We start from the raw sequence: 144,179 nt of genomic DNA, 5'->3' as shown, positions 1-144,179 counted from the left end.
TCTCTTAGAGCCACCCTTCAACACATGTCGTGGGGATTTGAAATATACCAAAATAGAATGGCAGTCTCCCCAGAAAATCTACGCGTGCGGTGGTCGGCCGTGCTGCTCAGCTCAGAACTCCAAGACCAACTCTGGGCCGTCCAGCGAGCCAAGGAAGCCGCACGGGAGCAGCAGCTCCCAGTGGCCATCTAGGCGGCCCCAGGCCCGGGCCTCCCAATCGCCGGATTCCAAATAATGTTATCACATCAACGCTGCGGGCCCGGTACTTTCCAGTAACTAACGGCATGCGCGTTATCAGCATGATAGCATTTCCGACAGGAAAGTAGCGGGCACGGTATTTTCAAGAAAGGGAACGCATCAAGGCAGATGACCATTATTGTTGTGTGGCAGAAGGGGCACTCCAAAGGCTGTAACTTTGCCTAAGAGTGTATAAGAACAGTTGACACCCTTTGGGGTGTATATTTGCCACACAACAATATTCGTCATCTGTCTTGCCCGCATTTCCTTCCTTTAACGCTGCGAGCCCGGTACTTCCAAGTCACGAACGGGATGCGCATTATCAGCATGACAGAGTATTCTCGACAGGAAAGTAACGAGCGCAACGTTTTCTTGAGAGGAAATGCGGGCAAGACAGATGACGATTATTGTTGTGTGGCAAATATACACCCCAAAGGGTGTAAACTGTTCTTAGAGAGTAAGAGTGCATGTGGCGCTTTTCGATGAACGCCTTTCACGCCAATGCTTTAGCGAGCTGCGTGATGAATTCACTCTGTGCCGCACTTCAATGAACTTCTCGTGAACTTCGGTCACTGATTGAGTGCCGCTGGGTGTGCGGCGAGCGAGGGAACCATTCCCAGCGTTGGCAGGCACCGGCGCGCCGCGCTTCCAGTCTCGGAGGCCACGTCCAGATTTCCGGTCAGTGCCACTAGATAGTGCGGCGTGTCCAGAAAAGAAGCGCGAGAGAGGAGCCCTGTCGCTGTGTGACGCGTTTGTCGGCATTCGCATGCACCGGCGCGCCACGCATTTCGGAAGCCACCCCTAGACTTCGCGGCGGCGGCTCTATATGGTGCCGCTAGTAATACGCTCAGCATCGCGATTGGTTACCGTATGCTCCTACGATAAGTTGTAACGTAAGAACTTTTTTGTGAATGCGGACCCGGTTTTCTTACCGAGCTACGTTGCTCGATTCCGTTCTGTGCACGCTTCAACGAACGCGTAGTTACCGCCGCCGGTTTCGTCTTTGACGATTTTAGTCGCGACGCCGTGGTCATAAATAAGTTAGGAGTGCCTCCTTTTCAATTAGAATTCCGTGTGAAATTGAATAGTGCTAGAGTAATATGAGAAGGAATGAAAAGGAATACTGACACATATTTTTGATCTTATAGAAACTCTACCACACGCTTCTCTCATGCAGGAGAATTACACTTAGCAAATACGATGGTTGCAAAGCACTTATGTTCTAATTTGATACTAAAGTTGGTCTCGAAGTATCAGACCTGACGTCAGTGTGACGTCATAAGACAGAAAAAAATCTTGACGTATAGCTGTAACGACCTTCCTATCAGAGAGCTGCACGCGCCTTTTTTTTTTTTTTCCCTTCCGCATGGCAGCTGCAGTGGTCGCAGGAATAGATTGAGCTAATGCGTCATGTGGTCATGACGCAAACTTGCTCGTAAAAACAAATTATCATATAAAGTATTCCAGGCACGCTGGCGTATGCCAGGCATTGTACTAGGTATTAAAGGACTTCAACTCTTACGAAAAAAAAAAGAGACCCCATACACATGTTGGAATACATTTACAGCAAACCTTAATTCGTCAATTAAATGCTTTAGAGCTAATGGTTTACTCTTATCCCACACAACGTGCAATATCACGGAGTGTTTATACGCCACAAAGGTCACCACTTTATTGTGTGGTGTACGAAGAGGCTACATTTAACGCCTCACACTTTGTCATGCAAACTCTAAATCAGACGGATACGCAATGTGTGACTTATAAACAGCCATGTCACGTGGACGAAGGCGACGTACGATTCCTGTCGAGGGAATGATGGTGACGACATGTGTATGGACAGAAAAGTACAACATGTGTCAAGCAACATTTAGGCATTCTTGTACCTCTTGTGTTACAGTGGGACATACCAATTCTGGAGAATTGGCCAAGAACGGGTACGCGCCCAATTGCACATACCAAATACCTAAATAAAAGAATCTGTGAAATCGCCATTCTATTTACAGCTCGGTGTGATTTACATCTACCTAAAAGCCGACATTATATGTCCTGGTTTTATGTCGGAAGTTACTTTTTTGTTACGCAGAACAGAGGTTCGCACACTTAGCATACAAGGGTATACATACATCCACTAATACATACTAATTATGGAAAACAATCTGTATATTTCGCAGAATTATCTACTTAAAACAGCCTCCCACTAGATGACAAGCGCTTTTCGCCCTTAGGTTTCTTCAAGAAAACATTATTCACTTTTCTACTAGATCGCCAAGATAATCCACTTATCTAAGCTATTCACTTCACTCCTGCTCATTTTTTCTTTTCTTCTTTCTTTTTTTTCAAGCTTGTTTTTTTTTTTTCATTTGTAGCCTTCATAAATATTTTTGGGTTTGTTCTGTTGCGAATGCCTGAACTACTGTTTTAATTCTACGACTAGTTATTGATTTTGTATTAAGTAGCAGTTGGTACTACATTTACATTGCATTATCTTTCACTTAGCGACTACTATATTGCTGTTTTATGCTGTATATTTGCACAAATGTATATATTTTCTGAAAGGAGGTCCCCTTTCAGCCACATGCTCTGTGTCCTGGTTATATAAGCCACTCCGCTGGTACTCTCATACGACCTTTCATCTGCACGCAAAAATATCTGCCGAGATAGCGACCGACCGAACAGCCAGGCAGCCTCGCCAAGCCCGGAAAAGTAGGCATCGCTTGAAATGTAGGTCAGAATTTGCACCGCTAGCCAAGTATGCTGTCGCATGCTTAGATCGTTAAGTCTCTACATCTGCGCGCGACAAAAGGACAACCCTTGCACACTCGTTTATCAGAGTGCTGTTTTCTATCTCTGTGGACTGTGACGGCGATCGCTTAAGCTCAACACGCCTTAAGTTTTCTTTTAAATACCTCCAAAGCAGGGTGAGGTCTGCCTATAGTCTTATAATGAAACGCGCGCACGATCGTGGGACTTAACCTTTGTCTTCTAGCTCAGCAGCCCAAGGCTCTCACCATTAGGCCACGCACTTGCGGGCACGCTTCTTTCATGCCAGAGTTCCTCTTGGAAACGTCTGGCGCGTGCGTCACGTGTCAGTTTCTCGCTTTCTTGCCTCGTGACAGCTTGCGCTTTGAGACGCTTCCTTAGACTGAACTGCTTCCGAGATCGGCCCACATTTTTGTTTTCCGTCTGGCGGGTACCCACAACCCGTGTGAAGTCCACATATAAAGCTATCATGTTATTAAATATCCGAAATCTTAAATGTTACTGCAGTACCGCTTTAAAATAAAAAATAATAATGAAGTCAGTCTGGGAGCGGCGCTTTCGTGCGCAGTGCACGAGCGGATGTCACGTATATGCTGATTTTCTCGCGCGTCATCTGGAACCAGCAGTGAGAAAACACACAGTCCGCGGCTCACATTTGCGCACAGCCAGAACCTCGTAGCTCTTTTTCTGAGCAGCTATCTTATTCACAGCGTGTGCCTTGTCTCCCACAGTTACGCAAGTGCACAACGTCGCTGCACATCGCGCTTTCTGGATTTCTGAAGATAGCGCGGCCAGCAGGCAGGGGGGGGGGGGGGGGGGAGGTGGACTAAATTTTGCATATCGCGAGCTCGACCTAGAAGCAGGGGACCTTCTCCGACGAGCGCAGGTGGAAAGTGGAATTCAGCGGCGAGGCATTGTGGGATAGTTGAATGCAGGGTTGCCAACTCTCGAGTGGGCGAAGCGGGGCGGGGGTTGGGGGGGGGGGGGGGGGTGGAGGGGAAGGGACGTGGCTAAAGGAAGTGGCCGGGAGTCGCTAATCTGTACCCGCAACAAAATTAAACAGTTCTCTTTTGCCCTACCGTGCAAGGCAGCTTTGCAAATGAAACGCGATTGCGTTTCGGTACGCCGAGCACTATCGCCCTTTTTTACATAAAGGCCATAATTTTTTTTAGTGTTTGTGATGTTGTCAATCATAATCGATTCCTATGTGCAACTGAGTTCTCGAAAGAGAAGTCGCAGTCACAGGACGCTCGTGAACGGTCATAAAGATACAGGTTAAAGCAACCTATAGCATGAAGAAACTGAGAAAATGTTAAATTTATCCATTCCGGAAAGAGAAAGAAAAATAAAGGAAAGGCAGGGAGGTTGACAGAAAAAAAATACGGCTTACTACCCTGCGTGGGAGAAAAGGAAAAGGGAGCCTGAACGATAGGAAGAGAGAAAGGCGAGTATAGGGAAATGGGAAATCGGCGCACAAAACTGAAGCGGCACATGTCGATCTCACAGTATATCTCGCAGGCCCGTAGACTGCAGGAAGCGAACTTGCACTTTGGCTGCCACTAGCGTGCATGTCCGTTGTGACCACTGGCCTAGTAGTACCTGCTTTGACAGTGGCCGGCTGTCCAGTGTCTCTAACGCGGCACATAGCAACCGGCCTCTCCGTGCTATAACGGGGGCAGATGGTTTTTTTTTTTAATAACGTAAGAATAAGGCGCGTATGCTGTTTTTCTGACGACTATGTCACTGTGCCTCTGTCCCGTTATTGCAGCTTGACACGTCGGAGCCATGTGCTACGTGCTGACGAGACGGGGTAACTTCCCGAGTGCGGTTCTTCCCTTTCTCCTGGCCGGCATCGCAGGTGAGACGCGTACCTACCTATCTGCACGCCCACACCACCCTATGAACTGCCTACCTAACGTCACCTTGCTGTCACAGGGAGCAATTTTCGCTAGAGCGAGTGACCTGTCAGATGTCATACATGTCATATCTCATACATGTCATATATCTGCCACACGATCTGTGACAACATTCTGACAGCGCAAAAGACGAATACGAAAAAGGAACAAAGATGAGAGGGCCGGCGGTGAACTTCCCGCGAGCATTCGTTTGGAATGACCGACTGTAGGAAGTCCACGTGATATGATGCGCGCCACATTGTTGTCTCATCGGTAGCTTCCACAGCGCTGCTGTAAGGTAAGCTGGTCGAGATGACAATCAGTCTTTCACATTTCCAGCTGTACAACATTATGGCGTCATCGGTGACGGAAATGCATACCCCACTAGTTTGCTTGTCAAGAATCACATCAAAATATTGCAAAATTCAAGCGCAGCTGAATTTGCACTTCTTTCTTTAGTGACGCCAAATGGTGGATAGCTGACGCACTTCACGAAGAGCGCAAGCTATCCGCTGGCATCCGCTGACGCACTTGGGAAGATTACGAAGAATCTCTATTTCGCAGATTTCCTTCTTTTTTTTTTATTCCACGGTCTTCGTTATTTGCGTTGTTAAAATGCCGCAAGCACGACGAAGGAACCCCTCCAGCCCAGAGTACTCTTGCATCCTGTGAGGGTGCGAACTGTGCTTACCAACGCGAGTTGTCGCGCCTGTCGGAGCCCGCGGGGCCGTCCATATGCGCCCACTTAACGCCAAAAAGCATGCAAAGAGGAAACAGCTGGGCTGCTTCCGGTCGCAAGGGTGTACGAGCCGGCGTTTCGGTACTGCCCGCTTCCTTTTACGGCTGACGCTCTCGGCTCCGGCGGTGCAAATGGGAGGAGTAAACACGTTCCAGATGCGAGTTTAACCGGTTCAGCCTATAGGGAGTTTCGGCAGCAGGGTGCAGTTAGCCTGACCACCGAACGCCACAGGAAGCTCGTTCTAGGCGTTTCTCTTCCGTACCGAAACGTTTCCTTGGACATGTTTCGTGCATAACGAAAGGCAAAAAAAAAGAAAGCTGTAGCGCGAAATAACAGAACTGCTGCTCGTATGCTTCGCATTTTTTGCATTACGTCAAAACTTTGGCGTCTATAGCGTTCATCCTTTATCACAACCTTCACCAGCATATCGCTAGAACTGCTGTTCGGTAAGTGCGTGCGCGCGCGTGCGTATGTGTACGATAACAAGGAAGGACACGACGCGAACTTTTACATGGCTCAATACCGTAATGCAGCTTCGTGAAAACACATGACACGCCTTGATGCGATTTAATACCACTGTGAAGCAGGACTCCAGGAGTTATATGTGATGAAAGAACAGAAATAACAGTCAAGCTGCAAAATACTGCGCTTGATTTACTCCGCGAATTCGGATCGTTTTCACAGAACCTTTTGCCACAGCTTCGAAATGTAGGAAATAAAACTACATTCTCGTCAACGAAAACGGCTAGTGCCGGTTAAGTAGATAAGTGCTACTTCTTCAAACCGCCAAGTTGGGAATGTTGGAGTGCTCCCAGGGACTTTTTTTTTTAAATAATCGTTGTGCCGACTGGTCCTGGTCTTAGCCTGGATCAGTCCTGCCTTAGCATTTATTGCACACACCCATATGTCGCCTTGTGCTTGCGCTGTAGGACTTTACGCTTGACTTGACTTCACACCACTCTTGATAATGACGTGCTCAAGACTGTATACCGCGAGGCCATAATGTTCGAGCATCGCTTCATTTGCAGCGGTGGCGAAGGCAGTGCGCTTTATCGAAGTTATCTCGGTTAGTTCCGCGGCTGAGTAAAAAATATATAACGAACATGCGAGGTGGAGCGAAGACGCGCAGTTGTAATTTTCAATGCAGTAGAAAATGCGCTGCCATTATTAAGTGGATCTATAAAGAGCATGGGGCTCCGCTCTCCATGTGCCTCGGCAGACATAAGGAAGACATATTAGTAGTAAGGAAAACGCGAAACGGGTTCTGTTTTCCTTTTGCGTCTGAAGGCAGATTTTCGTGTTGTTGTCACCGACGTATAGATCCATAGCTCACTACGGTATCCTAAAAGTACTATCCAACCACTTGATCTAATTCAACGTTTATCTTCGGTGCCCTTATTATTCGCCTGTCACACGCTCACTTACAGAAGGAACTGAAACAAAGCAATGTTGAATTTCAATAGCCCTATAAGCTCACCTGCGCAAGCTCCCAGGAGGGAGCCGATGAGGCTCGCAGATTTCAATTGTCTTCGGTGTGAACGCTCTCGCAAAGCGTGCGAGTAACTGCAGTGTAACACATGTGAGTTTTGCCGCCTTTAATCATGCTGATCACTGGGCATGTCATCAGTGTCAAGAAGCAAAATAACTAACTGTGCACAAAAAAATGTTATTGCATTCAAATCGTTTGGACGATGCCGAAATCGTAGTCATCGTTCCATTCTCTTTATTCTTTTTATTTTTTCCTGTAACTTGTCTACTCTTCTCAGCGCTTGCTCCCGCCAGCGGAAGCCGGATTCGAGTCTCTACTCACGACCTGGAATGGAAACTTGGAGATTCATCAAGCTTTCAAGTCTTTCTCGAGTGAGTCCATCAACGGATTAGTGCGGCTAGCACCCGTACAATGCTATGGTGTTGGGCTGCTGAGCGCGAGGTCGCGGGATCGAATCCCGGCCACGGCGGCCGCATTTCGATGGGGGCGAAATGCGAAAACACCCGTGTACTTAGATTTAGGTGCACGTTAAAGAACCCCAGGTGGTCGAAATTTTCGGAGTCCTCCACTACGGCGTGCCTCATAATCAGAAAGTGGTTTTGGCACGTAAAACCCCACAATTTAAGCACCCGTACAATGTTCGAAAATTTCACAAGTTCGCAAAAAGCCGGACAGAACATGTCCTGTTCAACAGTGTTACTTCCCGAGTACCGTTCTGATTCAGGAATGAAACATGTATAGCGCACAACTATGGTTCAAAGTTGACGTTAAAGTTTGAAGCTCAGTTTTGTAGCTCATGTCCAAACGAAACGTACGCTACAAGTTTCCGCACTGGTTCACCCTATATATCCGGTTTACTAAAGCAAATCAACGCAAGGTATGCTGCCCAGTTCTATAGGCTCTGTCATCTAAACTTATCCCAGGCCATCGGTAGTAAGAGCCAGTTAATTGACTTCGCATAGTGGCAGAATGTAAAAGCGCGACGTTATTGTGGCGTCTTGTGCTACCGCCAGGCGTCGTCGTCTGCTAGCGAGTCAGCGTTAACTCTTTCGGCTTGCTTGCGTCAGTCAGCCGATGAAATAGCACGCCTTAACTCGTGGAGACTGCAAAACAGTTCGAAATATTAGCGCTGTTAGCTGTTCGACCACCACCACTATTGTAATATGTATGCGAATATGCGGTGCTTGATCTTTATGTCGCGCGAGCAGTTTAGATTCTGATCGACGCCGGTCTGCATTTTACTTGCGCAATCGAGCTCAACCGACTAGTGCGAGACTGAAGCCAATGCGTATGTAGGAATGTTCTTGTGGCGACGCTGAATCTGCTTTGCGGGAGCTCAACCTGCGCTGGCCCCAGCAACTTTAAGAGAAAGCGCCGGTGTGACGGGGTTAGCATAGGTATGGGAGCCCACAGCATTTCCTACAGCAATTACTGGAGGGAACCCCGCCGCTGTCGATTATTCGGCCACCATAGGAATAATTGGTAGTACAGATATTTGGCTAATCTCCGTGCTTGTGGCTTCAGACGTTCTTGTGACGTTATTTGTTATACACTCTTTCTTTCAGATATTTCCAAACGTAGTTTTCTAAACATAGCAAGGCAATGGATATCTATATCTTCGCGTATGCATAATCATTGTGAATTGTTGCATCTATAACGCAACACACACACATATATATATATATATATATATATATATATATATATATATATATATATATATATATATATATATATATATATATATATATATATATATATATATTATAAATTTTTGTTCATTATCAATTTTGAAAAGTTGCAAAGCCGTTTGAAGCCAGAAGTATGAAGTTTAGGCAAATACAAGTTCTACCCATCGTTTTCCTGCTGGTCGAACCACCGCGCTTGCAGCTCCCGTAGGCACTAGCGCCACATTTACCAGTGATAGTTTTTGTAGAGGACTCTACGGTGAAGGCCAAAAGGATGTCACCAGCTACATCGCTACTTGCCATGTCTGCGCAGCCCACCGCTGAACGAGACTCTGTTTGTGAGCCTGGTTGCGTCCAAGGGCGAGGACCTGCTGGCCGACTCTCCGGGGCGTCACGTGATCACACCGGGATCAGAGGGTGGCCTCTGGCTCAACCTGACCGCGCGGAAGGCCGGCTACGCCATAATCCACCTCAACGCGTCGCTGCCTGACGTCGAGTGAGTGTGCGCGCTCGCACGTGAACTTGCAGGTCACGTGTGCAGGCCCACAAGAACACGCGCGGAGACCTTTTTGATCACATATGGAATCCTCTTTGCAGTGCCTTCGAGAAAGAGTAGTTAAGAAGGCCGCTTTGGCATGACCAAAACAGTCGGTGAGGGCCAAAGAATTGGCTTGCAGTAAGTATAAATAAATAAATAAGTTGCTGACCAGTTGGCCCTTTACGTAACCCAACCTGCGTCAACAAGTTATCTAATTGGAAACGGAAATGCGAGACAGGAGAACACGGTAAGAACTGACGTGGAAGTGCGTTAAAGGCAGCGAGCTCCTACGACGGCGAAAGTGCAACTGGCGGGCAGCACCGTATGAACGCAACAACGTAAAGCACTCGCACTAGAAGCAATGCCACTCTCAAAAAATAATTTTACTATTCTGGTGAGAAACAGCTACGTTAAATAATTTGCGCAACAACAAAAAAAAAATACAGTTTAACCGAGAGCGTAAAATAATATACGATATACTCTACGCCTTCTAGCGGCGCAGGCTCTATTATGTCACGACACCTGCTTAGAACAAAATATTCAGCGCCTAGACTAACCGACCGCGTTCGGGTAAGCGGGCCCAAGAGGATATGAACGTTTCCTATGCTGGCAATAAACTAGCACTGAAGCTAACGTAACCAACTCTCTTCTGATGCCCATTTATAGTCACGAAGAAAATACAACGTAAAGGCTAAATACCCCATTGTGGGTACGCTAGAACAGCTGCCAAAGTGAGTATAGTGTGTCGGGATGCGGCCTGCTCGTTAATCATTCAATTAGAGCGGTAGAAGCTTTCTACCTCGCCGAGCATTGTGAAGCACTGTACGCCTACCTGCTCGCGCTGATTAGGAAGGCACTTTTTTGCTACTGTGGTTTACCGAGCAGGACTTGAATGTCTGCACTAATGTTCTGATGTCTCCGGAGTGTCTCTGTCGTTTCGTTAGACCGTGTAAGATTGATTGCATAGGAGCGAACCGTTTAATATAAGCGTCGCCCCGTACGTTCGAGTTGAACACAATCTGCGCAGCGTCAGACCTCCGCACTGCACTTAAAGATGAGTTATTAATCAGCGTCGTAGCCTCCACTTACAGGCGCCATGTTCTGAGGCGCAGTCTTCTACGCTTGCAGTCAGAAATTGCATGCACGAACCAATTCTAAGCGAGTATATCCGCGGAAGCCCCGAACATCACCCACACGATCATCTCGCCGTAATTAATGGTGGGCTGCACCGTTCTCGAAATTTCCTACGCATTTTGAAACCGCTTGATTACGGCTAGAAAGCCGGATGACAAATGCAAACTTCATGTCTGTTGGAGCAGCACTGTAACCAGGATAACCAAAACCAGCTCAAGAAACGACGATTACGGAGTTCTGTGCAGCTCACGTAGGAAATTTCCTAATCAAATGTCTGGTGTTTTCATAAAACGAGTAATTGCAAACAAAGACGTTGAAAGATAACGACTTCTGAATTCCAAGCGTCACACGGGTTCTGTAAGTGAAACATAAAAGTAGGCTTCGTTCGTGTATTTGTTGATGTGGTAATATCCGTTTCTTTCTTGGGCCACATCTAAGTATATTTGAAATAGTACAAACCATCCGCACTTCACACTATAATCGCATGTGGTCTGAAGGATTTCCACTTGTGAGTAAACTAACTGTACAGATCGGACAACGGTTCCACCAGTACTGAAATGCGTACGTATAACCTTCCATAGTTATTGCTTTTCGAGGAATAACTGGCGTTCGGCACACATTAAACGGATGCCCCTGCAGAAACGTGCCGTGAATGGTCATAACCTCGAGTACATTGATGTTGCTAACCATCATCAACACTCGCGTACGTACTATACCAACTATTACGAAAAGAACGTACAGGTCATGCGCCGAGCATTGTTTCGAGTTTCTGCGATGTCTTGCACGCTCTACCTGCCTGGTGCTTCTGGGCATGTGCAGTTCCAGCGACGCCTTCGTGCGCATCAGCGTCCTCCGTCTGGGCTGGCTCAACGTGCTGAGCGCAGTGTTCGGCTGGTTCTACTTCATCGCCTGGTCGATCTCCTTCTATCCGCAGATATACCTCAATTGGAAGCGCAGAAGGTGGGTCTGAATCATTTACTTGTATTCCTGCTACGTTACTTCGTGGTAAATGCAAGTGTTCTGCACATCACGATGTCGTCTGTTCCGTCGGGAGCAAAAAGTGTGAGCCTCACTATCGAGGCACAAAATGGGAGCTCGTTGAGGACTACTTTGCCGTGAGCAACGTACCGCGTTTCTCCCGCATTCAACAGTGTCATTTTTTTTTCTACTTCCCGATGAACTAGGATGGCTCTTCTTTGAGTGATGAACAACGGCGGAACAACCTCGGGAGGACTCAGCCGGGAGCCAACGTTTCGAAAACGATACTTATCCTTTCTCTTCTCGAAAGCGTTGGCCCCGCGCTAAGGCTTCGCTTGTTCGCTGTGTTCCCCTGACAAAGACACATTCTCTTGGCGAAACTATTTCCTCCGTCTTGAGGCTTCCTTTGTTCGTCCGCTGCCGATCAATTGTCTGTGTTCCTGTGAACCTTTTGTCTTGTCTGGTAGTCGATTCTGCTTGTGTCCCGGGAAAGTGAACGTGCCCGAGTCTCAGTGTATACTCTCAGAATTGAAGTAAATACGATGCAATCAGTGGCTCCTACAAAAAGAATTGCAAGCACCAGCGTTGTTCCTGAAGTTTAATGCCAGGTAAACGATTGAAAGTTTCAGTACGCGCATCTGCAGAGAACGTTGCCTTACACTTATCATATGTTCCACGTTAACTGAACTGTGTGGGCGAGGGGCTTGATGGTGGCCTCCGCCAACATCTACTGTCTTTCTCTTTTTTTTTTCCGCGTTCCCCCGAACGTGCGTGACCAATGGGTCATGCTCGCCAAGAGGAGCAGCTCTGTCTGCCAAGACGCAACAACAAAAATCGCCCGAGCAGCACGTTTCCTTGCGCTTGATACAACACGCTTGCTACAACACGTACCAGACCGCTGTTTCTGTATAGAATCTCTACGTACTTGTTCGCGTGTGATCCCACCGTTCCGGATGATGGCGCTCGATGACCCACGGCTTGCGAAAGAAAACGACGCGATGAATGACGGCTACCCCTTGCTTGAATACTTAAGTAGTGGCAGGCTCTCTGCGCAGTCCACGAATTCTTGCAATTCATCGTAGCTGAAAGAATGAGTCTTCGGTCACCGATGGGAACCGTTGTTAAACGCAGGCTTTCATTTCATATCGTGCGTTATTTCTACGAGATGGGTCAAAACTGAGATTGCGTTTGTTTCTTTTTCTTTTTGCTTTATGTTTTGCCCATTCCCTTTTTTTTTCTACCTTCTATGTGTGTGTGGGGGGGAGGGGGGGGGAGCGAAAGATGAGCAAGCTCACAGTGCTGCTTGTGAAGACGAGAGATAGGAGTAGGGACCGCGGAGCTGGGGACGCGGTATAGTCGCAAGTTTTCGCCGTCGCTTCTCGGGCATTTTTCTGGGCAAGAAAATGTACGCGCATTCCTAGCCAGTGCCGAGGCAAATTTCGAACTTTCCCATTGGCAACTCAACTTTGTCGTTTAAATTTTGTCAAACCTGCTACGTACTCGATCGTTCTTGGCCATTTGGCCAAAGTTCATCCCAGTAACTTCTGGTCGAAGCAAAATTCACATGTCACTTTTCCCAGTGTGTTCAGGTAACGCCCTGCACCAATAGATATCGAAAACCGCGGTTCGCCGGCGTTTATTTCCTCACTTCCTCGAACGACACTTAGGTGTATCGTTAAACTTCGGATGCTATAGTAGTTCAGTGTCTTTATATGTCAACAGCGCTCTAAGAACTTAAATAAAACAACGATGTTCGAAGACGGGCTTTACTTACTAGTGCGAGTCGATCAAGTTCGAAAACACACTGCTGGCCTCTTGTGAGTGAATACATATATCTCAGGTTTCCGGCAACGGCTGTCCAAACAAGGACTCAGTAAGACTATATAGCGCTTGTTGCAGCATAAAAAACGCAGTTAGTTCTTGCGAAGGCGAGACTTAGCAACCATTTTACAGAAGCCATACTTATTGCGAAAAACATGCTCCTTTAAGAATTTTCACGAATAAACAGCTTTCCACCGTAGTCACACGCAGGCGTCTAGGAGGCAGATAGTCCTTCACAGAATTGTGGTGCACTCTGGCTGTTGTCTTTTTTTCTTTACTAAATGAATTAATGTTTATGCGCACATTCCTTCGCACCAGCCAAATTCCGAGCGTTTGAATAAGAATTTCAAAGCGTACACTGCTCGACAGGCACTTATAACGCCTGTAGTTCACGTCTATTATCCTCACGTATGCATATGTGAAGAGGAAGGCCCCTTAATTCATCTTGATATACATTCTGTCACCGAGCGTTGCCATTTCAGCGCATTACCAAAACATTACGATAGCGTTTAAATGCTTTTGATTCGTGCAAGAAGATTGCACATGTGTTCGCTTCGTTGAGCATAATTACCTTTGGGATGGGAAAATAATGGTTTCTCATATAAGCCGACCTGGCGCTCTCGTTTCAGTGTGGTTGGCTTGAGCTTCGACTTCATCGGCCTCAACCTAACGGGTTTCTTGGCGTACTCCTTCTTCAACCTTGGCGTCTACTGCAGTCCCGTCGTTCAGGTAGGCGCAGCGTGAAATATATTTCCAAGCACTGCTCATCCTTTCTTCATGAAATACACTGTCCTGAGACGACATGAACTTGAATGTTTGCTTGCAGTCATGATGCGAAGTCAAGGATACCTCAATGTTTGCGACTCAACCAACTGTAGTTTATTTACGTCGCTTGTCAGAGACGCACACCGAGTGCCTTCCTTAATTACTGCGTTAGTTTCGAGGCCGGAGGTGCGCGCTAACTTAATTACGTCATTGTTCGATTCATCTAAAGTTATGATTGCAGTAGTCCCTGAATTGTGAATTATAAAACAGCCGAACGGAAGGCAACCTTTGTTGGGATGGCTGGCATCAAGTAGTGATCACGAGGGACCTAATGCAACTTCGCCTAGCATAACCTCCCCAATCGAATATTGCCAAACCTTACCTAATTAAAGTTCTCACGTAAAAGTCGTGGCACACTCGATAAGTCTGCTTTTTCCTTCATATACAAAGTATTAAATATTAAACCTAACTTATGCAACTGGTCGTATCAGAATAAACTTAATCGTTCCTCAGACCCTCCTCAGGCAATCTGTAAACGTTGATAGTAAAATCACGTAGATCAGCTCACTCCCGATAAAAACCTTCACGACAAAAGGCAGCTCCGAGAAACGCACATATTCGTTTTTCTTTGTGTTATGTATCTCGCATCGAGGTTCGCACGTGGAAACGTCACGCCTTTTGCTATGAAATTTTGTTCCGCAACGCCCTTTGTCATTGCTTGCTTTGCCGTTCACTCTTTTTTTTTTTTTCCTATCTCAACAAGAACGTGCTATAGACGTCCGTAGCGCTTCTATAGCTGCAAGGTACTTCGCGAACTCCCGTTACAGGAAGAAAATTTTCACTGCAGTATAGATAACGATTGTACTTGTGATATGAAATTGCATCCTAAAGAATTCCGCAGCATTCTTAAGACCGTCAACCGTGCTTGCTGCAGAGCGAGTACTACTCGCGCCACCCTACGGGAGTGCTGCCAGTCGAGGTGAACGACATCGTGTTCGGCCTGCACGCCTCGCTGGCTACACTGATCACGGTGGTCCAGTGCTTATTCTACGAGGTGAGTCGCCCCGTTGCCGACGCCGATGTTATATGCACGTTCCCGGCTGAACTACGCCCGCGATCGTGCTTTTCTAAAGTGAAGACTTCTCTCGCCTTCGTCTTTCTTGTGCGACCTGCAATAACTGCATCACGTGGGCAGAGTAAACAACAAGAAAACTAACTACGTCGCTCGAAAAAAAAAAAAAGGAACGTTTATTCGTAGTCGTTCTGATGGTTAACTGCAACGATAAAGAGTCACTATAATTGGGACAGTGCTACTCAACGTTTCTTTCTTCGTCCAGCGGCTGGTTGCGTCCTGTAGCTGATGAGTTCGCCCATGCTTCCCGCCCCTGCCTTAACCGTTTCTGTAGCCCGTAGTAGCCTGCGCCAAACGCGTGCAAGTGCCAGGGTCACACTGTGTCGGCGGCTCTTGAATTGTGCTGCCGTTGACAGGGTCACGGGTGCAATTCCCGGCCGCGGTTAATTGTCTCATTGCGCCGGCGACAGAATGCAAAGAACGCTCGTCCATCGTGCTCTTCGGGTGCACGTAAATTAATACCCAACGTGGTAAAAATGTGGTTGAAAAAAGGAAGGAAAAAGAAAATCGCTCCACTGTGATGTCCCTCACAGTCCATTTCGCAGCTTGCGCGCCTTAAACCCCAAAATTTAATTTCACGTGCAAGGCTGGCGGCCCAAAGAAACCAAATTACAGCGGCAGCGCCTCATCGTATATGTATGGTCCTAGCAAAGCTTTATTTCGTTCTTGTTTTTTTTTTTCTCAGTATCACATCTTGCAGAATTTTTCAACGCTGAATGTAGAGACAGTACGCCTCTATAGAGTCAACTTTCCAAATTTTGCCTCATTAATTCGCGTTTGTGAGCTTGTTCGATGACTGCCGGTGGTCGTGAAGACGGCAGTAATTGGTATAACGGCAGACGGGTGGTCGCCGTGGGTTGAGTGTCGATGTGGCTTGCGCAGAGGAAGGACCAGCGGATGTCCCTGGCGGCTCGGGCGCTTCTGGGCATCGTCTGGGTCGGCGCAGCGCTCTACGGCGTGATAACGCTTGCGGCGGGCCGCCACTGGTCCAGCCCGTGGCTCTTCTACCTCTACTACTTTTCCTACTGCAAGCTCGTCATCACGCTGGTGAAGTACATCCCGCAGGTGAAGTACCCGACCAGCAGTAAGCTAGCGATTACCACACCGTGCAATCCGGCATTACTAGCTGAGCCATTAAGCACCACCTAGCTCAGACCCGAACCGTATTTTAACCTTATTGAACCATACTAATTAAAACTTTAACGCGTATACTAAACAATATGAAAGCGGAAAAAATTCTCGTCCGCCCGAGTTGTAGCACGTAGCTACAAAGAAAACCCATACGGGTTTGTCAGAAAACTCGCTAGGTTTCCTCCATCCTGCTGCGGGCTTTAGGCATAACGTCCCAGTGCCTCGAGTTTTCCATTAATTCACCCTCGCTCGGCGATCTGCTGGCCTGCTCGGATGATAGAGCGACCGCCGCGGAAAGGTTTTGGTCTCTGGTTCAAATCCCGGACCAGGACGAATTTTTCTTCAGCTGTGAGGCTCTCTTTCCGAGAAGCCCGTATGGGTTTCCTTTGTAGCTTCGTGCTACAATTCGGGTGGGTGACAATCTTTCCCTATCATCTTTACTTTCGTCTACCTTGCGGGCTTCTGCATAACTTATTTGCCATACCAAATAGTATAATGGGCTGGATTATTTTGTTACAACAAAGATCAATAACGCTGAAACAGGACGGGAGCTCGTTGTTCTGTCTTGCACTGTCGCCCCGTTTCAACGATTTGACAGCTTACAAAGCGGGTAACTGGAAAAAAACTATGTGTATATGTTGCAAGCATTAGACTGGCATCCTGATACGCACGAAACCTTATTTTAAATTTTAAAGCAACTCCGGAATCTCCCATATCGCACTATATGCTCTGTAAGCACATTACTGGTGTCGCTAACATCAATTCCCTCTCCAATTGCAGGCCATTCTCAACTTCAGGAGAAAATCTACGATTGGCTGGAGCATCGGGAACATACTCCTCGACTTCACCGGTGGAACCCTGAGCATGCTGCAGATGTTTATCATCGCCTATAATTACGGTAATAACACAATATATTGGTGGCGGCAATCTTAGTACTCTAGTGTGTACGAACACATCTAACGAACGAACAGCTTCGTGCATTTGGCCTTTCAGATATAAAACGCCAAATACACGAAGCTGTTCGTTCGTTAGATGTGTTTGTCTTTAGCCGCCGTCTATCTTAATATATTTGCGTTAACGGTCTGCCAGTGTCTGTTTTCCTAGTGGCGGCTCGAGCGTAACAACTGCTTTTTTCTTTTTTTTTTTCACGTAAGACTTGGTCTTCTCGCTTGTCGTGTGCCCCGGTTTCTCGCGATGATTGAAGGCCAATTTGTATCATATCACCAAAAATGACGGCGACTGCTTGCTTGCTTAAATGATCGTTTGTTAGTCGGACGCCTGAATTTAGAGAGCCCGTAATCGCAGAAGCAGGTCGCACGCAAGAGCCACTCAGAAAAGCAGGCGCTGGCCAGCGGCGACACCACACGTACTGTCACTTTCTAAACGGGTCGCTTAGTGAGCGACACTTCTTACACGAACGAAGCGCCGTTAACATTCGTCTTCCAAGATGAGATACCCAACTTGTCATGCGCTGCCATTTCTCGAAACCGGATCCGTTCACGTTATTTGTGCGTGCGTTGTTTCCTCGAACAACGAGGGGCAATAAAGTGTAACAGCAGTAGGTGGCTGCCAAATTGCGGCTGCCAGAAACGACAGGAGCATACGGTAGATCACGAGGTGCATGCAGGTGCCATCTGTCGTTCCTTGAGGCGGCCACTTGGACAGATTCCGAGCGTTTCTCGTGCCAGCTGTCTTTCTTTCGATAGTCGAATTGGCCCCGACGATTTGAAGAACAATGCCGCGCGAGATGAGCAATGCAGCGCAACAAAAGCGTGAGACCTTGCTTGTCTGTTTGTGTGACATGGTGAGCCAAGTCTTCCTAAGTGCACATTGTGTGTGGGACGCGCGACGTATACCACTTCCTGTATACCACTTCCACGTATACTGCGGCAGTCCTCACCGGATGTGGTTGCAACGGCGATACACTGCAAGCTCGCCTTCCGTCCTGTAAGAGCATGGTATTCAGGATTCTGCTTGACAAAATCTGCTATATATACTCGCGATGGACCGCTGAGAATTAGAGCCGCAGATATCCTGTTCCCGGTTCCTCGCTTAGCAAAATTGCATACATGCACAGAAAACGACGTGCTGCGCCCAGCGACATGATGTCTGTTTGTTTTCTTTCACTTCATTTCAAACCGCCGAAAAAAAAAAAAGAAACGAAAATCCGGCTTCAGTGAGATCGCCTACGAGCTTCTCGCTTCTTATAACTCTTATAACGTGATTTTTCGCTTAGGTCATTCGTAACGCTGCGCGTTAGCTTCGCATACGTGAGGTCACTGTGTTTTCGATCGAAGAGCATCTATTTGGAAAGCAGTCAGGCTTTAAGCGCTCGCGGTTGTTGCGTGCAGGCGTTTGTTGGTTGCGAACAGGTGCCCGAAGAGCCTTGCCCACAGTGAAATAGCCAATTAATGTTCGCGGGCAAGATAAACAGTTCGAGTCGTAGTAGTTCGCCGAAACAGAAGCCCGAAGATTTTCCGCACTTTGGAGCTAATCGCAATTTTGCAAATCAAGTTTCCCCGTAAGCTACACGAGAAATTATACTTATCTATGCTTGATGCCTGGGACGCATTTCGAGTGTTTTAAACGTTCCGTACTTATGACAAACTTAAAAACAGTATTTATTTTTTCGTAGTTGCCTGGTAGGACACGCGACCCGGAGTTTCTTGGGTCCGCAGGCTGACTGCTGCTACGATGCGCGCGAAACATTCTCCTTTGTCGCTGTGCGCTGTTAGAGAATATATGGGCTGCGGATCGCCATACCTTCACATGTCTTTATTACGGTCTTTTCGCCGCAGTTTTCGCCTATGAACGTTTGCGACGGTTATTACACGTGAGACTGCAAGGCGACCTCCGCTGCAGTAGCGTTCTCACCTCACGCATTCACGATGCGAAGTGGAAAATGGCCAACGTCTGGCTCCGACACCTGCCTCCCCTCAACAATGTTGGCCCTTCATGGTCATATAGCGTTTAGTGTTACAATGACGAATGTAAGAGACGTACGTCGGCGTCCTGTCCCTTACCTTCGTCAGTGCAACACTAAGCGCAATATAATCATGAACGTCCACCAACTAGCCCCGTTCACTGCTTTACTAAATGTTGGCCCGACTTTCTCGCTCCGCGCCCGTGCGCGCGAGGCGGGATCCGCATCGCTCAACAGAGCACTCGAGCGCGATGCTAAACGCCCCGTTTGGCGCCCCTCAAGAGCGCGGAGGATTTGCACAAAACGGGCACTTGCACAGGCCCGTCCAAGTGGCGACTTTGGCACACTCTCATGCAGCGGTACTTTCACGTTGGCAAAGAGAGAGTCCAGTTCTACTGAACACTGTTCGTGAAATGCAACAGAAGTGCTCGCTCTAGAGCCGACCTTTAGGTCACGATGTTGCCCCCGAGACCAGCAGACCCTTAGGCACATTTTCTCAGCAGTCCATTGCGTTCGCAAAGCTTGTTATGCGCGTGACACCGAACCTGTCCAATTTCCGTGGGAGGCTTCGACGTGCTGCATGTAACCACATGGCGCGTATTCTTCGCGTCCCGTCGACGGGCGTCGGTGCGTTCCGTAGATTTTTTTACATTACACTGCGATAGCGTGATAACCCCAGCCGAAAACTTGTCAGTTCCGTTATCTATTAAGGCGTATATAGCAAATGGTACTTATTACGGCCATGACAGCGGCGTTAAAAATGCTGGGACTTGTCAGAACAACGACCTCATGAGGCACGCCGTAGCGGGGAACACGGGAAAGGAGAAATCGCACTGAATTTGTCAGGTTTGTTTCATGTCAAAGAAAAGGTTAAAATCTAGTGACGGTTGGAAGCGCGTTCTTGATAAAGGCTGTCAATTTCTTTATAAAAAATGTTAAACATAGCAAATTTTCAGAAAACGACACTGAACACTGTACGGTGCGTTCCGTACATTTTTTTATATTACACTGCGATAGCGTGATAACCCCAGCCGAAAACTTGTCAGTTCCGTTATCTATTAAGGCGTATATAGGCGCATCATAGTTTTCTCTAGAGTAAATTTTTGTTTGTAGGGAACTCTATGGAATACCTGTTTGGGGAACACCTTAAGCTTCGTCCGCTTTCTGTGTCATCCGCATCAGCGCCGCTCTTGATTTTTCACCTCGCAGATGACTGGTCGTCGCTGTTCGGGAACTTCACCAAGTTTGGCCTTGGCCTGATCAGCATCATGTTCGACGTGCTGTTCATGCTGCAGCACTACGTCTTCTATCCCAATGGCAACAGTGCGCTCAAGAAAGTGCCCCACGACGAACTTTAGGCACAGCCCGCGACTGCCAGCCTTCCGCCCTTCATTACATATGCATACGTACATTGCGTCGCTTTACATGTGCCCTCCCTTCCGTAGAAAAAGAAAAATAAGGACTGTTGTACGTTTGTTTCAACTGTTTTGTGCTATATATGAGACCGATTGCTAAAACATGTTTTTTTCGTTCTATCTCTATCGTGTGATATCCTATCAGGTGTGAAGGTTAAACGAAGTTGTGATAGTTGAGTTTTAAATTTTGGGAATCGTAAACATCATGCGGAGCCCGACTCATGTGGTGCTCGTTTTCGAAGAGCCCCTCTCAATTCTTTTCTTTTTTCGTATTTCAATAGAAACCTGCAGGTAACTGAACCTGTGCAAGAAACAACGAATATTCGCAACAAAAGTGTGATAACATGGAACATTTCGCAGCTCTCTGCTCGATTCTGAAGAGCAGATGTACTTTCCCGCGCTGTCTCCAGCAAGAACATTTTATGGTTGTTTTAATTTTTCCTCATTGACGACTCTTCTCCCGCACAACGGCAGAGATCTCGAGCTCAATCATGTATTTGTGCCGTGGATTGCGAGAGTGCGGACACGCAGTGTCTCGTGAATGTCCCTTTACTACGCGTGTAAGTCGTGTATACGTCATCTATACTGTACGCGCCGTTGGTGAATATAACACGGTTTCGAGAACAGTGTGCGCGTGTCGCGCTATCTTGCTGAATATATTAAGGGCGCGTAGGACTCGTCATTCAGGAGCATATACCGGTGCCCCTATAAATGTATACGCTCGGTCATACATAACGCCTACGACTATCACCGTATACACGCCGGCTCTGCGTTGCTGCTTGAACGCAGTAACACATCTACCCTGTTCACGCGGATACATTACCATTACCGTGATGGGCCATTTAAAGAAGTATCGCGAGCCGGCTTTGCAATAGTTTCCGAACCATTGCGGCTAACTCAGTGTTAAAGTGGTAGTCATTGGGCAGCTAGCGCGTTGTTCCTTCTTTTGTGGGATAAATGATTAAAGGGAGGACTTCGCGAGAGCCAGAACGGCGCACTGTAGCCAAGCAATAATCAGCGTTTCAACACTGCTTAGGCTGCCGTGCACTATAGGCAATGCGCATTACCAGATAGCCGGCTAGGCACTTTTGCAAATGGTCTATTCCACCTGTCTTTTCTGATTGTTATAATCAATATTGCGGAACGCCGTATCATATCCGCAATCACAATACGGAAAACATTAGATGCCATTGGACTGCGTAAGGACTGTTCCGAATTATATATTTTTTTTTTCCTTATACGCACCATTTTCCGGGCATGCCCTTAATGCGAATGTCGCAAGCAATTCCCGCAAGAATGCCTCCTCGCAACGTAATTTCCAGGCAATAGCTTCATTCAGTGCAGGGTAGCTTTCAGAAGGTAACAAGCGTGCACTGCATGGACTTGCGCCTGCTGAGCAGGAGTGCGGAATGCAGCTGCAGTAAAATGGATTTTGATTCGTGTTCCTGTGATGTTCAGCTGCGCACAAGTGACGAGAGCATTAAAGAACGTAACGCACATTCGTTACTCGTACGCGCTGAATTTCACGAGAACGTGAGTCTGTGCAAAAAACCCACGACTTTATATTCCAACAAACTTTTGTTTGGCGTATGCGTCGAAACGTTCCGCGTGCTATGAAAGACGCGCGTTGGCGTTTCATGTTGACAGCATCTCTAACCTCGCTTAACGGGCCCCTCGGACACCCGGAATACGCTTCTGGGATGCCCTTCTAAAATAAACACTATATATATATATATATATATATATATATATAATCAATGAAGGGAAACTCGGACATCCACCCGTTCGTAGCAAATGCTACAAAGGAAACCCATACGGGTTCCCCGAAAGAAAAGCCTCGCAGTTGAAGAAAAATTCGTCCTCGTCCGGGACTCGAACCCAGGACCCCCGCCTTTCCGGGGCAGCCGCTCTACAATTTGATTTAACCAGGCGGCTAGCAGATGGCAGGTCGAAGTCGAATTTGTCAACAACTCGGAGCAAAGGCAGCAACTTGACGTAATAGTTCCGCGGAAACCCGCAAGGTGGACAGAAGTAAATAATGAAGGGAAAATCGGACATCCATCCGTTTGTAGCAAGTGCTACAAAGGATATATATATCTATATATACACACACTCTCGTTATTTTAACATTTATTGGGTCATTTAAAAGTGGTAAACGGTAAACTAAATTCTCATGCGAACTTTCCTAGGAGGAGAACCGGAGCCTCCTCCAAATGATTGGTAGGACCCCATTGTACGTATTCTGGTAGGTCGCTACAGCAGCCTTGAGAATCGGGACCTGTGTGTATAATCCGCGCTCATTTTCATGTCTGGACGAAGGTTCCTCTAACCTTCAGTGTCGAACGACGCTTCGAACAAAATTTGATCGGCGATGAAGGCCTTAACAGGCTTTATTTTGAGCAAACAAACTGCTTCTGTGATTTGTCCTTGCAGACTGTTGTTCATGTCACTGCAGAAGACCTCGCCACTGTTACCTAGATGTCGAAGCCCGAAACCGAGTGATGTCAAAGTCATCGTTGCGTGGTGGACGTCGCCGTAAACGCCCATCGATGTTCTGATGTCTAGATCCAAGAATATAACAAGACCCTAAGTTCAAATGGACCCTGAGTAACCTTGAAACGGTGAAAGAAAAACCGAATTAACGTGGACCTGTCGGGTATTCACAGCTCTTCGAGCTGTCTGCGGCAACGCATACTGTACATATACTCGCAACCACGTTTTGATTCTTAACTATGTTTGCTAAAGCTTGTTTTCAGATAACTGCGATGATTCTGCAACCTTAAGGACTGCTCTCTTACATTTTGCGCAAAGCACGATCTTTTGATCCGTGCGTCCTAAGAGAAACATGGCAGCCACACGTGTGTGTGTGTGTGTGTGTGTGTGTGTGTGTGTGTGTGTGTGTGTGTGTGTGTGTGTGTGTGTGTGTGTGTGTGTGTGTGTGTTTGAGAGAGAGAGAGAGAGAGAGAGAGAGAGAGAGAGAGAGTGAGTGAGTGAGTGAGTGAGTGAAAATTCTTTACGCAAGTGCCTTGTCTTGCGCCATTTGTTCACGTCCGCGGTGTTCAACATGAAAGTGATACGACCTCTGAAATATCTCGCGAAATTATTTTGCTCATTTCGAATTTATTCATGCTGCAAAGTTCGCTTCCTGCATGAGCTGAATACATTGAAAATGTCAGTGCACAGTGTAAATTAATATTATGGCATTTCTCTACTATACGCCAACCTGCAAAGGAACAGGTATCGTTGTGTACCATACTTCAACATCGAATTCACATTTGGTTGGGTCAGTGTGTTCTGTTCTTGCCGCATTCTCGCCAGAAAAAGAAAGTTCTTGCAGTCATAACGCATTTCTATGCATGTCAAGTCAGAATCGGCACGCTTTCTTAAAACATGCACACGTACAACAGACTACATAGTAGAACGTTATATTGTTTCGCAACCGAGCGAACGTACCTGAATCAGTGCAATCACAACAAAATGCAGCGAACACGTTAGAAGAAGAAATACGTTAGCTCACTGAAAAGCAATGCCAAATCAGTTTATAGCGATGGTCTTTCCAAACTCTATTTCTTTTTCAGACAAAATTTGATTGTAAGTGTAGAAAGGAAATGCGAAAAATCCAGTCTTGAATTTCGCGCCCGAATCGCAGTGCGGATGACGTCGAAATGACGGCAATGATATTATTGTAATCGCGTGTTTCGGTCACTTTATTTTGTTGGAGGGGGCGAGGGGGGAGGAAGAATGCCCAAATGTTACCAGGTTGACTCAGCGAGAACTCTTGAATGCTGTTTATTTCTTCCTTCTCTGTTCATAATCATTCCACTAGCGAAGACCACACGCTGTTAAAATAAATGACGACCCGATCAGCTGGTACTGAAATTTAAAGGTGACTTTACACTTCAGTGAAGTCATAAACTTCGACAGCGTTTGTTGGGATCTGGTTGATTATTTACCGTCAAGAAAATATGAAATAGCATTCGAAAGTGACCAAAGAATCAACCGAATAAGTTGCGATAACTTTCCCGAGCTATTAACATTGCAAGATTGCAAGGAAATGCTTTTGAAATTTGGGACGGCACATTGGCGTGCTGGCGCTGCCGTTTCGGCGTGAAAGCCAAAAAAAGTTAGATTGTGACTTCATTTTCTCTACTAGCAACGTACATTTTGCAGTAGAAAAGGCAATAAAGAAAATTTTAAAATAGAATCTTGCTGTTTTAAAGTGTTACACGCAGGGTCCCTAAAGGGACATGGGGGCTGTGAGAAGAGTTGTAGCGTGTGTGTTTAGGGGGCGGGGCGGGGGCAGCAGCGGCAGGGTATTGAACTCGTTACTTCGTGTCAAGCATCATAGTAGAACTGTCACTAACACCTTCATTTTTGTTTATAGATGGAGCTTTAGTGCAAACTCTACTGAAAAAAAGAAAGTTTTTTATTCAGTGTACCTTGTAATGGTTGGGGTCGGGCACGAAATAGATGGTAGCTGACCCATGCCGTCGTCCAACTTATCCACGCTGAGGACGTTGTTGAAGGAGGAGACTTGTTCCCATCGAGAACGAGGAATGTGGGATTTATTTACAGTATCTACATGAGAACGTTACAGTTCATCAGTCTAACATGACTGAAAGACAAATGCACACAATGCAGCCCCGCCGCGGCTGCTTATAAACACACTGTCCTCCCTAGATTCCTAGGTGACAGAAAACGGCCATTCGACCAAACGGAGCGTCTAAAGTCATCGTAGCCGACCCACCTTTGAGGGAGAGGGTTTACGCACTAACTTCCGCACAGGTTTCACTGAGCACACCAAAGTGAGAGGGTTCTCGCAGACACGGTGCTGCCCCGAACAGGCGCCTCTTTATCCCAGAGTCGACTCCGCAGGCAGTGGCCGCCGCGTCTGTTCATTGACTGACAACTTCTAAGCTGCGTGAGACGGCACCACAAAACTTCTTCCCGGAGCTCCCCTGCTCCAAACAGACCGTGACGGTGTCGGCGTACACACTAACAATACTTGCTCCGCCGACTGGGTCTAGACATCTCGGCGCCATTCCGTTGTGGACGCGGCGCATTGCCCTCCTTACAAAACGAGTCGCCGCCGCAGACATGCCGGCGCCTTTCCGACGGTCGCTTCCCCGAAGATCGTCAGCTCCCGCCGTTCAAACGTAACAACCTAGCATCACTGCAATAACTTCTTGGTAGCCGGATGCCCATCATACTTCTTGTAGAGCTTTTCTTCATTGTGGCTATATTTGTATGCCGACACGGGGAAATTGCACAGGTTATTCATTCATGGAGTTTGTGGGGGTTCCACTCTGCGTGCGGCTAGGGCTGAAGGCGAGCTCCGGATCTAGCCCCACGCAGTCGCTTTGTGTTGCTCCCCAACCCGTAGCGCGGGAATCGCGGCTACGTCGGGTTCGAACGAATAAGGCAACCAGCGGCGTCAACTGTAAGAACGTTTATTGCTACCGGCAATAAAGAACACTGGCAGAGGGGCGTCCTCTCTGTAATAATAATAAATAGGCTGGCCTCGTTGCCCGGGATAGTCAGGCAACGTGGTCACTCACGTGTTGCGGCAGGTACTCCAGTCCGGCAGGTTAGGGGTCCCGGCCTCAGAGAGAGAGGGTCTCCCCCGGTCGCGCTGTTTTGTACCTTTTTACCTGGGCGAGAGGAATGTCCTCCTCGCCCGTCCTCCCCGCGAGTCGGGGAGGAAGGGCGCGCGCGTCGCGAGAGCGAGGGAGAATCGGCAGAGGGCAGAGTGCGCCTCTCCCCTATCTATGCCGGCTCTCGACGCGACGGCGCGGGGGAAGATTGGCGCGTGTGCTCCCCACATCCTCCTCCCCTTAAGAAGCCCCCCGTACATTGATGCTGGCACCTAGGTACTCCCGAAGGGTTCGGGCGCCCGTTTGCTAAAGTTCCCGCCAAGGTTGGCGATCAAGGCAGCGTTGCACACGCCGGCTTTGAGCGTGGGGCTTGCGAGGCGGATCGTAGTCCCGGCTGGAAGGCGACTCTCCGTGCCGCACCCCAGGTGTCGGCTGCTCAAGCCGGGCGGTCGCTTGCTGGGCGCCGGGTAGTGGTTCGTGCGGCTGCAAGGCCAGCGTAGCGCTGCCGGTGCGTCAGTTGTACCCGCGTGTACTGCAGGCAGTTCGCACGGCCGTGTCTTGTTTCCTGCTTCAGAAAATTGGATTATTCCACTGCACGGAACGAAATTGTGATAAGCAGCATGACTGGCCGGGTCCGGGAACACCGTCAACGCCCGTTACGAAGGGAATGGTCGTCCGCATCATCAACGACTCACAGCACACCGCACGGGCCCTCGCAAGTCTTTGGTCAATGCACACACCGCATGCAAACACGTAGAATCGTTCACGCCACATTCCCGTCGTAGTCTGTGTGGTTGCTTGAAGACTGGAACGACGGCTCGTCGTCAATACTCTGCACTCTGCTGTCGCTAGACGTTCGCTTTCCGGCAGGAACAAGGTGCCAGCACGGCCCGGACTTACGAATGGTCCTCGCAGTCATCGGGCTACGCAAATATAGCAGTCGGATCACTTCCGCCTGCTACGCAAGTTGTAGCGCGGCTGTGGGCTCGCCGTCCGGTTCTGGCTGCTCTCACTCGCCGACCGCGGTTGAGGGAGGGTCTGATCTTCATCCCACTGCTCATCACGCGGCACGTAGCGTTTCAGGTCGCATACGTGTACCGGCCCTCCGATCGGCTTCCCTTTCATGCTCTCGAGCCGGTAAACAAGCGAGGAAACCTTCTCTCGCACTTGATACGGCCCGGTCCACTTCGGCGCCAGCGAGGCAGCGAACTGTTTGCTAGAATCGCTGAGAACGTGCTGGCGTCGAAGCACCAGATCGCCCACTTCGTAGCGGACGTTCCGATGCGAGCGGTCGTACTGCGCCTTCTGTTGCGCCCTAGCAGTGCGAAGATTACGGCGTGCTTTGTGTAAAGCTTCCGTCATCTTGTCACGTAGGTGCGTCGCGTATTCAGCTCGTGCTGCCGGCGCGACCGACATTCCGCTGCGATCCGCGAGAACTCTATCCATCGGATTCGGCAGCTCTCTCCCCAGGTTGAGAGAAGAAGGCGCATACCCAGTCGAGCGGTTCACTGTCGATCGCAATGCAAACCCGATCTCTGGAAGGTAGCTATCCCAGTCCTTATGTCTTTCAGAGAACGCGACAAGCATGTGCTTAATGTTGCGATTGACCCGTTCAGTGGGGTTCGACTGAGCATGGTAAGTTGTCGTTTTCTTGTGCTTAATGCCAAGTGCAGCGCACGAGTCGACGAAAACCTTCGCAGTGAAGTAGGACGCATTGTCCGTTATCAACTGCTCCGGATAGCCAAATCTAGTGAAAACCTCGATCAACTTATCCATGATCACTCGTGCCGTCAGTTTTCGCAAGGGGAAAAGTTCGACCCATTTACTGAAGTGATCTGTGACTACAAGCAAGAATTTGTTCCTGCTCGGTGTGGTGGGATACGGTCCCATGACGTCACACGCCGCGATTTGCCAGGGAGTCTGGCTGTCGATAGGCTGCATGAGGCCGGGCGGTCGTCCACCTCGGGGCTTCACGCTTTGGCACACATGACATGAGCGGGCGTAGCGCATCACGTCCCGTTTCATGCCTGGCCAGGTAGCGAGGCGACACAACTTAATGTAAGTCTTGGGGCCGCTCGCGTGCCCAGCGATACACGAGTCGTGAAAGTAGCGTAGCAGTGCTCCTCGCAACACGCGCGGTATCACCACCTTAAACGCCTCACTTGTGTCGTCCTCGGTGGGAATATACCTCAGCAGGAGGCCGTCGGAATTCAGCAGATAAGAATCCAGCGCACTCACAGCATTACCAACTGATCCCGAGCGCTTAGCACGGACAGCAATACCAGCTGCCTCCATGTGTGCGGCGGCCGCGCCCCCCTGCTCCCGGAGCTCGTCGAGCACTTTTCGACAAAACGGGTCCTTCTGCTGAGCCGCGAACAGCTCCTCTCTGCTGAAGACGACTCCTGCGGAACCGACAACGTCTACGTGGTTCACGCTCTCGCCCAGGATCGACGGTTGTTCCGCGTCCCTTACTTGGGCCTCTCCATCGCCTCGGACTGGCGCTCGCGAAAGTGCGTCAGCTGCGGCATTGCTTTTTCCTTTGCGGTAGCGCACGGTGAAGTCGTAACGCTGCAGCAGCAGTGCCCAACGCGCCAGGCGGCCACTCGGCTCGCTCAGGCGCCTCAACCAAGTGAGAGCCATGTGGTCAGTCTCAATCTTGAATGCCACTCCATCGACGTAATAGTCGAACTTTCGCAGAGCGAAAACTATCGCGAGGCACTCCTTCTCTGTCACCGAGTAGTTCCTTTCGGCCGGCGTCAACGAACGACTCGCGAACGCAACCGGTCGGAGAGTGCCTCCGTGCTCCTGAAGCAAAATTGCACCTAAGCCTAGGTCGCTTGCGTCTGTTTGAATCACAAACTCCCTATTCAAATCGGGCAGCTGCAATTCGGCCGTGTCAGCGAGCACCTTCGTGAGGCCACGCAGTGCCGCCTCCTGCTCTTGTCCCCAAGTCCACCGTTCGTCTTTCCTCAAGAGCTTCGTCAAAGGCGCTTGCACTGCCGCGCAGTCTGGAATGAATTGGCGATAAAAGTTCACCAATCCCAGAAAGCGCCTTAGTTCGCCGATATCTTTCGGCGACGGGTACCGCAATATAGCCTCGAGCTTATCCTTACTCGGCAGGATGCGGCCGTTGTCCAGCGTGAATCCCAACAGCGCTATTCTGCTCGCAGCTATCTGAGCTTTGTTCGGGTTCAGCGTGATACCCGCGGATCTCAGCCTGTCTAGGACGTCTCTCAAGTGGCGCAAGTGCTCCTCGAATGTTTTCGAATAAACCACTATGTCGTCCAGATATGCGAGGGCATGTTGCCACTTCGCGTCTCCTAGCACTCGGTCCATCAGCCTTTGATAAGTAGCGGGAGCTCCGACCAAACCAAAAGACATTCTTTTAAATTGAAAGAGCCCCCGGTGACAAGTGAAAGCCGTTTTCTCTTTGTCACGCTCGTCCATTTCGACCTGAAAGTATCCGCGACTAGCGTCGAGCGTTGTAAAGTACTTCGCCCCGCCTAGGTTAGACACTAAAGAGGATATGGAGGGTAGAGGGTACGCATCCTTCTTCGTAACCTCATTCAGCCTGCGGTAGTCTACACAAAGGCGATAGGTATCGTCCTTCTTCGGGACTAGAACTACCGGGAAGCCCCATGGGCTGTTCGACCTTTCCACCACGCCTGTGTCGATGAGTTCGTCTAAGGCGCTATCAAGTGCTTTCCGCTTAGTCAAGCTAATCGGCCGAGGATTACATTTCCATGGCGCAGCGTCACCCGTGTATATCCTGTGCCTGACTAGCGTAGTGCGGCCCGGACGGTCAGTGAAAATCGCGTCGTATTCGTACAACAGCGACGACAGTCGTGCCCGTTCTCTCTCCGGCATAGTGACCTCTGACAAAAGCGGGTGCGTTACTCCTCGCAGAACAGTGGCGCACTGTTGTGCCACCGTGTCTCTCTCCTCGCCTGCGCCGATTACGGTTCGCTCGCTTGGCTGTGGCCGGGTGTGGCCCACTCGCGCTGCGCCCGGAGACTGTCGTGTCTCCGCTGCCACGGGCGCTTTTGCGAAAAGCTTTAAAGCACCCGTTCCGTTCTCTCGGTAACCTCCGTTGCCGATGTCTATTACAATGCCCGACTTGACGAGAAAGTCTCGACCCAAAATAACAGGCACTGATAAACCCGGGAGATGTACGAGGCGTTGTCGCCTGACGCGTTTCTCCCAACGGATCACTAACCTAGCTGCACCGCTAGATTGTGCTGTGCCGGAAGCAAGTCGGAAGGTGGTGTCATTATCTCTCAAGCGGATATTGTTCTCGCGGAGATGATGCAACACCTCGTCTCCAAATAACGAAGCGCTTGCTCCGGTATCCAATAATGCAGCGAATTTCTTTCGGGCTATCGTTAGCTCGATGAACGGCGCCTGCGAGTCCGCAACACCTCCTACGCGACAAGCCGAAGGCGCAAGTAACTCGGTACCGCCGGCTATATTCGACATCGCCGCACGGGACCCAAGGTGGATCACCGGCGGCCTCGCCCGTTTCCCGAGCCACGTGCTCGGCCTCGGCCCGGCGTGCGGCCGCAGTCACGGGCGATGTGCCCTGGTCGGCCGCATTGGTAGCAGCGGCCGCTGAAGCCTCGGTGGCCTGGGCGGCCGTCGCTCCACTCCGGCTCGCCGCAGCTTCCTTGAACTGCGGTCGGCGTGTGCCGCTCCTCCAGTCTCGCATCGGCCTCTCGTTCCTGTCGCGGCGCGCTGAGTGCGGCGTTAGTCGGTGCTGTTCTCAGCGCGTAGGCGTACGGGTCCAAAGCGCGGTCTGATAACTCCCAACTACGCTGGACCTGCTGCTCCGCGAACGATACCGACGCGTCGACTCTAGACGAGTGGGAAGGGATCGCGCCGCCGTTCCACGCGCAGCGAGGCTCGAGTGACAGCGCCGCGGGTGGAGGCGGACGGTATGCTCGCGCCGCGAGGATGTCCCCCTGGATGCGCTTCGCCTCGGCGGCGAGTTCGTCTAGGTCTGTAAACCTACATCCTCTGAAGTAGGCCGCGAAAGTGGGGTGTGCCTGCCGTGTGACACGCTCAACTTTCTCTGCATCGGTGGCGTGAGGGTTCGCGAGACGATAAAGTTCGTCCATCGCTCGAACATATTCCAGCAGGGACTCGTCCGGATGCTGGGTACGAAGCTCCAACTCTCTCCTCAAACGCCACTCGTAATTGGGCGGAAGAAATTCCTCGCGGAAGTTCGCGCGGAACTCTTCTACCGTGCGGCATCGGTGTCCGGTCAGTCGGAACCATCGAGCCGCCTGGTCAGTCAGTGAAACCGGGATCACGCGCGCGACTAGTTCGGCGTCTGAAAGCCCGGTTGCCTGCTGGTAATACAGCAGACGGTCGAGGTACTCACTTGCACTCGTGCGATCGTGGTACCCACTGTAGGTAGGCATGTCTACCTTAATTCGTGGTCGCTCGCTCTGCGACGAGGCCTGCATTGTGCCTTGCAGGGCGCCGGCTAAGCTCTGCATGATTTGCAACGCATTTTGCAGCATTGCCTCGCTAGACGGCAAACTCGCGCCCAAAGGGCCGGATGCCTCTGCCGTCCGGGTCGAGTTATCTAGTGGCATGTGTGCCTCTATGTCCGCGTCGCGATGCGGCGAGGGGCTCGACGGGGTGCGCCTCGTATTAGGGCTAACCTCTGCCCACGTGGCATTTGCGCCCGCCTGACTGTTCCGCGTGAAACACTCAAAACCAAAGCTGCTAGTTTGTTCAGCAGCTGCCGCCGCGTTAGCAATAGGCCGCTGACTTTGCGTCGCTACATTTGACAACATGAACAAATCTGAGAGGTCAGACAAGCCAGCCGCCATTGTTCGCTGAAACGTGGGTAGTCCTAGCGCCAACACACACCAGAAGACTCGCCGTGTTGCCGAATTCGATCCACGTTGGTAGCGCCAAATGTGGGGGTTCCACTCTGCGTGCGGCTAGGGCTGAAGGCGAGCTCCGGATCTAGCCCCACGCAGTCGCTTTGTGTTGCTCCCCAACCCGTAGCGCGGGAATCGCGGCTACGTCGGGTTCGAACGAATAAGGCAACCAGCGGCGTCAACTGTAAGAACGTTTATTGCTACCGGCAATAAAGAACACTGGCAGAGGGGCGTCCTCTCTGTAATAATAATAAATAGGCTGGCCTCGTTGCCCGGGATAGTCAGGCAACGTGGTCACTCACGTGTTGCGGCAGGTACTCCAGTCCGGCAGGTTAGGGGTCCCGGCCTCAGAGAGAGAGGGTCTCCCCCGGTCGCGCTGTTTTGTACCTTTTTACCTGGGCGAGAGGAATGTCCTCCTCGCCCGTCCTCCCCGCGAGTCGGGGAGGAAGGGCGCGCGCGTCGCGAGAGCGAGGGAGAATCGGCAGAGGGCAGAGTGCGCCTCTCCCCTATCTATGCCGGCTCTCGACGCGACGGCGCGGGGGAAGATTGGCGCGTGTGCTCCCCACAAGTTTTATGTCCCAAAACAGGCGCTAGCGCTAGAGATACGCCGTTGTCGAGGAATAAGTTTCATCAACCGGAATTCTTTACCATCCGCCTAAATGTATAGGTATGTAAGTATTCTTGCATTTCGCCCGCGTCTTTTGTGCCTTACTTTTGTGCCTGAATGCATAATTCACGACGTTTCGTTAAGAAAGTAACTGGAACGCCAATGCATTTCTCCTCAAAGTCAGGCAATTAATACCTTCACACTGGTGGCATCCTGAGAATTGATGTAATAGCTCTGCGGAAACCCTCAAGGTGGAGAGGAGTAATTATTAAAGGGTAAATAAATAAAACTCTTGACTTTGCTTCGACTTGTTGATGATAAATTCGACTTCGCCCTGCCATCTGCTAGCGGCCTGGTTAGCTCAGATGGTAGAGCGGCTGCCCCGGAAAGGCAGTTGTCCCGGGTTCGAGTGCCGGACGAAGACGAATTTTTCTTCAATTGCAAGGCTTTTTCTTTCGAGGAACACGTATGAGCTTCCTTTGCAGCAAGTTGCTACGTTTGGGTGGATGTTTCATTTTTCCTTTATTAATCATCCTGATAATTCGTTCCAAGTGGATCCACTTTGTGAACTTCACGGATATAATTTGTAAATTGCAATATGGACCACAAGGTAATTAGTTAGAAAGGTACTTAGCGGATTCTTGTTAATTAGACAGTTATGCGAATTTTAATTTTTCGTGCAAGTAGTGCCCAACTCTTGGAGTAGACCAGCTCATCAACTAGAATTGGGCTATCTGCCACAGGCAAGCTTTAAGAATTTTTGAAGGTGTTCGCTGAAACGCCCTGCATATAGACCGGCCACACAGCTGCCGCTTCCCGGCAACTGCAGCTTATTTAGCCGCATTATTTACCGGGAAACTCTCACGTCGAACGCTGCGCCCGAAGCCGAGCTTTCTGGTTGCCTGCAGTGGCTGCTCAGTGGCTGTGATGTTGGGCTGCTAAGCACGAGGTCGCAAGGTCGAATCCGGGCCACGATGGCCACATTTTGATGGGGCCGAAATGCGAAAACACCCATGTACTTAGATTTAGGTGCACGTTAAGCAATTCCAGGTAGTCGAAATTATTCCAGAGTCCTTCACCAGGGCGTGCCTCATAATCAGATCGTGGTTTTGGCACGTAAAACCCCATCATTTAGTTTTTAGCTTTCTGGTTCTCTTTCTTTTCTTCGCCCGGACGGCCGCCGCGGACGCAGACGCGCGGACGTGAGCGCCAACTGGTGGTGCTTCAAAGGGGCTTCCTCCGCTTTCCTCCTCGCGCTCTCTTCGCTATCGCCTTCTTTCATCCCCCGGCGCTCCGCGTTTTCTCGGTTACGTCGACGCTCAACGCAAGAACGGGCGCCTAAGAGCTGCTCTCTAAAACTGAAACAGACATCCGATACAGGGGACCCAAGTGTGTGCACTAAATGTGCAACACTCCCGTTGAGCACAAGAGGCTAAGCGGCAATCTTGCGTATACTTCAGCGGTTATAGATGGAATGAGATGCGCACAGAAATAAACGCTGCTCTTGTAAAACGTTCTTCGTTTGTTTGTTTGCTTGGTTTGCTTGCTTTGCTTGGTTTGTTGGGTTTGTTTGTTTATTTGTTTGTTTGTTTGTTTGTTTGTTTGTTTGTTTGTTTGTTTGTTTGTTTGTTTGTTTGTTTGTTTGTTTGTTTGTTTGTTTGTTTGTTTCACGGTCACCGTGAACCACTCGTCGGCCCATCTGCTGCACCGCGGCAACTCCGTACTAGCTTAGAAGCAACGCAACTCCAGCTGAGCGGCGCAGGCAACGGGTGATACATCGCGCCCAGACAAAAAGAACAAAAAAGAGGGAAAGAAAATCGAGTAATAACCCCGCGGTACAAAGGAAATCTCATCATTCGTTGCCTCGGCAACGGCGACCAGGTTTGGAAAAAAGAAAGCGGGAGAAAAAGCGCGAAGCCGGGGCAGACGAGGTTTCGGGGAAAAAAGTGCCAAGCTGACCGTCCGAGCCAGGATGTCATCGCCACACCGTCGGGAATCGCGTTCGTAACCGTCGCGCAGCCACCGACCATCCGGGAAATTTCAAGGTGGCAGGCAATGAACCTCAGGCTACGCTTTCCCTCGCAGTGCCCCGCGACAGGAGCACGAAAAGGTCTGTGAGGTTATTGAAAGTCATAATATAAAATGAGAGACGGTAGCTCCGATATTGATTGCACGCATTTGTCCCTGCTCCTTGCGAAAAACGCACGTCACTTATGGTTGCGTTGTGTGGCGCGAACGCGACAGCACACAATGCAGCAGTGTGCAGCAGGATTTCGCGGGAAGTGAAATTGGATTTTCGATTTCACAATAGAGCGCGTGCACATCGTGCCTTTAGAAAGCCCATGCCCCGTACCCGAATCTCTGGCAGGGGATAAACGCGGGACATTGGCAAAGTATAGGTGGTGCCTGTACGCCTTGGCGAATGCGTGTTCGCCTCGGGACAAGATATTTTTCGGGCGAAGAGACGCATTGCGCCCTATTCGTGGGCTGTCCCGAGGCGGGGGCCGCCATGTTGCGAAACCGGCACCCCCCACTCGGGCTGCAGGGAGATCGTGTTCAAATCCAGCATAAATATTTCAGTAACTGAGCTTTGTTCTCTTTGTCCTTACAAAGATGCTATCGCAATTCTGTGAAAATAAGCTTATGCGGTAAGCTAGGCAATAAAACCTCCCCCTCCCCATGCATGGACCAACTTTTAGACTATTAGCCTATGATACTCAAGCCTGGCAAACATCTGGACAACATTAAAAGCCTATGGCCAATCGCGCTGACATCAACGTTTCTTTTTCAAGCTAATAGAGCGAATGCTGGTATCTCGCTTAAGCTGGTGGCTCGAAACCCTGGGTGGGTACCATCCGGCTCAGGTATGCTTTCGTCCAAACTTAGGAACTGAAAATGGTCTCGAGGCACTATCTACACGTATATTATGCATCGGCCGCCCCTCATCCATCCGCTCATTGCTGTTACTCGACATAAAAACGCGTACGATAATGTCAGTCATTCAGCTATCCTTGAGGCACTCCGTTGGATTCATTGCCCATAGAAGCTGCACAACTTTGTAGAGGCATTTCTTCATAACTTCACATGTAGCATCCGTGTATATCCGGCCAGACGTTTGGTCGTTACTCGTCATTTCGAGGATCGCGACGTGGCTCTGTGCTGGATCCGTTATTATTCAACCTTACACGGATTCCATTCACCTGGACCCTAGAGAGACCTTCAAGGATGATATCTGATATCTGATGATATTTCCGTATAGTACTCCCACCGAGATTTTGATATTCAGGAACGTGCTTTACAAGATTTTCTCGACGTGACTGTTAATATAGGTGCAAAGCTATCGGCCTGGTGCTCTCGCTGGAAAAGACAGCCCTGATCTCAGTTACTAATCTTCGGGACCGTCGCCAGCCGCAGAGCAGACCCCTTTCTCTTAACCTTTACTGTTGTCCTATTCCCTACACGGTGTCTTTCCGCGTTTTAGGCCTCGCTATTGCGGCCTCCTGCTCGGCTACATAATGGATGAGAGAAGCACGCCGTCGCTCAGCCCAGCTGCTCCATCTCGTTAGGCGCATCCCTTCAAAGGCTGGCGGAGCTAGAGCTGGGATAGCCGGATTACTCGTCCGCGGTATATTGCACGCAAAGACTTGTTTATCAATCCCAATTTCAACACACTGGAACCGGTTAGAAGTGGCAAACAGAGATGCAATACGAACCATCAGCTGTCTTCCGCGCCTCATTCCTATTTATATTCTGCAAAGGAAAGCAGACCTCAACACGTTAGATCAATTATATATTTCATATACACTATATATACATATATATACATATACATATACATATATATACACTCGTCCCATCGCCTCGAGCTTTCAGCTCGTCCAGCAGTTCAAGCCCTACACCCATTACATGGGACAACACGCCAATCCTCCATCGTCGGACCATATCAGCCTATCACCGTGGTCGCGCAAACAACTAAGAAACTACAAGCCTCTAGGTCGCGTCGGCAGCCCAAACCCACGACCAACTCCACAGCTGCCATCTGGGCTTTTGCCGACGCCAGTGCCACTGACCAAGTAGTTGCTATTGCGCTAACCTGTCCTGCCTTAATCCTGTCTCAAACATGCCTCTATCATGTCCCGCTTGCGCCGCCGTCTACATTTTATTTATCAATACTGTTGGCCGACGGTCGTTACAGGGCGGTTTCAAGACAAACGAAACACGATAGCAGGGCTGCCGCAGTCTAGAACAGACCAAATGAGGCATATACACAGGAAAAGGCACAATGAAAAGCATAAAGAGGCAAAAGACAAATTATAATAGGGTGGTATTAAATGTACCACAGCTGCTGGATTAATCATGTGTGTTACAGCCAGGAACATAAGGGAAAACACGGGGAAGGCGGTAGATGGAAATTCAAGACGATGAGCAAAATGAGAACAACTCCTGCTTTCACCTTGTTCTCGTTTTAACCAGGAACATCAGTGAGACAAATTACCATTATTAAAGTAACAGCTATGTACTTCTAGCCGAAATAAAAAATTGTTAGTGTGGTTTCAAATTTATTTAGACTGTCTACTCTTAATAATCCATGTGGAAGCGCGTTCGATTTCTCAATTGTTCTGGGGAAAAACGAGTACTTATATGCATCTCTTCCTGCTGAAATGGGTTGAATGTCCTCTAGGTTGCTGCTTCGTACTGTTCGAGACAAACGCTGTTTTATTTACTGCTGTGTATTAAGGTTAAACCAGTTATGGCGAATCAGATAAAGAAATTTTAGTCTATATCCTTCTGCGTTCTGAAAGTGTAGGTAGGTTGAGCTTCCTGAGCATTTCAGTTACGGAGTCGGTTGAACGGTATTTTGATAAGCTGAATCTTGCCGCTCTTCTTTGAAGTTTTTCTGTTCTATATACCAGGTTTTTTTTTTTTAACGGATCCCACACGACGCTTGCGTACTCTAATGTGGGAGGAACAAGCGTTAAATATGCAGCTCATTTAGTTTGTGAGGAGCAAGTTTTAACTTTCGCCGCAAGTACCAGAGCTTTTTTCCAGCTGATGAGCATATGTTGTTTATGTGTGCTTTCCAGTTGAGGTCACTCGATAAAGTAATTTCAAGGTACTTAATGTTATTTTCACGGATTATGACCTTACCATCTATCTCATAATCGAAGGAGGAGAGTATATTATTTATCTTGTTCGTTATCCTTATATACATAGTCTTGCTGTAGTTAATTTTCATTTTCCATTTATTGCACCATTCACTAATACTTTTTAATGCGGAATTTATGGCGATCTGATCATCGCGGCTGGAGGCTATGGTATATATTAAGCAGTCGTCCGCAAAAAGTCGAACTTTGATAACGGGGTTAATCTAGTCTGCAATGTAATTTATATAACTGGGAAAAAGGACAGGGCCTAGCACCGATCCTTGAGGAACTCCTGACGTTACAGGCAACACTCCGGATTTCGCCCCATTCACTTCCACAAACTGCGTTCTTACTAAATATGATTGAATCCGTTTGACAATGTTAATGTTAACGCCGGGACTAAGCACTTTATCAAGAAGATATGGGTGTCTTTACCCCTTTCCCCAGCACATTGTAGCCAGCCAGTATTTACACTGGCTAACCTCCCTGTCCTTCCTTCCCTTTTCTCTCTCTCTCTCTCTCTCTCTCTCTCTCTCTCTCTCTCTCTCTCTCTCTCTCTCTCTCTCTCTGGGTGTGGAACGCGGTCGAACGCTTTTGAGAAATCAAGGCAAACGGCATCTAATTGACCTTTCTCGTTAAGTACGCTTCAAAAATAATGTATGGTTTCGGTAAGTTGGGTAACCGTTGACAATTTTTGCCTAAAACCATGTTGGTTAGGAAGAAGGACATTAGCATTTTTGAAGTAATTGAACAAGCTTTTTGATATTGCATTCTCCATAATCTTGCAGCATGTGGAGGTAATTGAAATGGGCCTATAATTTTCGATGCTGTGTCTGTCACCGGATTTAAAGATAGGGACAACTCTAGCTGTCAGCCAGTCAGGCGGCAATTTGGGCTGATCTAGGGACGCTTTAAAAATTATATAGAGATACTTAAATATTCATTCCGTATGTCGTTTTAAAAGTTCATTTGGAATACCATCAGGACCGGCTGATTTTTTTGTGTCTATGTTAAGAAGTAGTGCAAGAATTCCCTCCTCAGCGAAAACAATGCCTCACAGAAGCAACATACCCTCCTGTGCGATTCTCGTCAAGGTCAGTGGAAGATGGCTCCGGTGGAGCGAACACAGAATGAAAATATTCTTTATATTTGTCAGCAATTTGTGCACGGTCGTTAATTATATTGCCAACAATACAGATATATTGTGCTTGTTCGTGCGACGGGGCAAGGTGACGCCAAAACATTGTGGTGAATCTCTCATAAAATTGGGTAACGTCTGCGAGTAAAAGTGTTCCTTTGCCGTCACGAGCATGTGCTTAAGGGTTTGGAAAAGCTGCGAAATCTCCATTTTGTTCCTCTCTTTATTCCTACTTCTACGTCTTATTCTTCGTTTAAGCTTTATTGTATGGCCGTTAATACAACGATTGCACTTTTTCACTGCCTCGTTTCGTTTTGGTACGAACCTTTCCAGACAGCAGTTCACCGTATTCCGAAATCTATCTTACAAGATGTTCACGTCAGTCGCCTCATCGAACGAGTACAGTGACATTTAAAGACAGTCCAAGATGCTAACACCGTCGGCATTACTATAATCTCTTATACAAGTAGTTAGTACCTTTGAATTCTTCGTCGGGAGGGCTTTCTTTGCACAAAGCAAAACCAGCTTATGATCAGAAATTCCGTCTTTGACGGAAACACCACAATCTGGTACATTGCTTGAAATGGGCACAAGATCAAGTAAGGATTCCGAGGTCTGTGTAACTCTAGTAATTTCAGGAACTATTTGCGTGAGGTCGTAACTGAAAGTGAAGTTTAACAAAGCTTCACAATGGGCAACATCTGTTGTGCCCAGTGCAAGATCAACCCAAACTGTTCCCGGTAAATTGAAATCTCCTGCAACAATGACACAGGTGTTACGTGAGTGAGTGAATATAAACTTTTATTGGGTCCAGCAAAACGCGATAATACGCGCACCCGGCTAATCCCATGACGGGACTGACAGATCTAGTCTGCCGGCCCGATCGCGGGCACGCTGGACGGCCGGGATTTGGTCCTCAAGGACGGGACTTCGCAGGAGCGCGTCCCACTCTTCCTTGCTGAACTTCGAGCGCAGCGACCCGCACTCCCAGAGCATATGAGGCAAAGTAGCAACCTCACCACAGGCCACGCAAGAACAATTCGGATAAATCTTGGAATATATGTTGTTAAGGGACGCCGGATTTGGGTAAGAGTTCGTTTGCAGGAGCCTGAGTGTGACCGCCTGCGGCCGGCTTAGCTTGGAGTGAGGCAGGGGGAAAACCCTTCTCTCTAAGTAAGAGAATTAGTAAGTTCATTGTGCGTTATAGGAGAGTCTCTGTGTCCGGGGAGAGAGTTGCCCGATCAGAGAACAGCGCGGTCGGTAAAGCGACGCGCAGCCTCGTGGGCAGACTCGTTGAGGTTCAGAGGAACCCCCTCAATCGCCCCGACGTGCGCAGGGAACCAAAGGATGGAGTGTATGGAGGTGTCGCCGTGTTTGGCGCCTTTCAGAATATCCCACACGGTGAAGTCTTCGTCCAATTCCGGACGGGCTGTGCCGACGTAGTCTGGAGACCGGTCTTCCTCGTCTCCGTGCTTTACGGGAAGGTACTTCTCCATGAGCTTGGTAACCAGCTCGTTCCAGGAACAGGATGAGGTAGCTTCGTGCAGGGCTCTGACGAGCGTGTGTCTCTGGCTGGATCTGATGCTGCCCTCGTTGAGGAGGTGTTTTAGCATGCCCCAGCACTTGCCCTTACGCATCTGCCCGTCGATCGAGTCACAGACCTCGTCCCATTGCTGCTTGCCGAGAGTCCGATAGTGATCTTCGATGGCCTTGTTAAGCTCGGAGATCTTTTCCCTCAATCTTCGCTCAAACCTTTAATAATAATATTTGGGGTTTTACGTGCCAAAACCACTTTCTGATTATGAGGCACGCCGTAGTGGAGGACTCCGGAAATTTTGACCACCAGGGGTTCTTTAACGTGCACCTAAATCTAAGCGCACGGGTGTTTTCGCATTTCGCCCCCATCGAAATGCGGCCGCCGTGGCCGGGATTCGATCCCGCGACCTCGTGCTCAGCAGCCCAACACCATAGCCACTGAGCAACCACGGCGTGTCGTTCAAACCTTTGTCCCTTCCATCGGAGAAGCAGCGCCTGCTTGGCCTCGATCAGATGGGCTAGCCTGCTGTCCATCTTCTCTACCTCCAGGCCACTAACGATCTTCTTAACGGATGACTCGGCGTCACTCTTGATTCGCTCGCACCAATCTTCCAGATCTTTGTGAACGGGTGCGCTGTCGTTGCCGCGGAGCTCGCGAAAAAGGTCCCAGTCCGTGATGGTGAACTCTCTGGATTTACTTCGGGCGACTTCGAAGCGGATCTCGAGCACGTAATGGTCGCTACCAAAATCCATTGCGGTGTTACTCCGCTCGGCTCCCTCGATGTTCTTCACGAACGCCAGATCGGGGGTGGTGTCCCGGTTCACCGAGTTGCCGATTCGGGTGGGGAACGCCTTGTCCGTGATGAGCGTGAGATCAATTTCGTTGGTGTTCTGCCACAGACCCAGGCCCTTGCTCGTGTCGTAGACGTACCCCCACACTCCGTACGGTGCGTTGAAATCCCCGACGACGACCAGGGGATGGGTGCCGGCCAGGTCGACGGACTTCTTGAGTATCATTTTGAACTGCTGTCGGGAGTCCCTAGGATTTCTGTAGATGTTGAGTATAAACACGTTGTTTCTCCGCTGGTTCGTTGTCTCGTGTTGAGCAGAACCTCCGCCATGACGTATTCGACCTTGCAACTCGCCAGATTCAGGTCGTGAGACAGGTGTGTAAGGCTCATGTCAACTAACGTGCATACTCCCCGACCTCCGGACTGCACGGAAACGGCCCGATAACCAGAGAGGGATGCGGAAGAGACGTGGGTTTCCTGTAATGCTATTATATGTGGTTTGTCAACTAGCGATCTAAAATATTACTGCAACGGACCCCTCTTATTGGAGTACCCCCTGCAGCTTCATTGCCAAATTCTGAAGTCCTCTTTGGAGCTGACCATGATTAGACAAATTTTCTGGGGTACCCGCTGTAAGCCAGGTGAAAGTAAAACATGGGTGTTAAGAGGAACATTGTTGCACATATAATCTTGAAGGCATTGTAAAAATGAAAGAGGAGCATCCGGAGGTCGATAGACAGCCGCAACAATAAAAGGAACGCCTAGGAACACTGTTCTGCACCAAATACTTTCAGTACTAGTGCATTCATCCAAAACGATCAGCTGCATGTCTTCTTTACAAGCAACTGCTACGCCTCCACCACGCTTTCCACGGTCCTTGCGGATGACGATATAGGGGGGGGGGGTTAATTCACAGTCTTTTATTTCGGGCTGTAGCCAAGTTTCTATGACAACAACATCTGGCTTGTACTGCAAAAGAAGGCGTTCAAATTCGACGGTCTTGTTTGCCAGGCTACGAACGTTGATATCAATCAAGTTGAAATCTCTGGGTTTGCTTTCTCTTTGTCACTTTGTCGTACGCGAGCTGTATTCGCCTATAGCTGCAGGCTGTATATGACGCATTAACCACCTCGCGATCAAAACTACCACAAGAAACAACAAGGCTAGTTATATACACAGATTCGGCCCGAGTGGTGAAAGACCTTCGCAAGATAATGAACGGATCGCCTTTCGCCGAAAAAAATCATCATGAAGTGTCGACATTTCCGTGCACGATGTGAATTGCTTGCATACCCGTTTCACCTTCACCACACGTCCAGGCAGACGCAGTCAGTCACCGACCTCCAGTGATATATCCACTGCCGCTATTCACGCAAACATCCTGCGCTCATGTGGCTATCAAAAAAGGAAGTCCTTCGACTCTCCACACGAGCATTGATAACTCCGTGTGGATCAGATCTCCCGCTTGGTAACTCCCGCCGCGAGGAGGTTGCGTTAAGAAGGATACGCGTTGGTGCTGCATTGACGTCAGCTGCAACACTGTCTATCTGCCCAGGAGCTGTTAGATACGGGCCCTTTTCCTGGCATCCTTCGAGTTCACCAGACCACATCGAATCGCCGTCGCACCTAATTAAGGTGCGCAGAAGCGCGTCTAACACGTTCTCGAGGCGCAGCACGTCCATACAAGTTGGCGACCCCCACCCACCTCGTGCGCCGCACGTGGAGCTATTGTCCCACCGCTTGGCTCTTCCCGAAAGTGCAACGGGAGCCTGGCACGGTTCCAGGTAATCTGGGTCCCGAGCGAAGTTGTTCTTATGCAGCTCTGAAAGGTCGCTCGAAAACAACCCGTCTCCCGCCGCTGAGCGCTTGCAAACCTGGAGGGAACGCCGGCTGCAAGTCACCGTATAGCCCTCGGAGCCACATCATGAGCCGATTGTGACGGCAGTTGCAGACTGTAAGATTTGTCGGACGATCTCGCCGCTGCCACCAGTTGTAGGGGTTGTAGGTCGTAGGAAGGAACTTGGGGGGACAGGACTAGGCGAGCAGGATTTTATTTCATTTCATTTATTATCACCTTGAAGGCCCGAAGGCATAACATTTATTTACATATTTACATACAAATAACATTTATACATATTTTTACATTAGAACAAGAAATACATTCGACAGCCTAGCGTGACTCCCAAATGGAGCCCGCAAGACGAAGCATACAGCATGCGAGCACGAAGTTCCAAACACGCAGCACAGAGCACACAGCTCACGAGCACGATCACAGAGCACGCTGAGAGCACCCTGACGAGCACACCCTAGCAACGACAAACAGCTCCTTATAAACACTCCGTTCTCCCTAGATCACTAGGTGAGGGAAACGGCAGTTCACCGCCAATTCGTAGCGTCCACCTTCATCGAAGTTGACCCGCCTTTTTGGAGGAGGAGGGCTCACACACCCATGTACACACTTTGGATTCCCAGAACCCGAGTTAAGCGCGTCCTCGTAGCAAGGTGGTCACACCTCACCCCAGCCGGCGCCTCTGCATTCCAGAGCTGCCTTTCTCCTGTAGTCGCCACGAGTGTCAGCAGACTGCGACGAATCCTGGGGCCCGAGGAAAACGTACCGCAAAGCACCCTTTTGTTAGGGAAGCTCTTCTTGCTGCAGAGAGACCATGAAGACCCGGCAAATCAACCAACAATACACGGGGCGCCAAACGTGTCCCGCCCTGCTGCCGTCGCCGATTCTCCGAACGAGGCGCATGGTGGATTAACGCTGCCGTAGTCTCCAGTTCCCCGAAGGAAGTGCATGGTCGGTTAGCGCTGTCGTCCTCGCTGGTTCTCTGAAGGGCGCCACCACCGCGGGTCGATGGAAGCACCTGCAGTGGACTGAGATAGTTTTGCAGAGCAGTATCCCTGCAGGCCGATCCTAACAAGACGAGGAAGGCAATACCGGTGGCAAGTCATCCCTCGGACAGTGAAGCCCATGGAGCGACCCCCTGAGCTGAATGTGACTGCACTCGCACGGGCGTCTACCATTGGAGGAGAATGGCGACACCTGAGCGGGCTCGTCGATTGCCGAAAAAGACTTGACCCCGAGACACCGAAGGGGTTAAAAGCCAGAGACAGGGAGCAGAGAGGAGCATTCCTTCATTCATTTATCTCTTTCGGGCTTCTTTCCACGGGCCGTAGCGTCCGACTTGCTGCCGGTCATCAATAATTTTATTATTGTTAATTTCTTTGTATTCTTACTGTAAATAACGTAAATAAACCTCCAGTTTTCATCTCAACATCCTCCTCAACGTCGGCCAACTCCCGTACTCAACGGCAAGATCCAATAACTGGTGGACAGCGGTGGGATTGTCCTCCAGATCCAATAGACCGTAGGCCTGCGTTCAGGGCGACCGGTCCCTTCTGCCCTCGCCAAGCTGCCCGCAGATTTACCGCACCTCTTGTAGAATTGTCCAGGAGTGTAATCAGCAAGGTGCCACTAACTTTCAAAAGTAGGACTGCACCCGAGCTGCCAACCTGACGACCATCAGTGGATCTATGTCCGCACCCTAGGTCCTTGTTAGATTTGATCGGACTTAACCAACTATACGTGTATATATAACTTGCACGCACCAAACGTTCTATGCTACAGGGAAAACCTTCGAATAAAGAAAAAGAATCTTGGATAAGCCTCTAAGCTTAGAGTAAACAAAAGTAGATGCTCTCTCACCGGATACCGTTGTTTGACCGTAGCCTGATTCAAACGCCGAAGCGAGAGCGCTGTGTGCAGTGCGATATAAGAGTACTTCGACGTCATCACGTGGTCGTAACGAACGGTAACTGGCAGCCCTTCACTGGCATAGCGCCCCCACGCCTCCGTTACGGATAAAAAGCGCAAGATGAGTGGCGAAACGTCGGCGCGCGTACACCGCAACTCGAAGAAAACCGGGATGTACATGGGCGCAAGTGCGTTTCTTTGTGGCATTTCTGGGCGTCATGCAATATCGATGCCATGTTGTGTCACCGCAGCGGCACGTGCCCCTGCCTCGCCCTGAGGCACCGTAGCCAAGCAACAAGGGCAGCAGCCTCCTGCCTGCAGCAGCTTTTTGGCTCAAACTTCGCAAAGCCTTCTAGAACCGGCCGACCGAACGACCGGTTTATTTATTTATTTATTTATTTATTTATTTCCAACTTTCATTGCCAGCCTTTCCATATTTGACAGTCATATGGACCGAAATTAGGTTAACGGAAAGTAAGATATTGAAAGAGTACCCACGCACAATAGAGAGAGATATAAAGAAAAAAGGATAAATGAAATGCAGGGAAGTTTGCGAGTACTGAGCCCGGTTGGCCGCTCTGCAATGGGAAAAAGGGGAAAGGAGAGAAAAAGATTAGGATAATTGGAAAGAAAGTCGATTGTTTATGTGCAGTGTGCTGTCGCCGACAATATAAGGAAACTTAGAAATAACGTATGGTGTATACTACCGTACGCTAAGCGGCATGTGCAATACCTGCCACGATGGTTCAACGGCTATGGCGTTATGGGGCTGAGCACGAGGTCACAGGTTCGGTTCCCCACCGTGGCGGCCCCACTGTGATGTGGGTTGGAACGCTAAGACGCTCCAGCACTTAAATTTAGGCTCACGTTGAACTCCGCGGCGGTCAAACTTAATCCGGAGCTCCCCACTAAGGCGTCTCGGATGGGCGCAGTGTTACAAAACCCCATCAATTATTCTATCAACCGTGTGCACCGTCACTGCTCCTATGGCATGCACTGATCCGCTTGTCTGATACTTCAAAATTGCTCATTTAAGCGCGAAAAAGAAAACGGAATGTTCATAGTAGCGTTTATGATCTACTGGAATTAAGTTTTAGTTACGGGTTGTTCAGAAAACAAATTAGAACGAATTAATTAATGTACTAATCACTGGGCTAATTACGCTGTAATTTAAATATCATGCTTTCTGGCCACGGACAGTACGACTCCGGGGCTAGAAATAAGGCTGAGCAAGCTGTTCTAATATTTCTTTATGTGGAGCGATGTTCGGCCTTTGTGTGGCCTTAACAATGATGACCCAGTACAACGTAGAGATAGTAAGGTTTATTTTTATTTTGTTCGCATATTTTAGCGGCGGCGGATGCATCTGAATGTTTTATAATTAACTGCTGCTAAATAATTTAATATCTGATGTCTTCGATTTACCTGTCTAATTATTTCCTTCAGGGTGCGTGTAGCAGTTGCGGAAATGAAGCTGACGTCATGTTCACTTAGACATGCACACTTACCAGGAATCGTGAATTAAAATAAAAGCTCCCTATTCTGCCTACTCAGGCCAGTGGCAGCGCTTCAAACATGTATGTTACACGTATATATATATATATATATATATATATATATATATATATATATATATATATATATATATATATATATATATATATATATCATCGGTTATACCGAGAAAAAGCGAGTGTAGCAACCAGAGAGCGTGAAAGCGGGCGCACGTTCAAGGGCGGCGTCTGTTCTCGGCCAACGACGCCTGCCTTCCCCGGATGCGACCAAGGCCGGGTGCCCTGGCGGGGGACAACGTCCTCCCCCGATATCATCTTCGCGAAGGGCTTCGAACCAGCGCCACAACAGAGGGCGCACAACAGAAACGCCCCCGTCTGGATCTGAGCGTGGGCCAGTGTGTGTTATCACGCATGCGCGCACAATCGAGCAAACACGTAAAACGCGCGAGTTCTTCGCAAATGAAAGCACTTAGCGATTTCTTCCATTCTTTTTTGTGTTTGCCTCAAGCCACAGTTGTGGCCGAGGGAATCTCCGAGCATTGAGCGACTTCTTCCAAGCAAAACAGGGGGAGGGCGGGAGATGGAAATTCAAGACGATGAGCAAAACGAGAGCAAGGTGAAGGCAGGAGCCAACGTTTTGACAAGTGGACTTTTCTTCGAGGAAGATAAGTCCACTTCAATTCTTCCAAGGAAGTAATTCGGGTGGATTCTGGTTCCAAACATATTATGAGGACCTCTGCCAGCGGTCTCCCAAACGTTATTGTCGGTCCTTCAAGAGAATATACATTGACCGCTGTGGTGTACTAGTGGCAATACTAATGGTGTCCGCTTCTTCATCTTGTTCTCATTGCAGCTGGTTTTGTTATTGTTGCCGCAGCTACTGCTTTTAGTTTTACTCGTTCCTTTTGTGGACATAAGAATTTATGCATGCCCAAAACAAATTGATTGATTGATTGATTGATTGATTGATTGATTGATTGATTGATTGATTGATTGATTGATTGATTGATTGATTGATTGATTGATTGATTGATTGATTGATTGATTGATTGATCGATCGATCGATCGATCGAGCGGGTGTCCCAGAGGAACAGAGGGCCTAGCAGAGATGCCGTATAGTGGAACCCCTAACTAAATTTTTGACGGCCTGGAATTATTCGACATGCGCCTAAATCTCGGAACACGAGTGTTCTTGAATTTCGCGCCCATTGATCAACTGATCTGCTTAGTCTAGCTGCTTTGGTGGCACAGAATAAACACAGCTCAGTCAGGCTTCGCTTGTTCGCACTGGCAATGTTCATCCCTTCATGATTCGTTGTATTTCACACTGACGCAAGCCGACTTTCGCTTTCCGCAACCAAACCACCAGCCTTCTCTAGGAGCCACATCCGACGCCCCGTGAAAGGCGCTCGATGCAGACGCAGCATTTTGCACGAGGTGGGAGCGAGGCGTTGCTCCCTGTTTTGCTGATTGCGTGACGCGGCTGGCGTCGCGGCGTGGACTCGTGAGCGGTGTCGCTTGTTTCAACGTGACGCCTTCATTCAAGGTTGGCTGGCGTATTTGTTCGCGCAGTCACGAACACGACGACACTCTTTCGACGACACCCTCTCTTTTCCCTTTCGCCGCCTACGAACGCTGTTCGCGCGACATGTGATCGAAATGAGAGTATGACACAGTTTGTCCGGTCGGAGACAGATCGAAACGAATGAAACCGCCGCCCGGCAAAATCCTGTTGATACTGTAGTGATGCAAGGCCTTGTTAATTATGAACACGGCTCCGGTACGCGGTGGTGTCCGTATGCATAGCAATGTGTGCGGTCGGCGGAATCATCATTCTTTTCGACACGTTTTCATTTGGTAAAAGCAGACAAACACTTCGAGGACAGCGTATCGCCGCTGGTCTCTGAAGCATCGTGAGAATGTGCGCACTGCTCACTAAATCAGATCCGTGGTAACGCCTACGGATAACGCTGGCTGGACCTTGCGAAAGAATGCCAGCGATAAGCACTGCAGAGCTTTCCGGGCGCACGCCCACTGCAAATTTTTCCGGTCTTCACTTCGTCGCTTTGTCTACGCGATAAGGCCCAATAGGCTGGCATCTTCTATCTTTTATCCCACTCCGGTTGCACAGTTCGGATAAGCGCCGCGCAGTCCGCACAGAGAGACGCACGCGCTACGTCGCCGAGCGCACGGCGTACAGCAGAGCGCACAAAGCGCGGTCGATGGGAGTCACGCGACACTCACTCACTCATTTGTCAGCCCGCTGACTCTCGCTCTGAGACGGGGCCGCTTCAAGCTGCGCCGAACGGTGTCGACGCAGGCGTATAAATGGTATAAGCGTACGAATACGCTCGTTCTTGCCTGTCGCGTATAACTGCGCAGTAGCAGCAGCCTTCGCAACGCTGCACCGAACTGCTGCGCCTCGGCGCGCTCGCAACGAACAAGGGGCAGCCCCGGTCTGCCGCGAAGCGTCACGCGACCGCCACCACTCGCTTCCCAGGCGGCGACATCGGCGGACGATCTCGCGCGCATCGGTGGAGTCAGCTGACACGGCTGATCACGTGCGCCGCCGTCCATTCCCGCCGGGCGGCTCGGCCTGCTCGGCGCCAGGAGCTGCGGCCCTGCGGCTACGAAAAGGTTCGTTTCGTCCGTTCGGCTGGCGCGCTGCGCGCACATCCTGGGGGCGTGCTCGGCGTAGCAGCGCTAAATAACTCGGCACTCCTTGTCGTTGCTTTCTCGTCGCCTATGATGCCAGTGAGATCTTTATGAGGACCCGCCGTGGTTGCTCAGTGGCTATGGTGTTGGGCTGCTGAGCACGAGGTCGCGGGATCGAATCCCGGCCACGGCGGCCGCATTTCGATGGGGGCGAAATGCGAAAACACCCGTGTGCTTAGATTTAGGTGCACGTTAAAGAACCCCAGGTGGTCAAAATTTCCGGAGTCCTCCACTACGGCGTGCCTCATAATCAGAAAGTGGTTTTGGCACGTAAAACCCCAAATATTGTCGCGAAGAAAGTGTACCGCGGCCCTCTTTGCTGTCTTTCGGGGAATTTTGTGGGGTCCTTGACGCGGGGCAAACCTTTGTACCTCGACGGCGCCGCGGACAGTGCTGCCGCGCGGCCGCCGCCCCCGCCGCACCTGACGTCACACCTGCACATGTCGCGTCGTCTTCTCACGCTCGGCTGTCAAAAGCCGATTAGTTATGGTCAGAGTGCTTTTGTGTGCAGAGTGTTGACGCGACCATTTCTTGACCCCTTGAACTCTGCCGCTTATTGGATGATGTCGGCTTGCCTGATTGGTCTGAGTAACGAAGTAGCCCATTGGTGGAGAAAAGTGTCTCTTGGATGCTGGGGAATCTTATTTAAGGAATAGTTTGGGGTAGTTTAGGGTGAGCAAGTAGACCGCAGCAGAGACGGCGCATCTTCACCAGGGGAGACCAGGCCGGTCAGGCAGGCCGACGACGACGGGTATGACATCATTTTGCTTGTAGATATTTTGTACAGTTTAAACTTTAGGTAAATACCAAGAGAATAGATCTAGTTGTTTAAATGTTACTCTCGTCGTCGTACCTGCGGATTTGGACTTGCCCCTGCCAGAGCTCATCCCCATTCATCTTCCGTCTCCCTGGTGAGTTGATGCGTCTGATATCTCACGGCTGCGTCACTTCGCTACAAAGTGGTGGAGTGTGCTGGGTACCGAAGGTCACGCACTAATATCATGGGCCGTGGCAACAAACCCCAAGAACCTAGCTCTAACAGCTCGAATATAACCGAACCCCCTACTGTTCTCGCTACCATGTCGACCCCTCAAGCTAAACCTTTCGTCGGACCGCCAGTCTTTAGAGGCACACCGGAAGAGTCAATAACCGAGTGGCTGCTTTGCTACGAACACGTAGCCTCCCTCAACAACTGGGATGAAGGGACGAAAGCAAAATTTTTATATTTGGCATTAGATGGCAATGCGAAAAAGTGGCACACCACACAAATTCTAACGGGTGCCCCTAATACATGGGAAGAGTGGGCGACGCTCTTAAAAACATCCTTCACAAGTCGTCACTCAGTTGAGATCGCATATTTGCGGCTCCAAAACCGAACGCAGCTGCCATCAGAATCTCTCGAAGATTATTATTATGACGTTGTGCAGCTGTGCGCCAGAGCCAATCCATCTATGACGGAAGAGGAGCGGATGCGGCACCTTACGCGCGGATTGCGTCCGGACGTGATGGAAAAAATCCTTATTGCAAACCCGGACAGCTGCTCTGCTTTCCTTGAAATTTTACGCCGAATTGATTGGGCAGCTTTTTTGATGACACGTGCATACCAACCAGAAGCGATCGGCACCCACCTCCCTGCCGGCCAGCAGTCGTGGTACCCACTCGCCGCGGCACCCGTCGCGGGAGTGACCCCCGCTGGAGCAACAGTGCAGCCGCCTCCAACATGTCTCGCCTCCTGCGCTGCGGCAGAGCGTCACTGCCCGCGAGAGGCCACCGACCGCGACAGGGACTTGAGGACGATCGCGGACTCTATAGCCTCATTATTTGACCGCCTGAAAGGTATCGAACAAGATGTACGTCGTCCTCCAGTGCCTTGGCCAGCGAAAAATACCCGTGACGACGACGAGCGACCACGCTGCCAGCTATGCGACCGCATCGGCCACTTTGCGCCCCAGTGCCGGCAATGGCTCCAGGAAAACGGACCCCAGGGGAAGGAGCAGCGCTCTAACTTTGAGCAAAGCAAATCCGACACTCTTTCCCGACTTCCGCATGATTCCGCACCAGCAAGCGAAGAAAATCCCTTACCGTTGCTCGTGCTGGATCATGTGGACATCGGCGAAAGGCAGAGAGAGGATTCATGGATGCGAGAAGTATTACAACACCTAGAGCAGCCGAGTGCGCCCGTTGCCAGAAAAACGAAAAGAACGGCACGGAGCTTTCGGCTGGTCGACGGTGTATTGTACAGAAGAGCGAAAGGCTTTCAGGAAGATCGCGCAGCACTCGTTGTCCCCAAGTGTTTGAGATCGGAGGTTCTGAGGCACTGCCATGACGACATCACGGCAGGCCACCTCGGTGTCAAGCGCACATGGGAGAAAATTCGCAGCCGCTATTTCTGGCCAAAGATGTTTTCCCATGTCAACAAGTACGTCCTATCCTGCTCTGAGTGCCAGAAACAGCCGCTCGCCCACAGAAAGCCAGCCGATCCCACCTGCAAGTCGCCCTTTCCAACAAGTGGGCATGGATTTTCTTGGCCCTTTCACTAAAAGCAAAGCAGGAAACCGCTACATCCTCGTGGTTACTGACTACCACACGAAATGGGTCGAGGCTGTCGCGTGTACAGCGGCCACTGCTGCAGAAGCTGCTAAAGCCTTCGTCGAGCAAATTGTCTTACGCCATGGGGCACCAGAAAAAGTGATAACAGATCGAGGGCAGCATTTTGTCGCCAACCTGACTGAAGAAATTTTCCGACTTGTAGGTAGCGAGCATGCCACTACTACAGCGTACCATCCTCAAGCGAACGGCTTGTGCGAGCGCTTCAACCGCACGTTGGCCGATATGCTCAGCATGTACGTTTCTTCGCACCATCGCGACTGGGACGAATTTCTTCCGTACGTGCTCTTTGCATACAATTCTTCTACCCACGAGACCACCGGGTTCACCCCATTCTTTCTTCTTCACGGACATGAGCCCACACTTCCTATAGATGTAGCGCTAGGCGCGGAACGCGGTTTCGACTGCACACTGGACGCCAGGAAAGTGGCCCTCCGGCTGCAGCGTGCTCGCGAGCTAGTGACCGAACGGGAGAGGCGTCAGCAAGTAAAGAACAAACGTAGTTACGACGCTAAACGACGTAGTGCAGTCTACCATGCGGGGGACTTGGTGTATTTGTGGACTCCGTTCAGAGCTCGGGGAAAGACAACAAAACTCCTTCACCGATACCACGGGCCTTTCCGTCTTGTTAAGCGAATCGGTGAGAACAACTGGGAGGTAGTGGATAGAACTGGCAAAAAACGCGACGTTGTTAATGTTGCGCGCTTAAAACCGTGCCACGTCAGACAGTGCTCGGATAATGACGACGCGGACGACGAGTCTGTTGACGGACATCGAGAGAAGGTGTGTGATCCAAGTGGTGCTGTGCGGGAGTGCGATTTGAATGGTGGTGTGCGCGAGTGCGGTTCGCGTAGTGATTGTGTGTACAAGACAGAGACTTGTGAAAGAGTGCGCGTCGTAGAAGACTCGGACGATGGGACTGAACTTTACTCCGACTGGAAGACATTCCACAACGAGGCCGATCCGAGAACTATCACTGCTTACGACACGGACACTGATGTGTATCACAGCGCAATCGTATAACCTTCATTGTTAATTTTATTGTGTAGCGCGCGCGAATGAACTTTGTTTCTTGTCTTGTGCATTTTGTTTCCATTTTGTCAAAACTTGTTTGTTTTGTTTTACGTGATGCTAAATCTTCCTTACGGATACTTGTTCATTATATGAATCCCTAATGAGCGCGTTTAACTTGTTTTATTTGTAACCATGTTTTATTTTGTAGTAATGATTTGTAACAAGTGGGACACTCTTTTTCGTAGGGGGGAGGTGTCGCGAAGAAAGTGTACCGCGGCCCTCTTTGCTGTCTTTCGGGGAATTTTGTGGGGTCCTTGACGCGGGGCAAACCTTTGTACCTCGACGGCGCCGCGGACAGTGCTGCCGCGCGGCCGCCGCCCCCGCCGCACCTGACGTCACACCTGCACATGTCGCGTCGTCTTCTCACGCTCGGCTGTCAAAAGCCGATTAGTTATGGTCAGAGTGCTTTTGTGTGCAGAGTGTTGACGCGACCATTTCTTGACCCCTTGAACTCTGCCGCTTATTGGATGATGTCGGCTTGCCTGATTGGTCTGAGTAACGAAGTAGCCCATTGGTGGAGAAAAGTGTCTCTTGGATGCTGGGGAATCTTATTTAAGGAATAGTTTGGGGTAGTTTAGGGTGAGCAAGTAGACCGCAGCAGAGACGGCGCATCTTCACCAGGGGAGACCAGGCCGGTCAGGCAGGCCGACGACGACGGGTATGACATCATTTTGCTTGTAGATATTTTGTACAGTTTAAACTTTAGGTAAATACCAAGAGAATAGATCTAGTTGTTTAAATGTTACTCTCGTCGTCGTACCTGCGGATTTGGACTTGCCCCTGCCAGAGCTCATCCCCATTCATCTTCCGTCTCCCTGGTGAGTTGATGCGTCTGATATCTCACGGCTGCGTCACTTCGCTACAATATTATTATTATTATTATTAGATCTTTATGAGGTCCTTTTGCGCAACCTGCTGTCATTCGTTGGTAACCTTACAAGTTGATAAGACGTAACGTACAACGTTCGTGTATCCAACAGTAACGGCGATTCAGAAACGTGATCGACTGGATGGATATTTTCGCTTGTGACCACGCTAAGCCCGCTGCGGCTGCACGATGTAGCTTTTAGCCGAGTTCACTTCACCGGTAGCACACGAAACATTCGACGCTCGCCGTGCGATACTGTCTTTGCTCCTATCATTTAATACACCTGTGGTTGCTCAGTGGCTATGATGTTGGGCTGCTAAGCACGAGGTCGCGGGATCGAATCCCGGCCACGATGGCTGCATTTCGATGGGGGCGAGGACACCCGTGTACTTACATTTATGTGCACGTAAAAGAACCGTTGGTGCTCCAAGTATGGGTCTACGGCGTGCCTCATAATAAAATCGTGGTTTTGGCTCGTAAAGCCCGGTAATTTAATTTTTTTTATATACTGCAAGAATGAAGGAGTCATTCTTACCTGGTAAAGAATAAACAGCGCAGAGCTGCGCACAGCTGTGGTCGGGTTTCACATGCTCAAAGCAGTGAGTCATACTCGAGGCACGTGTTTCCGTGGCTGTCTTTCTGTGCTCTCTGGATTGTGCCGTTCTCAACCGCGCGCGTAGATGACTGCAGAACTCTCTCTGCTGGCGGCGCCCAACCCTGTTTAGTCATACTTCTTTGTCACGCGCATTTTGTCACACTTTAAAACACCTGTACAAGACTTTCCCCTTTCTCTGTTTCAGTTCCAGCTTGTGCGATAGTCGGTCCGCGCTTAATTATCTAATCCGCGTTACTCCTTTCTTATCTTACCGTGGTACCATTAATCTTTCGTTTGTATCTATCGCTGCTCTGCCCTCAGCGCTGTCTGCGAACGTCCAATGTCGCCTTGTTTGTCTGGTTTTTTCTGGAATAAGGGGAGTCAAATGGGGAGAATACCAGCAGTTACTCCATCAATATGGGTTTGCAGGGTGCCTATCCTCGTAGAGTTAACAGTGCTAGGCTGTAGGAAGTGATGAAACAGAAAATGGCTAACAGCGAACCCTAAAAAAAACAATAAAAACAAAAGCCATGAATAGAGCATCACACACAAAGTTAATAATCCGGGCAACACAGAGGCTCAAAGGAAGATGTAAACTTGAAGCGATGAAGCGTCAGGCATGGGAGGTAATTGTTAGACAAGGACACCCGTCTTCTTCGAGGCAATAACTGCAACAACTCTCATGCCCTAACGAAGACAAGTTTAATTGTCTAAATGTTGGCTATCAACCTGACGCTTCCCTTGTTTGGTCGCCCGTCCATCGCATAATTACTGAATACAGCAATTAGCCAATCGCGCACTTTGCTGAGTAGGCAAGCTCTACCGCCGGTATCCGTAGTTTGGGCTGTGTAGCAGCATCTGAGTTTTTTGACTGCGCTCATTTAAACACCTCATTTAAATTGAGAGGGGCACGACAGGCAAATACATATAAATCACGAAGCGTCCCTGTTTTTGCGGTGTCTGTTATCTTTCTCTCACGCAGTGTGTTTAAATTATGGCCCCAAGAGACTAATAGTTACAGCTATCGCTACTACGGTGGAGAGCATAGGCATAATAGTCTGCGCGCCGGGAAAAACTGTATAAGCACGTGATGCTACCCTTATTTTTCCCGCTCTATGATAGCCGAACTATACGCGCTGAAAACAGAATCGATTGAGAGAGGGCGCTGTGTTACATATCCCCAACTCTTATGCCAACGCGTCTCGCTGTCATGTCTGAAAGAGTGCTATACAGAGAGTGAACTGGTACTTAACCCCCCGTGCAAGCCCCATAACGCGCAGCTGATTCCGTTCTGCGCGAGCTTTCATAGCAGCTGCTTCGTGACCTACAGTAGTTACAACTCCCTCCTTTTCTTCTTCTTACGGCCGCACGGTAGTGCGTCCCTCGGCGTACTCAGCGCAGCTGGCAACTGCCGTGGTGCGCGAATTTGTTGCGCCTCGACGCAGGCGGAAATCTTCCTCTGGAGCCGCCGGGAATATTTGAAGGTCAGCTTGCGAAACTTGGGAGGTTAAGGACCACGGAACGAGCGATGAAGCCAAAAATGATGTGAGTAACGTTAAGAGGCATGAAGACAGCAGTGTGGATTAGAGAGCGAACCGCGGTAGCCAATATTTTAGCCGAGATTAAGAGGGAAGAAATGGAATTGGGCATGGCCATGTAATGCGGAAGCAGTGCTTCCAACTCCAGGAAAACTGTCCTATAGATATGGCGATGTTGGTCGTTGGTTAGGCAAATAAGGAAAACTGTCCAAATCGAGGGAAATTTTTGCGCCATGGCACTGAAACGGTGAAACTACTAACGCGATGGGGTGTTTTGATTTCAATTATAAGCAAATTATCTGCGCATTAGCGTGCGACCTATGACTTTTGATAGTACAGTAGCTCAGCGAACGCATTTGCCCAGTGAACAATAGTGCGTGGAGGCCTTGTGCCCTTTCCCGAAGTACTGCTACTGCGATTTTGCCGTTCGTACCCCGAGCTGTGCTGTCGATGTATGTGCACTCTGAATGAAATATCTATCCGTAACAGGGGAAACAAACATGTGCTGGAACACCAAACAACGGGTCACGGGCAAATCGGGGCGTGTGCGGACAAATTACACCTAGCGCCGAGACCGACAACGCGGTCGTGGTGGTAAATAACAGCCGTCTACGGGCGCGTATGGTAAAATTTAGCGGGAAATGTCCATAGCCGAGTTGCCTTGACAAGAGTCCCATTCGTCCCGGTTATGTTCTCGGGCAAGTTTTGCTTTAGAAGAAAGAAAGAAAGATTACCTGCGTATCTGTGGTTTTGCTACGTCAATACACGGCATTAAAAGATATATTCACATATATACATTGGTGTGGTGAAGTTGCACACTGTTTTGACATTGTTACATTCTGTAAGGAAGGTCAGGCGCCCGTCATCCTTACAATTCGAATAAGGCTCCGTGTAATCTTGGCACTTTGGTCTAGTTGCAAAACAACTTTGGGCAGCCATTAAAGTATACATATGAGCGTTGACTTCTTCATTTGTGAATATGGGTTCAAGCAGGAGGCTGTCTTGTTATCATAAAGACTTGCGCTGTGACATCAGTCCAGTTTCGGTCCAGTAACTTCATTAACGGAATATTTTAAACGGTGCTTAACAATAAACTTAAACTAGAAAATTTGCAGTGAAGAATGTCAAAAGGAAGGTGAGAACTGCGCAGTGAGCTATGGAAAACGAATTCGTAAGGGTACTGTTTAGATAAAAGAGACAACAGGAAGTATATCGAACCCGAGTCGATGATAATCTAACAGATATATTAAAAGCAAGGCGCGAAGTTCGGCGCAAAAACTCCTGCAATGCGTAGAACAGGCCACCGGTGGTATACGAGCCTTTGTCCAATTTATTGGAAGAGAAACATTTCAGCGGCAAAGAATTAGATTAACTCATCAGATTTAAGTTCTGCTTAAGAGGCGGCTAGAGGCGTTTAGAAACAGGCTTTCTTTTATAGTCCCAACTGCGATGTTTGCGATAACGATGATGATGAGAATTATCATCGTCGTCTGATTTCTTATTGTGCACTACAGGACGAAGGCCGCTTCCAGCGATCTCCAATTACACTTACGTTTGCGCTAGCTGGTTCCGCCTTGCACCAGCAAATTTCCTAATTTCATCACCCCACCTAATTTCCTGCCATCCTCGACTGCGCTTTCCTTCCATTGGCACCCATTCTGTAACTTTAATGCTCCACCGGTTATCTACCTCACGTATTGTTACATAGCCTGCCGAGCACCATTTTTTTTTTTTGCTCCTAGTGTCAATTAATAAAAGTTACTCAATCAATCAAATCCTAGTGTCAATTAGAATATCGGCTATCCCAGTTTGTTCTCTGATCGACACCGCTCTCTTCCTGTCTCTTAACGTTACGCTAACATTCTTTTTTCTTCCGTCGCTCTTTGCACGACCCTTAAGATGTTCACGAGCTTCTTTGTTAGCCTCCACGTTTTTGCCCTATATGTTGGCACCGGTAGAATGTAATGATTTTACACTTTTCTTTTAAGCGACAGTGGTAAGCCCCAGTCAGGATTTGGTATTGCCTTCCGTATGCGCTCCAATTCATTTTTATTCTTCTGTGAATTTCCTTCTGATGATTAGGGTTCCTTGTGAGTAATTGATCTAGGCAAACGTACTCCTTCACAGACTCTAGAGGCCGGCTAGCGATCCTGAACACTTGTTCCTTTGCACGGCTATTCATCATGATCTTCGTCTCCTGCATAGTAATCTTCAAGCCTACTCTTACACTCTTTCTGTTAAGGAACCGAATCATTTGTTGTAACTCGTCTTCGGTGTTGCTGAACAGGACAATGTCATCTGCAAACCGAAGGTTGCTGAGATATTCGCCGTTGATCCTTACTCCTAAGCCTTCCCAGAAACAGCTTGAATACGTCTTCCAAACACGCAATGAATAGCATTGGAGAGATTATGTCTCCTTGCCTGACCTCTGTCTTGACAGATAATTTTCGTCTTTTCTTGTGAAGAAACGAAGTAGCTGTGGAATTTTTGTAGTATTTCCAAAATTTCCGCGTACGCCTCCTGTCCTTGATTACGCAATGCCTTCACGACTGCTGGTATCTCCACTGAATCAAATGTATTTTCATAATCTTTGAAAGTCGTATAGAGTGGCGGATTGTACCGCTGATTTCTCAATTACCTGATTGATGACATGGACGTGGTTCATTGTAGAGTATCTCTTCCTGAAGCCAGCCTGTTCTTTTGAAGTAGTGTTGCCCTGATTTTATTGAAGACTATATTTTAATGTTTTATACAATACTGAAAGAAAGTAAATTTGCCTATAATTACTCCATTCTTTAACGTCTAGCTTCTTATGTAGTAGTATAATGTCGGCATTCTTCCAGTTCTCTGGTATACTTGAAGTCGTAAGGCATTGCGTATAGATGGCCGCAAGCCTTCCAAGCATTATTATCCCCTACATATTTGATTAAATCGACTGCTACTCCATCTTCGGCCGCTTGTCCCTGGGACCTGTCTTGCAAGCCACTTCGAACTTGATCGCTAGTTATAGAAGGAACCTCTATATCATGTTCATCACTGCTTGCAATAAAGGTTACGTGACCGCTCTTGGTACTGTACAGGCCAGTATAGAATTATTCTGCTGATACTACTATATCATCTAAATAGCTACTTAACTTTCACTGCATAGATTTCCCTGTCCTAGGCCAAGTTTTTTTCTCACTGATTTCATGGTGCACCTATTTTATTACTGCTTCCTCAATCTTTCCGACATTATAATTTCGGATATCGCTTAATGTATTCTCGTTTATCAGCTGTAACAGTTCAGTAAATTTTATCTGGTCTCTTGAGTTAGACACTTTCATGCTTTGCCGACTTTTTATTAGATTCTTTGTATACTTTCGAGAGCTTACCTACTTGTTGCCTCTGTGTCTTACCTCTCACTTCAATTCCTGATTCCCAAATCAGCCTAGTTATGGTTTCATTAATTACATCTATGTTGTCTTCATCTTCCTGTTGTAAAGCTGAATATTTGTTTGCGAGCACCAGCCTGAATTCATTTGCGTTTACCCTTACTGCGTCTATATTGGCCTGTTTCTTCTTGAGTAATTTTGCTCTTTCTCTGTTCAAATTGAGAACAATCCTAAATCTCGCTAACCTATGATCACTGCCCTTTACTCTATCTAACACTTCTACATCCTGCAGTTTGCCGGGATCGGCAGAAAGCGTGAAATCTATGTTATTTCTTGTTGCTCCATTAAGTCTATTCCAGGTCCACTTCCTGTTACTGAGCTTCCTGGAGGAGGCATTCATAATTCAGGGTCTATTGTTTTCCGCGATTTCTACTAGCCTCCCTCCTCTAACATTAGCAGAATCGATGCCGTAATTGCCAATTACTTGTTCTCCAGCCTGCTTTTTCTCCGCTTTTCCATTGAAGTCACCCATGGCTTCTAGCTCTATACTGAGCTTGCGCCTTTCTCATTGCTAATCCAACATTCTCATAAAATTGTTATATTTCTTCGTCATCATGACTCGAGGTAGGCTTGTACCACATTTAATATTTATCTCCTATTTATATTTAATTCGATGATGGCTACCCTCCTATTAATGAAGCAGAATTCATCAATACTGCCCGCTATGTCATTATTAATAGCCTAGGAATTGTTTCGCCGTCGGAATACGCGCAAGCAGCCGTGGAGAAACCGTCGAGTTAATCTTTCCTTTTACATAATCTACACCAACGTACGCAGTTTCCTTCCTAAGCGCGAAGCCTAGTCTGATCTCCTCTCATCTTCTGGCAGCAACATACTAATCTTAACTGAAACGCGGCTAACAAGCGACGTCACAGATAATGAGGTTTTGGATGACTTACCGAATTTTAACGTTTACCGCAATGATCGTCAAGACACACGCGGGGACGTGTTCTTATCGCTATTAACAAGAAAATTCCACGTTCATTTGTTAACATTATTTCAGACCTAGAAATATTATGGTTAAAATTCGGCGCACCACCGGAAGCCGTTCTCCTTGGTGTCTGCTACAAGGTCCCCAACAGTAACCCAAAATTCGCGCGTAAACTTAACGACGCATTCCTCCAGAATACTAGGAAACACCCCAATGCGCAAATTCTTTTTTTTTTTTTGAAAGATTTTGTTTATCCAAGTGTAAACTGGCTAACCGTAGGCCCTCTAACTGCTGGTAACTCTGAAGCGAGGGATTTTGTTGACGTGTGTTTAGACTTTAACCTGAGGCAAATGGTGCTCGAGCCGACTCGCGTGACGCATAGATGATCAAACACTCTGGATTTCATTCTGACCAACAACCCCGTAAGCTTATGGTCGATTACTTACCTGCGGTAAATTAGCGATCATAAGGTTATTCGTGCCATCTTCACGTTTACCCCCACTCCCCGCCAAACGTTCAACAAAACCATCCGCATGTACCACAGAGAAAATTACGATGGAATTAACAACGAACTAGAAACTTTTCCGCCGTCTTTTCAATCTACGTTTCATTATCGGTCTGTCATTGATAACTGGACAGTTTTCAAAAACAAGATAAACGAACTAACAAACAAATTCATTCCCTGTAACGCTTTTCGTGCAAACCGTCAAAAACCATGGTTCTCAGACAATGTGAAAAGATTAGAAAAAAGGGAAAAAAGACGCCTTTACAGTGCAACGAAACGGAACTCATGTGCAGATGAATTGGATAAATACTATGCAGCCGACAATTGGTATTACGATGCAATTCGCTGCGCCAAACGGTTTTTTTTTTTCAATCTGACCTGCCAAAAATCCTAACGAATAACCCCAGGAGGTTTTGGGAAGTAATGAACCCGCCAGAAACATGTGCCATCGCTCTCACGAACGCCGCAGGCGAGGAAGCCACCGACAGTGTATGTGCTGACATATTTAGCCGTGCGCTTGTTTCCGTTTTCACAGAGGAAACTGGCTCATCATTGTCCACTCCGCCTAGCGTAACACTTTCATGAATGACATCAATCGAATTCACTGTGCAAGGTATCATGAACCTTATCGACAGAATTAAACTCTCATCAGCCCGTGGAGTCGACTAAATCAACTAAAAAATATTAAAAAACACAAAACATATTTCAGCCATATGTCTTTCATTACTGTTTTCTCAGTCGCTTTCAACGGGAATGCTACGGGACGACTGGACGTTGGAGAGGGTCATTCCGGCTCACAAAGCAGGTATAAAAAATTATCCGTTAAATTATTGTATCATCTCCTCAACCAGTGCGCCTTGCAAAGTTATGGAACATGTCATTTATTCACATATCGCCACCTTTCTGGACTTCAACAATTTCTTTCATCCGACTCAACACGGGTTTCCTTGATGACTCTCCTGTGAAACACAATTGGCAATCTTCACTTTCGGCCTACATTCTAACCTTGACCGTAACCTGTAGACCGATGCATTGTTTTTAGATTTCGCGAAAGCATTTGACAAGGCACCCCACCAACGCCTATTACTAAGACTCGCCGTTTTAAATTTGCACCCTAGTATTCTAGCATGGATTAAAGAACTCCTAACTGACCACTCTCAGTTCGTTTCTGTCAACAATCACAGCTCAAGCACTCTCCCTGTAACAACAGGCATACCGCAGGGATGTGTGCTCGGTCCGCTTTTGTTCCTCGTGTATATTAATGATATGGCACTCCAAGTATTGTGTAAAATACGTATCTTCGCTGACGGCTGTGTAATTTATCGTACTATTACTAACACTTCGGGTAAAGTTACCCTTCAAAACGACCTTAGCCGCGTCCATGAAAGGTGCGGCCTCTGGTTAATAACGCTAAACGCTAACAAATGTAAACTGGTCTCATTTCACCGTCCACACAATCCTTTTATTTTTTTCCTATGCGGTTGCTAACTCACCTATAGAAAGCGCCCAGTCATTCAAGTATCTTGGTGTCACCTTCGGCAGTAATCTTTCTCGGCGAACACACATTACCGCAATTGTATCATCTGCCAGCAGAACGCTAGGATTCGTAAAACGTCATCTTCGTCATGCGCCGTAACACGTGAAACTGCTGGTTTGCCCTCACCCTCACCGCCCTCACCGGACCTCACTTGCCCTCACCGGACCTAAACTTGAGTATGCGAGTCCGATCTGGAACTCGCACCCAAATATACCTTAAAATATGCACTCGAATCTGTTCAAAACCGTGCCATTCGCTTCGTCCATTCTTCTCATTCGTATAACATCAGCGTTCCGTCCCTGGAGACAAACTCCGGTCTCGAAAGCCTCGAATCTCGCCGCCGCATCGCCAGCCTCCGTTTGCTCCGCAAGTAGCACTCTAAATCAAACACCTTACATTATTCATCCGACCCGCATATCTCACCGCACTGCACATTCGTTTCAGATCGCCCGGCCTCTTTGTCGAACTACGACTTTTTCGGGTTTCTTTTTTCCCCCCCACTGTTGTGGACTGGAACTCCCCTCCCCTCTTGTATTTGTTGTATTTATTTTTTGCATGACTTGTATTTATTTGTTGAATATATTAACCCACGAATACCCCCCAGGAGGTCTTTAAGGTGAATCAAGTGGTGAATTAGAAAGATAGCAAGGTGGGCGAGTTGGTTAGAAGTCATCGTACTTTTGGTAAGCCTACTCCGCATTCTTTCTTGTTTGAAAAGCCTCTGTAGCACAAGCCCCACCAGTTCTCCAAACCTCACTACTGGGCTAATAATAATACTAGGCGATGCCCCATAATTTCTAAAAGAGCCCTGCTAAGGTAGCCTCAATCGAGAAGGTTCATGCTTTAAACGTTGCCAAGTTCAATTTCTAGTTAGTGATGATATGTTTTACGGAATAGTATCCTCGGAAGGCGTATACGTTGTGTGTATGCTGTGTATATACAGCCGACTGCAACGGTTTTTTGGAGTACGGCAACTGTGAACAACCTTTCTTTCTTTCGGCATCTCTACCTCTCTACTTCTGTCTTATAATAAGGGGCGTTATTTGGCGTCGGTCAATCCCGCTTGTCTCACTTTGAGGGGACGCCGATTGGCTAATCGAGGAGACAGAATGCCTGTCGCCCGTCGATGCGCTTGGCGCGAGACGCCACGCGTCACTCAGAAGTGAAAGTAGGCCCGAAAGTGATCAGTCGAAAATGCCTCCTTTGCTGATTGAGGTGAGGAGGAGATATGAGAAAAAAAAATATTTACATTGTCATGCACATTTGCCCACTGCAAGTAACCGAAAAAAAAAAAAGGTGCGTGTCAAAATATGCTTGCGTATACAACTATGAGTTGATCATCTTTAAGGTTACGGAATTTTTTTAAAAATTGCCTGTTGCAAATAACATAATTTTACTCACTAAGCTGGATTATTCAGAGGGGCGGACATTACTTTCACGAGAAATCGAAGCACATATTCAACTAATTAACGAAAAATCGCTGATTAGCTTCCTAGTTGTTTACTTTACCAGACACACACTGCAATTTACGAATTGTAGCCGGTGATATTGCAAGGCGCATCTACTTGGCATTAATCTCCAGAATGACTGCAGTTTGGAGCTATGTGACAAGAAAGTCGCCGTAAAAATTCACTGTTGTTCAACTCACTTTAAAAAAAAACGCAGTTTTATGCATTCAAACTCAAAAGTAGCCGAACGCCCATGTATTTCGTCCCACATTTCGGGAAATAAGATCTCGAAACTGGTATGGTATGGTATGAAGAACTTTATTTAGGTCCTGAGGGATCAGTCTGGGACTGATGCGGCTCGAAACTGGTGTCCGCCTGAAAATTTATTTCAAGTGGATACGTCTTGCAAGCTCACCGGCTACAATTTACGAATTGCTATATGTGCCGTAAAATAATTAATAGCGAAGTTAATTAGCGAACTTTCTTTAATTTGTTTAATATGTGTTTCGATATCTCGCGCTATTAATGTCAAATTATTCGAATAATCCAGCAAGCAACTTTAAAAAACTCCGTAAAACTTAAAATTGATCATCCCGTATGCTGAATAGATGCGTATCCGGAGGCACTGTATGTGTTTCTTTCTAGAGCTGACAGCACTTACGCGTTCGCTCTTCTTTTTTTTTTTTTCCAGACTGGTAGGAGCACGGCTAAACCTGTTTCTGTCCACCGACGCGATGACGACGTTCAAGCTGCTGTGCGTCTGCTTGCTCATAGCAACACCAGGTGAGAACGACCCTTGGAGTGAAGTGAATTGCAAATATAGCAGAGCCAGCAATGTCAGATGCACAAAACTGAAGTCACTAGCCGTGCCTTATAAAGAGGGGTGGTCGAAACGTTATAGCTATTGACGTTTGGCAACCCCTTCGGCTGTTTGGTAATGACTGACATTTCGGAACTCTTATTCGTGTCTTGTTGCAACGGGACCCCAACGATTCCGAAAACGTCAGTGCTTAACGAATGTGTCATGTTTCTGAAACATTTAACCTTAACGTATCTATACTACCTTACCGTTATCTGACTTCGTCACTGACTGCAACTTACGTCTTTCATTCATCGCGTCTGGCCGGACGAAGTTTTGGAAGGTTCCCTGAAGAATCGCAACTCCGAGATGCTCTTTATTTCCTTCACGGCGAGGTCGAGAGTTGTGGAAGTCGGTAGTGCACCAAGTAGAACCCTTTTGGGAGGATTCCTGAACTGTGGTGGCATTGCTGAAGTGGAATGTTTATTTTCAGGGCATTTACTTGGGTGGGGAGTGGGGGAGGGGGGGGGGGGAGGGGAGGAGCGAGATACGGCGGTCATCCATTCGTCTGTGCTGAACGTTCACAAATGTCAAGACAAAAATGTTGTTCTCGCTGACTTTTTATTGATTTCAATTGGCTTCCTGTAGAGAGGCAATAGAATATCATGCATAGCTTTTTTTTTTTCACAAGAGAGACTGACGGTACGCGAAGCTGTGAAGAGTGAAGAGTACGTATGATGGCGAAGGCGGTACTCTCGACGTGTTGTTCTCTGTCGTTTCAGGCAACGCTTGGGAGTTGCTAGTGTCGACGCTGGACATGCTCATCCCTCTCGGGAGTGAGTCGGGATTCTTGGTCCGGCTTGAGTGAGTACCTCGGCCCGAAGTCCATCATGACATTCTTTATTTCGTGGTACAGCTCGCGCAGTTTCTTTTTCTGTCTTTCTAATAAAACATATCATTTGTTTAGACTTTATATGAAATTATATTTAGGCTGCAGCAGGGCTTCAAGTGGGCATAATTACCTTTGTTTAGCGTACTCGTTTGCGAATTTTAGGCCCGTAAACTTTGTAAGCTGTCTACAGACAGACAACGGACTTATGGGTTGACACCTTTTGTAAAGTCTTACTTAGTGTAGAATTTCCGTGGAGATCTTGTTTAGAACCTCAAACGCACCGAGGTAAATGGCCTTCTAACAACTTCTTCCTCAGAAGTTTGTGAATTTTATGGAGAAGAAAAGTCCAAGGCAGTGCACAAGGGCGACGGACGAGGTCCTTTCTGAAAGGCATGGCATGGCATGGCATGGCAAGAACTTTATTTTGGTCCAAAGAAAATAGGGCCCGAGGGCACAAGCCCCCAGGCTAAGTCGGTGGCTCCGCCCGCGTAGGCACCGGTAGGCCAAAGGCTTTCCCGATGTCGTGAGCGCTCCGGACTGCCAGGAGTTGATCTTGGTGGACTACGCTGGATATGCACCGACTCCAGTCCTCCTCACTGTTGAAATCCGAAGCCCTTTGGTTGGGGCACAGCCAGAACATATGATCAAATAGACACGGAGTGTGTCCACAACTTTTAGAGATATATTTATTTCATGGGGGGGGGGGGGGGCTATGAGCGCGGACATTCTACTATGTATAGGAAAGGGAACTGAGATCGCAATATTTTAGAGAGTGAGAGAAAAATGATGAAAATTTATTGGGTGCAACTCAAAATGATATATACTGGTGGGAAGATGGCGAAAAAATGCAGGTCTTTTCATAGCGATCTTTAGTTACAGTTTTCCGCGAATGACCAAATTTATAGAGAAGTCAGTGAACTATATAAATTTAAGACCTCCCACTGTTTTGAAGCGTATAAAATTTCAACGGCGAAGTCCTCGCTTAAATGGGAAAATGGGCACACGCGGCTGCCGATAGCTTCGGCGGCGGCACCGTGAAACCGTTGTGGCTGTGCTCGCAGTCGTGCCCCGAACGAGAGCGTCCAGGTGCACGCTGCAGTAAGGGAGGGCTGCAGCGCGGTCACCCTGCCAGGGCCAGCCTGGATACCCTTGCAGGGGATCGAACCGGCCTGGATCAACGTCTCGGCCGTCGGAGCCGGCCACGCCACGGTCGAGCTCAACGCGTCGCTGCCTTTCGTCAGGTTCGATACCTTTCTCTCCTACACGTGACGTCACAGTGTGCCCGCACGATAGGGGTGCGGACCAAGAGCCGAAGCGAAAAAAAATATGTACGCTCGATGACGTCTGTCTTTCTGGTTGCAGGCGACATGGTGTAACATTGACCCTTTTCGCTTAGCAGTTTGTTCTAGAGAAACGAGATGGCGCTTTCGGCGGCGCGCCGCACGTAGCTTCAGCGACATGTAGTGCACGAATGCGAAGCCATTACCGCTTCTGCCTTGCTTCTGTGCGATCAGCTGTCGGAAATGCAACTGAGCTTTCGCTAACGCGCTGTGCTCCAATTTTGCTGGATTGAATCATGTGGATTGAAGATGTGTGCAGTAGTTGGCTGCAAAAATAGCGACTGACATATTAAGGAATGGAATGAATCTGTGTAGCCAAGTTCGCGGACCGCTGGTGCAAGTGTCCGTACGTGGTACCAACACTTTGAGATGTACGGATTTCTTCGAGGATACACAAAAGTTGCTCGGCCGCCAGCATTATATCGCTAACCTTCAAAGAAAGGGCGTCAGCCCCGGAGCACCTGCAAGAGTGAGTACCGCTCGTTAAACAATGAAAGAGGGAGTAGCGTCGCTTCGTGTCATAGTATGTTTCGCGCGCAGTTTTTACACACATATAGTCCTACTGGCGTAGAAACTTCTGCCCGCTCTATCACCGAGATATCAAGAATAAGTGAATGGGCCCACACTTGAGTATCTGTGCACTATATACGCACAATAAATGACAGACTACACCGATAGGGCACGAATAGTCGAGGCTGGATGTTTCGTGACGGCCGACAATAATAAGCGAGTTACTAGCAATAATACATCTTTGCTACAATGTATTACAATGTACAAGATGTCTACGTGTCAAGCCTTGTGCACAGCAAGTACAAATCTATGGGAACTGAGCGCACCCGCGAACGATTAGGCAGAAAATATTCAGATAGTGACCGCATCGAGAAATTTTACTGAATCAGAAACATGACAAGCCGCTGATTCAAAATAATTACCAAATAAAGGACGAAGAGCAAAACACACTAAGCTTGACTCAATTCATCATCGAAAAATTTGGATAGCTTGGAATACATAATTAGCTTCGCTTTTAGAACAAGCACCATACACAGTGCTCGCGCGGTTTGGGCATAGCTTAATCAGCTCCGAAAGCTCTTTTGCATGTTCCCTGAAGCTGTGGCCAAAACTTCGTGTCGTCCACCCAATCACCGTGTACGATATCTCCCGAAACAGAAATTTGCTAAGCCGCACCGGCGTCATACACATCCGTTGTTAATGCGGAGGTAACGGAGGCAGTTGAGGCAGGCACTGGTCGCATCACCACGTGATCAAACACGGCATCGCCCACGGGATCGCCCCGAGAAGGGTCAATATATATACCGTTGCAGTTGTACCTTCATAAAAAAAAGTACAAGCGTACGCTGTTACACGCATATCTTCACCCACTCGGTCGGTTGGTCCCGAAATAAGCAGTAAACGTGAATGACGTGCATTGCTTTATAAACTGGATATATAAATTTTAAACGGTTCTTTCTGTTCTTCTCGATACTTCCTCTTGCGATGTAACTTGTAACAGCTGTCCATGCAGTGCCGAACGATGTTTGAAGAGACCTATACCGAAGGTGTAATGAAAAATTCTGGCAGAATTATATGTATCGATGACTGCCAATCTAAAAATCATCATCACTGTCACTCGCATTGGCATCATCGTTATCACACGATGTCGTTTCTTTGGCATACGCAACGTTTGCGGAACCATTTAAGGGGGCCCTGTGTCGCAAAGATGCCACAAGTCTAGATTCAGCACACTAGGTAGGGGTAGGCAAAGGAATTAACGCTTTTGCATTGAAAGACATCGGCGGCGGCGGTTATACTGTGTACGGTCGTTAAATTTGCGTTTCAAACAAAATGCCGCGTAATGCGTAAAACAATGCGCAAGACGCCGTTCTACGCATTGAAGCACAAAAGTAACTGGACCGCCTGTGTATATCTTCCCAAAATACGGGATTTTGAAAATGATGCATCCAAAGAATTATTTCCAAGTGAATATACCTTGGCGTGCAACAGACTGTAATTTGTAAACTACAATATCTGCCGAGAGGTAGTTACTTGAAATCTTAGTGGACTTTAGTAATTATTCAATTATTAATTTCGATTTCTGGTACAACAAAAATGTCCACCTCTTTGAGTAATCCAGCTTGAGGACTCGAATGGTGGTATGTGATATTTAAAAAAAATGTTGGGCACAGTTTGCAGAAACACCTGTATGTAAGCCACCTACCCTGCTAAACCTCCTACACCTCCAAGTGTGTGCCAGTCTTGCTTGCTGGGTCGTGTGTGTGCCTTTACTTTCGAGCGCGAAGTGGCTGACGCCATGGAATTGCAGCTTGGCCAACGCCTTCGTCCACGTGGAAGTCTTCAAGCTGGGTTGGCTGGTGACTTTGAGTGACGTTGTTGGCTGGATCTACTTCTTGGCGTGGTCCGTTTCCTTCTACCCTCAGATATACCTCAACTGGAAGCGAAAGTGGTGAGCGCACTTTCTGTTTTCTCTGTTTCCTTCCTCTTCTTCCGTACTTCAATTGTCTCAGCTATTTCCGCGCAAATTTAGAGTTAAAGAAGCAACCCAATGTCAACCCCGAAAAGCCTAAGAGGCTCAACCTTACGGCACGCGCATTGCTGTTTTCATCCTCATCTTCAATTATACCTCACTGCAGATTTCCTTTCTTCTTTGACTTTAGCGAATGACCAGCGCTCTCGTTTTTTCACAATTAACGGACTCTGTCTTGCGTGAATATTTCGCAGCGTTGAAGGACTGAGCTTTGACTTCGTTGGGCTCAACCTGACTGGATTCCTGGCGTACTCGTTCTTCAACCTGGGCATGTACTTCAGCCCCGTCGTTCAGGTGAGCGCCGCCGTCGTGCGGACGTCCGTTACGAAGCTCTCGTTACTGCAGGTCTTGGAAACGCCACCGCCACTGCAGGAGCGTGGCTAATGAGATTAACCTAGGCTTGGTCAAGCGCCTGGCTGTTAACAGTCAACATTTGCAATATGCGTGAGTTTTATGACGAAACGAACGCTGATGTGGCGCGCCTTTCTTGTGTATACCGTTGCTGCGACGCCCCCTGGCATCGGTGATGAGCACTATCGTGATGCACATCAGTTGGCAGATTCTGCGAACGCACCTAGCGTAACGGGACCGTGATATTCTCTGGCTTCGACGAGTAGTATACCACCGTGGTGCATGTTGTGTAACATATTCATGCATAATAATTAAGTAGGGAAGTTTTACGATGAAACCGTGCAATCTGTAAAAAAAAAAAAAAGCTACCCTGCAAGAATACGCCGGTGAACCGTGCTAAAATACAATGTCCACTCGTATTGCGCGGGCTTTGCCCGCGGTGAATCTGTGTCAGCGGCAGCGACGCTTCCTGTGAAGGCGGGACTTCAACGAATAAGGCTGCAGCAGACAAGATGTTGAAGAGAACACTCCACTATTCTTTCTTTGCATGTTGAATAAGTAGAAGCAGCATTCAGAGAGAAAGTGATGCGTTTTATCTTGTGCATGCAACAGGGTAAATCGAAACCCTGAACAAGACCCGATTTGCTTCGTAAGACAGGCGTTTTAAAGGCGTCGGGCTCCTTGAAAAAACATAGCCCGCGCATAGAATACGCTCCTGCTAACACCTCAGTCAAGTTTTGCACTCGCGCGCTGCGCGCGGAGCTTGCAAGCGAAGCGCGAAGTCATGTTTTTCTCAAACACTCTCTTTTCAACCGAAGCCTGCTCCTCACTATTTTCTGAATGCTTTATTTCGCAATATGGCAGATTCCGATACGCGGCTGCTGTTGGCCAACGGCTAACGTCAATCAAGAAGGGTGTTTGGATCAATGTGCTTCTTCCTACTGTTACCGTGTATATTTGTTGACGAAGTTTAATAAACAGGCTCAAGTAAGCGAAAATCTGCTTCCGAATTTCGATAATAATTACGTACTTCAGGAAGAAGCCTACCGTCGGCTGCTTACGCTCGGCCGCGGCCGCCCGCGTAGGAATTTAACTTTGGCCACCTCGCTTATCGGTGTTGTAGCCGTCCGGTCTCGCTAATTTCGACTAGTTCCGAACATTCAATTAGCCTCGAACACCACACGAAACTTAAGGCCAGACCACATGCACGCTTGCCAGCGCGCGCTCGCCCCTGGCCGCTCCTGTTTAGGCGCCTTGGCAGACTTCGCTTCGTATTGAGCTATTGATAGCGCTTCAAAAAATGCGCAAGTTGGATGCGGCAGCTATCCGTGGGTCGGGGTGGGGCAGGACAAAGCCTGCCTGCGCCATGACGCAAGGCCACACTGGAACGTATGAGCGCGAACACGCACTCAATCCCCGTCGTACACAAAGAAACGCGGCGCGCACGCGCTACAGTTGCATGACTGCTGCGGTCTGCTACGCATACCTTAGATACCAGGACCGCCGCGGGGTGCCTCGACGAGTCCGCTGGCTGAGCGCACTGGGGCTCACCGAGGACAACGGCGTTTCGTGCGCCGCAGGCGCCAAAATAGGAATAGCGGCGTCTGCGTGATCATCCAAAATCAAATTTGAACTGCGCGTGACGGTGACGTTCAGTATAAGTGGACCGTTCTGGACACGCACCGCTCCGCCGTACCCCTCTCAGTGCAAGGCATTGAAGAAGGAGCGGAAGCACCGCGAACGGAACGTTTGATTGCCAATAACTCCGCTTTCTGCCGAACGCATTGAAGTACTTTTTGCGGCAAAGTAGTTCTGAAATAGCCTAACTTCAACTGCATTTCTCCACTTCGATAAAAAGAAAAGTGGTTCCGAGCCCCTTTAAGAGAAAGCAGCGTATTTTTATGAATGCTTGTCCCCCTCATTAGACATGATTTTTCAACCGCAGCAAAGCCCATCGTTATACTATACAACAAACAGCCCAACAATGATGTAGCGAATAAGCCTTGAGTACGCCTTGACCCTTCTCATGCTCTGGTTTCGTTTCCGACGTCTGCCAACAGGAGGAGTACCACGAGCTGCACCCGACCGGCGTCATCCCCGTGGAGCTGAACGACATCGTGTTCGGCCTGCACGCCGCGTTTGCCACCTTCGTCACTGTCGTACAGTGCTGCATCTACGAGGTGATCCTGCTTGAATATTTTATGCGCTCTCCCGACTCTGTCCGCAGACTACTTGAGGCACCGTCATCTCTAAAGCTCACTTAAAACACTTGCAGGGTCTGCGTATATACACGTAAGCTTGAACGCTCATCTCTCGGTGTGGGATCCGAATCAATGGTCCTTTATTGATCAGACAGGTTAAGCTACGCGACCGTATTGCGGGTTTTACTTTGTCTAATTATTTCCGCTTGCTCCGCTTGTATTCGAGAAAATTCACTCTGGGAATTCTCAAAGTTACCTTACGCAGGAAAATTACCCTTTGTATCGTTATTCTGCGAAATATTTCGCCGTCAATAACGCTCAACATGTGACGTGCCTATAATGAGCCTTTCATCTCCTACTAATAATTGACAAGAAGCAGACGTTTTTTTTATTGCGATCGCATTTATGCGGACGCTCGAGGCGCACTTCAAGTGGAGCACGTGCGCCATCGAGGTGCGACGGCTGAAACACACACACACACACACACACACACACACACACACACACACACACACACGTATATATATATATATATATATATATATATATATATATATATATTGAGCTACGGTGCATGGCTCTCTTTAGCTCCTTTTACTATAGGGAGCGTAGCTTTACATCACATAAGGTACCTATATATAGATAAACCAAGGTTATCTCTAGGGATTTTACACCACGCCAGCCTTTCGTGACGCCTGGTGGCTGCCGGTGTGTTCCTCGTACACGCAACAGCAGTAGCCTTGCGTGCTGCTTCTCGCCAACATTACGCAACCGCGTATGTGACGTCACCGTCACAATTCACAACACCGTCAGAAAATTCAAGCGCAACTCCAAACCTCGATGTCGCTGCCAATGTTTCGGGGGTAACTGCAAAATTTTTCGTCACGCGATTTTTCTCTTTTCTTATTTTCTTTTGCTCGTTTATTTCGTAGACACGCCAAATTAATGGAATCGCTTTTTACACCTCAGTTTTGAACGTGTTATGCTTCCTGTATATAAATTCAATCTGTCAGCGAACAACACTGCTACACGAGCAGCAATCGATGGCGCCCGCCTCAGCGTGGCTGCAAGACGGAAGACATGGAACAGTTACATGGAACAATATTGTCTACAGTAAGCGGTCCTAATTGCAGCGTCGTGATTTTCCCTCATCAATCCCTTTTCCAGCACAATCGGAGTCATCGAACGAACGCATCGACAATGTACTCTTTTCACAACTGTAAAGCCAGCTTTCCCGCGAGTTGATTTAGCAAACTAATGGCCGTGTAGCCCCTTTCCCAAAACAGCGCCTCCGAACCCAGTTTCAACGTCTTACGACATGAAAAATGTAGGCACGGCTCTATTGGTGGTACCTTGCTCAAGAAAAAAAAGCTCCGGCATGTGCATGTATACGCCACTTCGACTTCGCATGAACCATGAGTCTTCGCTCCCTTGTACACCAGCTGTTCATCTATGACCATATATGGACTTTCTACTATGCCAGAGCAGGCCAGTCTCCTTGAATGCTGCATCACAACGAAACCTTACGTCTCCATCTGGTCGCAGTCAGCTACACACACTAGGAACGAACAGTACTTTCCATCGCATTGCCAGGTGACTTTCGCGCTTTCCCAGCTCTGCAGTCTCTGACCTTCGAGTGATTATCGACTTTATGCACCCGCACAAAACTACTTCGATACCGGCTTCGTACATTTTCGGTGGTTAAGCATCGGTCGGGCAGCGCATATGGCGCGGTAATGTAACCGTGGTTATGCACATGTTCTTTGGCGGCCTTTAAATGCACGCCCATGCATAAGCGATGACTCCCTCTGTTCGTCGACCGCCGTCCGTGCAATCACCTGTTGCCGTTACCGGGCGAGTTCTCGTTAACTATGCGGGGCGCAAGTTGGCCTCGGTAAACGTATGCCTTGCGGTACACTCGTCTTGCATGATTGCCAGCGTCGAGCACCACTCGTGACAATATGCCCAAAGCGGCCGAATGAGTACATGCGCCTAACTGCCGAGTAAACGATATCGACGTAAGGCCACATGCGGTCCCGCGAACTGCGAAAACGACGAATCCCCGGGCAGTAGACCAATCTGAGGCGAGGTGTGCCTGCAATATCGCTCTGACAGCGGACGTGTTCTGCCCTTGTGTGATCGCAGCGCCGTGGTCAACGGGTCTCGTTACTGGCGCGGCTGCTTTTGGCGGCGGTGTGGACGGGGGCCGCCGTCTTCGGAGTGGTGACACTTTCCGCGGGCAGTCACTGGAGGACTCCGTGGCTCTTCTACCTCTACTACTTCTCCTATTGCAAGCTCATCATCACGCTCACCAAGTACATGCCCCAGGTACGTACGGCCGTCACGGCTAAGGCACGTCGATCGGGGAAGGTATTAACGCTGCGCTCAGTTCATTGTGGAGCACTTCCACGCAGAGAGAGAGAGAGAGACAGAGTAGTGAAAGCTTGAGATGGTAACCCTGCTACGTGCAAAGCGGGAGGAACAAAACTATGAGGGAAGTACGGTAAAATGTAAAAGAAAGGGAGGGTAGTTCAGTGTAAGCACACGCTGCAGCTAGTCCGTGCCGGGGAAAAGAGTGAACGAAATAAAAGAGGATAGAATGGGAGAAGAGATAAAAAGAGAGCGGGAGGTAAAAATAAAGTGTGCATATAAACGCGACACAGCACACTCTTGGCGTCTGTCACACAGGCCCTATACTACTCCTGCCCGTAGCAAGCCTTGCTACACGTAAGGCTTTCTGTACTGCAGATGAAAGGGACGGAGATCAACCACACAGAAAAAAAAAAAGACGAGAGAAAGTAACTGTCATGCAAGGGTGCTTTAAATCTCTTAGAAGCGTTAAATCTCTTCCGCAAAGATGCGATTTGTCAGCTCAACTATGTGAGCGTTAGTACGGCTATTCATGCGTGTCAGATGTGATGTTTCTACATTGCGCGCAATTTGTATACATGCTTCTAACATTTGTTTGTTTTGTTCTTAGCAGGCAGTTTTGTGCCTGGCCACCTTTTTCTTTCTTTTTTTTAACTTGTTAGAGTTTGACGCAGTAAAGCTATGATTTTGGCACAGGCATGCTCCTCTGTAGCCAAACTTCCAATTTCGTCCCGGTAACGAGAATCGCTTCGGTGCCGTCGTTATAATCGTGCAATTGTAACCTGATCCAGGCCTACCTCAACTACAAGAGGAAGTCCACAGCAGGCTGGAGCATAGGCAACATCCTGCTTGACTTCACTGGAGGAAGCTTGAGCCTGGTGCAAATGTTAATAATAGCCTACAACTACGGTGAGTCTCCATTACAATGGCCCGTAGAACAACTTCCGGTAATTAATGGATGTAGCTTCGGGCAGTTTTCCCTCACTATCCTTCCCGAGTAAAATTATTATTATTATTATTATTATTATTATTATTATTATTATTATTATTATTATTATTATTATTATTATTATTCGCAAATCTGCCTAAACTTGTTTGACCATTCCTAAACCATCTTGTGTGTTATACTGTCAGTTGTTTAGATGAGCGTAAAAAAAAAAGTCGAACGACGTGGTGCCTATAGCTCTCGGAAGTTCATTACCTGGGCATCGCACCTGAAACGTAAAAACGACAGATCTAACTATAGTCCAGGTTCCAGCGCCCGGGTGTTCACACCATGAAAACGTTTCAGACACGAACATTGTACTCCGCCTGATAAACCGCCAAAATCAACTTCCAGCTGCACGATGGCGATAGTTCTATTTCTCCCACATACGAGCTCCTTCGTGCACCGCACGTGTGTGGCTTCTACTGCTCTTCCCAGGTTTGCAATATTATCGGAGGTGTGGTTGCTCGTGATGTCTTTTTGTGGAGGCCGGTCGTGTTTTAGTTGTTCTGTGGTGTTGTCGACGTCAGTAAACAAGTAAAACAAGCAGATAGCACAAAGGTCCCTCTACAACCGGAAGTTGCGATTTTTTGCTGTTGCTCTTTTCTTTGAAGTTCACCAAGTTGTAACTGGCGGCGCAGCGCGCGGTAAACTGCGAGACATTTTCTCAATGCTGCGCATTGGTGCCATACTTGCTTCAGCAGAGTCGGGAGCAGTTTTGTGCGTGTGGCTCGTTTAGAAGCTTGCTGTTCGCACCTGCACGTAGGTATCTGCTTGGCACCTTTTTTGTTTGTTTGTATGACCGTGGGTGTTTGTTTGTTGTCCTTGGGTCATTGCAGAGCCTCGTTATGGAAACACTAAAGATACGTAGTTGCGCAAAAAAAAAATCCCAAGCCTTTGCCGCGATGCGCGCATCTATCTATCTATCTATCTATCTATCTATCTATCTATCTATCTATCTATCTATCTATCTATCTATCTATCTATCTATCTATCTATCTATCTATCTATCTATCTATCTATCTATCTATCTATCTATCTATCTATCTATCTATCTATCTCCTCCTTTTTTCACGGATATGCGGTTGTCGCGGGCACAGTTAGAACGGTCACCTCATCTCATTTCTCATGCAGTGACCAGCGACATAAGTGCTTGTACGTGTAGGTGGCATTGGCAAGCATGTTGCTAATCTTCGGTGGCGTACACTTTCCGCGCGCAGACGACTGGACGTCGCTGTTCGGCAACGTGGTCAAAGTGGGACTAAGCTTCATCAGCATGGCGTTCGACGTGCTCTTCCTCGTCCAGCACTACGCCCTCTATCGGAACGGCCGGGTCGAGATTACAGATCAAGGAGAGAGCTAGCGCCGGCCGCAGTGTATCAACGTGGTTGCTTGATTATCACGGCGCTGCCGTGCTACCGATACCTTCAGCCACGAAGTGCGCGCAGGCACCGCAGCGCGTCTGGATAGCGCACGCTCAGATTTTGACCATGAGGGAGGACTCCGCGGAGGCGTACTAGTCCTATCGAATTAGGTATAGCGGTACCGATAAAGTCTGGTTCCGTTAAAGTCCAACCGTACAAGTTTTCGTCGGCTAGTATAGCAGCGCCGACCTATATGCATCCTCCTCCACAACGCTTATCGCTCGCTCGCTGATTCAAATTTTCGGTGTCAATGGAAAGTTGCTTATACGATGGCTCAGCTTCTGGGCCGTGTTCAGAAAGTTATATTACGCAAGTACCATCCGTGATTGGTTATGGATTGCCGCATCGATCATATTTTTATTATTCCTGTCGCTGTCATGAAAGGCAGATGCCCAAAAACCGGCTAATGAGGAACGCGAAAGCAGCCATTGAGATCGCTCGCCCGAATGGCACCACTAAACCCATTATGCGCAGAATAGGCGGGGACAGAGAGTATCTATAGCCAAAAGTCGTTGCTTTGGTCTAGGGGTGTGCAGAATCCTTAAAATCAGTATATAATAAATTACAGGGTTTACGCAGAAGATAGAGAGTTCTCAAGGAAAATTGAGACGAAGACATCTGGAACCAACGTTACGACATCAGGACTTGTATTCCTCAAGGCTTACACGGGTCGATTCTTTTCATAATGTTCACAAGGGCCTCCGCCCAACGAAATTGATGCATTTGTGCATTACTGTCGAAATAGTTTCAGTGTACTCTTTAGGTTGTCAGCCGCAAGCGCTATGTGGAGGTTTTAGCTACAGAATAATATATTTGTGCGAACATTGACGCGGTCGAGCCACAACGAGCGTTAGCGTAAAGCGAAACCGGTACGAGCAACGAAGCATGGAACGAATGGCCGCTGGCGCTCATGAAAGTCTGGTTCTACTTCGCCAAAGTGGAATAAGACTGCGTTTTTAGGGCTCGGTGGCGTTCGCATTACGGACGGGCCGCCATGCCAACCTGTTCCGACTAGTCAGCGCTTGGTCACAGGGCGCTGCGCCCGTACCGCTCGTGCAGACCTGGGACCAAATCTTCAGAGTGCCAAATCCTTCCAGCGTTAGAAAACCGCCCATTCGGTTATTCTGTTACAGCTGTTATAAGCTGTCAGCTGTTATAAACAGTTCGCAAATGTTCTGTGATCACATCCGTCCTTGCCCTTAGTGTGCGCATGGCACAAGTTAGCATGTGCTGTATATTCATGTACATAGTGTACGGAGGCTCTCCGCCGAAACCCCCCCCCCCCTTTTTTTTTTAGTATATATCCAAGCATTGTTTCAAATCTTGGGAGTGCTGTAATGTAGCGGTCACGTTCCCGATGTTTTGAACAGATGCGCTGCCATGAGATGCATGTCTCTCACTTTGTGCGTGCCATTACTGTGATTCCGGCTGGAATGATGTATGTCTCAACCGAGCGGTGACTCTGCAACGAGGGAACAGAGAAAATGCAACATGAATGCCTGCGGCGGTCACGGAACCTGACTTCAGCACCTGCCAGCGGCATTGTTCAGCAGTTCATTCGCGCTTCGCGAATTGCTTTGACTTAAGCTTAAGTCGACGGCCCGCGGACTAACTTTTATTATTATCTCAATCAAGGTTCGCACGAAAGTGGCTGCGTGCTTGTGAAATAAATATGACTATGTATGCACACAGAAAACCCTTGTCACCAACCAGTCTTCCGTTGTGGAACCGCCAAATTGGCGGTTTCCTTTTGTTCCATTGCTAAAAAATAGTGTGCATTGCATGCTACAATAACTTTTCAGAAACATGTACGCTTTCGGTGCAACTGCTTGTCACATCTACCATCGTAAGTATTTGCCATCGATAGTGGTTTCTACCTCGTTTTCATATCCCTCTGTATGTTCACATTCACTAAACTAGAAGATTATGCCTACCCATTAACACTGCCAGGCAATCGTACTAATACAGCAGAGCCACCGACGAGCACACCACGCACGTTTCACAGTACGCTTTACGTATAATTGTTGAATTCTTTTTCTTTCTTTTTTGTTTGTTCAAGGTTATCTCATCTGCCACAACTATATGTTGAATGTCATAACTGCTTATTCCCATTTCAGGACGAAGGCTTCTCCTAGAGGTCTCTAGTTTCCCTTAACTTACGTCTGTCGACTCCATTTTACACCTGAATAAAATCCTAATCTCATCGCGCCACCTAATCCTTCTGCCGTTATCCATTGTTCTTTTCCTAGGCTTCCATTCTGTACTCGAAAAAGGGGGTACTAGCGAAACACAATGGACGCGCACACAAAGAAAAGGCGTCAGACACGCCGTCCGTGTCTAATGCATTTCCCTTGTGCACGCGTCCTTTGTGCTTCGCTGGAACCCCCTTTCTTCAAGTTCATCATGCACCAACTGACCCTATAGCTTGCAGCAATGTTCCATTATGTATTTCCATTACTCCGCCAGGCGGCGACACCGGTCGATCTCGCGGCAAATAGTGCTCTAGAATATTGCGTACACTATTCCACAAGCTTGCGGGCTCATTATACCCATTTTAAGGCGACAAAAAACAACACACAGCACACAAGAAAGGACAACGGGACAGAGTGCGTGTCCCATTGTCCTCTCTTGTGCGCTGTGCGTGTTTTTCTTTTTTTTTGGGGGGGGGGGGATTAAATATAGGCATAATGAACCAATACCAACTTGCCCAGCAAAAACTTCTCTTAAGCTTGCACACTCCTCGTGTTTTACGCTCGACAAAGGGCGATCGACCACCGCGTAGTTCCCTTGCTGACGTCACACGTGAGAGGGCGCCACTATAACTTCTCGGGGCCGCTCAAGCTGTCACTCTAATCAAGATACTCTGAGGGTGAAAGGGAAGTGGAATTCAGTAATAATGAAGCGCATAGCCCTTTGGAGCCACGATAAACCTGAGGTGGTACGAGTGTTTTGGAAAGGAGTAGTGGCGTCAGCGCTAACGTTCGCAAATGTAATTCTGTGCTTAAAATCGAAGATCCTTTCGAGATTGAAAGTTAACCAAAAGTCGATGGGTCGATTGGCATTGGGGGTGCACGGTAATGCCACGAATGAAGCAGTGGAGAGTGACATGAGCTAGGCTTCTTTTGAAGTCCTGTAAGCACAAAGCAAAATTGGTTTTGAAGAAGTGCTAAGGTACACGGATGAAAAGAAATGGGCGGCTAAAGTGAACAAATATCTGTATTTGTGTAAAAGCCTGGGCCTGACGTGGACACGGAATGGAAGAATAAGTCAAGAAAGTGGGCAACGAAATACAGGGTAATCGAAAGCATAAATAGACAGCCCGGAGGTCATCGAAAGGAAAGTGGGATCGAGAAACAGAGACAGTGAACTGCATGTTAGGGACGGAGAAAAAAAAAAGGACCATGGAGACTTACAAACACGGCAAAAAAGTAATCAAGGGGAAAAATTGTACGATAACTCAAAAGTCAGTGCCTTGTTTCTTTTCAGGCGCTAACTTGCTGCATCAGGAAACAAACATACCTGAGCAAACATTCGCAACCGGATGAAGGCACGTGCACGCTGCAAGTCTGGAGCTGACTCAGCACGTTGTAATGGAATGCAAAGGTATTCTCCCAGTGAGAACCTTATGAAACGCTCGCCCTTCAGAAGCGCTGGGAGTCAAAGCGGATGGAAGCGTTAACCGGTCAGCAGTCGAGATAAGCAAGAGACGTTTAGAGTATCGGTGGAAAAAAGATCCCTAGAACCGGAGTCGTTACATGCATAGTTAACTGTGGAATATAAAGATAGAGATAGAGAATAAAAGTTACATTCTCTGTCTATGTCCTCATATACCTGTTGTTGTACCTAAGACGTAACGAACCGGCCAACAAAAATTACTTTACAAAATATTTTACATGTGTCGGCGTTCGATGTACCGCGCTACACAGAACACGCAAACCCCTTATCTGTCAGGGCTATTGACTGTTGGCTTAGGGACTATTTCGATGCGAAAGCCTCAACTGTCCCATTGAGCGATAAAGCCGGCGTCTTTCCTCTGCAACAGCGAAACGACACCCTAAACTCGCATTGCCATTGGCTGCGACGCCGCGTCAAGAGCGCGCACCGACGAAGCTGAGCGGGGGAAAGGGAACACATCCTGCCGCGCGCCAGGTGTTGCATGAGGGCATCGCCGAGACGCAACGTCACCCTCGCTCTCGGCTGCAGCACTCCTCGACAGAGCACAGCGGCGGAGCGGGAGAAAGGGGACACCTGCTGCAGTGATAGCGCGCCAGGGGTTGCGTGAGGGGAGAGGGCATCGACGCGTCGCCCAATGTGCATCGCCGCGTCGGTGGCATGCGGCGACGGCACCGCAGGCTGGTGCTGCTTGCGGGCTCGGGTAGCACCGTACCGCTTCGGTACATCACTCGCAGCGCAAAACTCGAGAGGCTGCTCAGCGCCATTCAGTTGGACATTAATGCTCTCGCATTCACAACTCACAAGTACTTAGATGTGCTTGGATTTTTAATTTTTCTCATTAATACGCTTACCCTATTTCGCAGTTCAATTGTCTTCTTGTGCTTTTGAGGGTCGTTGCTCTCTGAAACGTTGGGGTGCATCCACACTCTCGGTAAATGCACAACCAAGTGGGACAGACCTGCGTTGTTCAAGAACAGTTGATGTTCTCGGAGGTGTGTGTTGACACCAGCTTCAACTTTGCCCTCCATAATATTTTCGGCACGACAGGGGTAGCCGCTAGACGATGCTGCATTAGAAAGAACGTATAGGAAGAAGCGTGCTTCACACTTGTCATACACCTCGACCTGCGGAAGAGGCAGTTTCATTCCTTTTTCTTACTTGGGCGCAGGCTTCTGAATGTTTTTCTGGGGCTGAACACACAGTTTGCACTCGGTACCTTAAGATTACATTCTTTAGTGCACGCGATATCGATAAGCAGATTCCATTCCATTCAAGGTGGAAGTGGAGACAGAATAGAAACTGCTTTTTTGGATCTGTTGGAAAAAGGAACGATGGTGCGCTTTCTTTCGACGTTTTTAGAAAGAGTACACGAACTGGCCGGTACCTGAATTTTCTTGTCTGTTCATCCTGACGCTGACAAGAGGACAGCAGTTGCCTCCCCGTTGGGCCGTGCGAGCCGTATTTGTGCGAAACCTGAATACTCATAAATTCCTATGTGCAGACAATCCGGAAAGATCTTCCGACGAGCGGTTGCCCCCCCCCCCCCCCCCCCTGCGATCATGAATGCTGTCCAACACCGTTTGTTCAACCCTTTCCATCTCGCCAGTGCCCGTACGAAGAAGCGCGCTCCCATTTTTTGAGTGCCCGGGATAAGCGAGACCTTATCAGGCGTGCTGCGTCAGTATGACGTTGAGTTGGCTCACGTTCCTGTGCGCAAACTGAGGCACGCACTCGTTAAAGGGAAGCTGAAACACTTTTCGAAAAAAATGGGTTCTCTGCGGCATTCTACAGGTTTGAGTCCCCTGAACACGAATATCTGGTTCAAAAAGGGCGGAAAAAAACGCAAGCGGCTGTTTTTTTCAAAAAAAACGCGCACCAGCGCCTCAGGGCATCACGCGAACGCCGCTGTTGCCCGTGATTGGTCGGGGCCGCTGTGACGTCGTTGGCGGTAGTCGCTGGTCGGCGCCGCCGCATGTCTGCGTTTCAGAGCGTAGCACCATTCCTTTCTCTCTGGTAGCACGCGGTTTTGCTGTTCTGGCTTCATAGCTGAGTTGTAAGATGGAACGTTCTCGCTGTCTCCGACAGCTTGTATTTTCCCCGTTTATGTTTGAACCCACAGCCGATACGGAAAACGATGGCGGCAACGGCGGCAACGACGATGTTGAGTGTGCCAATTAACAGCGAGAGCGATGTGTGCACCTTCTCGCGCGCTGGAAATCTTAGCTGGCACGTATGTTTTTTTTTTTCATGTAGCTGCACGTTGCAATGACGGGAGAAAAAATGCGCTAAAGTGTCACTGGGAACATGCTGCTGGAAGAATGCCGAAGCACTAACTTCTCATTAGATTCTAAACACGGGTGCAATTCCGCGATGTCAAGCACCTTGCCGCTGCTTTTCTAAAGTCCCGTTGTTTTTTCAGCGTTGATACACGATCGCGAACATAAGTGCCGCGTTTCAAAGCGCGAACATGCAGTGCTGTGAGGTACAGTCATGGAAGTTGCTTATCATACACATCCAGAGATGACCAGAGGTATTATATGTGCAATATTCATACTATGGTTCGACGACTTTGCGAGTGTGGCTCGATAAAGAATCGGTATGCGTGCTCCATGCTAGTGTCGACATAAAGATATTAGGCAGTTTTAACACCGCCGTGTGGTAAACACGATAACTGAACCGTATGTCGAATGTCACTAGGCAAGCCTACACTCCATTTGATACCTCAGGTGCAACGCTGTGGAAGCTACGCTCGAAGTCCGGTCACCAATATTTATTACTGCGCGCGTTTCCGTCTATATGCTTCGCAGCGTGCCAGCGGCGTTTGCTCGCGCGAGCATGCACGTGAAGCTGCCGCGACGGGCTGCAATTAAAAATACCGAAAAGAAATTTTTTTTAAAAGAACGTGTTAGTAGCCGTATAAGTATAAATCTACGGAACGAAATTTTTACACGCCGAGTTCAACTACTCTAACGCGAGCATGAAAATATTACCGTAACGCCTCATGTCGTGCGATTTGAACACGAATGCTGAGCAGCTAAATCTGCGGGCACCGCGAGGTAGGACGAATAACAAATATCACTGAATGCGCAAGCGTACCCCCGGCCAGTTATTTCACCGTATCAGAACAGCGCCGAACAAACAGCTGTAGTACAGTGTTCCGTGACAAAGCGGAGATGCAAAACAGGATGAAAACGGCAAGCACTTTGCACGTAGGTGCATATTCCCGGCTGTGCCTCCACCTCGCTTCGTCGTATACCGTTTGTTCGACACTAAGGTGATCATCTGGTAAAAAATTACCCGTGTGCACATTAAAACCCTTACCTCACGCTTTCTCCTCTTGGCGAAGGCCGCTTTTAGAGGTGGCGAGGTGTTTCTCTTGTAGGAGAATATAGACGGAACAACGCCGGGCTTCAGTCGCGCCAATTTAACTGGAATACCGATTGCCCGCATCGTTGTCAAGCTCCGATGATAGTCACTGTCGCGGAAATGGTCCGAGCACAGCACCAGTTGATTTCGTCGGCACGAACTTATCTCTCCTCACCGCACGTACCCACTGCGCTGCAAGCTTCTTTTCCTTCGGGAATTTGTGAAACACCACATCGTCTCGCCCACTTGTGTTCGCGCAGCCGAATGCTGCACAGAACGAGGGCATGTTGGGCGCCCTTGGCTGTAGGCACTCACGTAGCACAGAAGGAAAGAACAGTTTGCGAAAATCGCAAAACAAACGTGAGCGGCGGCGGCGGCACATTTCTCGTAGCGTCGTTCAGTAAAGCGCAGGACGGAAATAGGCATGCCAGCACATGTCAGCACGCCGGTCCGCAGCTCGGTTGGCTCGGTCTCCGCCCATGACGTCGCTCTCGCCGGTTCTCTCCTCTGGCAACAACCTCACCCGGCTCTCCGGGAAGCGATGGGGGCGTGTCCGCGCGGGTGATTTAGAAAGCGATTTCCGCCCCTTATATTAACAAAACGAAAAAAAAATTTCGGAACCATAAATTATTAGGTCTGTTCTTCCCAATCCCAGCAATTCATGCAAATTGAAAACCGTTTTAAGGCCGATCCACACGACGGACCAAGTCCGCGGGCCGAGCGGTCACGTGATGTGACGTCACGGCCCGCCGCGGTCCGGTCCGGCGCAGAACACATCCACACGGCGGACCGCCATAGCAGACGGCAGAGCAGACTAACCAGCTACACTCTCGGCCACAGTGTTATCATTGTAATCATTCCGGCTCAAGTCCCACAAAGGCGGGAACTGCTCAACGAGGGATACAAAATAAAAAAAAAACCTCCTCGTCACCCCAAAAGGACATAATGTTTAAAAAATATATCTGCTGCACGCGCGTGTAGGCGGAACGGCGGACATGAAGCGACTGGCTTTTGCTGAGCCGAAAACTAAATTGGATTTGGCTGAAGACACTCTGTTGCCGGATAACATTCGTTGGCTACGCCAAAGTCGCTGCGGTTTGCATGCGGTCCGCCACCAAAACTAAAGCGGGAAAAGCCTGGGCGATTTGTTGGACCGCGAGGGCCGCGTTCTTGCGCGTGCCAACGGCGGTACGCACGAACTGGTGACGTCCTATCACGTGATGCGAGGGCCGCGGTCCAAAAGAGCAATTTGGTCCGTCGTGTGGATTAAGGCCGATCCGCCGGCGTGACACTCACTGTCACGCCGGCGTTTTGACAGCGAGTGTCTGCGCTCATCGAGTGAGGTGTGCTTGTGTTTGGCCTGTGTGCGCGTGACAACATGCTTGTAAATTAAGGTAGTAAGCAAATGTTGACGAGTTTACACTGCTGATAAAACTACTATCCTTAGTTCGTGTAGCTGTCTATTAATTTGCTATCCCAATCGATGCTTCGGCTTTCGGGCGAAACTACGACCTTTTTTCAAATAACCTGCACACATTTGCCTGCAATTCTGTTATTTCTATTTATTGTATTAGGCGATAAGAAATTGCTTCTAGACAATCTTTTGTGTGCGCAATGTCTTGCGTTTCAGAGGGACCATGCATGCAGATGCCACTAGAAATTTACTGGAAAAGCGACACCGGGGAGGCCCGATTTTTGTTAATCAAAACATTATGGAGCCAACAGATAATGAAGAAAGAAAGCGTAGCCTAGGGAAATTGTAGTTTTTAATAGAAGTGTAGGAATGATAAGCTGAAAGGAAATGAAAAGGGACGAAAGAAAACTTGCCACTGTTGGGATTATAACCTGCAAGCTCCGCCTTACGAGTGCGTTATGCTATACCAATTGCGCTACGGCGGCGGCTGTTCCCACGTCCACATTCATGGATATTTTTGTACGTGCATAGGACTTGGCCCTGCTAGCGTTAGGCAGCACCACTCAAGGCCGTGGTGGCGTATGTGGAACACCCTTTTTCACCGACGGCGTCATTAGAACGCGAACAATTTGGGCATGCAGCTGAACCAATAAACCCTCGTATGCTACCTGAAAGCAGCAAACAGGTCGGAGTCAGGACCTTCGCTATGCAATGAACGAGAATGAATGAGGAATGTGACGGTGGGAACATCCGCAAGTGTAGAAAACTTGGAAATGAAACGCACGCATAATGTGCGAAGGCTGTGGGTTCGGGTTCCACCAGCGGCAAGTTGTCTCGTCCGCTTTTAGGGGATCATTCTTGCGGGGATTTTAAAAGAACGCAAAACACTGGAAGACGTGACGAAGAAAGACACAACTGAGTTACAACTAAAGTTTATTCATCGCAGATTAAGAACAGCAAATAAATTCCCCTAAGCTTTCATGGGCTTCTCTTGGTTTCACAATGTAGGAAGTTACTTATATGATAACAAACAATAAATATTTTCTTTTTATTATCACCGTAAGCGGACGGTGCCTTGACCACGTTTCTGTCTTACTTCAATATTCCTGATTACAAACAGTTTGGCACGTACCTTCAGGTTTTAGACACTTGAAGGCATTACAAGATCAGTGTTGGTAGTGCTCTTTGCAGCGACAAACAATTTTTTATTGCAAGTGGGGAGTCGGCTTTCGTTGCCTGTAATATTGCTATCGTCTAGAAATGTATGCTTCAAAATGCGTGTCTTCATGTTTTCAAAAAGCTATATTTTTAGATAACCTGTGCTTTTTCCACTGATTACAGGTTGCCCGTTATGTACTAATACTGACGAAGTCTCTTGAAAAGCTATCAAATGTTGTTTTTGTTACTGATAAACCTTTCAGGTGCTCTGTGAAAACATTCGAGGCATTTTTTACTTGGCTGTAGTTTACCGCACCGCATAACAATAAGTTTCTGCTATTGTGATTATTTTGGAGCCTTTTTACTTCGGTCCTACATTTCCGCTGTGCTGTGTTCGTGAAAGACTGCGTTCATTTTTACATGTCGGGGGTGCAATACTTATTATAATGGTGTACCGTAAGTGTTGTAAATTTAAAAATAGAATCACACTTCTTCAATATCTGTTTGGGCATCTACTTATCACGGTGCAAGAGCTTGCTTTTACCGCCGACCGCCGACCGGGCCAGCGAAATTGCGACACGTGACGCCTTTGTGCAGGCAGATAACGAGAGTGCTGGACTCTTTCTCATGTTTGTTACGTGGAAAAGTCAGCATCTGTCTGCAACAGTGGCTACGTCATCATTAATGCTTATCGTGATCTGTTCAGTTCTGGTTCGTACGGTAACCAGCGATGAGACCGAATAATTACTTCAAAGCCACAAATGGTAGACCGAGCTACCATCGAATCTGAAGAGTGGAAATGGCCCGCTACGCTTGCTGTTTAGCTGCAGCGCCATGTATCGTAATTTCGCTGCTCCAGTCGTCGATTAGTCGCGCTGCTTTTTTTCCGCTGCCACTGAACAAAAAAGTAAAACGAAGCTGCAAAAACAAGAGCAATACGTTAAACCGAATTATTCACGACGTTTTGAAAACGTCTTAAAACGGAATTTTGACAGCGGTTATGGTGATATTCTTTAGGTCATTGGAAATCTCATTTCTAGACGGGATTTTTTGCGCCGTTTTAAACCCATATTTAGACGTCTATGAAAATGGATTCAAGGTGGGCATTATATATACGACGTTTTCTAGAGTAGGAGCTTCTATTCCGGCCCTTCTTTCGGTCGTTTGCGTTGTCTCGTATAAATGGCGGAAGAAACGTAATGTATCCCTTTTGTGTTACTGGGGGGATGATCTTGCGGGAACTTGAAGGCGGCGTCGCCACCCGTCTTTCGGATTTGCGTCTTTTCTGGCCTCCTCTCGTGGTAAGAGAATCTATTTCGGTATAGTATAAGGGTAATGTGCTAACACATCTCAAATGCGTACAAAGTCATCCTTGAAAATACAAAAAGATAGCACATCACAGCAAAAGGTAGATCCCAAGCGATAAGCATTAACCGCGTGCCATAGAAATTCGGCCATAAAAAGAAATCGCAGAACATGCCCTGCACGATGTTACAACAGAACATTTAATTCTTTCAGTCTAAACATAACCTGGTCAGTCGCAATTTTAGTCGGCCATGGAAAGTGTCGTCGACGACCGACTAAAAGTTACGAGCCGCTTCCAAAATTAAAACGTTCTGTTAAATTTAATTTAGTCAGCTAAACACTCTGTTTTGGCAGCCAGAACTTTCACATTTAATAACAGTTGCCGAATGCCACTACACAAACGAAGTTGCGAGGTCACTTTCGCATGCCACCTGATGCATTCAACTACTCAAATAATGGGCGCGTGGCGCAAAACGGACAGGCGGCGCCATCTGTGGGTAATCTTAGAGACTGCTCAAACACTCCATAGTTCAGCGCGAGTTTTGAACTTGTGCGCCCGCTACAATAACGTCACGAGAGTTCGGGGTTTCCAATTTTCATTTTATACAGGAATACTGTACAATGGATCACATCCAAGTCGTCAATCAGGTAATCGAGAAATCCGCAGAGTAGAATCAGCCTATCTATATGGCTTTCATAGATTACGAAAAGGCATTTGATTCAGTATAGATACCAGCAGTCATAGAGGCATTACGTAATCAAGGAGTACAGGCCGCTTACGTAAATATCTTCGAAAATATCTACAGAGATACCACAGCTACCTTAATTCTGCACAAGAAAAGTAGGAACATACCTATAAAGAAAGGGGTCAGACAAACAAACGTAATCCAATGCTATTCACTGCGTGCTTAGAAGTATTCAAGCTATTAAACTGGGAAGGCTTCGAAGTAAGGATTGACGGCGAATATTTCAGGGACCTTCGGTTTGCATATGACATTGTTCTGTCCAGCAACGCTGGAGACGAGTTACAACAAATGATTGAGGATCTTAACAGAGAGAGTGTAAGAGTGGGGTTGAAAATTAATATGCAGAAGACTAAGATAATAATGAATAGCCGGGCAAGGGAACAAGAGTTCAGGATCGCCATTCAGCCTCTAGAGTCTGTGAATGAGTAAGTTTACCTAGGTCAATTAATCCCAGGGAACCTTGACCATGAGAAGGAAATTCACAGAAAAATAAATATGGGTTGGAGCGCACACGGCAGACAACGTCAGCTCCTGACTGGAAGCTTACCATTATCATTGAAAAGGAAGGTGTACAATCGGTACATTTTGCCATTGCTGGCATAAACTTGGAGAATGACAAAGAAGCTTGAGGACAAGTTAAGGATCGCGCGAAGAGCAATGGAACGACATAACGGCATAATAGGCATAACGTTAAGAATCAGAAAGAGAGCGATTTGGATCAGAGAGCAAACGGGTATAGCCGATATTCTAATTGACATTAAGAGAAAACAATGGAGCTGGGCAGGTCATGTAATGCACAGGTTAGGTAACCGCTGGATCACTACGGTTACAGAATGGGTGCCAAGAGAGGAGAAGCGCAGTCGAGGACGGCAGAAGACTAGATGGGGCGACGAACTTAGGAAATTCGCGGGCGCTAGATGGAATCGGTTGGCGCAGGACAGGGGTAATTGGGGATCGCAGGGAGACGCCTTCGTCCTGCAGTGGACATAAAATAGGCTAATAATGATGCTGATGATGATGATGAAGAAGACGACGACGGTGATTTTCACTCACGAATTCGTTTCCTTTTTTTTATTGAATGTATTTTTCTAGAACAACGTTTGTAGCCTCTGTAACGCCAAGGCGCCTTGAATCTTCATTTTTCTTGAATTTCTGGCCACGTGATGTCACTGCTCGCAGCTGCAAGCCTACCGCCGTTTTAGCTCTGTTTGCTTTTTCATGCAAGCAAATAAATTTTAACATCTGATTTAAATGTTCCCGTGCTTACGCCAGACTGGTAACATTCCTCTCCAAAGAAAAGAAAGTTAACCTTTCGAGTTATACCTTTGTTCGGTACGTTAGTTCGTGCGCTCACTTCCTACCCAATTTCCTAGCAGGCTACTCCGAATGTTTAGCGTGAAAGATATGAAATATTAATAAAATTGCGAAATGAAAAATTAAACAAATAAAAACAAAAATAAAGAAAGGACTACAATTACGCTATCTACCACAGGCGATTTGTTGGACATCACGTACAACGTCCGTTGTTAGACAAATCAAGAAAGGCAAACAGCTAGAGTACTGTAGGTTAATTCAATAAAGACCCACACGTAAAAGTTGAAGTGCTTGAAGAACAAACAGAAAATCGAGTATTTCACCGCAATTCAAACGTACGTGAAATGGGGAATCGAAAGGTGGCATCAGACGCGGAAGTTTATTCAAAGCGCTAGTAAAGCCTGTAATAAGCAACGCAGCAATAGCTTAAATTAATATAGTGCATATTAATGAAAGTGGTGGTTGCATAACATCCAAAAATTTATTACTGAAATAATCGTATAAAAGCGTTGTTGAATTAACCTGCGCTGCAGATTATTAAAGGTCAGTGCCATCTCAGTGGCGTATTGCTGAAAAAAACTACCCATCATAAATTGTAAAAGGTCGTGCTGAATATAGTATAGTGATTGCTGCGAGTGTGTTTTCAAGCTCTACATGAGGGAAAACGCGGTACCTTTAAATTTCCTTGTGGATGAAGCAGTTTCAAGAAACACGTTTCTTGGCTCTAAGCCAAAATGACGTACAAGACTTGAAACATAACAGCGCGGTTTTTACGGGGACAAGGAGGGAGACACGACACGGACGAGCGCTGACTTGCGCAACTGAAGTCTATTGCTTGGAACGAAGAGTATATAACAGCTCCAACCAACAGGAGAAACCGTGTCGTGTCTCCCTCCTTGTCCCCATCAAAACCGCGCCGTTCTGTTTCAAATATGGCTTGCCAACTCGCCCAAACGTCCGTTTTAACGAGGTGAAAGAGTCACGCAAAGATGGATTTCAGCCCACTGCATATTTCATTGCTCCTTGTTCGCAATGCCACCCCTCTCCCTTCACGCCAGCGTGCACCCTTGAGCGCGAGCTTCGCGTTCTTTAGTTCGTCTGCTACGCCTGCACGTGCTTTGCGATGTCCTCGCCACTATTGTCGTCGTCGTTTTCGCCGTCGTCCTCGTTCTTGTCGCCCAGCGACGACGATTTCCTGCAGGCGGGAGTCGCCGCCGTATTAGATGTGGCCAATCAGTTTCGATTCGACCCACTAGAAAGCGGCGACTCGCATGTTGCGGCCGAAGACAGCAAGGACGAACCTCAACATCCTACAGCATCGATCACGTTCAAAGGAAGGCACGAGAAATCGACGTCGAACGACAAAAACTGCCGCTTAATTCTGCTGTTGCAGCAACACGGAGAGCGTCCAACTACAAGCAAGAACTGAGAACAGCACAAGCAAGCAGCACGGCAGCCAACGAAAATTCATGACGTAGCGTTTTCTAGGTTGTTTACAATCCTTGTTCGATGTCGATGTCGCGAGGTGCTCTGTCTTGTGGTTGGCTGTGCGCATTTACTTTAAAATTGCTTTTAAATGTGTTCCAAGCTATATTCACTGGAATGGAGAAACGTGTTCTCATCGAGAACGAGGAGTACTCGGTTTATTTACAGTAACCATAAAGAGTGGACAACCGAGGAGCCGAAGAAGTTTGCTTAAACCCCATCTGTCTTCCCTAGATCCCTAGGCCAAGGAAGTCTGCCGTCCCCCCCGTCCCCTTCGTCCAATCGAAGCGTCCAAAGCCGTCGAAGGACGAACGTTTAGGGCGAGGGTTCACACAATCACTCCCGCACCTTTGTTCACTTAGCACACAGAAAAGAGGGGAGCTTCGTAGAGAGGGATTGCCACGCTTGACTCAAACTGGCGCGTCTTGGTTCATGGAATGAACGAGCAGTTAACTAGAGCGTCTGTCAAACGACCGTGGCAGTTACCCGAGTCCACGAAGAAACGCCATAGAACACCCTTTTCTAGGAGTTTCTCGCTCCCATCGTCCTTGACGGCGACAGTGAACCAACGAACAATACTCGATTTAGCCAAACGTGTCTCGCCTTGCTGTCGCCACACGTTCTTCCGAGGGGGACACATTGTTAGCTTCACGAAGCGATTCGTCGCAGTGGTGCATGATAAACCAGAAGGTCACTAACTCAGCTGGCCGACCGTAACCGTTGATATTTTGCAGACGATGTGTTTGTGCCCCCATAAATCGATCTCACGCATTATCTCCACTTCAAAATTTTGTGTCAGTACTCCTTTAAGTGTTTAGTCTGAAACAGACTAAGCGCGTTTTCGGAGCACTAACTTTTATGGTTTCTTTTTCGAAACCAGTTCGTCAAATTTTTTTATGTCGCTTTCAAGTAAAGCAACAGCTGCTTCTTACCTAATGCACTTAGAAACAAGCAATGTATCATCAGCATACTGGAAAATAATACATAAAGTAATTACCTGTCCCAACTGAGAAATGTGCAAATTAAAAAAAAGTGGATACCCTGTGGAACCCCAGCGCTAACATGCCGCAAGGAACATATATATGTTCTTCGTTTTCATAAAAATTTTGTTTAAAGTTCGCGCTCGTCCTGTCTTCCCCTTTCTGTGTCCGTGTTCACTTCGCGCTACAATCCAAGATCATGTTACTGTACCAACTCGTCCAACTTTCTATCCTTTTGCTTGGTAATGTCCCAGAAACTGGTAATTTTGTAGCTTAGCACATTGAAAAATTTGGAGGACGCTTAATCTTTGCCTTTAAAAGTTGAATGCGAAAGCATTCAAAGATCCCCGACTGCTTCTCACGCTTCCGGGCAACCGTATCATGTAACCGTAATGTCTCCGGGAAAACCCTGGCGGCGAAATCTATGCACGAAGGGGGAGCTTTCTGGAAGAAACGCGGACTCTTGCGTGGGCGAACCTTCTGTTATTGTTTCGCATTCTTGATATTTCAGCCTGTGAAGGGGGGGGGGGATTTAACGTAAAACGCATGCGCTGTCGGTGTTTTGTTTCATGACAATTGTGTTAGGGCTACCATTCTAAAATCCCTAGAAATAACTTTGTAAAGAACGTAAGATAACGTATGAGCAACTTTAGTGATGGAAGAACAACTTAAAGTGCCGTACAGAATATGTGCGGGGTTCGGAATGATTTTTCCCGGAGATAGTCGATGCTGGACGCGGGACGCCGAAGCCGGTTTTTCTGCGGTACGGGGTCATTAACGCTGTCGCGTTAATATAATATGTTATTGCGCATTAATTACATGTTGCACTCGCATGCATATCTATATTTAAAAATAAGTAAATGTTCTACAGCAACCGGGCCGGTTTCACCAATCAAGGGCCCCTAAGCCACATTTCTTTATGTGAAAGCATCATATGGCCCTCGAGCGATAAAGTCGGCGTCTGTCATCCGTAGCAGCGAAACGACGCCTAAATTTGCATTGTCATTGGCTGCGACGCACGTGACGAGGCCGTCTCGACGGAGCCGAGCGGGCGAAAGGGAACAGTTGCAGTGCGATAGCGCGCCAGGTGTTGCGTGAAGGAAGAGGGCATCTATCTCTCTCTCGGAGTCCATAGCGCGGTTCGCGTCTCTCTTTCTCTCCCCCACTGGAATTAACTGCTGCACACGTCTGGCGGCCTCGCTGCTACCTCGGTCCCTCGTCGCACAGGACGTCGGTCGCATGCGGCGTTGGCACCGCACGCTGCTGCTGCTTGCTGACTCGGGCGGTACGTACCGCTATGGTACATTACTCGCGGCGCAAAACTCGAAGGACCGCTCAGCGGCGTTCAAGTGGACATTAGTGTTTTCGGATTCACAACTCGTAAGAAGTGCTTAGATTCCTCGTATTTTTTTAATGAACACGCACAGCTGGTACAGTGTGCCGTGACGACCATCTTTCACGAAAATCGTAGCCCTACGCGCTGCGGGGAAACCAAGAAATAAATAGAAACGCAATTCCTTGTTTTCCTGACTACTGGTCTCTCCGCAGGTCGTGACGCCAGCAGGGTGCTGCGCGAGACGTCACCAGGGTAAAAGCTGCCGACTGCTCGGTCGACAAGGGACGACGGTGCTACGGTGACAGCGTCAACATGACGAGACCCGGCTGTATGTTGCAGCGGAATGCAGCGAGGCTGGCCCGCTGTGCGCCACTAAACCTTTTATGGAGCTTCCATTCAAATGTCGATGACGATTAGGGGCGGACAGTAAAGAAGCATTTCTACTCTTGTTTTGACGCCACCTAGAGCACGGACTAGCGTACCAGACATGAACATAGCGCAGCGTACGTAAATATGGTTACAGTACATAATTCAAGTTATTGGAAAGCAGTGTGCTTAGCAAACGACATACTCACTTACTGGTACACTGACCCATATGCTCGCTCCACGCTCATTTCACAGCCGAGAGTCGGAACGTTTAGTGAGAGACGAAGAGCGTGAGGGCTTGCGCACGTAACGAGAGCGAGTGACGATAAGTTTGAGCGCATGTGTGAACAGGCATGAGTGCTGGTTAACGTAAATATACTAGCGATAGCCGGTGACGGTAATTTTGAGTGTACGTTAGTACGAACGGTGGGCGACTGTCGGAGAATGCGAGTACACACGTGACTACACACGCGAATGACTGCCGGTGAGGGAGAGTGGATGCGAGTATGAGCATGAGTGGGTGCAGGTGACTAAGAAAGGAAGTGACTTTGAATGTGCGTGAGTGTTTGTGAATATGACGGAGAACGAGCGGCGAACGTGAGCGAATGAGGGCGAGTGAGAGTACACGTGAGTGTGAGTGCATAGCCTGCAAAAGTATTGGTGGGTGAATACGAGTGAGTATCCGCTTGTGATTGCCGATTTGTGTTAATATGTGGTGGTAGTTCGTTCGACTATGTATAGTGCTTAACAAAAGATCAGTAAATAATCCATAATTAGAGTTTATTCGAGGAAGTAAGAAATTGTTAGATAAAATATTACGTTGTTATGGTTAGTGATGTTAGAAAAAAATGTCACAGTTTCGCCCGAAAGACGAAGCATTGATCGCGATGGCAAATTATTAGGCAGCTATACGAAGTAAGGTTAGTCGTTTTATCAGATGCAGGAACTGCTGTAAACATTTGCTTAATAAATTAACAAGCGCGTTGTCACGTGCGCACAGTCACACACGAACACATTTCACTCGATGACTGCCGCGCTCAGCCGCCGCAGCCGGCCGCAGTGAAGAGATGCGCACTGACCTCCCCGCTTTCGCCCTCCCCCAACAAGCGCGCGAACATCTCGCCGCTCCCCTCCTTGCGCGCGTTAGAATACGGCGCGCACCCTCCTCGCCTTCCTCCCTTGCGAGCGCGAGAAGACAACGCCGCATCAAGCCACCGTACTTATCGGCTCGCCCCCGCAAGCTTTCGCTCGCACTGGAGTACTAGAATACGCTCTAGCTCGCACCTACAGCCTACGGCGCGCGGCCGCGATGTTATCGCACTTGGACTTTATACGGATCATCTCGGCGGTGGTGGCGACGACGGTGCAAATTCGCCTGGAGTGTCCATATAATTGCTACCGCAATATCATCGTTTGCTTGAGTTTGCGGTACATCATTAAAGTCAATTTGGGCTGAAGCATGTAGCATGAGAGAAAGAGAGAGACGCAAATGAGAGAAAGACAGGGAGGTTAACCAGAGTTAAAACCTCCGGTTTGCTACCCTGCACTAGGGTAAAGGAAAGGGGAAGTAAGGACGAAAAGAAGAGCGTGACAAAAACAAAGGCGTGAAAAAAAACGAGAAGGGACGGAATGGGATCATTATAGTCTTTCTAATATGCTTTCGACGTAGCAAGGTCCACAAAGCCTTGACCGACTTTCGGTGCGACGACAGTTCATGTCGGCATTCCAAGACTGACTGTTCTCAAAGTAGTTTGTCGTCAAGGCGTGCCAACGCGGTCGCTAGTGACAGCCGGTGCGCGCTGTATCGAGAACAGCGGCAAACTACATGTTCTATAGTCTCCTCGCCGCCGCAGTGACTGCAAGCCGCGCTCTCGTCCATACCGACATGTAGCATGTAATGGTAGTATACTCAATATACTGTAAATTATCCCTTCCTGTATCTTTGTTTTTCTGCGTGTCGCCCCCTCTTCCGTCAATATCGTAACGAAGCTTACGGATCATTGCGAGTACAGTTGAATAATTGTGAAGAAGCCACTAAGAACAACACTGTGCGAAAGGCTTCGGAGCCTCGTGCGAATTTTTTCCGCCGTTGAAACAGCGCACCTATACGTTCTTGTTCTTGCAAGCGTTGGTGGCTTGCAGTCAACAACCTTCTCTTCCATGTCGCGGCTTTTGGCTTTTATTTTTCTTTCTTCGGTAAACGTAAAACTTGAAAGCGGAAGACCGTCAGCGGATGTTGTCGGGCGAAGGCACATTTGCAACCGCACCACACCCGTCCGCTGAATGTAATCACCTCTTGTAAAATTAATCACGTTTCTTTTTTTTTTTCGCCTAGACTTCTGTCTGTATCCAGCGATCGAACGACAGCAAGATATACAATAAATACGATGAAGTGAAGTGAATTGCGAAAGTGAGCAGAGGTGTTGCCGTGTGTATGCATTACGTTTAATATTACAGCTACCCTATACGGTATAACGAAATCACATTGTTGAAAATATTGCTTTATTCGAAGCTTTTCGAGGGCCCTGATCGCAACTCATGGTTATCCGAAGTGCAGGGGCGCCGGACTCCCCTTTATACGAAGTGCGAAGCAGATGGGAGGCAAGGTAAAGGTTAAGGGGCCCCTCACCAGGATGTCCTAACCATGTTGAGCTGACGAGCGCATAGCATACAATGCGCCCCAACGATCGCGTCTGCAAAGTGTTACATCGCTACGCACCGCGGAAAGGTCTGAAATTTCAATCGGAACGCCGTTTTCCCTTTCCCTCACAGCGAGCACACTCCAAGCCGGACGGCGACGTACTCGTGTCCCTGCGCCTACGTACTCAAGTCCGCAGTGTGACGTCGCTTGCGGTGACACGTGACATCGAGAATTATTCGAGGCACCATCTATTATTTGTGTGATGTGTTGCTTGAATAAACGAATTGAAGTTTAGAGAAATAATAAAACGCACAAACGGAATACCGGCGTGTTCTTTTGTTTTACTTCGCACCGAAGCAAGAGAGTTGTACTTCCGCTTCGTCTGCTTGTTCCCACGGTCGTGCAGTCACGTGCGCAGGTACCAAAACTATGCCATTTTCTACCGTGTTCCAGCGCGTGATCATGCTCTGCGATCCTCTTGTTCAGGCTCAGTATTCGTGTAGCACTGAATTATACCGCTAGTCATGTGTCCTTGTGCACAGCGCGCAAAATCGTGCGCTGCGCGAACGAGACAACAGCTCGCTTGAGACGCTGTCAGCGGAAGTGTGCAGCACACACACACAAAAAAAAGCGAGGAGAAAAAAAAAATAAATGACGGCGGGGCCTGTGACGTATGCGTCACGCTGTCCTCGAGGTCTGGTATGGGAGAACGCAGGGAAGGAATTTCGCTTGCGAAGGCTGGACGGGTCGAGTGAAGAGAGCGTCTTGCTTGGCAGTGGAGCCCGCCTGCCGAAATCATGGGTTCAAGGCACTGAAATATTTCTCTCTCGGCTATTAATGAGCCGATTTGAAAATTTTTTTTGTGGCGGAACGCTCCCTAGAGGACATGTAACAACTTGCAGCGTGACCAAAATTTGATATGGGGCCTGGTGAGGGGCCCTTTAAATAGGGTCTAACTGGAGAGTTTGGAATACGCTTCCGGCTACACCGCGTCACTTATATGCGAAATAAAGAAATAATAAGCTTACATTAAAAAATAAATCTCATAATGGTGACAAAAAGGATAATTTATATCACCCCGCGCAAGCGATAGCGCATAAAAATGAAAGAAGCGCGAAGTGGGAAATTCTGTGCGGTGCAGCGTACGCGATGATCCTTTTCATACCATCCGACACAATGATGATGATGATAATGGTGATTTACTGGCATCCTTCGGAAACGGGGCGGTGACGACTAGTCACCTAGCCTGCTTGAATTAAACAGGCATGATATAAATTCTTTTTATCTTAGCATTTTGTATGCATCTCTTTCTTTTTTTTCCCTCAAAACATCTGCATTGTATCGCTACCTACGCCTATAAAGGATCCGGCCACAGCAATCTCTTTCTAATTTTTTTTACCAATTAAACGTCTTTTGTTTTGTGTCGACTGCTGACCGATTGATGCTTCCATCCACTTTAAATCCAATCACTTTTGGAAGATGTACGTAACCTATGAATCTCCCTGGGTGAATACCTTCGCATTCAATTAGGATGTGCTGAGTGGTCTCCGGATTTTCGCTGCAGCAGACACATGCCTCATCTTTATTCAGACACAGCCTCATCATATTTGTTCCGGTATTTCTTTTTGTCCTTAGGCAACCAACTCGAGCCTCAAATAACAAGGCACTTTGTTTTATCGTACAGATTTTTCCTCCTAATTTATTTTTTGCCACTCTTGTAAATCTCCATGGTCTTTTTTGTTTCCATTCTTTGCATCCAGTTTATGGTCTCTGTTTCTGTCACTTTCTTTCTGATGACTCCTGGTTGTCTATTTACACTTTCAATTACCCACCGAATGTAATCGATGCGAATGCAATACGCTACGAATGCCACTACGCCACCTTGCGGCATCTCCTTGAAACTAACTGGACCATGTGATGATAACCGAGTCGAGGCAACGTGCTCACGGATGTCACCATAATTTCGCCCTTGTCATGTCGCCATTATATAGAGTTCGCTTTTTTTTTCAATATACGTTTTGGTAGTAAGGCGTTTGTCCCGCGTACGCACAAGAACGACAGCAACTGGTCTCTTCCATTGCGAACGTCGATAAGAGGCCGTTACCAGAGGAGTTTCTTTTAGGTCCTTGGCCTAATGCAAGCAGCGCAGCCGTGTTAACAAGTGCCGCTATATCCTTTCTCCGAGCCACTGGGCTGGACGCACGACTTTAGAGTGGCCACAACGCTGTGAACTTGTATATACGCACCTCTTCCTCGTATCATCATTATTCATTCTTCTTCTTCATCTTCTTCTTCTTTTTCTTCTTCAGTAGCATCATCATCATCATTCGTCACCCCTTTTCGTCCCCGTCCCTTTTCCCCAGTGTATAGCAGGCCAGAGCAAGTTATATATCAGGCCGACCTATCTGTCTTTCTGTAAATCTCTCTCTCTTTCTCTCTCTATCTTGGTAGTGAGGCGGGATTGCGCGTCCAGCGTTGCCCGTTTAGGATACTTCAGAGTGCATGCACGTTTAATGCAATACAGCTTATAGCGAAGTGTGTCTCCTGTCTCGATTACTTTAATCCAATGAGGCTTCATATTGTGACCATGTAATGGACAAAGGCCGAATGAAGTCGCCGTGCTGCACCAATGTGCTTTGGTATTGCAGGCGCAGGAAAGGCGCCATTTTGTTCGCTAAGACTGAATACGACGAAAGCTTCCACTTGTTCAGTTAGTTGATGATATATCATTTATTCAGATAACACGGAATAACGAGGAAACGAAACCGACATAGGCTCAAATCTAACATTTTCAGCGTGTATTGTATGCCCTCCATCGAGGTCCTTGGCGCACCAAGGTAATGTCCGCTTCGATTTCCCCCAGGATGACGGAACCAGGCGATTCCTGAAGAAATATTCGAACAAAAAGCTGTAAAGCGACCTTGAGCGGCAACGAAAATGATGCAAGGCGCGTTAAAGGTTGTCCACACTTACGAATGAAAAATGATTTTTTTTTTTGCTGGTCGCGTTTCCTCTATATGTTTTCTCTTTTCTTTTCACTTTTCTTTATCTGTGTAGTACGGTGGAGATAAGGTACTCGATAGATTTAACTGAGTTAGCATATCGAGAAAAGGGACATGAGAGCCAGCGGCCCCAGGAAACTAGCGGTCGCGTGTCATATCTCTCTATACTACGCCGAAGGAAAAAAAAGAAAGAAATACGCACGTATTCAAGTTGGTTCAACGTACGGCACGTCTCTATCACAACGTCGCGCTAGGGTCGAAACATCCTCAAGGGCTCAGATACGGCGCCCGTCACCTGCATCCTTTGGGACTACCACCGCCACCATGGGAGTCTGTATCGGGCATTAAAGTAGTTCCCATTCCCAGGAACATGAATCTCGAGAGAGAGAGAGAGAGAGAGAGAGAGAGAGAGAGAGAGAGAGAGAATTTTTATTAGATGCACCTCGAGAGGGCTTAGGGAAAATGGCAGGCCAGAGCCGCGCATAGCCCAAGACGTATATCACGCAGCTCACACCCCAGAGCAGACCACCACCACGGCAGTATACTTGGAGCTCCATCAACATCAACGAAGCATTACATCGGTGTGCCGTCAGCCACGGACGCCGTAACTCCGGCAGATGCCACTCGATTATAAACACCTCACCGACCCCCGTCGCCGTTAGATCCATCATTCACTCAGCACTTCGCGTCTTCGGGATTAACGTGCTCTCTGACCGTATGCGCACCACCAGCATGCAGTCACACTAGCGATTCCGAGTACTGATGGAATGGGTCCTTGGCTACCAGGGGATACAGAGAAATAAAAAATAAACTCGCTCCCTCACTCGCGGAACCTCTGTGCAGAGCGCAACCCGATCAGATGGCCGGCATTCCCGGAGAGAAATTCCGAGTTAATTTCGACCACCTGGAGTCGCCTGTCGTGCACCTAAATCTACGTACACGAACGTTGTTACATTGTGCTCCATCGAAATGCGGCCGCCGCGGCCGGTTATCGAACCCTCGACCTCGTGCTCAGGAGCAGAACTCATAGAACCGCTGAGCCACCGCGCACCGCGGCAGGAAAACTTCGTGTAGATGGTGAACGAGAACATCATTAACAACTACATCATCATCATCATCCTCATCATCACCATCATCATCGTCGTCGTCGTCGTCGTCGTCGTCGTCGTCGTCATAATCTCATCATCATCAACAACAACAACAACAACAACAATAACAACAACCTTTATTACAAATAAGATATTTGTGCAGATATATTTGCTAGGTCTGCCGAAGCCTTCCGTGGTCTTGTATGGCAGAAACCTGGCAATCAGGGCAATGACTCCTGTAACCTTATGACAGACAAACTAAATGTACTTAAACAATAAAAAAAGAAAAATGTATCACAGCTTCCTCGTGTGAACATAGCAAGTAACGAACACCTAATCTTCAGATAAAAACACGTAGCAAATAGCAATCATTAAATGAAGTAAAAATAGAACAAGATATAAACAAAATTATAACCTATCGAGACCAAAATTTAAAAAAACGCGAAAATAGTGTGGATAACATAGCCTTGCATTAAATTTGGCAAAGCTTACACTACAACGAAAGAGAACGTATACTTGTGGAAACTCCGGTATCATTGCTTTCAGGGTTTTCTTTAATCCCCACAAGTTTTGCTGATCCACTACTGAACTGTGGAGGTTATTATATTAAACAGCTGGATAATACAATACCTTCCTTGTCCTTTTCCATATCGAGTTCTTCTTCGAGGAACTACACATATATGGTGTTTACGCAAAGCAAGACTTTTTATGGAGAGGTTCGCGGAAATCATTGCTCCATAAATAGCACATCACAATTGTCGAACGAAATAAATACCCGAAATCAGGCACCTCTAAATCTCGAAATAAGTTATCCGTGGTTTGGCTCTGCGCAACACATTTTAGTATGCTTATTAATAGACTGTAATTTTTTTTTCCAGAATCCGCTTCAATTATAAAACAGCAAATGCCTTACCTTATATGTGAGTATACCCTAGAGTGCACACTATCATGTGTTTTTTTTTATCTTAATCAATGCATAACGCCTTATACGGTAAAGTACACATGCAACATTGCGTAGCCGCGCACAAATTCGAGTCACTTGAATATTTCAAGATGATTCTGTCTCGGAATAGACTCTAAGGTACTTGACATTGTCCGCTTATTGTACTGGGGCACAAACACAGTTTAAATAATCAGAACCGTGAAGGAAGACAGGTTGACTTGTCACAAGAGCCTTTAACGGATTTACGAAGCAGACTAAGCGTGTTTTCGGAGCACTGACTTATACATATATATATATATATATATATATATATATATATATATATATCGAAACCAGTTCATGGCATTTTTCTATGTCGCTTTGAAGTAACGTGACAGCTGCTTCATACTTATTGTGCTTAGAAACAAGCAACGTACCATCAGCATACTGAAGAACAGTACATGAAGCAATTACCTGTCCCAAACCAAAAACGTCCAAATTAAAGAGAAGCGGATACAAAACTGAACCCTGTGGAACCCCTGCGCTAAGACGCCGCAAAGAACGTTTTAGGTCGTCGATGCATACTCGGACAATGTGCGACCGATTTACCAAGTATTTCTGTATAAATGCTTGGAAATGTTCCTGAAACGTGCAATTTTGTAGTTTAGCACATAGAACGCTGTGGCTTTAAAGAAAGCCCACAGGCTAACTTGTTAAGTTCAAATGTCTGATACAGAAGATCCGACAGTTCTTCGAAAAACGCATGCGTGCTTCTATAATAATAATAATAATAATAATAATAATAATAATAATAATAATAATAATAATAATAATAATAATAATAATAATAATAATAATAATAATAATAATAATAATAAACGTAAAAATATGTACACCTATAAATAATGAATGAATGAATATTTGATGTTTAATGGAGCAAAGGCCAGGTGTGGCCAAAGACCCAAAGATATAAACAATCAGCCCACATAAGCCAGATGCTTGTGTATGGGGCTGGACAATCTCAGAGGAATATGTTACGCTGCATCCGATAAATTACTGTCAAGCAAAGCATAAGGTAAAAGGAAGACATGTTGGCAAAGAAAACACCTGCACATTTATAGCAGCATGCGCACCTCATATAGGAGAAAACAATAAATACATATAGTGATAAAAAATATGGAACCTCTTACAGCCGGCGTAGCTCTTTACCACAGGAACTTTCAAAAAAAATTCTAGTTTCTAGAAAAAAGATACTATATTATTGGGAAGCTTCAACTTTGTCAAAACAAAATGAAGCATAGAACGCGTGTGTTCTTTTTATAACAGTTAAACACACAGCGTACCACGGGTACTTGTGCATGTCACCGTGGCCGAAGTACTCATTTTCCTGTGCGAAAGGCCTATAGGAAAACATGTTTGTGCATAATATAAATGAACTGCTTTCTATTAACAAAATAGTTAGCAAAACTGCAACTTGCCTTGCAGACCAACACGGGGGCATTCGTGAACGTACCATTCGGCGACGTCCAACCGCAGGCGTTGTGTCAACTTTCTTTATTTATTTCTGTTCTTACTTTTTAGAGCGCAGCTCTTTGGCGTCCGTTCCTGGGTTTCGCGTCGTCGTCGGCGTTGTCGTCGGCCTCGTAACCAGCTCCGCCCCCCTTTCATCCCCCCAGCGCTAGCAGCGACCGACTGATACCGCTGGATGCCGCTGACGCCGCTAGAGAGTCAAGATAACGTGACTGCATAGAACACCGTCGCCGCCATGAAGAAAGAGGAGGAAAGGGTCCCCCCCCCCCCTGTTCTTGTGTGGCGGATAGGGTGCTCTTCAGTTGCCGACGCGCCGGTTATTTCACGCAGGCCCCGGCACGTCGACGAATACGTGACCACCTTCCCACGGCTAGACCTGGTTCTTAGCGCTGCGGAAGCGAGGGTATCATATTGTTTGTATCGGCATCGGCGGTGTTGTCCCTGAAACCAACTCCGCAGCTGGGGTTGACTCACTATCGGCGTCAGCGGCATCAGTCAGTCGCTGCTATCTCTTCCCTCCTCCCTTTATCGTGTTGTCCGCTTGCTGCGCGCGCTTCTGCCCCCATCGTTTGCCGCTGGGTGTACACGCCGCCCCCCTCCCCCCTCTTCCTGCGAGTCTCCGGTTGTCAAAGCGCCGGCTCGAACTTAATTCCTTTCTTCGCTCCTCCTCCAATGCAACCCCTGTGCGGTGGCAATCAGAGAGCCACATCGGTGGCGGCGGATCTGTATATGTGCACCGCCCGAGCCGAAATTGCCGCTGCCGTTCGCCCTGTGCGGTGGCAATCAGAGAGCCAGATCGGTGGCGGCTTGACATAAAGACAAACAGCAATTTCCTAACACTTATGCGGGAGAACATCCCGTTCCTCTCGCTCGTAACGCGTCCCACGGCTGTGACAACCTCGCGAGGCACTTGTATAGATCTCGTCTTTGAGAATCAAGCATTGGTGTACCAAGTCGAACATATATCAGTCTATTTCTCCGACCACAAAGCTTCCTTCATGACTGTCAAGAACTGTTAGTGGAGTCTTTGTTAAAGGAATACGTGTGAAAAATAAAAAAAATTTTGTGATAGCGCATACATGTGTTGCTCGATTTCTTTGCCTCAATCTATCGAAAAGGTGAAACAGCTTATTTGCTGCGCTCAAATTTCGCATTAGGAAGTAACGTAATCGTCGGTAATTTTTCTTCTCACACTTTCGCCCTACCCTCCTCCTCCGCTTTCTTTCTCGCGCTGTTTTCGGCATCGCCGTCTTTCATCCCCTGCTGCGCTCCACGTTCGCTCTTTCATCCTTCGTTGTGCTCGTTCGCTCGCTTACGCAGAGGGACGACGCCGAGAGACGCCGACGTTAAACGCAGGAACGGGCGCCGAAAAGCTGCGCCCTGAAATACGGGCTTCAAATATCGAGTCGAATGCCGAATTGTTTTCTGCTTTAAAATGAACATGAGGATGAAGGTGAAAACACTGATAAGCAAGCAAACTAACAAATGAACAAAATATCTGATCAAATTTCTTCAGTTTGTGCAATGTTTCGTTATTTAAGAGCCATCTGAAGTGGCACACTCGTACATATGCAAAGGAAAAGTGAGAAGTCACCGCAGTTTCCGGTTAGTACACAATGGACATTTCAAAATGTTGCCATACCAGATTTCTACGTCAAGACAGAAATTGACGATAGCGACCTAGAGGAGGAAACGACGAGAAAAATTTCCTGTCCGCTGACTACGTCTTTAGCCGCGTCTTTTCGCTCTCTCTTTCTCTCTCCCTTCTTTATATTCCCTTTTTTTTCTTTTTGTTAACCTGAAAACAATTCTCAAAAACATCACTTATAGCATATATATCGCAATTCGGTCTGTTCATGTGGATTACCTGAGGATGCAGATGTAACTTGCGCGACAAATCGTCGCCTCATGAAAAATATGCACTAATTAACTTTTTAACCAATAACTTTAGGGCACGCGTTCGAATTGCGATGTTGAAGCTAAGCAGTAGTGAAGCCATGTCTGCTCAGCAGAAATCCCAAGACTAGCGTCCCTTTTGACATAGTCATGGCCAAAATCTAAATAAATAAATAAATAAATAAATAAATAAATAAATAAATATTACTGTTACAGTTCAGGAGTCAAATTCACAAAGCTTTCCGCTCTCGTATCCACAAAAACGTTTTCTTGGCGCTCTTTGGTCAGAAGTTGCCCGCGCGCCCTTAAGCGCCAGCCGTCCATCTTCATCTCGAAAAGATCTTACGCTTAGAATTATTCGTAATGCAAAAATTCCAGCCAATCTCGATGCTGGATATATTATTAGAGAAGGCGGCCAGTCAATGGCAAAGGCCAATTGCGAACGAAGAGCTTCGTGAGTTCGGCCCTTCGTTACTAAGTGCTCCTTGCCGTTAGTTGACTGGTCGCGTTCGTTAATAATATGTCCGGTATATCGGGATTGGCCTGAATTTTCTCTTACGAACAAAAATTCTAGCGTATAAGAACTTTTTTTTTGTGAGTGAGGGCACAGATCATCCGGAATCGGTGGTGGTGAGTTGCAGCAACAGGCGGGTTTAGCCCGGCGATCAAGGCCCGCAATCGCTCCGCCCGAGCGTATCATAATTATGGCAAGTGCCTGACGCAAGCTTTCGGTAAACTGCACCCGTGTTCGCGAAAAGCTGTAACGCTAAAATGGTTCGTAAGAGAAAATTCCAGACAATCCCGATTTCGAGCATATTATAACGAAGCTGGCCATCCACTGGCAAGAGAGAGAGAGAGAGAGAGGTTTATTAATTGAAAAAAAATCACGTGTAATAAAAGGCAACACAAGGGGCTTTCCCGGCGAGGTGCCTAGAGACACGAACGAAAAGCTTGGTGGCCTCGGCCCCTTTTAACGGACCCATTAATAGTTAAAGGTTACAGGCGAACGGGCTTTATTAAAAGTTAACGGGCTTTATTGGTGTATTTGGAAGCACACTCTTAGGCCCCGGATATCTCGGAAGGGGTGCCAATCTTACACTTTCTGCGAAGCAAACATGAATTAATTGCTGCTCGGTTTTACGTGTGCCCTAAAGGGAATATAAACAAGCTTAATTAATATTTTGAATTAGCCACATGGGCATTACGATTTGTCGTGCAAGTATAGCGTCCGCCTTCCTCGAGTAATCGACCTGAACAGGCGACCGCATTGCAGTATCTGTAAAAAACTATTAAAAAAAAAGACCATTGTTGGAACTAAACAAAAAGAAAGAAACAAAGAGAACGAAAATGAAAGGTGACTAGTGTTTGGATCCCACCGATGGCATCGGTTGTTGGGAACTCGGCGCTGACGCCCGTGGTTGTACCTGGGTCGCAAGCCCCAAGGGTAGCGTTGGCCTGGCGGCCTGGGGTACAACTGGAAGCATCCGAAGGTCCCGGCAAAGCGTGAGTCGACTGGTAACAACAAAACAACTTGTTTATTTTAACATCGCAAAGAGTTGGCGGTCAGGTTGACCGAAATAGAGAGACGGGAGAGCACTTTACTCAACAGAAGAAATCGGAGCCCTCCTTTTGGCGTCCGGGGGCAGCTGTTTTTATACTCTCGCAGTTGAGGGCAAGAAGGAACCCCTCAATAGACGAGCACGTGATTGTACAATGGGCTAAGGTGACGCACACTGCCGCCGGTCGGGCACAAAGACTGGAAGGAGAGGGTGACCCCCTGCTTTCGCATCGCCTGGTTCGGGCACAATGACTGGAAGGAGAGGGTGACCCCTGCTGTCGCATCGCCTGGTTCGGGCACAATGGCACATACACTCACACACGCACATGAAGACACGTGGCATCGGAACATGCCTGGAAACGCCTGGAAACGCCTGGCGGGGAGCGTTGCGGCGACGACGATCGGGCCAAAATGTCTGCCGCCCCGCCGCAGTCGCGCCGGCAAAACCACGTGTCGCAGGCGAATCGCAACAGACCGCCCCGCCGGGGGAAGGAGATCCCGATGGACAGGGGACTGCATCCGCTGTCCGGAGGGATGTCGCTCGATGATGCACATAACCGAAGTCGGGCGTCCCTCGACGTTTCTTGAGCGCAGCGCACAGAGAAGGCCTCGTTCTCTCGTTCAGGTTCGCACGGGACACTGCAAAGTGACTTCGGGAGAGTTCACATTTTTGTTCTCGTTCCCGGCAAGCGTTAGAACTACGCTGAAACTCAACCGCTCAGTCAGCAAGCACGGCACAACCCTCACTAAGCCCCGCCAGGCTCTTTCCCCTTTTTATACCACTGCCTAGTTCCTTACAGTAGTCTAGCATCACTCAGAACGCGTCCACAAATTGGAAAATTGCACTAGAAAGCATATCATCACTTTGAAACACTAAACAAAAGCAATATGTTAAAAAAAATCCTGCCTCAGGAAGAAAACATCAGTAACAAACAATTTTGAGGCTGATTCCTACGTTAGGGGCTTCGACTTAAGCCATCGGCGTTACCGTTGAGACTCCCCTTTTTGTAACGCACCTCAAAGGAATATTGTTGTAAAGCGAGGCTTCAGCGCAGGAGGCGGCCATTTTTGGGAGAGATGGTCTGCAGCCATTGGAGAGGGCAGTGATCCGTCTCAATGATAAACCTCGAGCCGGCTAGATAGCATGACAATTTCTGAACGGCCCACACGAGACACGCACACTCTTTCTCGGTGGCGCTATACGCCTGCTCACGACTGGTCAGCTTACGACTAGCATACAGGACGGGGTGTTCTACTTCTCCATTTTCCCGTTGGCACAGTACAACGCCCATGCCTCGCTCACTAGCATCGCACTGAACAATGAACCCTTTTGTATAGTCTGGCGATCGTAGCACAGGCTGGCTTGTTAGGGCACTCTTTAGGGCGCTAAAAGCTCTTTCCTTGGTCTCGTCCCAGACGACTGTTTGAGGCTCTGTCTTTCTTAGAGCATCCGTCAGGGGAGCCGCGATATCAGAGTACCTAGGGATGTACCTCTGATAGTAGCCGGCGACACCCAAGAACGACCGAATATCGGTCTTGGTGCGCGGTTGCGGAAAGTCTCGCACAGCGGCCACTTTTATTTCAGAGGGGCGGCGACGACCCTGACCAATCACGTGACCGAGGTAGACAACCTCGGCCTGTGCTAACTGGCACTTAGGAGCCTTTACTGTCAAGCCTGCTTCGCGCAGGCGGGTTAGCACTGCCCGCAAGTGTGTCATATGCTCAGACCAGGATGCGGAGAATATCGCTACGTCGTCTAGATACGGTAAAGCGAATTCTTGCTGTCCCCGCAACACTTTATCCATGAGGCTTGAAAAACAGTATGGCGCGTTCTTCAAACCAAAACTCAACACTTTAGGACGGAATGTTCCCATTGGTGAAATGAACGCCGCATACCTACTAGCCTCTTCTGTAAGTGGAACCTGCCAATAACCCCTGACAAGATCTAGGGTGGAAATAAACTGAGCGCTACTAACTTTCTCAAGGCGCTCCTCGATGTTAGGGATCGGATAAATTTGATCCTTAGTGATGGAATTAAGCCTGCGGTAGTCGACGCAAGGACGAGGTTCCTTGCCCGGTACCTCAACTAAAATCAAAGGGGAGGTATAATCACTCTCACCTGCCTCAATAACACCGAGCTGTAGCATTTTCTTTACCTCAGCCTCCATAATATCGCTCTGGCGGGGTGACACCCGATACGCCTTGGATCGTACTGGCTCTGGGGAGGTAAGTTCTATATCATGAGTAAGTACAGAAGTCCTACCAGGCCTCTCAGAGAACAGACCTTGAAACTCTTGTAAGAGCTGGTGTAGTTCGGTTTTCTGTTCCGGCGACAGCGATGCTCCACTGACTAAGTCACTAATGACTTGACCGGTGTCTTCCCTGTTCGTCACTGAGCCTAGTCCCGGAAGCTCGACCGGAAGCTCTTCAGGAACGTTTACCATCATGCACACCACTGCTTCCCTTTGTCTATAAGGTTTGAGCAGATTACGGTGGTAAACTTGCTGTGCTTTCCGCTTTCCTGGCAGACTTACCACGTAGTTAACGTCCGACAGTTTCTGAACAATTCGTGCTGGGCCCTCCCACTGCACGTCTAGTTTGTTGTTTAGCGATGTGCGCAATATCATGACCTCATCGCCCACCTCAAAACGACGGGCCCTGGCTGTCCGATCATAATAAACCTTGGCCCTCTGCTGGGCCTTTGTCATTGCTTCACCTGACAACTCCTGTGCCCTTCTTAAGCGTTCGAGGAGCTTAAGTACGTACTCCACCACGACTGGGTCGTCGCCCCTACCTTCCCACGATTCTCGAAGCATGCGAAGCGGAGATCGAAGCGAGCGACCGTACACCAGTTCAGCTGGCGAAAACCCCGTAGCCGCATGCGGCGCGGTCCTTAAAGCAAACATCACCCCAGGCAGACACAGCTCCCAGTCAGTTTGATGTTCAAAACACAAGGCTCTCAACACGCGCTTCATGACGGAGTGGAGCTTCTCAACGGAATTCGACTGTGGGTGGTACACTGAGCTGTGTAGCAGCTTTATCCCACACCTTTCGAGAAAAGTTGTCGTCAAAGCGCTAGTAAACACTGTGCCCTGATCTGATTGGATTTCCGCAGGAAAACCAACTCACGCAAATATGGACAGTAGTGCATTGACTATCTCAACTGAGCTGAGTTCTTTAAGCGGCACTGCTTCAGGGAACTTTGTCGCTGGGCAGATCACAGTCAAAATGTGTCTGTACCCCGTGGCTGTTACCGGCAGAGGTCCCACTGTATCAATAACGAGCCGTCTAAAAGGCTCCGTAATGATAGGTACCAATTTCAACGGCGCCCTCGATTTGTCCCCTGGTTTGCCCACCCGCTGACAGGTGTCACATGACCTCACGAAGTGGTCTGCGTCCCGAAAACACCCTGGCCAATAGTACTCTTGCAAGAGACGGTCCTTAGTTTTCTTAACTCCTAGGTGTCCGGACCACGAACCCCCGTGCGTCAAGCGCAACAGATCCTGACGATAGCATTGAGGCACGATCAGCTGATCGAACTCCACTCCTCTGCGGTCTAGATACTTCCGGTACAGGACTCCACCTCTTTCCACAAAACGCGCATTTTTCCTGGCGATACCTTCTTTGACATTGCAGCGCACGTTTTCCAGGCTGCCATCCTTTTTTTGCTCGGCTATCAAAGCCGACCGGCTGACTTTTAGCAACCTATTAAGTCCGTCTGACGTAGGCGCGATGAGCAAATCAGTAGATAGCTCTTCTAACTTTCCCGCATCGGGATTTTCCTCTCCGGTATCTGGTGCCTTTAACGTTACAGACTCAAGTTTATTCAGTTCGGGCGTGCTCTGAATATCAGCTTGCTGCGCCTCTGACCCTTTTTCGTTGTTTGATAACGTCGGCCCCGCAACTACCGCCTTTGCAGCGAGCTCCCGAACCTTCGATCTGGTTAAGGCCTGAACACTAGCTTCACCAAACAAAAGCCCCTTCTCGCGCAGGAGGTGATCGGACCTGTTTGAAAATAGGTACGGGTACTGGGGGGGCAGCATAGATGACACTGCCGCCTCCGTCTCAAGCGCTCCGAAAGGTCCTTCAATAAGCACTTTTGCTACCGGCAGACACACGCTATGAGCTTCCACGGCTTGCTTGATCCACGCGCACTCGCCCGTGAACATATGGGGTTCTACGTAAGACGGGTGAACTACATCCATCGTAGCTGCGGAATCGCGAAGCACTCGGCACTCTTTCCCGTTCACGAGGAGGTCTCGCATGTAAGGCTCGAGAAGCTTCATGTTCTCGTCAGTGCTGCCTATTGAAAAAAACACAACTTTTGGTGTTGTTTCCGGACACTGCGCCGAAAAGTGACCCGGCTTCTGGCACGTATAACAAACGCGCGCTTGCCTCATCTCGAACCGCTTTCTGCGTTCGGCTTCGGCTGCCGCCGTCTCCTTAGGTTCGGTCGCACTGCTTCCACTCGCATCCGCACTACGCGTGTTCCCCTTTGCTCTCATGGGTGTGAACTTCGGCCTCTCAAACTTCGAGCCAAATTCACCCTTTTGACCGTCCTTAGCTCCGCGAGCCCGACGCGTCACAAACTCCTCGGCTAGCTCAGCGGCTTTAGCCACCGTACAAACGTCTGGCCTATCCAAGACCCAGTATCGCACGTTCTCCGGTAACCGACTATAAAACTGTTCTAGCCCGAAGCACTGCAGAACTTTATCGTGGTCACCAAACGCTTTCTCTTCTTTGAGCCACTCCTGCATGTTTGACATAAGCCTATACGCAAACTCTGTATATGACTCACTTCTGCCTTTCTCATTTTCCCGAAACTTCCGACGGAACGCCTCCGCAGACAGCCGGTACTTTTTTAGAAGACTCGATTTCACTGTGTCGAAATCCTCTGCCTCCTCTCTATCCAAGCGAGCGACTACGTCGGCCGCCTCGCCGGGTAACAAAGTGAGCAAGCGCTGTGGCCACGTTTCCCGAGAGAACCCCTGCTTCTCGCACATTCGCTGAAAGTTAACCAGGAACAAACCAATGTCCTCTCCAAGCTTAAACGGCCGCATCAGGTCAGTCACTTTGAACAATACGCGTTCTCCTGCACCGTGTGCCTGACTTCCATTACGAGCGCGTTCCATCTCTACCTCAAGACGCTTCATTTCCAAAGCGTGTTGACGGTCACGCTCTTCTTTTTCTTTCTGCTCTTTAAGTTCGCGCTCCTGTTTCTCTTTTTGCTCTTTAAGTTCGCGCTCCTGTCTTTTTGACCTCTCCTCAATAGTCTCAAGGCATTCCGACAGCTCGTCATCCTCAGCCTCTAACTCAAGAATAGCCTTTAGCAGTTCAGGTTTTCTGAGTTTGTCTGAGACATCCAGACCCAACTCTCTTGCAAGCTCCAACAATTTCGGTTTGCGCAACGACTTCAAATCCATGGCTGCTCTGAATGCTGCTTTCTCTACTGCTTACTATTGTCTTGCCGCAAACTAACCCGGCAGCAACGACAACCACAATTACCAGCTCCGTTTCTGACACTAACAAAAGCCTGGCAAAACTCAGAAGAAGAAAGTCCCGCACTCACCAAACCTCGCAGCCAAGAGTCCAGCGCAGTCGTTCCGCTGCAGGCAACCAGTCATCACACAGGGCTCGTTGCACTGCTCCCGGATCGTCGTTGAGCTGCTCAGCATACAGTCAACTGCATCTCTTCGCTGCTGGCCTCCGTTGTCGCGATCTCACCGCTGGCAGACAGTTGTTTGAAGTCGGAGGCGATCTCACCGCTGCCAACCAGATGTTTTGATCCCACCGATGGCATCGGTTGTTGGGAACTCGGCGCTGACGCCCGTGGTTGTACCTGGGTCGCAAGCCCCAAGGGTAGCGTTGGCCTGGCGGCCTGGGGTACAACTGGAAGCATCCGAAGGTCCCGGCAAAGCATGAGTCGACTGGTAACAACAAAACAACTTGTTTATTTTAACATCGCAAAGAGTTGGCGGTCAGGTTGACCGAAGTAGAGAGACGGGAGAGCACTTTACTCAACAGAAGAAATCGGAGCCCTCCTTTTGGCGTCCGGGGGCAGCTGTTTTTATACTCTCGCAGTTGAGGGCAAGAAGGAACCCCTCAATAGACGAGCACGTGATTGTACAATGGGCTAAGGTGACGCACACTGCCGCCGGTCGGGCACAAAGACTGGAAGGAGAGGGTGACCCCCTGCTTTCGCATCGCCTGGTTCGGGCACAATGACTGGAAGGAGAGGGTGACCCCTGCTGTCGCATCGCCTGGTTCGGGCACAATGGCACATACACTCACACACGCACATGAAGACACGTGGCATCGGAACATGCCTGGAAACGCCTGGAAACGCCTGGCGGGGAGCGTTGCGGCGACGCCGAACGGGCCAAAATGTCTGCCGCCCCGCCTCAGTCGCGCCGGCAAAACCGCGTGTCGCAGGCGAAACGCAACACTAGTTAAAGAGCAAATAAATTCAGGTGGTAATTAATGAATCCTCACGGACAGGGGAATAGAGGTGAAATTTCGTAGCTGGTGAGTACATATGCAGTGCAGTCTCACGCTTGCCACGAGGCAAGCCCCACCCTTCCATCAGCACAGGCCTGCCAAGAACTCAACGCCGCGTTGACACCGACTGCTGACGGGCACACAAAAGGCAGCCTGCCCCCATCCTCCCCCCCCCAAATGCTACCTGAAGCCGACCTTGGATTACCAGGGTGCTAGCCTGCCACATATTCCATACCGCCGGAGGTGGGGATGCTGCGGAGCGTGGCGATATCATGGGCGTGGTGTCGCAACGGATTCGACGATTGTGGTTGGCCGCGATATACAGCCAGCCATCAGATTCCCTAGTCGAGTCGCCTAGGGAAGACGACGCTATTAAAAGCGAAGGCTTTTCGGGCAGTGGGACCGACGTGTCCTTAACGTGCTCCTGCATGTAGTGGGCTTCCGTAACTGGAGCCGTGTAACTAATGTAGAATCCTTTTTCCTTCATTCCTATACTACTGGACGTGTTCGCCGATGGGCATTGTGGATTCCTTGCCCTAACGCCACTTCGATCCGCAACAGCAGGTATACCACCGACATTCATAAAGATTGTCCGGCAAAGTCCTGAAGCTTATAATTAATCAACAAAAGGATTAACAAATTAACGAGTCATTATTAACATTCGACTGTCTTTGGAACTCCTTGCGGTGCTTTTAGCGGTTCGCTCTCATCCGACATGTATAGTTCCCGATGTGTGCCTACATTAAGAGTTTACATATGCTAGAATCGGACAACTGTGCTCAGTATGACTATATATGGCTTTCTGCTGTTGAGGAACCAGGTCGAGGGTTCGAGCGCCGGTTCGAGGCAGCCGGATTCCTACGAGAACCAAATGCGACGCAAAAGCATGACGTCAGTAGTGTTTCATCTACTTTGTGACGCCAGGCAAAGTTAAATTACCGCGCCTCTCTCCACTATGGCGCCAAATTTAGGCGTATCACGCTGAAAATTTTAGGTGTCGCCTTGTGAGGCGCTCATTATATAGCAATAACAATCAAAAGTTGGGACCTATAAGTTTCCGGGCATCAGTTTATTGTTCCGTCTACGATTTCATAAAACGTGAGTGAACAGAAATGCAAAGTGAAATCCAATTCGCATCCAACGTGGAACCAATCAACGCAATCCAACGTTGTCTGTGGCCCGCTGGTGAAGAATCGGGCTACAGTGTAGCGAGACGAGGGACGAGGCTGTTTCGCCTACAGGATTAAACCCAGGGACCGAATTCGCAAAACGCTTTCTTCTCGAGTGCTATTTGTCATTGGCCAGTCACATTCGGTAGTAACATGTCCAACATCAGAGGATTGGCTGGAACTTTTTTCTCACGAACAATTTTAGCGGAAGTTTTTTTTTTATTATTTTGCTTCTTTTGCGAATACGGGCACCTTTCTTTTAATAGTGGTGCAGCCAACTAGAAGGCACGGACTCATGCTGTTTTGAGGCACATCAATAATCAGTTCCTGCACGTGCGCGTCGAAGCCGGCAGTGGCCCCACGTCGACAGTGGCCGACGCTGCAGGCTGGGGCGGAGGCCGGACGGCGGTGGAAGCTGATCGATTCGGCCTCCGCATCCAGGCAGCGATCATCAGCGCATGTCCTGTGTTGTCGGTCACCGCCGCTCGCGCACACGCCCAGGTGGTGCACGTCCTCCGCATTCGGCCGCTCTGATGCGCCGCCTGACAGCGCCGAGCTCCTTTCGGTTGTGCCGGAATTTGCCGGGCAGTGCGCACCGCGTGCACAACAGCAGCCCGTAGAGTCCGACTAGGACGACTGGTGCTAATTCGCAGCTCCCGCGTGCACATTTGTATGTCTCTATAGGTTTAATGAGCGGTGGGCGTGTTTTATTTTAGATTTAACGCTGCGTAAACTGTAGATTAAGCGCGGAGGCGAGTCGCGGCGAGGATTTATCGTTCGTGGTTCCGTCATCCCCCTCTTGTTCGCGCTGCCCGCCTGCTAGCCGCATGAAAGGCCAGCGCACGGCAGAACGCGGGCGTGCGGAGAGGCGTGGTGTGCGCGTCGGGCGGAAGAGCCTCCCATCACAGAAACGCAGGTAAAGTCGCGGCGGCGCACGCGCGCGCGCGCGCGTGCGTGGCTCGTTTTTGCTCGCATCGAGAGGGTTTCATTGAAGAAAAGCGTCCGCTGCCTCTTCTCCGGACGCTCGGAAAGCAGTCCCATTGAAAAAATAGCGCGTCACTTCTACGTCACGCGGGTCGCGCTCGCCGATTGGCCCGAGCGCGCGACCGCGGCGCCAGGAGAAGGACGGGCGAGCGTGTGTGCGTGGATGGAGGAGGGGAGAGGCGACCATTCTCGGATGCCCCGTCGGACCGTGGTGGTGGCGTTAGGCCTAGCGCAGCAGTGTTTGTGTGTGGGCCGGCGGCGATGCGGCCTCGACGACGATTCCGCCGCCGGGGCTGGGCCTAGGCTTCAACGGGAACCCATGCGCAGCCCGGGCCGGGCCGCTAGCGCTCGGCCATGGCCCGCTCGGGATCGCGCGAGCTCATCTCGCTGGGACAGCCGCGGCCGGGCGTCGCCCGGCGCCAGAACGACTACATCGAGACCCCACTGAGGAGCAAGGATGCGGCGGCGGCGGTGGTGGCGCAGCAGCCGGCGGCGGCCAAGAAGGCGGCTGCCGGCCACGAGGACTCCATCATCTGCGGCCGCTGCGGCCGATGCCGCTGCGACGCGTGCCAGGGCCCGCGGCCGCTGCCCTCTCGCTGGGTGTGCGGCGATAAGGTTCACTGCTCGGCCGGGGCGCTGGTCGACTGTTGCTCGTGCGTGTGTTGCGCCAAGGGCCTCTTCTACCACTGGGCCAAGGACTACGACCTGGACACGGACGTGTCGTGCGCCGATCAGCCCTGCTCGTGCGCGCCGCACCGGCGCTGCGCGCGATGGGCTTGCCTCGGCCTCCTCAGCCTGCTGCTGCCCTGCCTCTGCCTCTACTGGCCCTTGCGCGGGTGCGTCAAGCTTTGCGAACTGGGCTACGCGGCCTGCGCGCGCTCAGGCTGTCGCTGCGAGCGACAACACGCCGAGGAGGCCGCCGGTTCCCGGACGCTGCTTCAGCCGCAGGAATTATTACGCCGTTAGGCCTCGCGGGCGAGGCGTTGTGCGTGTGTGTGTGTGCTGCTGGCTGCCGTCGCTGTTGTGCGAGCGTCGACGTGCCCCGCTGGAACAAGCGTGAGTGTTCGCCGCCGCAAAATCTCGCGCAGATAAGGCGCCCCCCCACCCCCACCAATCAGTCCGCCAGTGCTAACAAAAACACCGCCACCGCTTCGACTGCCTGGCGGAGCGAGCAGACGATGCTGCTCGGCGCTGGCGCTCTCGGCCGCTCGTCTGTGGAGTGCTGCGTGCCGTGGAACAACCTTCCCTGTCTCAACCTTGTGTCCATTTTGTACAGTAGGAACTCCCCCCTCGTAGAAGAGTTTATGCGTGCAAGACGACGCGAGTTTCGCCAATTTCGCCTCTCATCCTCTAGTTGTTCTTTTATTATTATTTTTTTCTTCCCCCATGTTCATCCCCGTGCGCGGCGAAGCGAGACGATATGCGTCTACTCTGTGTGTCTCTGTTACGGGTAAAATTTCGGAGCACTCCGTTTGTCTTCCTAATACATCAGGCAGCTTTACTATATACATATTTTTCTTTCGGCGAGGACCCGAGGCGTTCGAGCACGTCTGCCCCTTGTAGCTCGCCCCTTCGTCGATCCCGTGCATTTAAACCCACCCACAGGGGTCCTCGTCGGGCATAACTGTCAGTTCCGAGCCGCCAAAATAACGCATTTATCGAGGCGGGGCGCGGAATTCAGCCCCGTTCGACCCACACACCGGGGCCGACGGCCGCCATGTTTTGAGATCGGTTAGCCCAGCCACCTTTTCCCGCCCTATGCCTGAAGCACCCGCGGGGGTACCACCTGTGAGAAGCTGTGGCGAACATGCGCGTCGGTGCGATCCTAAACCGTCACCAATGTCTTCCTGTCCGTGAACGCGACGAGCTTCGTCGTCGACGTGATTCCATGAGCTGTGCTTGCTGTAAATTCGCGGCTCGCAAAACGTTCGAGCCGGTGAGTTTCCCCCTCTACCGAAAAAAAAAAAAAAAAGAAATCTTGTCGCTCCCTTGCAAGTGCGAAAGGAGATCACAGCGACAGTCTAGCCAAGTCGTCAACTGTGATGGGCCCCGAGTGTAACCAGCGTGCTTTTTGATGGCATTTCTCCCCTGTGCTCGGCCCCACGCACCGAGGTTGGGCCGTGACGTGGCGGGTCACGGAGTAGGCGGCCCTTTAGCGCCCCGTTCGTTGTCGCGCGCGCACAACTTCTCCGGCTGACAGTTTTTTGCTCCGACGCTCGCCGCGCGCTCCTTTTCCCTCCCCTCCTCCATTGTTTCCTCCCCCCTTTTTCTTTTCTGAGCGATGATGATGGAAACCTGTTCCCTTGTACAAATGTATTTAACAAAGCTTGTTTTACATTTTTATTTTATTTTTGCAGTTACGTTTGTCTAATTTACATTGTAGACGGCAGCAGTCAACAAGTCCCGTTGTTTCTTCTCAGGTGTACGATGTTGTTTCGACTGTGTGCTGTTCAATATAGAGAGAGAGAGAAAACAAAAAGAGATCCGGCTGGCACGCCCTTCTCGCGCTAGGTCAGATATCGCGTCGGGCCTGCCTTTCAACGTGTCAAACTGTATATAGGAGTCAGGGCTGTGCAATCACTGCGGTCTTCGTAACTAAACGCGAGGTCCAGGGAGCATTTGAATCCAGAGGTCGAATGAATTACAGCTTCTCTTCCTCTTTTTTATTTGTTTTGTTTTTCTGTGTGTGTTTCTCCAGTAGTGGGCGTAGACAGGACATAGAATGACCCATGTTGGACCAATGTGGCTTTCTTGAGAGAATTGCGAATGCGCCAACCCACCATCTGGTCGATGAACAATACGCTCTGGATAATCGGTTAAAGAGCCAGGCGGTGTTCTATATTTTGAACAGGCACGATGTTCCCTCCTCGTTCCCTCGATCGATGTTCAGCGCCGGCAGCCATTTTGGAGCGACAAAAACGACGCTCCTGCATTAACTACAAGGAGCTCGACACTGCTCCTATAGCAAAAGATTATCGATGTGTCTCTCAGTCCCCAATCACTGCCGATTACCTAGCATCTTTGCCGTCTCGTTTTGCTGCATCACTAAATCATTTCGCGTTCCTGTTAGTTGAGAGCTTCCTATACCATAAAATATCCTCTGCTCTTTTAGAACCGCCTGTGCCCCCACGAGAAAGCAGCCAAACTCTACGGTTATTCTCAGTAGTTTAATAACGTACTGCCCGACTTCTCCAGGATGGGCTATTCCGATCAAAACATTTCTCATACGCCCACCGCTTACGGGCTGCTCTTCTGCGTTCATCGCGCAGCGGAGAAGTTCGGAAGAAAAGGTCACTCGAAGGTTCTCCGAGCGGGGGCGGCAGCTCGTGGTACGCGAGCCGACTCGGCTGTTAACAAAAAGCCACGCGCATTGTCGTCGCATGCTTGTCCTGTCGGCGGCCTTGGTGAGCCGTGTTCAGTTGCACGATCGAAGACTTCCATTGTTTTGCACAGCCCTGGCGGATCCAAGCTTGTGGACACGCTCCGGCTCGTCGCTGGAAAGCGAGAAGTTCACTGTCCGTACACGCCACGCACGCTTGGAGCCCCCGCTGCCAAAAAGGGGTTGGGTATCAAGGGGGTGGGAGGCGACGTTCGTGTGCTTCCATGCCTGGCGCGAGGCTAGCCAGCCGGCGACCGGGCTCCGAGCGTGGGTGGATCACGCGCCGACGACGACCGTCGCTCCCAGCGTCGCGAGCCCTTTGAGAGACTTATAAAGAGAAACACCGAGTCAGTCTCGACTGGTAGGGCATCTTTTTTGTCTGTGTGCGAAGGAAAGGGTAAACGCGAGGAGGTTAACTTTCTTTTTCTTCTTCATTTGCTAACCTATAGGTAGGGCTGGAGACAAAACAGACAAGGGGTTCGGATTAATCACGCGCGCTAGACAAAGCACGGCGTGTCTTTAGTCGTGCACTCAAATCGCTCGTGTGGCTCTCTGGGTTGATGAGCGGCGAGGCCAGGCTCCCAGAACCTTAACTTAGGTCTGCTCCAGGCACAGAGCAGAGTGCGGCGGTCAAACCAAAGGCCACACATGCTGCTCGGCTATAGTTCTGCAGGAATAACAGACGCGTGCATTCAAAAGCTAGAGAAAAGGACAGAACAGGAAGGACGTACATCAATGAGCGCTTTAGACGTGCTCACGGTACTGCTTGAGCACGTCTAAATGTAAAGTTTTGCCTGTGCATGCTCTGCGAGCCGATACTCCAACTACTTGTTCGTTTCGTGAAACTTTTGTCACTTTAATTCGTAAAAGGGAATCCCCGTTCTAAGCCGAGAAACAATATTTTTCGTGAAACTAGGCGGCAGACAGAGTTTTCTCTTTACTGATATCATGTTAAAATAACTCCAGGAGGCTGCTTTTGTCACTCTGCCATTATGTGCCTTGAATGCATCTGGAAGATCACCTGACTGGCTTATCTTCAAAAAGAAAAAAAAAAAGAAACGATAACAAGCTGACTGTTTAGTCTCGTGCTTACGTTCTCGAGATCTGCTCGGCTGGGCTGGCCAGTCACTGTATCGGTTTTCTACACATAGATTTTCGCAAAGCGTAGAGATCATGCTTCCCAGTGCGAACCAGGAGGAGGACTGGACTACGTGCCATTCGTTAAACATAAAGAAAGGACATCGCGATCTTGTATCGCTGCCCACTTAAGTTGCGAATCCGCCTTAACGTGTATGTCTTCCGAGTAATTGTAAAGCGGCCTAGTTACGAACTTTTTGAAAGGAGGCGTTCAGTAATTGGCCGCTGCGCCGTGCGCCTTTCGCAGTGGGATTATTATTATCTTTAGATCTTGATTTTGTAGTCCTCCCACTTAGGCTATGTTTGCCCACAAACTTGCCAGTTGTCTTTCAGACATTCTGCGGTGTATTACGCTGTGAATACGAATAGTCATTCGTCAGTTAGGGCCAGGCGAAAGCCCACGAATAACTGGAACAGCGTCGTTGAACGAACAATCGTAAATGCCGTCAGTGGTTACCACGGCTTCCTGTCACAAAAGGCTATTCGTTTAGATAACTTCAGTGCATTAGCTGGAGAAAGCGTTAGCTCCACGACTCCTCTATCTTCTTCTGCTTGCTTGACCTTATTAGGTAACGCCAGCATGTTGTCGTAGTTAGAAATTATTGCTCGGAAGAAAGCTTAAGGAAAATGACGTAGACGATACAATGTCAAGAGCCACTGCAAGCTGCATTAGGAGCCCCCCGATACTCTGGCTGTAGGCTAAATCTGGCGCTGCATGCTGCTACTTTATTTTTGGTGTACTTAATGTCCGTCATTGTGACCCGAAGCGTAGTTTTAGCATCAAAATATTATCAAATTTAGGTACAGTACTTTTTTTGCGCCGATTGGGGATAACGCAACAGCTGGTTTCAGGCAAAAACATTGTGCAAACAGAAATTTGCAGCCGGTGGGTGGCATCAACTACGACTTCTCGTAGTGACCCGGTAACATCTGGTCACTAAAATTCCCGCCGCGGTCAGTTCAGTGGCTGCAGCCTCCCACTTTCAGACATGAAGCTACTACACGCGAGTTCCATTTCCCTGCTACGGCGCTCACATCTTGTGAGGGAGGACTGGAAAACGGTCGTTTATATAATCACATACAGGTGCGACGTTTAAGTGATTCGAGGTGCTCCAAATTATACTAATCCAAAGCACTCCGCTCTCACCAATGGCCAGCGAGATGTCGTCTTTGGACGTCGAACCTCATTAGGAAATCGAATCGGTATAATGGTGGGCGTGTTCATGCTGCTACCATTGTCAAATGCTGGTATGTTCGAGCCTCTTCAAGCTTCGGCAATCTCGTATACTTCGGCGACGAGGCAGCGAAAGCCTGTTTAAGGAGCGCGCTTTAGTAGCAGTGAGTGGTACGAAGAGCGGTAGACTGGATCCGCCTATATATAGTGTTTTAAATTTGGTACCTTCTTTCGCGGCTGAGCTGACGCAGAAAGGAACAGAGGAGTGTGAGAGATGTGCGATAGAAAGGCATGGGAGAATGTGTAGACGAGAGTGCGTGACGTGCGGTACACGACAGCTGGGCAAATCTCGTCGGCAATGTGAAAACATCAAAACATTCGTGCCGCCGTGTTGAATGAAGCGTGCGAATGCGTCGTGCTTTCTCTCGCATACTGCACGCGAAAGCACCCCCCCCTCTCTCTCTCTCTTGGAAATGGGAAAAAACGAAAACATGCGAGCCGAAGGTCGATCTCTGAAGTGCCGCATGTGAGCTCAGTTACCTCCTTAGTTCAGTATATTTGGAGAGCAAATTATCGCCAGCAGACGAGGGTACAAAACGTCTCCCTCTTGTGTCTCTGTCTTCTGGTGCTCAAATTCTCGCCGAGTGTCCGTTTTAAAAGTTTCGAGGCTGTAACTGTCAAAGTCACAGAAGCTTTAACACGCGCTTCTCTCACGCAAAAGTGTGTCACTTGGAATGTGTGAAGGTCGGGAAACACTTTCATCTTAATTTAATGCGAAAGGCGGTTCCGTAGAGGCTATTGGGACGTCATGGCACGGAGCAAGCTTTTCCAACGCCGCATAGCAGTACAGCATGAAGGTGTGAGGTACACGCATAAACGAGACTGCTGCGCGAATCTTGTTTCCGGCTGCGTAGGCTTATTGATGGCAGTCGCAGCGATCGCAGGAGCAGAGCGAGCCGGTGTATCGTGAAGTCATCACGCATGCACGTCCTGATTACCGAAAGTTGAAACCAAGTATTATTATATAGTAAATTAGACGCTTGCTACTACTTTCTTTTTAACATTTAGAGGGTTGGGATCTTAATTTAACGCAATATTGAGAGAGAGGGAGAGAGAGGGGGGTCGAAAATGTCACTTCATTGCTGTTTTGAAATTGACACAGAGCTGTCTGCGTTCCCATGGGCAAGAGGTTTGGACCAGTGGGATTTCCTACGCGGCTGATAAGGGCAGAGAAACAACGCTCCTTTGGCATCAAGAAGTCACCAAGAATTGGATAAGGTGGTGACAGAGAGAGAGAGAGAGAGGGAAACCTTAATTGACCTTTGGTCAAGGTTTCAGCAGGTGATATGGCAACAAGAAGTCCCCGCGACTTTGATAAAGTGGTGACAGTGTGAGAGAGAGAGAGAGAGAGAGAGAGAGAGAGAGAGAGAGAGAGAGAGAGAGAGAGAGAGAGAGAGAGAGAGAGAGAGAGAGAGAGAGAGACCGACCTTAATTGACATTTGGTCAAGGTGGCTGCACGTGATGATAGGAACAACGAGCGTTCACGAGAGGCAAGTGGCGTCATATTGCCGTTTATTTCGTAGCTTCCACAAGGCTGCTGTAGATAAGGGGACGGAGATTGCGCGCAGCTTTTCACCGGCTGTACAAAATTATGGTGGCTGCAATGACGTCTTTGCATGCTCCACGGGGTAATGAAGGTCTCGCAGGACAAAGTCATACTGTTTATTTCAAGGTAGCGCTGGCGCGAGACGCAATATAAGACCTTAAGTTTCTTGGCGATGTTGCGAGTCACTTTCAGTGAAATCAGTTCACGTGCGCTTGGTTCTGCCAAATGCTGCGCAAACGGCTGACGTCTGCTGTTTGCTATCGGCGTTTTCGGCTCTGGCTTCGCGTTACACGTGCTCTGAGCATATCCGAAGCGTTCTCGTTTATCACTTCGAGGCTCCCGTGCCTTTCCCCTGTATGTGTAGTGGTCCACTCACTTCACACAGGTTGCTAAAAAAAAAGTTTCGAAACATAAAAGTGTTTCGGTTCGTGAGGCTGAGAAAAAAAAACGCAGTGCATCCGCACCACGCCGTATGACTTCGGAGTTCCGACAAAATTTTACGCGATTCTCCTATTTACGGAGGTCGCAAAATGATATCTAAACCGATTCGGTAGTAACAACTCGTCAATAAGTTCGCTTGGGTCACCATGGCCGTAATCATTATACCTAGTTTCAAGCATGATGTAAGTATAGTACACTTACTGTCAGGGAAATCAGTGAAGGTTGTGCGTACCTTGTCAATATTACTAGTCGGTAATAAAGAACTCAGAGGACGCGAAGAGAACGCGGGGCCATCGATTGCTATCACTTAACATGGCCACGGCGGTACGAAATAAGCACGAGCGAGACAGAGAAAGAAATGATGAAAATCGAACATGGTCACGAGCTATTCAGTGTGGGGCTGTTGTAAAGCAAAGTTCCGACACTGGGGGCAATCTAGAGCTGGATATCAGGCTAGGGTGGGTCAGGTTGTGGTCGGTCATGTTTTTATTAGGTGTCTTCCAGATGGCAAAATACAGATGCGCGTTTCAGCCAGCACTCCAGCTAGTCAAAATGGAACCAACTATCTATGCTACCGCATCTCACAGCCTCCACCGTTGCTTTGAGAAGTTAAAGAACGCCATGAATCAGTCAGAGAACAAGCAAAATAGAGTTGGCAGAGTCGCGACTGACATTTCGGCTTTCAAAAGCACCCAGAAAATTGGCTTCTGGCGGGCATTTCACGTTACGTTTTTATACAATTTATTCAGCTCCCAACATGATTAGCTGGTTCAAGCGAGTGTACTTTTTTTTCTTCTTCCAGCAAGTCCTATGGGAGCTCGGACGATTCGCTCGCGTGAAACGTGTTCAGCCGTCGCAGCGCGAGCAGGCCCGTCGCGATTTCTAGTGGTAATTTTATTCTGCTTCCCGTCACCTGACGAAGGCGTTAGCGGCGCAGAAGGGCATCGCGGCGACTGGCGTGGTGGATGCCGGCGGAAGCGTGGCGCCGAAGGAGGTTGGGGTGGGGCTGTTTACTGCCCGATCTCCTCCTTCCTGTACTGATCGCTTCCCAGCGACGAAAGCAAGAGAAATGACGAGTTCGAGTGACTGTATAGCTTGTTGTACGAAAGCGCACATCGTCTCCGGCCAAAGCTCTCCAAGAAGCGTCCGCTCCTGTGTCTCGTGCCCAACTTGGACTGGGCAGTCAATTCTTAGAAAGACATGGTTCGGAATATCGGCCCCGATTTGCCACGGGTCTCGGTAACCGCCTTGTAAGCTTTATATATATATATATATATATATATATATATATATATATATATATATATATATATATATATATATATATATATATATATATATATATATATATACTCGAGTCGACGTGCATCGAGCGCCGGCATACACGTCGACTTCGAGCCTGCTGAATTCACGCAAACTTCGGGCCTCGATGCTGCTCGAAACAAGGTTCGATGCACTTTCGCTTCCGCGAGAAACGTAACTGCCCACTTGACCGATGTACTAGTCGTAAAACTCATCGCAGATGAGTAACGCTAGGGAGAAAGGCATTTACCCGAGACCCATGACATTGAAAGGCTTTTTGAAGCAAAATTATAATTTTCACCGACGCAGAGTTGTATACTATAACGTTTTGTTTGTCTGTGGAGCAGTACGAAATTGCCCAGAGAAACTAAATTTGGCTTTATGTAGCCTCGTCCAAGTTGCAAACTGCCGGCTAAAGCAAAACGTAGCCGCTTATCTATTGGCAATTACGATGAAGTATTTCAGCGCATTCGACGAGGAACGTAAAGGGAGAGAACCAAAAATGTACCAGGACTCCGGCATGAAACTTGGCACAAAGCACGCCGGTTCTTTGAAACTTTCGTCGGAGATGACGCTTCCTGTCTCTTTGTATAGAGCTCCGCACAGAATGTGTCCCCTTCCTTGCAAGTGGTGTATTTATTTCCCCGTGTCGACAACGTTACTGCTGCTAGAGCACCCCTGCCTGAACGAGAGGCTGGCGGGGGCAGATCGAGCAAGAGACATATTACAAAGATATTTATGTATACCGATCCGTGCGAAGGTTCCACAACAACCTTTCCTTCTTCGTGGTTTCTTTTTTTATTATTTTTTATTTCACTGTGCTGCAGAACCCGAGTGCAGCCTGTGAGACCACAGAGTTTCATATTAAGACCGCTAGGGGGAAATCTGCCGCTGAAACCGGTCGGCTACCGTGCGAATAGTGGGTAGAGCTCATGTATACTTAGTATGCTATGTGGCATGGGTTTGTTGAGAAAGCAACGTTGCAGCTTCATTCATTGTTCTTTGCGGTTCATTTGCGTTGCGTGATGCTTTCTTTAGAGCAGTGAAGCGCTTCACGTTCAAAAGCAAACTGATTTATTCCGTAATTTGTAGCACACAATGACGATACTTTACAAGTATGCGTGATCCAAACGATGATCACGCGTGAATATACTTAAATTTCTGGAGCACTCTCGAATTGCAGAAATGGGGGCAATTTATTGCCGTGCAAATTTTTTGCCAGAAAAGCGAGCTGCAAGAAGGTTAAATCACTACCCACTAGGAACAGCCATACTGGTGGCATTGCGGTGCAGACACTAGCGCCGGATTTCTGTCTAGCGTTCCTAGTACGAAACACGTACGTGTAAACACGGCCTCCGAGATCGGGCGACGCGCGCCACCCAATCTCGAACCGAGCGAGGATTAATAAATAGAGTAGTAGTTTTTCGGTCGCCGCGGGCCAACGGCGCTCGGGTGTGTTCGCAGTTGAGGCGTTTTTTGATAGCTTTTTAAGTCTTAACGGTTGCTCGACTCTAGTGCTGCGATGATTTTTCTTTTCTTTAGACAGCAGCGGAAGGATGTGCGGGAAAAGGCCAGTCTCGATGCCTCAAGTGCGAACGCCGCCGTCCCGCTGGCATTATCGTGACTGCCGCTGCTACACGAGCTTGTGTACCATACAGACGGCCACTGTTGTTGGCCTGTGAATAATAAAGGCGCATTTGACGACGCGACGCTGCCCTCAGTCTTACCGTCTACGAGTCTGTGAATCTTCTGAATCGAAATCTGACGTCTCTCATTCCACATTCCTGGCTCCTCCATGCAACATCATACAGTGGCCGGCCAAGCTCGAAATGTGTTTTTCGCCTTATACGGCACGATTTTCGGCACTGGCAAAAGTGATCGATTTCCGCATCGAAGTCCGTGTTTGATGTCTGCGATAATGATGGGAAGACGAATGTGTATTTGGCAGAACAGGATCTCTCAATTCGTCATACAGGGTAGTTCAGTGTATAAGCGAAATGCTAGCCGACGCCGTAGCAACGATCGCTGCTAGAGTGTGACCTAACTCGGCGAGAAGCTGAAGCGAAGTAAGCATTGCTGTCAAAGAATCTGCCCCGTTGTACTTTCCCGATTTCAGACCAAAAAGAACAACTGACGTCCTTGAATGTCAACCCATGTGTTCCGATTCATAATGGTCGTTAATGTATCAAACAAGTTGAACAATGGGCTGGAATCGGTGGCTAATCCGGTGTCTGACACACCACATTTATTCACACCCGTCTGCTGTTTGTGAGCGCTGAGAAAAAAAGAGTAAAGAAGCAGCATTCTTCTTTTATCACGGATCTGGTAATGGTTTGTGGTGGGTGTGTCTCCTGGTACACGGAACTCACATGCTGAAATTGGCACTATATATATATATATATATATATATATATATATGTATATTTTGCGTTCGAGAAAACGTAACGCACACACGCGCGCAGCAAGGTCAAATTTTTGGCCTAAGCGGAACATCTCGGCCAGGTTGAACCAGCGAAACCGACACGACACACAAGATGCGACGTCGTGGTGCGCTCTCCGTATCGTGTGTTGTCGCATCGGTTCCGCTGGTGTAAGTTCTTGGAAGCACACCCGCGTTCAGTTTCTGTCGGCCGTGTGCGAAGCCAGTCCCCGCGCGCTCGTGAGTGAGTCCCGGAGAGAGGGACCAAACTGTGTTCGGCTGCTCGCCGGCGGTGGTGGTGGTGTGGCGCATCCATTATCGAGCGAGGCGAGCGTAGAGAGACGACCATTCGGGCGGCAGGCGCACGCGCACACCCCTACCAGCATCAGCAGCGAGTGTGCGTGCGCGTGTGTGTTTGGTTCTCTCTTCGGGCGCTCCTTTTCTGGGCTAGTGCCTCGATGGCCGAGCCTGGGCGGCGGCGGCGGCGGGCGGTGGTGTCGGTGGCCGACCGTGGTGCCTGCCCCCCTCCCCTCTTCTTTTCCTTCATCTGCTGCTGCGGGCGAACGTCCTTCGGGCGAGACAGCGGAAGGAGAGGGACTTCCTGCGGCGGGGAGCAGGAAACGGGCCGCTCTTCTTCAATGGGCGCCCACTTCCTGCGCCGGGGGCCGTATACCAAAGCGTCGTGCCCGCCCCCTCCTTCCAACCCCGCTTCTCTGGCTGAACTGCCAGCGACGGCTGCTCGGTGGCCACGTGCAGCGACCGACGCTTGTTTCTTGGAGGGCGCGCGCCTGCTGCTGCTGCTGCTGCTGCTGCTCAGAGAGAGGGAAGTTGAGTGGAGGAACGCCGGTGGCGCCATCCCTCGGCGATTTCGGCAAACCCCGTGTGGCCAGCAGATAGCACAGAGCGACAGTGATGGGTGGAAGATGCATAGTAAATGCTGTTTTGTTCTAATCGGTACTGTGGAGAAATTTAGTTGTGGACGGGGACGCCGCCCTGGAAGCGTGACCCGACGCTATTTGCTCCTTCTTATATATAATTATTACTATGTAGAGCGGTGATCCAGCAGCGCACCAGAAATAAATCACATAAAACATTGCACTGAATATCAAAAGCTCACCGTGTGATATGCACGTCATGTTTTATACAACCTACATGGTTCATTTCATGCCATTGTAACAATATAGAGATAGAAACAATTTTATTTTAGAAAATGGTGCACGAGAGGATTGTCTATCTCTGGCACGGTCGTTCTCATAAGACTGACGTAATGTTTTCCGTAATAGAGTAATAAACTAGACTTGTAAGTTAGTATGTAAAAAAAAAAAAAGTCGCAGGCAAGTCTAACTCTCTGCTTCGCAATTTATTGGAGTAAGGTACTAAACTCTGATCAATAACTTCTCACTGTGAACAAGCCATAACCGGTTCTGCTTAGGACATTCTTAGACGTGAAAGCGAAACGGCCCCCCGTCTACTAAATCGGCTCAAGTTGATCAAGTATTCTTTCAAGATTCGCGTTTTCGTTCATTTTGGGGAAAGGAGATGGTTGCTTGCTGAGGAAATTGAAAACCAAGCTTTCCTTTCTTAAATTTCGCGCCGAAATCTCGGCCCGTGAGCGTCAGTGTGACGTCACGATTACAAATTATATTCTCGTACTTGGGCCGTTTTTGGCTCGGGAAAACTCCTGGAAATTTCGTATTGGTTGAGTGCTCGGTTTTCTTAAGCGATGTAGTCCTTCTTTATGGCGATGTACAAATAGCTGGAAACGAGCAGACGCTGTCACAATCCATGACATCAAGGCCAGATAGTGCGGAAACCTGAGGGTGGCGTCGCCATCTGTCTTCTTTCGCGGTAAGGGTGGCCAAGCCTCCTCTCGCGGTAGGAGTGGCCGATCAATTGCCACTGCAGATAATTAATTTACGAGTACTTCACAACTTAATAGTCCTCCTTTAGTGCACCTTAATATATGCATATTATAACTTCAAATACGCACGAAATCCCGTTATTAGGAAACAATTTAGCCGAGGCACAGAAAGAAGAACGAGACCATAGTTTCACTGAAGTGTGCGACTATGCGCACTTACGAAGGTTGAGACACGACAGTTGAAATGCGCCCTGTTTCATAGGCAGTTCCCAGTTGGGGTTAACACACGTGCTTGTAAGCGAACGATATTCGGTCTCTGGATCAGTGCAAAGAAAAGTTGCGTTCTAAATGCTTTCCGCCTCTCACTCCTCACCGCTCCGCGACGTCCTCTTCGCATTCTGTCCGCTTTTGCACGTCTCTCATCGAGTAAAAGTCTTGCGTATGTCGCTAGAAGACCAACGACCAGCAAATCTCAAGAAAGAGCCAAAGAAAGCTAGCGCTCTGATAAACTTCTAGGCGGTGCTCTGTCAGCTGTCTTCTCCCGGAGCTCTACTGTACTGACGTGCTTTGGAGGCATTACTACGATTTCACTACCGAAAGGGCGGCTACTTGCGCCTACACTTGTGCAGCAACCCAAGGGAAATTTTCCTAAACCGGTTAGCAAGTGAAAAATGGATACTACCGCTATAGCCATACCTCACTTATCGGCTCGGTAATGCGAACGCCTGTACAACGAAGCTGCCGACGAGAACGCTACCTCAGCAGCTTTTAGCGACATCGACACAAACATAGCCATTCCAGCCACGGACCTTAAACCATACTTACGTCACAAGCTGAAGAAGCACTGGCAGAAACAGGTATTCATTAAACTGCACTTGATCAAACCAAAGTTAGGGCATTGGATATCGGAGAAAACAACACGATACAAGGAAGTGCTCCTTTGTCGATTAAGAATAGGTCATACCTTCGGTACCCACTCTTATCTACCAACTGGAAGTGACCCTCCGTAATGTCCAAGGTGTGGCGACAGCCTTACAGTTCTCCATGTCCTCATCCAGTGCAAGGAAATAGAAAGTCAGCGTAGAAAGTACGTTCATCCTGCGTATCGTCAGTGTATTCTAGTTCACCCAGCATCTTTTCTTAGTAATGAACCGCTTTTTAACCTGGAAACAGTCTTAATCTTTTAGATGAAGTTAATATCTTAGAAATAAATTGGCCGGGTAATGTGTAGCACAGCCTCGCTTTTAAGGAGCTAAACGGACATGACTCTTTATTGCACGTGCCTCTCAACGCTTTCTTTACTTCAAGAGCCCCGTGAAGGCAGAAGTGCTTGTATGCATACTAGTATTTATGGGACCTTTTCATAACGAAACTTTTATGCCCTTTTTATTATGAGTCTTCGTCATTATTTTGATCCTTATATATTTTACGCAGTTAATAGCGACCCGTTTTTAGGCCTCCTTACAGCCGCATAACGTGTACATTTGCAACTCAATTTGATCATTTCATTACTTACACAATTCATTACCATATGTCATGGCGCTCTTTGGCCATAGATGGCCCTTGCGCCATTAAAAGCCATACATCAAAATATGCGAAGGCCTTTACGAAAGAGAGGTAGATTTCGGTGAACTCTAGTGAGACACGTATTGATCGAACCGGTGAACAGCGAAAAAAAAAGTGTCAACGGGAACGTCTTTTCTTGCTTGAGGAGTTTTCAAACTTGCACGAAGCCTCCGTGCTCCTTTCGTCTACACTGCGTCCATTTGGCGTAGCTATAGTGTTAGCACCATAAGGAGAGAAATTTCTACTGCGGAGCAAGCCAATGGAAACATTATGAATGCCGCGCACGCCGAAAAAAAAAAAAAAGAGCATTGTCGGTTATATTGTAAACTGTGTAGATAGCTTCTATGCATAGTCACTTTTGGGAGTTTTCGGACGAAAAGGGGGCGCGATTTTATCATTACCCGTTCCCAAAACAGACCCAAATGCCTAGTCCTAATAAGTGCGCCCATTCATTCATGGTAAGCCGCTCCGAATGGCTTCGCCCTAGCATGTATTTAGTTTTCTTTATTTCTTTAGGTTCAGTATAATCCGATGAGACAACACATTTACAGTTTTTTTTACTTCGGACACTTAAAGAAAGAAGGATACAAATATATTACTCGAATTACGTCGCAACAGGCTAAATATGTGTCCAGGCGAACATCACTCACAACAAAAAATGCAATTCATTCGCTAAATAAATCAATTACAATTAAGTTCTTAGTTACAAACTTCACATCACATGTTTATATGAAAAAGTTGAAGGAAATTGTCCTAAATTTATAGTTTCGTGTTTCAAATTTTCAAGACGGCCATGTAAGCCGAAATATTTCTCCTCAAATTATTTGTTAAATTCACCTAATTACGCACCCAGCACTACGAAGCGCGGCTGGCGGTGCAACCCTCCTTTGACGTAGCAGGAATGGCGTAAAATGACGCTGCGTACTCCGTCTCGCCCCCGATGCTGAAACGACTGTGCGATCAATCGGTAGTTTCGCACATCGCCACTGGGAGTAAGATCGCGAGAAGAGGGAAGTGCGGTGTATACTATCTGGGCATACCATGTGTACACTCTACAGTGTGGCAGTGGCCTTGTGAGCCGTGTCATAGTCGGCGGTGAGTGACGAACTACTGCCTGTGCGGAAAGACGGCAGCGTCCGGCACTCGCAAAATGAGGGGGGGGGGTGGCAAAGAAAGCTTTTCTTTATAAGTTTTCGAGAGTAAAATACATTGCTGGCCCGGCACTAGGATAGATACAAGGACATGCGACGGATAGATACACGGTGAGGAATAGGGGTAGGAAGTGCCTATCGGAAGAGTGAAGCGGTGGTAAGTGCCTCACTTTATGGTGGACACATCAACCGCAATGTTTGGGGAAGAGAGAGAGAAGTGCGGAGGAGAGCAGAGTGTGCAGCGAGGTGCGCGAAATGTGAAGAACGAAGACAACGCATTTGAAAGTGACGACACTTCCTGCAGTGCACCACCAGCGGTATATTAACTATACGCGTGGCTGCGGCTCACTTTGACGCCCGCCTTGGTGGGAAAAAACGGCGGCACGGATACGAGAGAGCGGAAGCCGCGGCCGCCGCCGATAAGGGTGCGCGATGAACCGAGAAGTGGAGGACCGGAAATGACGACACGCTTGGCCGCTGACAGCGGCGACGACGACGACGACGATGTTTCGTACCGCGGGCCTTCCTGCCCCGTCACATTTCGCTTGACGCCCCCTCCCTTCGGGCTGGGCGTGCGTTCGAAAAAAAAAAAAACAGCATGGCACACGGTGACCAGGGGGCGCCATTCTGGACACTGTCAAAAAGATCCATTTCAAGACGAGTTTCACTATACACCGCTGCTTCTGCAAAGAATGGTGGTTGCGTCCTTGGGTGCCTGTTCTGGACCTTGACAAATTCCACCATATTGTATACCAGTCATCTTTCCAGCTCTGATTGGTCCGAAGGGCCGCTACGGCCTCTCTGCTGATTGGATCAGAACGCCGCCATTGAGAGAGGCCGTAGCAACCCCCCTGCGCCAATCAGAGCGGACAAGATGGCGACTTCGACATTATGGTGGGATCTTACAATATAGTGCCCCAGGTATACGAGAATAACGAAACTTTCAGTTTACGCGAACGAGTTCGCAATGTTTGCTTGTTAGCCCCTGTCACAACTCTCCCTACTTTAAGGAAACATTCACTGTGAGTGAAGCAATGTGTGCTACATAACGCGATAGAACACTCCCTTTAGCGACATCGCGCATGTTTGACAACTCTCCAACTGATCCATCAATTTATTTTGATGAAATTAGAAGGGTACATTCGGGCACAAAGATTGCGTGCGTGCGTGCGTTGATTATCGAAGATACGAAAGCTCTGCACGCTTCAGGAACCAACACGGATAACGGACACAAGGGCAGCTGAGTGAGGCATTCATTTCTTTAATGTTTGGCCACGTGGATGCTGTCGAGGGTGAAGCCGTAGTAGCACCCTTTAACTACAGTGGCCATTGCACCGAGTAAATCAATTCTTCGGGAGTAGTATTTGCCATTGTTTGTCACCGAATAAAGACGTTGCAGTTTCGCCCGCAAGGCGAAGCATTGAAATCAACAGCAAGGTTTGGCTTTGCGCTGAAGCTCCTCAGACGGCGTTTTGGGAACACACGGAGGCGACGCGTTGGTGGGGTCGCAGTGACTGTTAAAAAGGAAGGGAAAAGTACAGCGCCGTGACTGCCTCTCGTGAGAGGGCACCTCAAGAGCGCTGTACGGGAAGGGGTGAGGGAGGTATAGAACAACAGTAAAAAATGAGTGGAGGACAAAAGAGAAAAAATAAAGAGAAGAGAAACAAGCGGTAAGGCATGAAGCGAAGGCACGCGAGGCAACTGCTACAGCATCGCAGGTGTACGGTGCCCTGGCAGCGGCGCCTCACAACGCAAGCCTTATGAGGAGCTGAGTCACTGACGTTGCAGGCGTAGCACCTCGGTGGCGCACGAAATAAGACCGAACGACAACTGTCAGCGTTTGTAGCTTCAGGCGTACGCTGCACATTCGTTCCGCTCGGAGCCCTGGGGACGTAGTCTCGGACGCTCACTTTCGGCTATGTACTTTACTATCGCCTTCGCGTGTCTTAGTGCTCAATCAGCCCATCCGGTTCTGCTCAATCGGTCAATAAGGGCGCACTGGAAGTGATATTGCCGAAAGCGACCGTCTGAGGACATACTGTACGCATCGCGGTGTGACATATGCACACAGCCTCTGAAACAGGGACGCTATGTAAAGTGTGTGCGCCCAACACTTGTGCCGGCAGCGGAAGGCAGAATGCTGGCCTGGCTCCGCTGCAGAGTCGATTGAGCGTTGAGATTGAGAGAGATTGAGCGCATCGCCTTCATTTGAGGGGCGCGGTAAATGGAGAACGAAGCGCCTTTGTCACACTCCCCACTGATTTATTGTGGCTGATTTTGCCGTACAGATACCGGTCGACGGGTATCTTTGTATTACTACTTTTAGAATGAAGCCTGAACGTTTTTTTAAACATCACGAGAGACAACGGCTTCAATACTTAGCCGAAGATAATGCTCTCGTCGGGAACAACGAGTTTTTTTTTTTTTTTTTTCTGTTTAGCCTAGCACTTGCATCAACCGAAGCCAAAGCATTTTTTTTTTTTTTTTTTTGGTAAACGGACACCACCCGACGAGGCTCTATTTCAGAGGTGAAGTTTATGGAGGCAAACGCTGGCTTCACCTCTGCTGCTATAAGAAGCTGCGGGAGCTTCCACTGTACAGCAATTCTTTTCAACCTCCTTGGACGAAACTGGACAGGACAGCCTTGTGCTGCTTGTAAAACAGTGGCTAGGGCGCGGGCATGTAGACCTGGAACAGGTATGTCGGTGGCGACACACTGGAACGTCTTGTTCAACTACAACAAACGCCAAATGTCGCGCTACACAACGGAGTTTCCTACAAAAATTACGCGAGGGAACCCCGGTGCCATGATTGTTCAGCTGTATACCATGGGAACATAATTGGTGACACAGTCGCCCACAAAAGTTTACGGACCACGAGATCTTGTGAAAACGTTCAATTTCCGAGCAGCCTAGCCTGCAACGCAGTCAGTAAAAACGAACATCACAATGTCGTTCGCATATACTTGGTAGAGGTTTTGAATGCGAATACTAGGATGCGTATTGTGTGTGTGTGGGAGGGGGGGGGGGCTGCGCAGATATTCGGCTTATTCTCAGATTTCGTGTTCCGTAAAATTTTGTCACGAATGTACACGAATTTGTATAATACCTGGGCTTGTGGCTCCTGAAATTGTTTTGACGTTATATATTCATGTTTCTAAACTTCCAAGCGATCACATATTTAGAACTCGTGAAGGCAATATATCTGCGCACGTTGATAATCATTGCAAATTGTTGCGCTTATATAACGTACTATTTTGTCGAAAAGGAACGATTTTGCCAAGCCACGAAGTCGTTTGAAGCCAGAAGGGCGAAGCTTAGCAAATCCATGTACTACCCATCAATCCCATGCCGGGCGGGGTGCGATTCTCTGGACATCGTCCGATTCCGCCACATTGTTGAGTTTTGTAATGGCGGCGTTTCGAGCCAATCAGAGAGTCCATAGCATTCCTCTAGGCCAATCAGAGCTGACAGGATGGCGAATTCGACCATGCGACGGAATTTCACAATGTCTAGAATAGGCACCCCATGGCTGTTCCGCCATGCTTGTCGGCTCCTTTTGACACTATAGCGCAAGATTTCGCTCTAGTAATTTTTATATAAGAAACTATGTACTTGGCATTCTCGTAACGAATTGGAAATGGCGTTAATCGAGCTTGCACTAATCAGAAATGGCGTTAATCAGTTTCGATTCACCGAATCGCCCAACTTTCAGTTCTGTAGTCCATACGGACGTGTCGGACGCTGTGCTCGCCTTCCTCGATCCAGCGGAAGCAGCAGCCGTGCGAGGCAGCAGGCGGTGCGAGCGAGGCGGCCCAGCCGGGGCTGAGCCTCGTTCGCCGGATGCGCGACTGGGCGCGCAACAAGGTGTTCCTCCCGCGGCGCGCTCTTCCGAGAAGCGAGCGCGCCATTTCCGCCCTCGACGCGCGGCGTCGCCTGCCGCGTCCCACGAAACTCGGCCAGCCACCGGCGAAGCGCCCGTCGACGCCTGCCTGCCTGCTTTTTTTTTTTCGCTTTCTTTGTTGACTTCCTTTTCTCCCCACTAAATTCGGCGTCCGAGCATATGCGCACCTGTTGCGCAACGCATCTTTACGTTTGTTTAAATTGAAGAGGCGGAGGAGCGTGTGCGCTCTTGCGAAAGAGTACTGCGTCGCGCTCTGCCATCACATTGTGTGCACGGCAGTGCATACGCACTCTTTGAGCATTATCGGGCTTTATTTTTTTGGCAGCGCGCGAAGGCGAATTCTTCCTCCAAAGGTGCGGAGCATAATGGAACTTCTGTATGCGGGAGCCTTCTCAGGCTTTTGACAACCTCTGTAATGTGTCGCTGCCGTACGGACGAATTAGCGGCCTAGCTTCGAACGAAATATCGATTGAACGCATGCGAAATGCGCGGACATTTTATGGCCACCGAGCAAGAAAGTACGCTGATAAGACTTTAGCTGTGTTAGTGATTACGCTTCCGCCACAGCAAAAAAGCCCTCCTGTTCGCGGAAGTGGACGCAGCGCAAGCCTTCTCTTACGTATGCGCTTGAACTGCCAGTATGAACTGACCAAGCCTAGTTGTGACCAAGCCTATTTATTTGGCGTGCAAACAGAACTTGCTGGCCAACAAAAGCGTGTAGTGCTTGTACGTCTGCAAGGCAGCATAGTCGCAATCTAAAGGTGTTTTGGTGCCTCCAGTTTGTCTTTCTAGGGCGCCAGAAATTAGGGAGAAAATAGAGTATATTGGTTTAGCGTTGCCGTTGTACTGTTACCGATGCCGCCTGCGGCTGAGTGCGCATGTGCAAAGCTTGCCGCGCATGCGCAGTTCGGGAAAGCAGTCACAGTAGTGGCAAAACGGTAACGCTATGCTGAAACGCTCTGTTAGGCTCTACTAGCCACTTCATGAAGGCCTGCTGGTCACTATCTTCCTCCGCGGCGACTCCTGCATATCTGTACAACGCAACACTTTATTTCTGTATAATGCATAGACATACGCTATACAAGGAAACCAGAGAAAACGCTGAGGAGCTTGGCGGACCCAGGTTCTCTACAATGCGACCGTAGGCGACAGGTAATAGGACGATGGTGCGCAACGCAGATATATAACATCACATACTTCCCTGCGTTGCGCAAAAATCGCCATAACCTTTTGAAGCGACAATACCGAAGCCGGACAAATGGATAACCCGCAAGTAATCTGACCCGGGAACGTCTCCTGAGCCTCTACAAGTTCGCGAAACACATCAGGTAAACAAAGATTTTTACATCGCATTGAAGGTGCCCTCCCTTTTTGCCGCTACCATATGCACCTCCCCTTTTACTCTGCCTTTCTTCCTGTACGCCACTGCCACTCCCTTCCACACTTAAGCGAACCTAACAAATTGATTGATTGATTGATAGATTGATTGATTGATTGATTGATTGATTGATTGATTGATTGATTGATTGATTGGGAGCGATACAACAGAAGCATAAACAGCAGCGATGGTGGAAGTAAGGACATTCAGACATCCTTCTTGGAACAGCAACCAGTTTCATTCAAGGCCACTGAAACCTTGGTGACGTCCAGGGCCCAAGGATACTGTTTCGGCATGCGTGCACCGATTCCTCCGCGTGGAAAGGAGTACGCACACACACGCAAAGTACGTATAAGTGATGCTAGCGCTTTTGTTAAATTAAATTGTAGGGTGTGTGCTTTTGACGTGATCAGTCATCAGAACCGCACTCCATGCATACAGCTCACGGATGTGCATTTCCTTAATAGTTTACAGTAGAGATGTTTTGAAAGACTGTCATTAAAGGCAGAGTAAATCTTGGCAGTTGAGGGGTCCTATTTCGCGAACTACTGCGACCTGTTTTTCTCTGCGTTTCCTGCTAAATTTAGAGGGCTATTTCAGAGGGCGGACCGGGGCGTTTGTTTGTAAATAACCAAAGGGTCTATAAACAAACGCCCTGGTGCTATTTTTATTGGAAATATCCAGCGGCGAAGGGCGGCTGCATTTATAGCTAATAAAATGTGGGAGCAGGAGGTCCGCAGCCGCAATTCTGGAAATCATCTGGAGAGGTTGGTTTCTGACTCGATAAGCCGAGATGATTTATAGATAATCAATCAACGAACAACAACGGCATGCATGGAACGCGAAGGCGTATGGACGTGCTAGCGACGTAGCCACTGTCAGTTGTACAAGGAAGCGACAGCACATCACCTTCGGGTTACACCGACCACAGACAGAGGATGAGAAGGCACACAATCGATACAGACACTCGCGACTAGTTTTTGTTCAGGAAAGCAAACAAACGGTCCCCACTCATATCGTAATACAGGATGTACCGCGCGATGTCTGAATCGCTATTTCCCTCCGTGTATCATTAAATGTTATAACTTTGCAGAGCCAATAAAAACAACGCTCATGGAAGGATTGTGGTGCAATTCGTACGTGGAACAAGCTGCGCTGGCTCCGAAATTCACCCACGATCCTGTTTCAGCACCAAATACACAATGAAAGAAACAATAAACAGCTGGAATGCATCTTAAAGCACCACTTAACCGTTTATGCACATCAACATCACCATAACACATTACTGTGCATCGTAATCAAGCAACGAAAATCGCAGAGAGGTCGTCCCGATATTGCACTGAATCCGGGATTGGCCCATGCACCTTGGAGCCGTACCCTTCACAGCTGCAGCTTGTGTTCGCGAGGTGTTAGAGGTCTGGCTACGCCGCACTTCGGTTTCTAGCGTGTCGAGGGCGTGACAGAAAGCAGAATTGTGGTGCCTCGATGGCAGCTGGACACCGAGGCACCGTGGGACGAACAAAATCGGGGCGCTTTTCTGGGCTTCCGAAACTGATCCGTGGAAGAAAGTGCGATATTCTACTCGCGAACAACTTTCTGCGGCAATGAAGGGACAACTACGGAGGCGGAGCTTCTGCACGCGTGTTAATTACTGTACCACTTATAGTACGGTACAGCTTTACAGCGCTCTTTCTTTCTGGCAAAAGATTACGGAATCACCCTAGCTTCCACGTGCGACGGTTTCGCATTTTCCCAAGCGTGGAAGAGAAAAGCAGAGAAATAAGTCATTTAAAACTCATTGGGGCAATTTGTATTATTTTGCTGAATCAAAGAAGATATTTACGTTGTCTCTTCCCCAGCTTAAACTAAGGTTAATGACTGTGTGGATCTTCTGCACGCTTTGCCTCCGTACGGGCCTTTTACATCGAGCAGCCTGCGCACCGCACGCCAGGGGCCGCCACAGGCGCGCCTCCATTGAACGCCTTCTGAAGTGGGAACAAGCAGGCATCAGCCGCCGACGGCCGCCCCAGCAGCATTCTACTGAGAGGCCGGGGATCACTTAGTATTACGTATTTAAAACGTGGAAGAGCAGAGGGAAGAACTGCTCAGTCGTTAACTGCAAGAACTGCGACAGAAACTTGAAGGTGTGGGATGAGACTGCGATCGTTACCAACGCCACCTAGATAACACAAGTCATGTGCACTCCGATCCATGACGTGATGCCACCTTGCCCGACTGCCATAGAATCTATTGGGGATGCTCCCGAGCAAGCAGCGGTGATTTTGACGTCATTCCTTTCGTGACGCCGCTCTTGGCAATGGAAATTTCGGGCATAGTAGCAGGACGTCAAAACGCAGAGCACACAGGTCTTGTGCTGTCTAGGTGGCGTTGGCTGTATCCGCTTCAGTTGCACAGTGCCCGTGTTTACTATACCGTTCGTCGTGCCTACGTTTTCTCTAGACAAGCGCAACAAGCTCAACAGCCAGTGCTGGATAGTCACTCTCTAGAGAAAGAATTTTGAGCCTGGAAAGAACCCTGAAAATAGCCTGTAAAATAGCACAGAGGCTGATGCAGTATTTCTTATCAGCAAAATACACAACCCTCCGCAGATGAATACACGTTTTCTAGACATATCAGTCACAATGTAGAACTTGAGCACCATTCGGTGACAAAGGCAAGGACATTTTCACCGTGATCAATAGAAATCAATACAACATTTCTTGGAAAGCTGAAATAGTTAAAATGATTGCACAAAGGAGTACTTCATTTACTCAAACATTGTGACGATCATTTGGATGAGCATGCGCAGTTGATTACTGTTTCCAGACAGGACTTTCCATTTGTGCGCTGTCATACAGATGTGACAGGTCAGAAAAGAGAACGCATTGGAGTATACAAACTTAAAGAAGCATAAGAGAAGTGTTTAAGGAGTAACCAGTTGGTACAGTGCAAACAACGAGTGTGCAAGTCGTGCTGCACAGTGTAACAATAAACACCATAACTATATGGAAACAGCTATTGCGGCATCACAGAGACGAAAGGTTCTTGAGAGTTTCTTTACGCGGCTTTGACCCGATGGACCATTGCATGGTAGCTCTCTCTGTGCTCTGGTCAGCTGCGCACAGGTGGACCGATAACCGGAAATAACTTCCAGGCTAACATAACACCCCCTGCGGTAACAACACAGCGCTACTGGCACAGCTGGCACAAAATATCACAGAATGTTGAACTTCGATAAGCAAGCAAGTCAGCGCTACGTCCTCCCCACGCATACACGACTGAGCTAGTTGAGTAACTTCCACTTTGCACGGCAGCGTATAGTCAAACGTGGAATAATAGGCGGGCACCACGAGCTTGCTTTCCGCGCCTGGGAATCGCAACGGCAGGCAAGCGATAACTCGCCCACTAGCAACACCTTAGTGCACGCGTAGGCGAATACATTTTATTGTGCCTCGTCAGTATAAGCCAAAAATTATTCCCAGGTTATCTGATCAGCGCTGGCGACAAGAATGACGCGGTCGGAACCAACCAGCGTGGTCGGAGCAGGTCGCGAGCAGGCATTTACTGCGAGCGCACACACGCCTATTCCCGGACGAAGTCGCTGCGCACACATTTAACGACAACGGGCGCACCGCCGTAACAGCCTTGCAAATCTACCGCTGTAAAGACTAGAATACAGAGGGTACAAGCAAACATCAGACCGCCACATTCGTCGCCTTCAGCCGGTATGCTTGCACACGATAAGATTTCACAGTATCTCCCTCTGCACCTTTGGCCACCAAGGTATATTATGTAGTCTACCCACCCGTTCCTCACCGTGGTGGCCAAAATAGCGGTGATATAAGGCTTACCTAAGGCTGCGGTGGTCATTGTAAACGAGAACGCCGAAGAGAAGGCGCTAAATGGCGGGCACTGTCACGTGACCGAATATGGCGACGCTGGTATGGGGTATGGTATGGCGAATACGGTATGGGACTGTAAAAAGTCCAATGCAAATTTTGTGCATCACCCCACTAGAATTCACTACTGTTGTTGCACGCGACAATTGAGCAGCCACGAACGTGTCTTGTTTTACGGACTGTTGCATGCCCTACAGAATCATTATGAGCGAAAGAAACGAATCTACGTGGCAAAACGTAAGCTTAAGAACACGCAAAGGTAAGGTGCGGATGTCGCCACTGTGGCAGCCAGTGCTTCTGCTTCCCGGCCAGTGCTTCTGCTTCCCGGCCTGGCCGAAACTGTGGCGGCCGGTATAGCCAGTATTACGATTGGCCCGCGTAGATAGTGACCTTCTAGCCTCTCCTAGCCCGCTGCGACGAATCGCTTCGTGAGGCCAACAATATGCTCCCCTCGGACAGACTTGCGGCGCCACCAAGGCGAGACACGTTTGGCGGACCGAGTATTGTTTCTTGGTTCACTGTCGCCTTCAATGGGAACAATGGGAACAAGAAAATTCCTGAAAAAGGGTGTTCTGAGGCGTTTTCTCACAGACCCCGGTAATCGCCACGGTCGTTTGACAGACGCTACAGCTAACTGCGGGGTCACCTCACGAACTAAGACGCGCCAGCTTGAGTCAAGCGTGACAACTTCTGTCTACGAAGCACCCCTCCTTTCTGTGTGTTCAGGGAAACAAAGGTGCAGGAATGAGTGTGTGAACCCTCGCTCCCAACGTGGGTCCTTCGACAACATTGGACGCTTCGATTTGATGAAGGTTGGACGGCACTCTCCCTGGCCTAGGGATTTAGGGAGGACGAAGGATATTTTAAGCAGCCGAAAACGGCTGCTTCGTTTCAGTCATGCTATAGACTGATGAAATGTAACGTCCTCCACTTTTCATGTAGATATTGTAAATAAATCCAGTATACTCCTCGTTCTCGGTGTGGACACGGTGTGAATGCGTCTAAAGCAACTGGACCTGATGCTTTATCAGCTGCACTGCTTTCTTTATGCCCACGGGAAGTATCCAAATATCTTCACCAAATCTTAACGAGATATCTCATTACCAGATGATTGGAAACTTGCCAATGTCGTCCCTGTGCATAAGGGTGGACCGCGAAATAGTGTGTTGAATTATCGGCCTATCTCATTTACCGACGCCCTTAGCGTGGATGAGTCGGACGGTGGCGTGGGCCGGCCACCCCTTTCTTTACATGCCCGACCCCAACTCTTACACCAGGCACCCCGGACGACGGAACTCGGCGCCAACGGGACGCGCTGCCGTACGCTCAGCAGGTGAGGCGACCGTTGCAGGGACCGCACGGAAGAGAGCCGCGCCGGCGAGACGGCGACGACGCGACCTCGTAATCTCGGCGGCGCCGGCATCAGCTTGCTGCTGCGACCGTTTGCGGTGCACGCGCTCGTCGGCACATTTCGCGACGACCCGCGGGCGCGGTCAACAAGGCGGTCACGTATGCACCACGACCGAAAGCCCCGGGCGTCCATCATGGCCATAAAGCAAGACAAAAACAAAGCCGGATTGTTCCTCATCTATATAAATGATATTTGCTCTGGTATTTCATCGCAGATCAGGCTATTTGCGGACGATTGTTTCTTGTATAGGGTTGTTCATACTACCCATGACTGCAGTGTTTTACAATATGACCGGTACAAAGTAAATGAGTGGTGCAACAAGTGGTACATGCTCGTTAACTTGAAGAAGATTTGTTCATAAGCGTTTTTCGGGGAAATGAACTCATGACTTCTGTTACTCTCTAAATCGAACCAAGCTATTATCAGTTCAGGAGCGCAAACACCTCGGAGTTTATTTCAAACCTGTTCTTTCTTGGAGCCGTCACATTGATCATATCACAATTAAAGCATGCCGCGTCCTAGGTTTCCTGCGCATAAATGCAAAATAGTTGCCACTTGAGAGAAAGGTATCATTGCAGAAATCAAATGTCCGATCCGTTCTGGATTATGTTTGTGCTGTTTGGGACCTGTGACCGGCACGTGACGTAAACAGTTTAGAAATAATTCAAAGCATAGCCGTTCGTTTTCTTTGTTCAAATAATACAAGCAATTTCAGTGTTTCAAGAGCGAAAGAAAGCCTCGGTTGGGAACCACTACAGCAACGCAGGGAGTATCATCTCAGAATGAAACTTTTTCACAACATATTCCACACAGGAACAGGTATAGACCCGGGGAAATATTTTTCCAAGCCTGATTACGTTTCACAGCGGCTGGGCCATAAAAATAAGGTTAAAGAAAATAGCCTGCGAAATTGAAGCGTTTAAAAATGTCATTTTTCCCCAGAACCAAAAGCCAGTGGGACAAGTTACCATCCGATGCCGTTACGAGTGTCTCAAACGAGGTATTTTCAAATTCAATAAGCCTGCCGAAGTACAATAGTGTTTTGTGCGTGTGTGTGTGTGTGTGTGCGTGCGCGCGCGTGTGTGTGTGTGTGTGTGTGTGTGTGTGTGTGTGTGTGTGTGTGTGTGTGTGTGTGTGTGTGTGTGTGTGTGTGTGTGTGTGTGTGTGTAAAAAGTGTCCCAGGTACATGTTTTGTTTTACCTGCGCTATTTATTGGTTCTTTGTTAGCCCCTCCCCCTCGCTGTAATGCCTACGAGCGCTGTGGGTATTGTGATCAGTAAATAAATAAATACATTTCTGTAATGTGACAACAGCGACAAGCAAATGGAGGGTTTATGTGAAAAAAAAAAACACACGTATATGTTCGCGTATTGCAAGCAAGGCGCTTTACTGGATGTTGGCGATACTTTGTCGTAGTACTGTGGCGCCGCATCTCGGCAAGATCGAATCCTAGTACCAAGGAAGGCTGTGGAATGCCAACAAAGTATAGAATGATGAGGAATATAAGGAAGCATACTTTATCAGTGATCACTGAAGGGCGTCTCTTGCGTCAGTCAGGCGGGGTCGGTTGCCTTGGCCCAATAACACGCCTCGTATCATTAACGGTTTCTATGATAATGATCTCCCGCGAAACGCAGGGCTCCGTCGCTTTGATATGGCGACACATCTATATGATAAATATTGTCAGATTAGTAGATAACTTTGCTGTCGTTTGTATAAATGTACGCACTTTTTCTTTTTTCTAATTATACCTGCCACCTGCATGTCAGCGTAGACCTTTATATAATACTCTTGTTTTACTAGTGGCTTTTCCAAAAATCACGTACATGCGCATACTAATCTCTCAAGCAATTGTCTTAGGCTGCCGAAGCAATTCGGGTGAGCAATGACCTTTCTAACCTGCTAGCCGTCCTGGCATGTTAAAAGGTAAAAAAGAAAGAGCGAAAGAAAGAGGGGACACGCGAAATTCCGTAAGCAGGCTTTCCCACACACATAGTTTGACCTTTAACCCGACGGCAGACCTCGGGCTAGAATCGTAATTAAGGTGTCAGCATGCAGGCTGCTGACACCGTTCCTGCTGTCTTCCCTCACTCGCACCATCCAAGCTTTGAAAACGCGTGTCGCGAGTTTCGCTACATGCTGGAACGCGGCCATCTTGGTTAGGGCGAGTAAGCTATGTGGGAAAGCCTACTTACGGAAGTTCTCCTATCTCGTAATGCTCCTTTCTTTCGGCATTCTTAACATAATACGCAATCGCACAATCCATTATATCGAAAGCAAAACTGACTTGCCTGTGCATGCGTTACAAGTCACATGCGTGCTGGATTGCTTAGAAAGTGCGTACTAATG

General features: G+C 48.5%; 3 protein-coding genes across 6 annotated transcripts in view; all 3 read left to right on the top strand.

The window, feature by feature from the left end:
* LOC142579013 (cystinosin-like) overlaps positions 1 to 20,767 on the top strand; it is a 164,217-nt gene extending 143,450 nt beyond the window's left edge. For both annotated transcript variants that reach the window (XM_075688786.1, XM_075688785.1), the window contains exons 2-10: positions 4,766 to 4,855; positions 7,398 to 7,491; positions 9,122 to 9,304; positions 11,300 to 11,440; positions 13,909 to 14,008; positions 14,979 to 15,098; positions 16,059 to 16,241; positions 17,088 to 17,205; positions 20,440 to 20,767. In XM_075688786.1, the coding sequence (XP_075544901.1) occupies positions 4,783 to 4,855; positions 7,398 to 7,491; positions 9,122 to 9,304; positions 11,300 to 11,440; positions 13,909 to 14,008; positions 14,979 to 15,098; positions 16,059 to 16,241; positions 17,088 to 17,205; positions 20,440 to 20,588 (1,161 nt within the window). In that variant the 5' untranslated portion in view covers positions 4,766 to 4,782 and the 3' untranslated portion in view covers positions 20,589 to 20,767. The remainder of the gene's footprint in view (positions 1 to 4,765; positions 4,856 to 7,397; positions 7,492 to 9,121; positions 9,305 to 11,299; positions 11,441 to 13,908; positions 14,009 to 14,978; positions 15,099 to 16,058; positions 16,242 to 17,087; positions 17,206 to 20,439) is intronic.
* Positions 20,768 to 49,181: 28,414 nt separating this feature from the next.
* LOC142579012 (uncharacterized) lies at positions 49,182 to 79,012 on the top strand. 2 transcript variants are annotated; one of them, XM_075688784.1, is made up of 10 exons: positions 49,182 to 49,254; positions 64,558 to 64,649; positions 65,448 to 65,529; positions 66,619 to 66,798; positions 69,218 to 69,358; positions 69,634 to 69,733; positions 71,851 to 71,970; positions 74,137 to 74,319; positions 75,153 to 75,270; positions 76,567 to 79,012. In XM_075688784.1, the coding sequence occupies exons 2-10, from the start codon at positions 64,601 to 64,603 to the stop codon at positions 76,707 to 76,709; spliced, it is 1,116 nt and encodes a 371-aa protein (XP_075544899.1). In that variant the 5' UTR covers positions 49,182 to 49,254; positions 64,558 to 64,600; the 3' UTR covers positions 76,710 to 79,012. The 2 variants fall into 2 exon arrangements, with proteins under 2 accessions (XP_075544899.1, XP_075544898.1); XM_075688783.1 differs by lacking the exon at positions 49,182 to 49,254 and adding an exon at positions 55,990 to 56,021.
* Positions 79,013 to 115,352: 36,340 nt separating this feature from the next.
* Positions 115,353 to 125,951, top strand: sty (sprouty signaling antagonist). 2 transcript variants are annotated; one of them, XM_075688782.1, is made up of 2 exons: positions 115,353 to 116,259; positions 125,789 to 125,951. In XM_075688782.1, the coding sequence occupies exon 1, from the start codon at positions 115,558 to 115,560 to the stop codon at positions 116,167 to 116,169; it is 612 nt and encodes a 203-aa protein (XP_075544897.1). In that variant the 5' UTR covers positions 115,353 to 115,557; the 3' UTR covers positions 116,170 to 116,259; positions 125,789 to 125,951. The 2 variants fall into 2 exon arrangements, with proteins under 2 accessions (XP_075544897.1, XP_075544896.1); XM_075688781.1 differs by having other exon boundaries at positions 125,785 to 125,951.
* Positions 125,952 to 144,179: the final 18,228 nt, after the last annotated feature.

This window comes from Dermacentor variabilis, chromosome 4 (genome assembly GCF_050947875.1).
Source record: "Dermacentor variabilis isolate Ectoservices chromosome 4, ASM5094787v1, whole genome shotgun sequence".
NCBI classification, from domain to species: domain Eukaryota; kingdom Metazoa; phylum Arthropoda; class Arachnida; order Ixodida; family Ixodidae; genus Dermacentor; species Dermacentor variabilis.
Note: the sequence above shows the minus strand (reverse complement) of the source record. Positions and strands in the feature narration are given on the sequence as shown.

Excerpts from the sequence above, each read along its gene's own strand:
- sty (XM_075688782.1), top strand. The coding sequence starts at position 115,558 with ATGGCCCGCTCGGGATCGCGCGAGCTCATCTCGCTGGGACAGCCGCGG.
- LOC142579012 (XM_075688783.1), top strand. Across the intron at positions 64,650-65,447 it reads CTTGCTCATAGCAACACCAG|GCAACGCTTGGGAGTTGCTA; the intron begins GTGAGAACGACC and ends CTGTCGTTTCAG. Across the intron at positions 74,320-75,152 it reads TCACCAAGTACATGCCCCAG|GCCTACCTCAACTACAAGAG; the intron begins GTACGTACGGCC and ends AACCTGATCCAG.